The sequence below is a fragment of the Neofelis nebulosa genome, chromosome X (assembly GCF_028018385.1).
Source record: "Neofelis nebulosa isolate mNeoNeb1 chromosome X, mNeoNeb1.pri, whole genome shotgun sequence".
NCBI classification, from domain to species: domain Eukaryota; kingdom Metazoa; phylum Chordata; class Mammalia; order Carnivora; family Felidae; genus Neofelis; species Neofelis nebulosa.
In genome coordinates, this window is record NC_080800.1 from 33,338,988 (window position 1) to 33,483,166 (window position 144,179).

The 144,179-nt window shown below is 41.8% G+C and overlaps 3 protein-coding genes and 1 pseudogene across 4 annotated transcripts; 3 read left to right on the forward strand and 1 right to left on the reverse strand.

The window, feature by feature from the left end:
- Positions 1-253: 253 nt before the first annotated feature.
- XK (X-linked Kx blood group antigen, Kell and VPS13A binding protein) lies at positions 254-64,127 on the forward strand. 2 transcript variants are annotated; one of them, XM_058714375.1, is made up of 4 exons: positions 254-664; positions 8,936-9,198; positions 60,259-60,781; positions 63,854-64,127. In XM_058714375.1, exons 1-4 carry the CDS (start codon positions 420-422, stop codon positions 64,110-64,112), a joined length of 1,290 nt encoding a protein of 429 aa, XP_058570358.1. In that variant the 5' UTR covers positions 254-419; the 3' UTR covers positions 64,113-64,127. The 2 variants fall into 2 exon arrangements, with proteins under 2 accessions (XP_058570358.1, XP_058570357.1); XM_058714374.1 differs by having other exon boundaries at positions 260-664; positions 60,259-64,068.
- Positions 27,642-28,227, forward strand: LOC131503039 (histone H2A-beta, sperm-like). The gene has a single exon (XM_058714376.1). It carries the CDS (start codon positions 27,754-27,756, stop codon positions 28,105-28,107), a length of 354 nt encoding a protein of 117 aa, XP_058570359.1. The 5' UTR covers positions 27,642-27,753; the 3' UTR covers positions 28,108-28,227.
- Positions 64,128-77,780: 13,653 nt separating the features above from the next.
- Positions 77,781-77,941, reverse strand: LOC131503372 (U4 spliceosomal RNA; annotated as a pseudogene).
- A 19,310-nt stretch (positions 77,942-97,251) lies between these two features.
- On the forward strand, positions 97,252-131,048 carry LOC131503037 (cytochrome b-245 heavy chain). Its single transcript, XM_058714373.1, has 13 exons — positions 97,252-97,392; positions 99,703-99,798; positions 101,079-101,189; positions 109,549-109,633; positions 112,394-112,539; positions 114,576-114,766; positions 117,851-117,980; positions 120,449-120,541; positions 122,874-123,127; positions 123,984-124,146; positions 125,483-125,629; positions 127,655-127,779; positions 129,097-131,048. Exons 1-13 carry the CDS (start codon positions 97,348-97,350, stop codon positions 129,221-129,223), a joined length of 1,713 nt encoding a protein of 570 aa, XP_058570356.1. The 5' UTR covers positions 97,252-97,347; the 3' UTR covers positions 129,224-131,048.
- Positions 131,049-144,179: the final 13,131 nt, after the last annotated feature.

A 144,179-nucleotide genomic window follows, 5' to 3' on the forward strand; every position in this document is an offset into this window, starting at 1 on the left:
TTTTTCAAAGGGATGCGATCCGGAGCTGGGGACAAGGGCTCTAGGACCCAGAGGCTGAGCGCGGGGCCAGCTGGGCCCGCCGCAGCCGTTGGGGCTGCGGCAACAGCTGTCTTGGGACGCGAGTTCGCGGCTAGCCTGAGGTCGGTCGCCGCAGAGACGCAGCGGGCACCGCGACGCGCGGGCGGCGCACCGTGCGCGTGGGCGTGTCTCAGCGGGGCCGCGCTCCCCGCCCCACCCCGGCCCGGCCCGTCGCCCCCAGGCCCAGCTCCAGCGCTCCGGCCTCTGGGCCAGCCCCGTGCCCTCGGCGGGCTGCGCGGAGCGCGGGAGAGTTCGGGGCCGGGCATATGTCCGGAGCCCCTCGGGCAACCGCCGCCGCCGCTATTGCGTCCGCTGCCGGTGCGCGCCGCTGACGCGCGGAGATGAAATTCCCGGGCTCCGTGCTGGCGTCCGTGTTCCTGTTCGTGGCCGAGACGACGGCGGCGCTGTACCTGAGCAGCACCTATCGCTCGGGCGGGGACGGCATGTGGCAGGCGCTGACGCTGCTTTTCTCGCTGCTGCCCTGCGCACTCGTGCAGCTCACGCTCCTCTTCGTGCACCGCGACTTCAGCCGCGACCGCCCGCTCGTGCTGCTGCTGCACCTGCTGCAACTCGGGCCGCTCTTCAGGTGCGTGCGGGTCCCCGGTCCCCTCCCCCACTGCCCTGGCGGAGGGGGCGGCCTTCCGGGAGGAGCGGGTGGCTGGACCCGGCGCCGGGCCCAGGCCGGCCCGCCCTGCTCCTGGGCCCCACAGTTCCAGTCACGCGAATGCGACGGGATCCGGGGAGAGTGGGAATAAAGCTGGGGCGGACCGCGTTCCTGTTAGGTTCTCGCGTAGGGCATTGCCAATATTCAAGTGCACTTGACCAACAGAAATGGCAATTGCAGGTGGTTGGACCTCATGAAATGCAAGCCTTCTCTGGGGTCGGGTGGGCTCTGGCAAGATTGGCTTGTGTCGTGACAAACCCTTGAGAAGTGTGTGGGCCAAATCGCCTTTAGAGCAAAAAGCGTGTGCAGATTCTTTAATTTGCCAAACACGCGGAGTTTACTGTGTGCCGGACACTGTTCTGAGCACTTTGCAAATATTAATCTACTTCTCATACCGAGTTCTAGAAATCCACGCATCGTTCTCTTGGTGTAGAAACGTACAGGGTTGTAGACATGCCTTCTGGCCTTGCCTAACTTAAAACACAGTCGTTGAAGCTGGAACATAGTGTGCCATGAAGACAGAAAGTTGCAGTGCGTTAAGAAAAACTATTAGTGACATTTCTGGAAATTAATTTTTATTAACACAGAGCAAGTAGACTGCATGGTAATGAGGTAGACTCTGGCAGATCTAAGGACCATGAAGAGAGTTTCAAATGTGTTGTTTCGATGGCTTTCAACCCTGTAGGAAACGCAAAACAAAGGATTTTTATCTGGATTAGAAAGCAGTTTCTAAGACTGAATTTAGACACAGGTGATAAAGGAATTGGAAGAGCTAGAAAGGCCACAGCTCAGCTACCAGAAAATTCAGCTAGCCAGGAACCTTTCCTACCAGGCACTATCTCCCCACCCTCACCCCACCCCCAACACACACATAGACAAAAAAAAAAAAAAAGTCCAGTGGCAAGATAGATTTCAGAGAGCCCTATTATAAAACTTCACACCTCGTATTAAATACAGCTATCCCCACCTACACTCAACGATACTGACTTGGGGTTCACACACAATCAGGACAAACTTGGTTAACAAGTTTCCCAGCCTCCAGAAGCCACAGAATCCTAGAAGGGAAGAGAAACCGGTACATAAGCAGGACTAAGACGCCAAGTAGGCTACAGCATCCTGACTGTAATCCTGCTCAGTAAAATCAATGGGATCTGATTTTGGGCAAGGCACTCATCATTTATTAACCTCACCTGGGAAAAGAAAACTCATTGCTCACGTTTAAATGAAGTGACAGATAAAGGGGGACTGATGTTTCTCAGGGCTCCTTGTGCTGAGTGGTTTGGTAGGTACTTATATCCCTCAGTACATTGAATCCTCACCTTGAAGTAGATGTCACTGTTCCCATTTTATAGATGAGGAAAATGACACCCCAGGCCACATTCACAAGGCTTCTTAGAAATGGAGTTCGGTTAATTATGTTCCCTGCTCTCTGTGAAAGAAAGCAGAAGATTGTGGAGTATGTTTTACCAGTAACTTCCATCTTAAGTAAGTTTAGTCATCTTGGCAAAATTAAAAAAAAAACACACACACAACGTAAATAGCTATCCGGGTGAGTGATCTCTACCATTACTGCCATTTAAAATATTTCTGAATACAGGGGCGCCTGGGTGGCGCAGTCGGTTAAGCGTCCGACTTCAGCCAGGTCACGATCTCGCGGTCCGTGAGTTCGAGCCCCGCGTCAGGCTCTGGGCCGGTGGCTCGGCGCCTGGAGCCTGTTTCCGATTCTGTGTCTCCCTCTCTCTCTGCCCCTCCCCCGTTCATGCTCTGTCTCTCTCTGTCCCAAAAATAAATAAAAAACGTTGAAAAAAAAATAAAATAAAATATTTCTGAATACAAAGAGTGATCCAAGACAAAGCTAATGACATAATATGTATAAAAATAGGATGGCACATATAAACCTGAGCTCCAGGAAATATACCAGGTTGCAGAGAGTGGTAATTTCTGGATGATGCATTTAAGGGTGGTTTTAATTTTCTCCTGAAAAATATAGAAAAGTGCATCATTTTTTTCATTTATTTTATACTTCTCTACATTTTTCAGGTTTTATAGTAAAAATATTTCAACTTTATTTAAAAAAAGTTTGGTGCTTTGAAGAGATAACTTCTCAGCTATATAAAAAGTTGCAACACCACAAAAAGACCTCTGTTGACAGAAAATTCTAAATGAGTCATTATCCTCTTGGGGGAAAAATAAAATAAAACAGAAAATAAAGCAACAAACAACCTCCTATCAGCAAGGACTCTCTCATTCTAATGCAGCTGATTTATTTCAAGGAGATCTTGGACCCATGATCCTAGAGCTGAGATACACAAAATGTGGTTCCAACCCTCTTAGCTTCCAGATTATGTGAAAAGCAATTTGCGGTTGTATATTAGCATGACTTAATATCTTATTGGAAGTTTTTCCTGCTGACAGTTTGATTCTTTTATAACTCCAAGATGTCAGCTTTACTTAAAGATCAAAATTATTTCCCCCAGAGACAAAGGAAAGTCATGGTATGTTTCTTTACCATCTTTATTGATTTGACTTAGTCATACTTTGAAATTGCTTTTGGAAAATTAACTCTGTTTATTTTTGGTTAGGTACTAACTAGACAAACTCAGGTTCTTTTCAGGTGAGATGTTGTTTTTGAGTTCACTCAATCCCACGTTACACTGTAATGATTATGGGCTGAAGACTAAAAACTAGGCCCCGCTCCTTCTTTCCTTTAGAGAAGCACTAGGAGAGGACCATAGTTCATTTATCAGTCTTCTATTTAAAACTGTAGTTGAAGTTTGTCTGGTTGTTTCCTTATTAAGGCTGGGTTTGAATGATATGAGCAGTGAACAGCATCTTGAATTTCTTTTTTTATTTTAAGGGCAGTCTTTTGTGAATGATAAATAGATATTCTGGAAAACCAAAGGGGGGGGGAACTTCATAACAACAACAGAATTTATCATTCTTTTACAATTATGTAAATTTTATAAAATTATTGGGAGAAGGAATAAATATAAACAAGTTTCAAGTGCAAGCAGTTTTTCTCCATTTTTGTTTACTGGTAAAATGAGGGGAAAATGGTACATGAAAATCTGGGTTTATAAGAATGAAAGCTGTGAATTTCCAGTAATTTTGTATAGAATATAGTATTTATTTCTGTAATAAGCTTTCACAAGACTTTATAAAATAATAGCTAATTTTGAAGAACTTTTTTTTGTTTGCAAAGTGCTTTTACATACAGTATATAACTCCATCCACTGTAAAACCCTGTGACTTAATTGTCATTATCTTTTTTGTTACAGTTGAGACATTGAGGCTCAGGGAGATCATGCAAGTGGCTTTTCAAAGGTCACATGGCACTTTGTTTACCCAGTTTGATTCTTGTGTCACGTCATAGAGCATGTACGTGTAGGAAATAACATGGTGTGTAGGAAATCATAGTCGGTATTTCTTTTGAAAACGTGTTTTTTACTAACTGCTTTAGTGGGTCTCCAGTACCACAGGTTATTTGCGCAGACGCGAACAAGCATGGTTTCAGCTAAGGAATAAACTCCTTCCACTGTGATGCCTGAAAATGGGATAAAGTGAAAAAAATGGATACGCCTACTGATTATCTACATTATGGCCCGGCAGACTATGCCTCACAGGCCAAATCCCCCTACTGTCTTTTTGTAAATAAAGTTTTATTGGAACACAACCATGCCTATTCATTTAACGTATTGTGTATGGCCACTTTTGCACCACGGTGGCAGAGTTGAGTCGTTGCAATACAGACTGTGGCCTGCAAAGCCTAAAATATTTACTCTTTGTAAATACTTTACAGAAAATGTTTGCCAACCCTTGGTCTATATGATACTGAAAAGCAACCTTGAACAATTTCGATGAAAATACTTAATTTACAGCTGTATTTAGACCATCTCTCAAGCAAAAAAACAATTTCTTTTTGGAGTAATTAGATGAGCCTTACAGAGTTCCAAGAAGAATGGTAGTTTGTTTCTTATCAGTTTTCTTAACCAGGTAGTGGCAAGTAGTGAAGTCTCAGCATCATATACAAATTTATCAAACACTTACTATGTGTTAAAAAAAAAAAAAGTCTGTGCTAAGATAAATGTAGTGATTGGGAAATACAGTGGGTTGTGAGGGTGTCCATCTGGGCTTCAGGGCCACCTCTGTGATTAGCCATTCTGGGACTTTCTGTTGTCTACCAATGGATACACTAAGGTTTCAGTTTGTCAACAATTCTGCACATGCTTTCTGTTTTTTTTTTTTTTTTTTTAACGTTTATTTATTTTTGAGACAGAGAGAGACAGAGTATGAACAGGGGAGGGTCAGAGAGAGAGGAAGACACAGAATCCGAAACAGGCTCCAGGCTCTGAGCTATCAGCACAGAGCCCGACGCGGGGCTTGAACTCACGGACCGCGAGATCATGACCTGAGCCGAAGTCGGTCGCTTAACCAACTGAGCCACCCAGGCGCCCCAGCTTTCTGTTTAAAACAGCACCCTCAACGTCAAGAGAATTGCTTTCTCCTCTGAACCTTCATTTGCATTCATTCACTTCTTAGCATGTGCTGGTGTTGATTGGTTGTTTAGTGTTTAAAAATTCTAAGCTTGATTTTTTTCAGGTGAAACATATTCGTTGTTTAAAGGACAGAAGAGCAGAAAACAGATAAGCACAATTTACAAAAACCCTCTAATTTGCCTAAAGAGAACAATTTTTAACATTTTCCTGTATGTACTTACTAATATTTTTATAGTGGTAAGCTGGCAAACTCTCTCTTGGGGGGAAAAGCCCTGAATTGCAGTGTTTGCTGATTTCTGTGATGTAAATACTCCCATCATGGCCTATTTCAAGCTATTGGTTTTCTTTTTTAATGTTTATTTATGTTTTGAGAGAGAGAGTGTGAGCAGGGAAGGGGCAGAGAGAGAGGGAGACAAAGAATCCGAAGCAAGCTCCAGGCTCCAAGCTGTCAGCACAGAGCCTGACATGGGGCTCAAACCCACAAACCGTGAGATCATGACACCAGCCGAAGTCGGACGCTCAACCGAATGACCCACCCAGCCAGCCCTCAAGCTACCAGTTTTTTAACAACAGGCTCACATGATTCCTAACCACTTAACAGTTTGTTGAGTCAGTATGAGCCAGTTCAAGCACTCTAGTGTGTATGTGTATGTGTGATTTATATATATTTTTTATATATGTAATTTTCTTTTTGTAAAAAATGGAATTTTCTATATATATTCCATTCTAATTTACTCCTTTCACTTATAAAATATAGTAAACATTTTTATGCATTAGTACATGTGTGTCTATACCATCAATTTTAAGGACTGGGTAATACTTCATTGACTACATGTATTATGACTTATTGAATTATTTTATTTGGGGACCCTTAGAGTATTCCCAGAACTGCCATTACAAATAATGCTATGATTCAAATTCTTGCATTAGGCTTTCTGAGTTAATTTATCAGAAATATTTTATAAACTGAAAGTGCTATATAAATATTAGTTGTATACATTATTATCCTTATTAATATATGTGCCATTTTCCATTTAGATTGTGAACACGTCGGAATGAGGCAGGGGTACCCCAGCTGTCTTTGCATTCCCCACAGCACTAGCAGAGTATGTCTGCATTCATCACATATTTGAGAATTAAGATGATGGTCAGTTTATTGTCTTCTCCTTGTTGTGTGAAGTTGCTAGGCCTCAAACAGTTCTCATAGATTGGAGGTTTTGCCCAGAGAAAATTCAGTTAGATTATCTGGACTTGAACTCATAACCTGAATTTCATTATTTTCAGTTGAACAAATTGGCCCAGGCCATTTTACCTGTTTTTATGTATTATATTAAGGTGGCGGTGACCCCATTGGACAAAATGTAGCAGACAAACCAAACCTGCTTCCCCTGCTCCTTCATCCCTCTCTCCCTCCCTCCCTCCCTTCCCCCCTCCCCTCCCCCCTCCCCTCCCTCCCTCCCTCTCCCTCCCTCTCCCCCCTCTCTCTCCCCCCTCTCCCTCCCTCTCCCCCCTCCCTCTCCCCCCTCCCTCTCCCCCTCCCTCTCCCCCTCTCTCTCCCTCCCTCTCCCCCTCCCTCTCCCCCTCTCCCTCCCTCCCCCCTCCCTTTCCCCCCTCCCTCCCTCCCCCCCTCCCTTTCCCCCCTCCCTCTCCCCCCTCCCTCTCCCCCTCCCTCTCCCCCTCTCCCTCCCTCCCCCCTCCCTTTCCCCCCTCCCTCCCTCCCCCCTCTCCCTCTCCCCCCTCCCTCTCCCCCCTCTCTCTCTCCCTCTCCCCCTCCCTCTCCCCCTCTCTCCCTCTCCCCCCCTCCCTCTCCCCCCTCTCTCCCTCTCCCCCTCTCTCTCCCTCTCCCCCCCTCCCTCTCCCCCCCTCTCTCCCTCTCCCCCCTCTCCCCCTTCTCCCCCCCTCTCCCCTCTCCCCCCTCTCCCCCCTCCCTCTCCCCCCCTCTCTCCCTCTCCCCCCTCTCCCCCCTCTCCCCCCTCTCCCCTCTCCCCTCTCCCCCCTCCCCCCTCTCCCCCCCTCCCCCCTCTCCCCCCCTCCCCCCTCTCCCCCTCCCCCTCCCCCTCCCTCCTCTCCCCCTCCCCCCTCTCCCCCCTCCCCCCTCTCCCCCCTCCCTCTCCCCCTCCCCCCTCCCTCTCCCCCTCCCCCTCCCCCTCCCCCCCTCCCCCCTCCCCCCTCTCCCCCCTCCCTCTCCCCCTCTCCCCCCTCTCTCTCCCCCTCTCTCTCCCTCTCTCTCCCCCCTCTCTCTCCCCCTCTCTCTCCCCCTCTCTCCCCCTCTCCCTGCTTCTCCCCCTCTCTTTCCCTCTCCCTCTCCCCTTCTCTCTCTCTGTCTCCCTCTTCCCCCTTTCCCCCTCCAAACAAACAGCTGTGCACCTTCTTTATCCCAGGAACAAATGAACAAAGGTAATGGTCATAAAATATGTCTACTTCATACTCACCAGAGAGGCTCTTGCACTTCCTTTCTTACGTCAAGTTTTATTATTTAAAATTATAAACATATTCTTGTTGCCATAGTTGCCTCGGGTGAGAGTACAAAGTTAACAGCATTCAGTAAAATAGATGAAGCCATAAAATCTTTCGGCAGCATTATAAGGTGGTTATAGAAATGCGTGTTTGGAGAAAAAAACATCCTTTAGCAGTTTTTAAGCCTAAGGCCACAAGCATTTTTCTTATTCCTGAGAAAAACCCATTTTCCTTAGCATTTTATTATGAAGATTTTCAAATATACAGAAGACAACCTGAAAGCATTGTACCGTGAACACCCAAGTACTCACCACCTAGGTTCTACAGTTAACATTTTGCTTCACACATCCATCCATTCTTTGATCGAGTCATCAATCCATTTGCACGCGTGTGTGTGCGTGCATGTGTGTGTGCGCACTTCGAAATAAATCACACATCAGATTGGTATCCATATCATTACCTAGAGAGGAAAATCTAATCTTAGAAGCCAGGTACTCAGTCTAGAAAGGTGACTTTTTAAGGCTCCATCCCTAGGGCAGGCTTATTCCATAAGTAAGTAAGTACTTATTCCGTAAGTAAGGGGGACAGACCTCCAGGAATGATTGACTTTAGTCATGTCCCATAAAGGTTTATGAGAGCAGAGAGCTAGGTAGTATATTGCAGTCTTTTAGGGAAGTGCTAGATGGCAAGCAGCTTTGTGCTAGGGGATCTCCCAACCATAGCTACTGCCTTAACGGAGGCAATAAGGAGCATCTACTGGATGTGGAAATATACATACACACACATATACATATATGTGTACACACACACAAACATACATGCCCATATACTGTATTATTTCTGTAATAGTGTGGCAAAGTAAGTATTACCTCTGCTTTATAATTGAGAGGAAGGATTCAAGGGTTAAAGGAATTGCCCAGGGCTGCACAGCTAGTAAGGGTCATGAAGGAAAATAGAACATTCTTCTCTGGCTCTGGAGCCCATTTCCTACTTGGTTTCCTTGCCTCACTGGCCTTTGGTGTCATCTCTCAATTAGGTTCACACTCATTTCCAGTTGACCTTCTGGAGGGCCACAAGAGGACTGCCTGCTTGCTTAGAACTCCTTGGAGTGGATGATTCTAGAGAAGGGGATATCCTTCAGAGTAGCCAAGTCAAAGCCTTGAGAATCTCAGCAGGGTAGCTGAGAAAAGACAGAATCCTGTCTGTCTCTGATTATCATGACTTGATGATTTGTTTCCAGGTGTTTTGAAGTCTTCTGCATCTATTGTCAATCAAGCCACATTGAAGAGCCTTATGTCAGCATCACCAAGAAGCGACAGATGCCCAAAAATGGCTTCTCAGAAGAAATCGAGAAAGAAGTGGGCCAGGCAGAGGGCAAGCTCTTCACCCACCGATCTGCATTCAGCCGAGCATCAGTGATCCAGGCTTTCCTGGGCTCTGCTCCCCAGCTGACTCTGCAGCTGTATATAAGCACCCTGCAGCAGCACATAACCATTGGAAGATGTATGTATATATATTTTTTTATTTCTGCCTGCATTTGGTGATCAAAGTGGGAGGTAAAACACAAAGTTTATTTTGCTTCAGGTGAAATTCAGGTGAATGCACATGCATGTGCATTAAATTCTGAGTCTGTGTTCCAATTACTAAGCTCAAAACTTAGTTAAAATAATAAGTGTCTATTTTGCTTATGACTCTGCAATTTGCACAGGGCCCAGAAGGGCTCACCTGTGCTCCACTGTACATTAGTTAGGGTGGCTCAAAGATGAGGGGCTAGAATCCATCGAGGGCTCATTCACTCACATTACTTATGGTTGATGCTGACTGTTGCTGAGAGCCTCAGATCTTGTCCATTTCATCTATCCACGTGGGTTAGTTTGGGCCTCCTCACAGCATGGTGGCTGCTTTCAAGGTCAGTGTCCTGGGAGTGAGAAAGGGCAGGTGAAAGAGTATCACTTTTTGTGATTCCACCCTTGGGATTCATGTGACATTACTTCAACTATGTTTTCTTTGTTGAAGCAGACAGGCATCCCATCGAAGTCCAAAGGAAGGGGAGGGGAGGAGAGGAAACTTTGGTTCTTGATGGAGAATGGTAGAGTTCTAGAAATTCATTGCTATGACCATTTTGGAAAAATACAGCTTGCTGCTGGCTGAAAATAACACCTGCCAGAATCTGGGCCTCTTTGGATTTTGCCTCTGTCATTCAGTGATAGTTCTAAACCAGCTGAGACCCTTGGTTGTAAGAACTTTGTGATAAATGACGGATTCAAGAGCACTCTGTTATCTTCTTAAAGTTGTAATTCGTATCTCAGCATTTAAATGAACACAGTTATCTAACCTTTGGACTATTCTCACATTATCAAATTGAGGGCAGGTTTTGGTTGAGCCAGATTTAAATTTTTTTTAACATTTATTTATTATTGAGAGACAGAGAAACAGCATGAGCATGGAAGGGGCAGAGAGAGGGAGAGAGACAGAATTCGAAGCAGGCTCCAGGCTCTGAGCTGTCAGCGCAGAGCCCAACGCGGGGCTCGAACTCACGGACCGTGAGATCATGACCTGAGCTGAAGTCAGACACTCAACCGACTGAGCCACCCGGGCGCCCCAGGTTGAACCAGATTTTAAGAAAACCTCTACACGCCTAAGACACAAGTGAAAAACTTTGATATGCGGAGGGGAAATAACTCCTCCCAAATATTAATATTATAGGTAAATGAAAACCAGGTTTCTGGTAAATTTTACTATATAGATAAGCAAAAATGAGTTTTTGCTCAAAATACGTATTTACGGTAACACTGAAATTGAAATTTTAAAAAATAAATCACTTACTAATTTTACTTCCTTAAGCATTAACTTCTTTCTGCCTGTATTCTAGGCTAGATGGTAAAATGGCTTAATTTATGGCCGGGTCACAGGGTATTTGCATATCACAGCTGTCTCCCTTATTTAGGTTACCTCAGTGTGACTATGATTCTTAAGACATATCAGGCCCTTAAGTTGAGGTTTTGAACCTTGGTATATTAACATTTATGTGTAGCCCCCCATAGCTCCAGATGGACAGTAGGTACTCAATAAATTTAGCAGCATCCTTTCTCTAAAGACTTATACCTAGAACGGGCATTGACCAAGGTGAGTCCTCTACGTGCCACTATACCCTTTTCCCAGTTCATTGTTTCTCTGTGTGACAGGGACACAGCAAGAAACCAGATGTGGTGATGGCCTATTTGATTTTTACAGGTAGATCCAGTATTTTTCCTCAGGGTTTTGAAAATGAAGATGGTCTTTGTTGACCTAAAGGGGCAAGCTCAAAATCATAAATGAGTTTATTTGGGAATAGCCAAGGAACTATAATTTGGGACACACAAACTATAGCAAGCGACAGGCAAGTCTGCCCGAGTAGGCTGTATTTCTGGGCAGGGAATGTAAAGAGGGAAGAGTTCACTTGGAATCTGTTAAAATCAAAACAAGTAGAGACCAGCGTTAAAAATTACCCAGGCAGACAAAACCAGTCCAGCCATACAAACAAAGCGCACCTCAGGTCATTTTGCAAGACCAGGTGACCTGGGTCCTATCTTGTTCATGCCTCTGGAAACCATAAACAGAACTTTCCAAGGCTGATATGAAGCAACCCCTGATGACTTCTCTATCATTTAGGAAAATTCCAATATTACCAATTTTGTGTTTGTTTTGTAAACCAGGCATTTACGGGAAAGCAGTCTGTCAGTCCTTAATTTTGTTTTCCTTAGGGCACATGCGTGAGATTCTCCACTTGGTATCCTCTGACTGTTTTCAGTTGAAGTTTTTTCACATTTCCCCTGTTTGGTCAAGGTCTTTCACAGAAAATGTTACTGATCAGTTATGTCCTTCGGGTGTATTTGTTACCCTTTGTCAACAGTATAGTTCTTTATGGGTGGATTGTATGGAGCTGAGGAGAGTTGCCCTCAGGGGGCTTTTCCCATGGAGCTGAGAACTATCCCCCATTGTTTTTCCTCACAGAGCTGAGGAGGACCCCATCCTCAGGTGTCTCCTCCCACGGAGGAAGGAAATGATAGGGAATTTCAGTGGCCTCATTTGAACAATAAGAGGACTGAAAAAGGAAGGAATCTCCATTCTGTCCCTTTAAGGTGAATGGTTTAGTTTCTATGGTCATTTGAGTTTCAGGAAAAGCTTTTTGAAAGGAAAAGAATTGTATTTTGTACATACATTTGGGAAGAAGACATTTTCTTATTAATACAAAAACAGTAGAAATTTAATTAAAAAGATTAAACTGAGGACAAAAAGCCCAATGACAGCTAGCGATTGAAATGCACTTCTCAGTTTCCCCAACTACCTATGTTTAATAGATCTAAAATGTCCTGAGTTCCGGGAGGTTGGCCAGCTTCGGCTAGCAGCTTGATAATGTCCTTCATTATTTTTAGTTCTTGTGTTATTTTCCCTGACTTACTGACATAAAGACAACATTCTTCTCCAAGTAGGACACAGGTTTCCCCTGCTGAGTAATGAGGAGGCTTAGGGCCCTGCGGTTTTGTAGAATTACTTCCGCAAGGGTATCCATTTGGGTCTGTTGCTATATTCAAAAGCTTGGACAGAAGCATTAAAAGTGGTGGGCATGACTGTAGAAAGATTGCGAATTGTTTTGTTTTGTTTTTTTAAATTTTGCTACTTCAACCCAAGGAAGAAAGTCTTTGGAGAAATCATGCCAAAACCTTTTCTGTCCACTGTAGGGTCATATGTAGGCATCCAGCAATAATTATAACCTTTCCAGTTCTGACATATCCTTTAAAGTTGATAAGAGAAAGATCCTACATTAGGTATATAAGCAGTAGAGGGAAGAGTTTCTCTGATTTTGGTATCAAGGATAAGGCAGCAATCCCTTCCAATTGAGGGTAGGTATAGACTATGTTGCTTCCACATAAAAAGAAATACCCAATGTCTTCTAAGGATAAGGCATAATTGGGTCCTTTTGCCCAGATTCTTTTCCCTGGTATGAAAGAAAAGATCTCAGGATCAGAAATAATCATTTATACAGAGCACATGATAATCTGTTTTACTAGCATTATGGGGATGGTTACATGAGCACCTTAAATTTCTATAGACCTGAAGTTAACAAATGAGCTGATCTAGTATAATAAGATTTTGGTTGGGATCTGGAAGATCTCTAGGGAAATAGTAAGTTGAATTAAGTTTCCATCTTTTACCAGAGTTTTGGTCAATTCCCAATGAATTACCATTGAGTGGGAGCATATTAGCTTCCCATTTTCCCATCTTACTGCATTTTTATTGCCCTACCATAGAGGTAACTTAATAGGGAAGATGATATACTCTTCTGGATTCCAACAAGGAGTGCATTCATGTTCATCTGGGTCACATAAAATAGTATAGTTATAAATATTGACTGGGAGATATCCTAGAGCTCTGCCATTCCTGTCATTGTCTTTGAAACAGCAAAAGATTTGGGATAAGAGTCCAGACCTGAATGAGAGTATCCCCTTATGAGTAGAGGATACCCAATGGAAAACCATAATATTTTGTGCCAGTTTTCCAGAAGGGAAGACGTGTGGTTTCAAAGGTACCAAAGGAAAATCCTACACCTTTGCCAGGTAGGTTTTGCCATCCTTCTAAAGATAGTGCCCAGACCACCAGTTCAGGCTCATCATGAATATTGTTTACTCTTACACAAATCCAGAAATCAGTAACTTTAGCAGAAGCAGAGAGTTTTTGTAAGGTGGAGCTAAAAGGATTTATTAAAGCTAACATAAAGGATAATAGGGAAGCTCAGGAAAAAAAACAATGGAAGGCCAGAATGACATGATTAAACATAGAGTAAGAAGAGAAAAAAAAGAAAGTTATACAGGCCTGGTCCATGGTCTACTTCTGATGTCGTCTGCTTCAGTTCTTGACATTTTCAGTGTTCGGTCACCAGATGGTGTGCCAGTCCATTCAGATTTGGGGGCTTTTTTTTTTTTTTTTTCAGATGAGACACATGAATTCAAGAGTACTCCTTGAAATTTGGCTGCTCAGAGGTTAGTTATTAACACCTGGTAGGGGCCTTTCCAGTGACATTGAGGCAGTCTCCTTAGAGATACCTTTTCTAATAGATGAATCTCCAGACTGTAAGGTGTGATATTTGATATCTTCATCTCCCAGGAGTGTGCCATGATTATTTTCTATAGACTTTATCAGGTCTTTGTAAAACTGCAGTACATGTCTCCCTCTATTAGTTGTAGGTCCAAAGAAGTCAGGTCCAAGTGCATTGGCCACTCTGTAATTATTTCACTAGACCAAAATTTATGTATCCCAAATAGAGTAGATAAGAACTGATGATAGTGCTTTTGGCCAGGGTATTTGGAAGCTCTCAACTGATTTAGCTAATTGAGTTTTAGTTACTCAACTCAAACATTTGTATGTTTGACCAGTCCTGAAGGCTAAGGATGGTAACATGGCAAAACACAGCTGCAGAACTGGCCAGGGAGTATAGACTTATTGAAGTATTTGGCTGACACCGATAGCCTTTAGATTCCCAATTTTATTTTTCCTTTTCAAGGGCCATTTGTTGTATTGCCCTAGTTAATTCTCTTGGGTTGTCACTAGAGGAAACAGTTTTCTGGAACATGACAGAGGTTTGGTCTATGGATCCCATAAGAATGGGGTTTTTGCAGAGACATCAGCAAGGTGGTTTCCTTTGGCTTCCAGAGAGTCAGACTTAGAATGACCAGGGACTTTAATAACAGCCAGAGGCTCTGGAAGGAGTATAGCATCAAATAAATTTTGGACATAAGGACCATTTTTAATTTTGTCTCTGCTAGAAGGAAATCCTATTGTTTCCATAACATTCAACATCATAGGCTACTCCAAAGGCATATTGACTATCAGTATAGATATTTATGCTTTTACCTTTAGCTAGGATATGTGCTTGGGTAAAGGCGTGTAATTTGGTTTGTTGGATGGAAGTGGCCAAAGGCAAGGGCGCAGACTGACCTCAAAAAGAGTTGATATTGTATACTATTTACCATTTTCATTTTAGGGAAAAGCCATGAGTAAACCATGAGAAATCAACATTGGCCAAGGCGGGGGGGGGGGTTCTTCTAAGTCGTCATGATGAGTTAATAGGTGATTCATCTTAATTAAACAGTGATGAGGGGTTTTGTCTATGGGTGAAGGAAGAAGGGTAGCAGGATTGAGATTGTTGCAATGAACAAGAGCGATATGAGAGGTGGTTAGCAAGAAAATGTCATGAGAAGTGAGATGGCTTGCTGAAAGACATTGTGCATAGTGTGAGTTTAAGAGAGCTTTGACAGCATGAGGTACAGAGATGATCAAAGATGATCCATTGATAGTGTCCATCATATGATTAGGAATGCATTTGGTGCAAGGGACAAACACTTGACTATAGGGTTAAACAAGCTGGGGTCTATTTTGCTTATCTAACAAGAAATTAGAAGGAGGCAGTTGCTGGCATTATTTCAGCTGCTCACAACAGTAAAGTTGATGTCGCTGTGATTGTTTTGGCTTTCCCTTGGGCTGCTACTGTAGTGCCAACTATTATAGCTGCATTCAAGGCAAGAAGAAGGGGTGAAGCAAGAAGGGCGAGTATATTTCTCCTTTCGATAGTAGGTAAAGCTTTCCCCCAAACCTCCCTAATAGACTTTATTCAGGTCTCATTGACCAGAATTGGTCACATGGTCACCTAGGTGCCAGAAATGCTAGGAAAGTTGAGCATAGGAACGATTGCCCCCATTGGCTGAGACCAACATTCCTCAAACTTCCCTGATGATGATTACAGTCACCTGGGGCAGGAGGCGTGTGAAAAATATACAAATTACCATTTGCTGAGTCTGGGATGGGAACCCAAGATATGTCTTTTTATTTTATTTCTGTTTTGTTTTTTAAACATTCCAGGTGTTTTTTATAATCAGCAAAGTTTGGGAACATAGGCCCATTGCCACCCAGAACAAAATTGTGTTTTCTTAAAATAGAAGGGGAGGAATGGATACTGAGTAGGCAGCTGTGTCCGCCACACCATGTAAATGAGGTTTAGAACAATAGAAGTATCCATTCTTGACAGGGTAAGGACATAAAGTCCATCAGAACCAGACCCTATTCAGCATTCAGTCTATAACCATCTCTCTGATTCTGTGCCCACTGAGCAAACACCGATGAATATGGCCTCAGCAGATCTTGGCCTCGGGGAGAAAAAGTAGAGTTGGCCAAGTAGCCCACTGGAGAGTTTTTCTAAATTGCAATATAATTAGGGGCACCGGGTTGTCTCAGTCGGTTAAGACTCCGGACTTCGGCTCAGGTCATGATCTCGCAGTCTGTGAGTTCCAACCCCGTGTTGGGCTCTGGGCTGACAGCTGTGCCTCCCTTTCTCTCTCTGCCCCTCCCCTGCTTGTGCTCTGTATCTCTCTCTCAAAAATAAATAAATATTGGAGCGCCTGGGTGGCTCAGTCGGTTAAGCATCCGACTTCAGCTCAGGTCATGATCTCGCGGTCTGTGAGTTCGAGCCCCACGTCAGGCTCTGGGCTGATGTCTCAGAGCCTGGAGCCTGCTTCCAATTCTGTGTCTCCCTCTCTCTCTGCCCCACACCTGTTCATGCTCTGTCTCTCTCTGTCTCAAAAATAAAAATAAACATTAAAAAAAATTTTTTTTTAAATACTTAATTTTTTTTTCTCCTGTTCATCATGTGCTCAAGCACAGCCTCCTGCCCCCTGCAGCCCCCTGGACTGTCATAGACTGCTGGTCAGAAGTTGCCTAGGCAGCGTCGACAAAGGGATCAGAGGAGCTGGGTTGGCCATCCCAGTTCACCACTTTGTGGCCATGTGATCTGGGACACTCCTCTGTTGCCTCTGAAAAGCACTTTCCCGTGTGAAATGGGGATAATAAGGGTTCCCCCATCTTTGGATTTTTGCAAAGATTAAGTCATTGTGTGCCTGTCAACTGGCGCATAGCGCAGCGCCCGGCACGGGTTGCGCCCTGAGTGCGTGGCTGCACGTCTCTCCCTTTCTGTAGACCACGTGCTTAGGCGTGCTTCCCCAGGTGCCCCTGGCCTGGATCTCACGCGATGGCGGGGGGCCTGGGCCGCTGGCTGTGAGACCACAGCCTGCTGAACCTCGGGGAGAGACAGAGTGCCACGCAGAGGAAGCAGCCAGAGGTACACCCAGGAACCAGACAGGCCTCAGCCTGGTTTCCTCTCTGCTCCCCTCTGCCTGGGGACTCACCCTCTCTCTGCTTCCTGCCACCATCTTTTAAAGTGTGGAGTTGGCTTAGCCTTTACCTACTTCATAGGAGTGTCCTGACAATAATAGTGTCAGGGTTGTGTTTAGAGCTGATTTGAATATGTGCTCGTATAAATCCAAGAAACTTTTCTTGCTCCACAATGCCATTCAACCAAATAGTTACAGAAACCTCACTGTCAAGATGTCTGCCTTTCCAAGTTGTGATTTATTGTAGAGAGCCAGGAAGCCCTCTTTGCCTTAGCCAAGCTCAACTGTTACCCCTGTGTTCATTTGAGTAGCAAGCAGGTATCTCTCTCTCTCTCTCTCTCTCTCTCTCTCTCTCTCTGTCTCTCTCTGTCTCTGTCTCTGTCTCGCAGTTGCAGGTGGAGATTCGCCTTCACCTGGTTACAGGATAGCACCCACATTGCCACCTCATCCCTGAAGTTGGGTTTCTTTGTGACCAAGGCATGGTTTCTCATATTTCAGTGTCCTTCAGCCAACAGGGACTGCCTCCAGGGTGGGTCATGCCAGAGAATCAGTCATTATGCTAAGATCTTGATATGTTGATTAAATAGCTGTCTGATTTTTATAGGCAGTTGATTTGGCTCATGGCTTTGGCTTGTTTTAGCACAAAATAGTCTCCTGGGTATTTCACCAGAAGGCACAGCAGAGGAATTCTTTGAAGGCTGGAGATGTGAGAGTAGATGGATAATCCATGTCTGGTTAGGAGACCTGTGTGGTCAGGTGGTAACCTTACAGTCCATGCAGTAGTCCACACTAATGGTCTCTGTGACACCTGTAGGGAGCCAGACTTCCTGGGCTCCTTCAGACTATCCAGCATCCAAGGTGGAATTTGGAGGTGGAGCTTCAGTGACTTTGTGTTGGCAAGCCATCTTCAGTCACAGGGGCTTTGGACAATCGGGCAGAGCACTACTGCCATCCCTTTAAGAACTGTGCTTCAGCTGTGCTTGTGGATTTCACAGGAAACATGGGGGCCAGGGCCAGTACAGGATGGGTGTAAATGCAGCCCCTGCCAATCCCCCTCCTACACGTGCACAGGAATCCTCCACTCAGGGGAGGCAGGTGGAGAGGGGGAATCACTGCTCCTGGGAAAGAATGAGCCACCAAGTTTAGGCCCTTTGTGCATTTCAAAAAAGTAGGAGGTGGAGGATGGTGAGGAAGGATCATATCTAGCTTGGGCCCTGGAGGGAGGACACCGTTGATGACCAGTGCCCTGTTGGGAATGGGAAACTAAAACCAGTGTGAGTGGGGTCCGGGGCTGGGGGGTGTGTAGCTGCCAAACTAGGTCTGGGATCCAAAGGTGTATCAGGACAGGCTGAGGTCAGACACGGGTCAGCACAGCAGAAAACATAATCTGTGAGAAGAGATGAGCCCAAGAGTTGAGTCTGGGGGAATCTGGAAGGTTGTGTGGGCTCGGGGTTGGCATGAGCACAAGGCATGGGGATTAGGCTGGGCTCCCACTGAGAACAGCCTTTGGGAACAGAGACGTTTGAAGGCCCAGGCTCCCTTAGTTCCTCAATCTGACATCCTACAGGATGTGGCCAGACATCCTACAGGATGTGGCCAGAATGCAGGTAGCAGATGGGATCATTAGGCCTACAGTGATGTATTTACAGGAAAATTAATCAGCTGCCAGCATTTAAAATAAAGAATTTTTAACATAAAAACCTCAGTCACTGGCTTCTCGGGTGAAGTCAAAATGTCTGCACACACGTGTTTATTGTCACATGAAGATGTCTGGCTGCTGTCCCGTGACTACTGGGCCTCTCTGGTTTGCCACAGTGCTCACCCTTCGCCATTGTATCTCACGTATGACCCACGTCACTCCTTTACAGTACCGTCCCGTCTCTTAAAGTTGCTTGAGTTCGTTATCCTCACCATCCTAAAACCAGTTTTCTGAAGGCTAAAGTTCTCTCCTTCAATAGATTAGAACAGCACAGTGCTCCTCACAGTTGTCTTTGGTATGGGGCCAGTATTTTCTGTTGTTCAGATAGATTGTGAACTGATATGTGGTCCTATTTTCCTAGGACTAGAATGGAGTTTACATTTGACTCTTCACTCGAATTCAGCAACATCTGAACTAGTATATACTCTGTTCAACAAGAAGACTCCACTCACTTAAGTGTTGTGGCAAAACCCACGATTGCTGTAAAGGTCGCTAAATGCCGACCATTTCCGAACCGGTCGTAGCTGATCAGTAACATAATTTAATGATCTACATCAGTCCCTAAGTCACATTTGAATAGCACTGTAAGAGTGAATTTATTTTATTTTATTCTTTAAGGAGTGTGGTTTCAAATCTAGGAAAGGCCTCGAATAGGACCTGTATTTGATGTTTCATTTAGTGTTTCTGCTTCAGAGTCCTTCATGAAAACGGAAGACTGGTACGTCATGTATTTAGGGTTTTGAAATCGCTGCGGGGAAAATCTCTCTCCACTGCATCTTTTTAAACAAAATCAAAAGGAAACCGGTTTGCGGCAAGGAGGCAGGTCAGGTAGTGTCGTTGTGGGACGCTTGGGTTCTGCCACATAGGATGAAAGGAATTCACCAACTCGACTGTGGAGGAGAGAGCTTTCATGACATACTGGGACAGAAGAGTGCCAGAAGAGGGAGGAAAGTCAGGTTCTGGTCTCCCACGGGTGTGGTTTCCTTGGGGGCGCATCAGCTTCCACAGCTATAAAATGAGGAGGTTGGACAAAATTGTTTCAGAGGTCTGCTCAAGGTGTACAATTACCAGTCTGAGCTTTTCCCAAGAAAAGTCTGTACTGACAGTGGGTAAATGGGGCACAGAGGACAGGAATTATTTTTTAGGGTGTCCATTTTACAGCTGAGGCCACTTTGGCCCAGAGCTGACCCTCAACTCTCCAAACGTCACATGGCCAATAGGTAGAACAGTGAGTATGCCAGTCCTGTTCTCGTACCTGTTGTTGGGGTTCCTCTGCTACTATAGCCTGAGAGATGAGCCTCAAGAGAGAAAGTGTGTAATACTCTCCTCGGGGATAAAGAAGCTACTCTCTTGGATACAGAGATGTCGGGGTTTGTTGGATCTCTGGGTAAGCACGAGCAACAACTCTCAAGAACTTTTACTTGTGTTTTATTTCAGAAAGGGTTAGGATCAAGGACTGATTTTATGGTTCAGGCCTTTCAATCTGCAAATCCAGGTCTTCTTCCACTGGGCATTGTAATAGTTGTGTCATGAACCCACCCCCTCAAATAAGGTGTTTTTGAGATTCTCTGTCCACTGACATGGTCTTAAAGGTGATTATGTGATGACATCAGAAGCCTGTGCTTAAGAGTTTATTCTTGAGGTATCTAAGTTACTGTCCTTTTTTATGGTTCTGAGACCATCCTTACTTGCTGAAGGCAAAATCTCTGGGCTGTAGATGGCTTATAAGGCCTTCAGGGAAGCATCAGTGCAAATCAAAATAACAAACTAGAGGAGACAGATACTTACGGCTGAGATCAACTTGGTGATAATTCTCATAAGTAAAAGTCTTGTGGGAGGGCATAACAATAAAAGTGCAACTACAGGTGAAATTACCTTTTTCTGTCACATGTAAAAGAAAAGGCAGAGAAAGAGTTTTTGACTCAGTGTCTGTAAGCATAATGATGTAACCCTTTTTCAAAAAAGTATGGAATCGGTTCTAGACTTATGGATTTTAATAAAATCTCCTTGGTACATTAGAGTTCTCCAGAAAAAAAAACTGAACCAATAGGATATATCTATATCTATATCTATATCTATATCTATATCTATATCTGTATCTATATCTCTGCATGTGTGTACATATACATGTGATTGGTTCATGTGGTTATCTGATCTAACAAGTCCTAATTCTGTAAGGCAGTCCAGCAGGCCGGGAACTCTGGCCAGATTTCAACGTTACAGTGTGGCCAAATTCTTTGCCAAGAAATCTCAGTTTTTGTTCTTTAGACTTTCAACTGATTGTGTGATGGTAATTTCCTTTCCTTATAGTCAACTGATTGTAGATGTTAAACTCATTTAAAAAGTATCTTCACAGCAACACCTAGACTTGTATTTGGCCGGATGAGTCGACACCATAGCCTAGCAAAATTGACACGTAAAACATAACCATTATAATAGGTAGGTCTGATGTGCATCCTCAGTTGAAAAGCACTGGCCTAGAAGATGCTAGATTGAAATTTTATAAGGAAGATTGCAACCAAATATTTAAAAGTAATAAATGATGTCTGATAATACTATAGTGTTGTTGCCTAAATCACTGGAGAAAACCCCACCAGGACTCTGATAATCAGAAACATCTCATGGATAGTGAGACCATTGACAAATCTCTAGAGACTTCCCATACAATATATAAGATTTTAAACACTTACATTAATATTTTCTCTGTTAATATTTAACAAAGAGAAGTCCAAGTACTTGTTTTGATTTGAGAATTTTCTGTGCAACTCATCAGTAGTAACATGTGCGGTAAATCCAATCATTTCTAGCACTTCTCTTTTTTTTATAAAGTGAAAAATCCTTATGACTTTCTGGGGACCCTGTGAGAAATCAGTTTAAAACCAAAGATAGTTTTAAGTGCAAAAGATAATGCAAAGTATTATTTTCTTTCGGTCTTCATTTTAGATTGTATTTTGGGAATGCTAAACTCAAAAGTTGCCTAGACGTTTGCATGCCTAAGGTAGAATCATGAGAGCCTGAGAACGTGAATGGTTGTAGCTTGGCTGTCTACTAATTCAGTGTCAAGACAACATTTAAGTAAATGTAGACAAGTCCTTAAAACTTCAGAAATGCAGAGCTATTATTAAAGAGAATACTCACAAGCATGTTGAAGTCAGAACAAAGGAATATTCTGGTGAGATACGGAATCTGCTACTTGGGCAAACTATGTATAGAGTAATATGGTAGGGTGAAATAAGGCTTTCTCAAATACTCAGGTCCTAATCCCTAGAATGTGGGGATGTTACTTTCTCTCTTGCAGATGGGACTTTTAGATTCAAGTTACGGGTATTGAGGTGGGAAGATTATCCTGGATAATTGTGGTTGGCCCGAGAAAGCGGAGTGCCCTTATTTAAGGGAAGCAGAGGGAAATTTTAATACATAAGCAAAAGGCAATGTGACAACTGAAGAGAGATGCTGTATGGCTGGCTTTGAAGATGGAGGAAGAAGTCATGAATAAAGAAATGCAAAGACTCAGCTCTAGAAGCTGGAGAAGGCAAGGAAATGGATTCTACCTTGGAACTTTCAAAGGTCATGCAGCCCTGTTCACACCTTACTTTTAGCCTGGTGAAACTGATTTCAGATTTATGACCTAGAAGAGAATCAATGTGCATTGTTTGCAGCCACCATAGGAAGCTAATACAGGTGAAGGGTCATCTTTTACAACCACTTATTAAGAACTAACACTGGGGCACTTGGGTGGCTCTGTTGGTGAAGCGTCCAGCACTTGTTTTTGGCTCAGGTCGTCGTCTCACAGTTCATGAGTTATAAGCCCTGGGGTGGGGACTGTGCTGACAGCGTGGAGCCTGCTTGGGATTCTCTGTCTCTCCCCCTCTCTCTCTGCTCTTCCCCTACTCACTCTCTCTCTCTCTCTCTCTCTCTCTCTCTCTCAAAATAAATAAATAAACTTTAAAAAAGAAGATGTGACAAACGCTGTAAGGAAACTTAGCCTTTTTCACAGAGAACAAACTAAATTCTGTGATTGCTTCAATATAATATTTGTGTTTTCTTAATTTATTTTTTATTTTTTATTCTGAAGTTAGTTAACATACAGTGTAGTCTTGGCTTCAGGAGTAGAACCCAGTGATTTATCTCATACATATGACAGCTAGTGCTCCTCCCAAAAAGTACCCTTCGTAATGCCTGTCACCCATTTAACCCATCCCCCTACCCACCTCCCTTCCATCAACTCTCAGTTTTCTGTATTTAAGAGTCTCTTAAAGTTTTCCTCCCTCTCTGTTTTTATCTTATTTTTCCTTCCCTTCCCCTTTGTTCATCTGTTTTGTTTCTTAAATTCCTCATATGAGTGAAATCATATATTTGTCTTTTTCTTACTGACTTTGCTTAGCATATTACATTCTAGTTCCATCCACGTTGGAATCTTACCATTGGTAACATTTCATTCTTTTTCATCACCCAGTAGCATTCCATTGTGTGTGTGTGTGTGTGTGTGTGTATATATATATATACACATACATATACATACATATATATATATATATGTATATATATACACTACATCTTCTTAATCCATTCATCAGTTGATGGACATTTGGGCTCTTTTCATACTTTGGCTATTGTTGATAGCGCTGCTATAAACATTGGGGTGCATGTGCCCCTTCGAAACAGCATACCTTTATCCCTTGGATAAATACCTAGTAGTGCAATTGCTGGCTTGTAGGGTAGTTCTATTTTTAATTTTTTGAGGAACCTCCATGCTGTTTTCCAGAGTGGCTGCACCAGTTTGCATTCCCACCGGTAGTGTAAAAGGGTTCCCCTTTCTCCACGTCCTCGCCAACATCTGTTGTTGCCTGAGTTGTTCATGTTAGCCATTCTGACAGGTGTGAGGTGGTATCTCATTGTGGTGTTGACTTGTATTTCCCTGATGATGAGTGATGTTGAGCATCTTTTCATATGTCTGTTAGCCATCTGGATGTCTTCTTTGGAAAGGTGTCTGTTGATGTCTTCTGCCCATTTCTTCACTGGATTGTTTTTTAGGTGTTGAGTGTGATAAGTTCTTTATAAATTTTGGATACTAACCCTTTATCTGATATGTCATTTGCAAATATCTTCTCCCATTCCATCAGTTGCTTTTTAGTTTTGTTGATTGTTTCCTTTGCTGTGCAGAAGCTTTTTCTCTTGGTGAGGTACCAGTAGTTCATTTTTGCTTTTATTTCCCTTGCCTCTGGAGACATGTCAAATAAGAAATTTCTGTGGCCAAGGTCAAAGAGGTTTCAGCCTATTTTCTCCTCTAGGATTTCGATGGTTTTCTGTCTCACATTTAGGTCTTTCATCCATTTTGAATTTATTTTTGTGTCTGGTGTAAGAAAGTGGTCCGTTTTCATTCTTCTGCATGTTTCTGTCCAGTTCTCCCAGTACCATTTGCTAAAGAGACTGTCTTTTTTCCATTGGATATTCTTTCCTGCTTTGTCGAAGATTAGTTGGCCATATATTTGTAGGTCCATTTCTGGGTTCTCCATTCTATTCCATTGATCTATGTTTGTTTCTCTGCCAGTACCATAGTGTCTTGATGATTGCAGCTTTGTAATATAGTTTAAAGTCTGGGATTGTGATGCCTCCACCTTTGGTTTTCTTTTCTTTTTTTTTTTTTTTTTTTCATTTTTTTAACGTTGATTTATTATCGAGAGACAGATCGAGACAGCATGAGCAGGGGAGGGGCAGAGAGAGGAGGAGACACAGAATCCAAAACAGGCTCCAGACTCTGAGCTGTCAGCACAGAGCCCGACGCGGGGCTCAAACCCACAAACTGTGAGATCATGACCTGAGCCAAATTCAGACACTTAATTGACTGAGCCACCCAGGCACCCCAGAATGCTGGTGTTATTTTGATAATGTTGCATTGAATGTGTAGATTGCTTTCAGTAGTATCAACGTTTTAGCAATATTTGTTCTCCCAATCCTTGAGCATGGAATGTTTTTCCATTTCTTTGTGTCTTCTTCAATTTCTTTCATAAGCTTTCTATAGTTTTCATTGTACAGATCTTTTACCTCTTTGGTTAGGTTTATTCCTAAGTATATTAAGGTTTTTGGAGCAGTGTATAAATGGGATCAATTCCTCTTTTCTCTTTCTGCCACCTCATTACTGGTGTATAGAAATGCATCCGATTTCCGTACATTGATTTTATATCCTGCGACTTTGCTGAATTCCTCTAGCATCTCTAGCAGTTTTTTGGTGGAAACTTTTGGGTTTTCCGTGTAGAGTATCACATCCTCTGCGAAGAGTGAAGGTTTGACTTCTTTTGTGCCAATTTGGATGCCTTTTATTTCGTTGTCTGAAAGCTGAGGCTAGGTCTTCCAACACTAATATTTGATTCTGAAGGGTCCAGGAGCTCTTTGAAATTCTTGTGAACAAACTTATTAGAACTGAACCAGATTTGGAAAAAATTTTTTTTTTAATTTTGTTCCTTTTCAGATTCTCTTTTTGCAAACCTCCTGTAACGTTCTGTGTACATTCGGGTTTTATCCTTCAAATTTGTCAGTTACATTCTGAACCAACATGCCATTTTACTCCATAACAGAAACATTCTGTTTTAAACAAAGAAACAAAAACCCACGTCATCTTGATACTCCTAGTGGACTCTCACTCATGTATGTTATAACTTTTAAGCAAAATCACTTGTATTTTATTGTGAAAACTACAGGGTGAATAATTGTGAATTTCTTTCATGTTAGTGGATTTAGCAGATTTCATGAATACACCTATCCCAGAATTACTCAGCCACATACTTACATAACTTCTCACTGTGGCAGAAATGACCATGGTCATGGGCAGGCTCAGAAATAGAGCCTCTTTGTAGCATATGCAAATAAGAAGCAAAAATATATGAAATAGAATTATACCTAGTTATCAGTGTTTCAACATTGTGTCTTAAAAATTAGGCATCTATGGGATGCCTGGGTGGCTCATTCATTGAAGCATCCAACTCTTGGTTTCGGCTCAGGTCATGATCTCACAATTCATTAGAGTCTTTCACAGGGCTCTGTGAGCCTGCTTGGGGCTCTCTGTCCCTCTCTCTCTTCTCCTTCCCTACTTGTTCTCTCTGCCTCTCAAATAAGTAAACATTTAAAAAATTAGGTATGTATTGAATGCCCATTAACTATCAGTCCAAAGTTATGCATTATCTAGAAATCTTAAAAATTATCTTCTCGTTGGCATACTATGAAACGTGATTGCTTTGTAGAATGAAGTTTGTCCAACCAGTGATTCAATTTGGTTAATTATAAATTTATATATATATATCATAATCTTAAACATAAAATACATTAACACCAGTTTATGTGATCAGTAAAAGTTTATAAGTTTACGAAGAACATACCTGAGTAGTAGATAAATGCATATTTGTGTTATAGTTAACACTGATAAAAGAGAAAGGACTTAGTTGTTTTCATTAAATCTAAACGATTGAACTAGTCCTGTTTGCTAAAGATTTACTTAAATTGAATTTGATATCTTAAAATAGTTGTGATTTAGTTTCTGGGAGAATATATATTGTTTAAATCTACCTCATTTAAAGTATCATAGTTCAGTTTCCTTATTTTCAAGAAAATTTGGAAATACTCAATGTGTGTAAGCAATTATTTATCTAGAAATGCTATTTAAGAACAGAGCTCCCTTAATTTAAGAGATTTTACAATCTGTTAATATCATTCAGAGGTAGGAAAACATTGTACACTCACACAATCAGAGGTGAAGACCTTTATGTATTAAAGACAGAGACATATGGGCCCAGACAAGTAGAGCTTATAGCTTCAATCCTATAATTTCAGGCATATGTCAAGTATAACACAGAAACAGCAAATCTCATCAGTCCAGATATCAAAAAGCTCTTCTCCCCTCAGAGAGTATGCAGTTCTTAATGGATTTGAACAAAGACTGGAAAATGAGGTTGTGTTTTGTCTTTCACCCAAAAGAAATTGGATCTCTTTGGACTCATTTTGAGAGATTTCCACATGGTCAGATCCTAAAACCAAACTCTGAACCATTTTTTTAAAAAATGTTTATTGTGAGAGGGAGAGAATGAGTGAGCAAGCAGGGGAAGGGCAGAGAGAGAGGGAGACAGAGAATGCCAAGCAGGCTCCATATTGCCAGAGTGGAGCCCAACGTGGGGCTTGAACCCGTGAACCCTGAGCTCATGACCCGAAACAAAATCAAGAGTTGGATGCTTACCTGACTGAGACACCCAGGCACCCCCCCCCCCCAGTCATTTTGGTTAACGATAAAAATAAATTATTGGCTGTAAATGAACAAAAATGAAACAGAAACACAAAGTTAGCAGAGAAGGAAATTAAAATTATTAAAAATTTAAATTAGAAAAAATCAACAAAGTGCTCTTGGTGCTTTGGATTCACCTAGAAGAAATGAGACACCCCTGGGTATTAACTGAGAATGAGGTACACTTCTTTGTCTTTGAATTTTATCTGGCTCTGACTAGTGAATCTACTGGGCATATCACTGTGACCTCCAAAACAGTTAGAAGATATTTTCAAAGAGAGTGAACTCATGACCTTTATATCGATGTAACATGAAAATGTGTTAAGAGTCTTCACTGATGAGGAATTGGCGGATATTGTAACCAATCCAGAAGAGAATCCAAAGAACGTAGAAATATTGATAATCTTTAAATGTGTCAACGGGGGCAAAATTGGGTTTAGTTTGGACCTCTACTGGACAAAGCATTCAGTATGTGTGTCCGTGACCGGCAATTTACAAAGGGCTGTCAAAGAGCTCAAAGACCATGGAAGGCCAGGACCAGGTAACCTGGAGGGGAGTATCCTCAAGACAGAGCACTGTGTCAGTGGAAACGTTCCCGTTCTTGTTTGTACTAGACTGTTGAGGGCCAGGGGAAAGAGTTCCCTCGTAAAGAGGGTCCAGTGCAGTCAACAGGGAGACCAGGTTTCTGTCATGGATGTTTCCAGGCCAGTCCTGAGCAGGGCACAGTGACATCAGCAACACCAGTGACATCATAATGTCGGAGGTGTCATATAAGCAGCTCCCTGACCAGTGAGGGGCACGCTTGGTAGGAGTCGGCGCCGGCATCCTGCCACCCTCGGGCCAGCGGGACGGTCAGGCCAGGCCGATCGGGTTTCAACCCAGCACGAGGCATGTCTGGGAGGCGCCGCCGCCGGCACCGTCGCAGACGGAGGAGGCACGCGGTGTCCCGCTCCAGGAGAGCCGTGCTGCAATTCCTGGTCAGCCGCGTGGAGCGTCTCCTGCGAGAGGGTCGCTACGCCCCGCGCCTGAGCGCATCCACCCCGGTCTTCCTGACCGCCGTTCTCGAGTACCTGATGGCCAGCATCCTGGAGCTGGCGGGCAAGGAGGCTCTGGACGGCCACAAGATGCGCATCACCCCGGAGCACGTGCAGCGAGCCCTGGGCAGCAACCAGCACCTCAGGGGTCTCCTCGAGAACAACACCTCCCCTCGGGTGGATGGGCTGCCCCGAGTTCGGAAGTGGTGATGCCCGCGTCCCCGAGCCGGCCCCCTCGTCCGGACCCCGAAGCCGCCCACAGATGAGGGAGGCCTGGCCTTGTGTCTGCACGTGACATTAAAGGAGTTAACTCCAGGACCGTGCCTCTGACTGGTGTCTGTTTCTGTCATTGGGAGGTAGCTGGAGGTGTCTGTCAGACATCCGGGAGGAGACCTCCCATGGGAGGTGGAGGGTGGACGGGGCGGTCAGTGTGGGATGCTGGACTCGGGCATTTCGGGGAGCGGTTTCGCTGGGGACAGTGCAGGAAGCGGCCCTGAGGGAGTAACGGGTCAGGGGGAAGAGACTTCCTCACTGGCGCTGAGCCAGTCCAGGCTTGTGAGGCCAGGAGGCTGGCAGGGTGGGGGTGGCTCTCCCAAGCATGTTGAATGCCCAGAAGGAGGGTGGGGGCTGAAGACCACGACTGAGGTGCCACAGGCCTTATTCCTGACCGGAGACCATGTGGAAGTCAGGAGGTGATGGCAGTGGGGGTGGGTGGGGAGGGTGGCATAGCAGCCGACACGCACTTAACGGGCCAGGGCTTCGCATGAAGATTGAGGAGCGACGGGGAAACCATGAAGAGGTACACGTAGAAGGAACTCTGCTCAGGTTGATTTGATGGCCTTATACCCCGCCTCATTCCGAAAAAGGGCTCGAGGCAGGGATTATTAGCTAGTGCTGCGGTACTCTGTGGAGTATTTCCTTCTGCCCTCTCTCGCGGACACTGGTCAACCGTATAGTACTATGAAAGGTAGCATCTGGCCTAAGACATGCGATCCTAGACGTTCTTTTTAAAGACCATTTGTTAATGTTTCTCTATTTTGAGAGAGAGCATACAGGGAAGGGGCTGAACGAGAGGGAGAGGGAGAATCCCAAGGGAACTCCCTACCACCGGCGCAGAGCCCGATGCGGGGCTCGATCCCAGGGACTGTGAGATCATGACCTGAGCCAAAACCAACAGTCAGACCCTTGACTGAGCCTCCCAGGTGTCCCAATCCTATGAAGTTCTTAATGGTTATTGTTAATAGATTTATTTAGAAATATACTCCATTATAAACTCCTGTAGTAATCTCATTCTCCATGAAACACCTAACCCGTCTACGATCATATACTTGATGGAGCAACATAGAGTTATCAGTGGCTGAATACGTGTTTGGAGAGGTACAAGTGTGTTCCGTGTAAGTTCTGTCCCAAGTGGTGGACTCGGGAGGACATACAGTTCTTACAAAGACTCTTGTGGCGTTTTGGGTTAAAAAGAGTTGTCACGTCAAGTGTTCTGGCAGTCTTTCCCCTTCCTGTGACTGTCAACATTTAATATTTTCTCCGGTTCATCATGTGCTCAAGGCCCCCCCCACCCCCCCACAGCCCCCTGGACTGTCACAGAGGGCTGGTCAGAGGTTGCCTAGGCAGCGTCGACAAAGGGATCAGAGGAGCTGGGTTGGCCATCCCAGTTCACCACTTTGTGGCCATGTGATCTGGGACACTCCTCTGTTGCCTCTGAAAAGCACTTTCCCGTGTGAAATGGGGATAATAAGGGTTCCCCCATCTTTGGATTTTTGCAAAGATTAAGTCATTGTGTGCCTGTCAACTGGCGCATAGCGCAGCGCCCGGCACGGGTTGCGCCCTGAGTGCGTGGCTGCACGTCTCTCCCTTTCTGTAGACCACGTGCTTAGGCGTGCTTCCCCAGGTGCCCCTGGCCTGGATCTCACGCGATGGCGGGGGGCCTGGGCCGCTGGCTGTGAGACCACAGCCTGCTGAACCTCGGGGAGAGACAGAGTGCCACGCAGAGGAAGCAGCCAGAGGTACACCCAGGAACCAGACAGGCCTCAGCCTGGTTTCCTCTCTGCTCCCCTCTGCCTGGGGACTCACCCTCTCTCTGCTTCCTGCCACCATCTTTTAAAGTGTGGAGTTGGCTTAGCCTTTACCTACTTCATAGGAGTGTCCTGACAATAATAGTGTCAGGGTTGTGTTTAGAGCTGATTTGAATATGTGCTCGTACAAATCCAAGAAACTTTTCTTGCTCCACAATGCCATTCAACCAAATAGTTACAGAAACCTCACTGTCAAGATGTCTGCCTTTCCAAGTTGTGATTTATTGTAGAGAGCCAGGAAGCCCTCTTTGCCTTAGCCAAGCTCAACTGTTACCCCTGTGTTCATTTGAGTAGCAAGCAGGTATCTCTCTCTCTCTCTCTCTCTCTCTCTCTCTCTCTCTCTCTCTCTCTCTCTCAAATAAACATTAAGGCCAGAGAGGTGAGAGTAGGTGGATAAACCATGTTGGGTTAGCAGACCTGTGTGGTCAGGTGGTCACTTTACAGTCCATGCAGTAGTCCACACTAATGGTCTCTGTGACACCTATAGGGAGCCAGACTTCCTGGGCTCCGTCACACTGTCTGGTGTCCAAAGTGGAATTTGGAGGTTTAATGACCCTGTGTTGGCAAGCCCTCTGTGGTCACAGGGGCATGGGACAATCAGGCAGAGCAATACTGCCATCCCTTTAAGAATTGTACTTCAGGGGAGCCTGGGTGACTGAACCAGTTAAGCAGCTGACTCTTAGTTTTAGCTCAGGTCATAATCTCATGGTTCTTGGGATGGAGCCCCACGTTGGGCTTTGTGCTAACAGCATGGAGCCTGCTTGGGATTCATTCATATATTCATTCATTCATTCATTCATTCTCTCTCTCTCAATAAATAATAAATTTTAAAAAAAAGAACTGTGCTTCAGCTATGCTTGTGGATTTCACAGGAAACATGGGGGCCAGGGCCAGTACAGGATGGGTGTAAATGCAGCCCCTGCCAATCCCCCTCCTACACGTGCACAGGAATCCTCCACTCAGGGGAGGCAGGTGGAGAGGGGGAATCACTGCTCCTGGGAAAGAATGAGCCACCAAGTTTAGGCCCTTTGTGCATTTCAAAAAAGTAGGAGGTGGAGGATGGTGAGGAAGGATCAGCTCTAGCTTGGGCCCTGGAGGGAGGACACCGTTGATGACCAGTGCCCTGTTGGGAATGGGAAACTAAAACCAGTGTGAGTGGGGTCCGGGGCTGGGGGGTGTGTAGCTGCCAAACAAGGTCTGGGATCCAAAGGTGTATCAGGACAAGCTGAGGTCAGACACGGGTCAGCACAGCAGAAAACATAATGTGTGAGAAGAGATGAGCCCAAGAGTTGAGTCTGGGGGAATCTGGAAGGTTGTGTGGGCTCGGGGTTGGCATGAGCACAAGGCATGGGGATTAGGCTGGGCTCCCACTGAGAACAGCCTTTGGGAACAGAGACGTTTGAAGGCCCAGGCTCCCTTAGTTCCTCAATCTGACATCCTACAGGATGTGGCCAGAATGCAGGTAGCAGATGGGATCATTAGGCCTACAGTGATGTATTTACAGGAAAATTAATCAGCTGCCAGCATTTAAAATAAAGAATTTTTAACATAAAAACCTCAGTCACTGGCTTCTCGGGTGAAGTCAAAATGTCTGCACACACGTGTTTATTGTCACATGAAGATGTCTGGCTGCTGTCCCGTGACTACTGGGCCTCTCTGGTTTGCCACAGTGCTCACCCTTCGCCGTTGTATCTCACGTATGACCCACGTCACTCCTTTACAGTACCGTCCCGTCTCTTAAAGTTGCTTGAGTTCGTTATCCTCACCATCCTAAAACCAGTTTTCTGAAGGCTAAAGTTCTCTCCTTCAATAGATTAGAACAGCACAGTGCTCCTCACAGTTGTCTTTGGTATGGGGCCAGTATTTTCTGTTGTTCAGATAGATTGTGAACTGATATGTGGTCCTATTTTCCTAGGACTAGAATGGAGTTTACATTTGACTCTTCACTCGAATTCAGCAACATCTGAACTAGTATATACTCTGTTCAACAAGAAGACTCCACTCACTTAAGTGTTGTGGCAAAACCCACGATTGCTGTAAAGGTCGCTAAATGCCGACCATTTCCGAACCGGTCGTAGCTGATCAGTAACATAATTTAATGATCTACATCAGTCCCTAAGTCACATTTGAATAGCACTGTAAGAGTGAATTTATTTTATTTTATTCTTTTTTTTTATTTTTTATTTTTTTTTTTTTTTTTTATTTTTTAAATTTTTTTTTTTCAACATTTTTAATTTATTTTGGGACAGAGAGAGACAGAGCATGAACGGGAGAGGGGCAGAGAGAGAGGGAGACACAGAATCGGAAACAGGCTCCAGGCTCCGAGCCATCAGCCCAGAGCCTGACGTGGGGCTCGAACTCACGGACCGTGAGATCGTGACCTGGCTGAAGTCGGACGCTTAACCGACTGCGCCACCCAGGCGCCCCCATTTTATTTTATTCTTTAAGGAGTGTGGTTTCAAATCTAGGAAAGGCCTCGAATAGGACCTGTATTTGATGTTTCATTTAGTGTTTCTGCTTCAGAGTCCTTCATGAAAACGGAAGACTGGTACGTCATGTATTTAGGGTTTTGAAATCGCTGCGGGGAAAATCTCTCTCCACTGCATCTTTTTAAACAAAATCAAAAGGAAACCGGTTTGCGGCAAGGAGGCAGGTCAGGTAGTGTCGTTGTGGGACGCTTGGGTTCTGCCACATAGGATGAAAGGAATTCACCAACTCGACTGTGGAGGAGAGAGCTTTCATGACATACTGGGACAGAAGAGTGCCAGAAGAGGGAGGAAAGTCAGGTTCTGGTCTCCCACGGGTGTGGTTTCCTTGGGGGCGCATCAGCTTCCACAGCTATAAAATGAGGAGGTTGGACAAAATTGTTTCAGAGGTCTGCTCAAGGTGTACAATTACCAGTCTGAGCTTTTCCCAAGAAAAGTCTGTACTGACAGTGGGTAAATGGGGCACAGAGGACAGGAATTATTTTTTAGGGTGTCCATTTTACAGCTGAGGCCACTTTGGCCCAGAGCTGACCCTCAACTCTCCAAACGTCACATGGCCAATGGGTAGAACAGTGAGTATGCCAGTCCTGTTCTCATACCTGCTGTTGGGGTTCCTCTGCTACTATAGCCTGAGAGATGAGCCTCAAGAGAGAAAGTGTGTAATACTCTCCTCTGGGATAAAGAAGCTATTCTTTTGGATACAGAGATGTCGGGGTTTGTTGGACCTCTGGGTAAGCACGAGCAACATGAAGTTTTACTTGCATTTTATATCGAAAAGGCCAGATGGGTTAGGATCAAGGACTGATTTTATACAAAGCAGGTGTTGTTCCACTGGTCATTGTAATAGCTAGATCATGAACCCAGCTCGTCAAATAAGGCGTTCTCAAAATTCTGACTCTGTCCACTGACTTGGTGTTAAAGGTGATTATATAATGGCATCAGAAGTCTGTGCTTAAAAGTTTATTCTTGAAGTACCTTAATTACTGTCCTTTTCCACGGAGTTCTCCTGTCTTTAGCTGATCATAGGGCCTTGAGGGAAGCATCCATCAGAGTAAATAAAAAACTCTGAGAAGACAACAGAGACTTAAAATGTTTGTGGGTCACTTGCGACTTGTGACAGTTTTCACAAATGCAAAATCTGGTAGGAGTATATAATGAAAACAGTACAAGTGAAGGGGAAATTTTTTGTGACATGCAAAATAAGATAATAAAGCCAATCCAAAAAGACTTTTGGAGAAAGTATCTACAATGCATGATGATTAAACCTGTTTTCAAAAAAATCTGGGGTAGATTTTAAATATGTGTATTTTAACAAAGATTCACAGAAAGGTTTGATGTATGTCCTCATTTTGAAAACACTGGTGTAGAAATTTCTACTAAAATTTGAAAAGGAAGGTTGGTACCATTTTTTTAATGTACTGAAATTATGACTAATAACACTAATTTTGTTGCCTAATGTCATCAGGGAAAGCCCCAACTGGACTCTGGTAATTAGAAACATAGACAATAAGGGTGCTAATAAATCTCTAGGGACTTTGCATACAGCAGAGAACTAAAATATTGATATTAATAATATTTTCCCTATTCAGATTTAATCTATGGACAGCTGAATACTTCTTTTGATTTGATTTTTTCTTATACAACTAATCAATACTAACATAGCAAATAGAGCTAAAGTTTTCGAACACCTCTTTTTTTAAGGCAAAGGAACAAGTCTTTATTACTTTTTAAGGACCTCTGGAAAATCTCAAAGAACGTTTAAAGTACAAAAGACGTTAAGTTTTATTTCATTTTTCATTTTGGAATCTGTGTTGGAAGGTAAAATTGAAGTTTCCAGGACATTTGAGAATTAAGATGGGATCATAGGCGCCTGAGTATATGAATGATTATAGCTTGGCTATTTATTAATTAAAGTAACAGTACAATATTTAAATGAAGATACAAAAAATGCAAGTTTCTTTTACTTTAAAGAGAACAATCAATTTTCTTATGATAAAGTAATAAGAAAGTGTTACTGTGGTGAGATATGCTATCTCCCCTCTTTGGGTGTAGATTATATAGGAGGTGAGGTGAGAGCCTGAATAATGGCCTGAGGGATATTCAGGTTCTAATCTCCGAAACCTGTGAATGATAATTCACAGGTTTATATGGCAGAAAAGGATTTTGCCGATAAAGCCAGATGGGAAGGCTATTGCAGATTACGTGGTGGACTCTTAATGCAATCACAAGTGTCCTTGTAAGAGAGAGGCAGGAGGAGGTTTGATGACAGAGGAAGAAGATAACATGAGGACTGCTGGCTTTGAAGCTGGAGGAAAGGGTCTGCAAGCAAGGAATGCAAGGAATTTGGCTCTAGAAGCTGGAAAAGGCCAGGAAAGGGATTCTCTCCCCTAGGGCCTCTGGAGGAAGCATGGCCTACTGACACCCTAATTTTAGCCCAGAGAAGCTGATTTCCGACTTCTAACCTCCAGAACTGCAAGAGAGTAAATATGTATTGTTTTAAGCCACCAAGTTTGTGGTAATTGGTTAGAGCAGCCATAGGAAATTCTGGAACAAGTGATTTTGCTTTGGACAGAAACATTCCCTTTTTGGCACTTAATTAAAATCAAAATAAGCATGTGTCATTATCTTGAGACTCCTAGTAGAGTCTCAGTCATATATAGTCTCATTCATATTTATTAATTATAGCTTTTAGGCACTAGTACTTCACAGAAAAAACAAGGGGGTGGATAATTGTGAGTTTCTGTCATTTTAACAGAGCTCGAGAATACACTCAGCCTAGCTTTCATTTAGCCACACGATTCCCTTATACGTTTCACAACATGGCAGAAGTGAATATACATTCATTTTCAAACCCAAAGATATAGCCTCTTTGTAGCATATACAAATAAGAAGCAAAAGTATATAAATTAAAATTATGCCTGTAATGAATGTTTTAGTTTTCTTACTTAGAAATGATGGAGGTGTCCATTCAGTGTCTACTAATTATTTCATAATATCAGTCAGAGGTCTTCAGTTATCTAAAGATTTTGGAAACACTTCTTTTTTTTTTCTTTTTTTTTTTTTAACGGTTTAAATTTATTTTTGAGAGGCAGAGAGACAGAGTGTGTGTGAGTAGGGGAAGGGCAGAGGGAGAGGGAGACACAGAATCTGAAGCAGGTTCCAGGCTCCGAGCTGTCAGCACAGAGCCCAACGTGGGGCTCAAACTCACTGACCTGAGATCATGATCTGAGCCTAAGTCATATGCTTAACCGAGTGACTGAGGTGCCCCAGTGGAAATGCTTTTCAAGATGACATACTATAAGACCTCATTACTGTGGAAATACAAGTTCATTAGAACAATGATTCAGTTTGCTTAAACGTAAATTGATGTTTTTGTAATCTTAAATATTCAGTAGGTAATTCTAGCCTATTTGATTATAAACCTGTGTAAGTTTAGCAAAAATATATACCCAAGAGGCAGAAAAATGTATGCTTGTTTTATATTCCATGCTGATAGAGAAGACATAGTTGGTTTCATTAAATCCCAAATATTAGACTAGTTGAAATTGTCAAATATTTACTTCAATTCCATGTAAATTTGAATTCTTAAAATATATTTTAAACACTTTGCACGTTTCAGATACTTAATTTCCATATTGTAGGAAATATTTGTTATATTCAGTTTATGTAAGCAATTACTTATCTACATATGCCAATCAGAACAGAGCTCCTTTAATTTAAGAAAGAGACTTTATAATCTAATACATTAATACCATCCAAAGGTAGGAAAATGCTACACATTCAGCAGAATTAGAGGTGAAGGCATTTCTGAACTAGAGATATAGAGACATACAGCTACAGAGAAATAGCTTTAATTTTATGATTTTAGCCATGGATCAAGAGTAAACACAGAAACAGAAAATCTTCCCAGTCCAGATTTCAAAAAGCTGTTTTCCTCCCAAAGGTCATGTGATTCTGAATTGATTTACACTTAAAAAAGAGTAATAAACAAAAAGACTGACAAGCCAGATTCTTTGTTGCCTCTCGCCCAGCAGGGACTAGATGTCTATAAACCCTAAGTCCATGTAGAGAGATCTCCAGATGGTCAGACCCCAAAACCAATTCCCATCCATTTTTGCCAACCATAGGGAATAACTTAATGGCTGTAAATGAACAAAAACGAAACAAATCCATGAATATTGGAGCAGCTTTTAAAAGACAGAAAAAGGCAGAGCGAACACAGTTCTGTTGGCACTTTGGCTTCACCTAGAAGTGCCAAGAAAAGACCATGCTGGGCTTTCACTACCCGCACAATACATTCTCCATGAACAGTTTACCTGGCTCTTGCAGGTGAACCTGTGGGCCACCTCATTATGAGTTTCAAAGTGTTTAAAAGATATTTTTAAAAAAAAAAAGGTAAAATCGTGTCACTCACAGAGACATGGGTACATGTTAAGAGATGTTATGACCTATGGAATGGACAGGTGTTAAAAACCAGTTCAAAAAAGAACAAAGGAATGTTGGTTAGGAAGGCTGAAATAAAGAGGTCATTGGGACCGAAACTGGTTTTATTTCATTGTGAGAGGGGACACAACTGAACCTCCTCTGGACCACGTCCTCCTCATTTGTATCGCTGACCTGCCAGCCTGTATCCTGGAGCTGACGGGCAACCAGTCCTGTGGCCGTCACCTCGCAGGACGCGGAGAGTCGGCAGTGCCAAACCTTGAGCTTCTCTAGGGACGGGACAAACTGTCCAATTGATGACCGGTCCCAACTCAGGAAGAATTGCTGACCCCTGTGTTCTAAAGCCTGGCAAGGGCCCTCCTGGCAAGCCACTGGCGAGCCCGCTCACAGTTGAGGGAGCTCCGTGCTACTGCCATCAGCAAATGCTACTAAACAGTTTAACTCTGTGGGTGTACTTCTGCCTCCTGTCACTTTCTGCCATTTTGATTTGGAAGTGTCTGTGTGGGGGGCATCTGAGAGAAGGTGTCCCATAGGATTTGAAGATGTAGCCTGCAAGCAAAAATGGGTATATAGCCCGGAAAGGTAAATTGGGGCCCTGTAGCAGGCTCTTGGATACTGTGAGTCCCTTGTCTTTGGCCTTCTTGATTTTAGTGCAGCTGTGGGGAAGAGCTCCACATGCATTGCCAGCATCCCACATCAACCACCGACTACAGGTCCGAGGACACACTGTGGCATTTCTCTTTTTTCTGCCTCAAGGTTTTCTCCTGTGCCAGAGAATGTAGCTCAAGCATGAATGAGAAGTGTGGTGGAAGGTAACACTTAATGGAGCTACCTCCAAACGAAAGGAGACAATAGTCTGTGGATATTGTCAGTCTCTGTCCTTAAGATGGATAAATCGGGGTCTAATCTTTATGGTCCTCTGTGGATCCCCAAAGAGAATAAGCTCCATTTGCCACAGTGTTAACCAGTTTAATGCCGTCTTCATTAGCCCTGCTGCCTTTACTCCTTCACTGTTTCAAAGGCTTAGCTCCCAGCCGAACTGCCTGCATCCAAATGCTTGCCTCAGGCTCTGCTGCTTGAGAATAGTCATCTGAATAGAGGTGGTAATTTGAACCACAGCAGGCCAGGCATGTACAGCTGTGGAAAAAGCAGCCAGATTCCTTCAGGGTACAAGTTCTGTCAGAGGCTGCAAAGGAACAGAGGGGCAAGTGTGTTTGAAGTTTGTGCACAAGAATGAATGAGGTTGTCCACCGAGGATTCTTAGCTGGATGAGGGGAAATAGAGGATTCATTTGGTTTGAATGCTTGGTAAGAATATAGAAAAAGTTGTAGTGGTTCTTAGACAAGTGAGTTGAATGGGTAGAAGGTGGTGATTAGCATAGGATGTTTTCAGTTAGTGATTTCAGAGGTGTTTATTGTGTCTTGAATTCCTAGGAAAGCACTCTTAATAACTCATCCCTTTCATATCGGCTGTATTTGGGGAAAAGAGGCTAGGGTTCATCAGTCTAATTTTATAATACAGTTGTTTGAACTTGGTAACCTGACACAATTGTCATCATTTTAATCAGGTCACTTCCCAGAGATGTGCCTTGGCCAGACACAATGTCTAGCTTCAGGAAAAAAAAAAAACCATAATGTGTCACCTGTCTCTGAGACCAGCTGTGTTTTATGAACTAATCTAAAGATAATACTTTTAATTCATACATTCTTAGAGGCGTATGGGAGGGATGTTGCAGTATAGCTGTGTGTGTGTATGTGTGTATGTAGAGCTTCATATGATAAAAGTTTATAAATTTCTGCCACAACATCTCCTCAGTTTTTTGCATGTCTACACACACACACAGGCACTCACATGCACACACATACACAAAATACAAAACTTCAAAAGGAGTCTGAGGGGCGCCTGGGTGGCGCAGTCGGTTAAGCGTCCGACTTCAGCCAGGTCACGATCTCGCGGTCTGTGAGTTCGAGCCCCGCGTCAGGCTCTGGGCTGATGGCTCGGAGCCTGGAGCCTGTTTCCGATTCTGTGTCTCCCTCTCTCTCTGCCCCTCCCCCGTTCATGCTCTGTCTCTCTCTGTCCCAAAAATAAATAAAAAAAAAAAAAAACGTTGAAAAAAAGAAAAAAAAAAAAAAAAAAAAGGAGTCTGAAAGGAAACACTGAAATGTCAAATAGTTGTCTTAGGATAGTGAGGGTATGGGCCGTTTTTTCTTCTTTCCATTTCTTTGTGTTTTTCATGCTTCCTCAAGGAACATTTATTAGTTTTTGTTGGGGGTGGGGAGAGTGGTCAGGCATGATCTACTGGGCTAGCCACAGGTCTTTGTCTTACTCATTTGTGCAGGCCCAGTTTGGCACATATGGGTTCTCAATATATAGTCAGCGAATGATGAAAAGTAAAGAGTAGATCAATTATATTAATCTCATTTCCACAGATAAAAAGGCAGAGGGTATCATTTAAGACATTGCAATTACAAATGATAGCAGACCCACCTAAATGTGTCTTAAAAATAAATATAGGGGCGCCTGGGTGGCGCAGTCGGTTAAGCGTCTGACTTCAGCCAGGTCACGATCTCGCGGTCCGTGAGTTCGAGCCCCGCGTCAGGCTCTGGGCCGATGGCTCGGAGCCTGGAGCCTGTTTCCGATTCTGTGTCTCCCTCTCTCTCTGCCCCTCCCTCGTTCATGCTCTGTCTCTCTCTGTCCCAAAAATAAATAAAAAACGTTGAAAAAAAAAAAATTTAAAAATAAATATATACATGTATGTACGTGTTAAAATATGTAATTTTTATATTTTTTATATTTTTATTATATATAAATTTTTATATAAATAAATTTTATTATATATAAATAAATTTTTTATGTATATAAATAAATTTTTTATTAGACCTCACCTGATACAGAGGCAGAGTGATCCCATGGTTGGCTGATTTACTGGCACAGCAATGTCATCAAGGACCTAGGCATTTTCCGTCTTTGTGTCTGTTTCCCCTCATGATTGCAAGAGGACTATTTATGATATATTGCCACAGAGCAAACCACCACAAAAGTTAGTGACTTAAAATAACCATAGTTCTTTTGCCCATGAACTTGTAATCTGACAAATCTTGGCAGAGTCCACTTCACTCTGTTCCATGTGGTATCAGCTGGAGCAGCTTGACTGAAGGCTGGGGAATCCACTTCCAAGATGGCTTACTCACATGGCTGGCAGTTTGGTACTTTGTTTTCTTTTGGTTGCTTAGGTGGGGCTGAGGGCTGGAGGCCTTGGTTCTTTTCCAAGTGGGCCTCTCCTTGGCTCCCTCAAGGGATGGCATCTAGGTCTTAAAAATGAGTGTTCTGGGGCACCTGGGTGGCTCAAGTCGGTTGAGTGTCCAACTTTGGCTGAGGTCATGATCTCAAGGTTCCAGAGTTTGAGCCCTGCATCGGGCTCTGTGCTGATGGCTCAGAGTCTGGAGCCTGCTTCGGGTTCTGTGTTTCCCTCTCTCTCTGCCCCTCCCCCACTCACCTACTGTCTCTCTCTGTCTCTCAAAAATATGTAAATGTTAAAAAAAATTTTTTTTAAAAAGAATGAGTGTTCTAAGAGACAAAGTGGAAATTTTCTGCTTTTTAATGTGTTTACCCAGAAAGTGGCAGAGTCATTTTTGCTATATTCTATTATTTAAGCATTCACTAGATCTCAGATTTAAGAAGAGGAGACATGGACCCTACTCCTTGATGGGAAGAATATCAAAGAATTTGAAGGGCCATGTTTTAAAACTCATACAGGTTGTTATAGATCTAGACATCACATATAGGCATGACCAAGTCCGAGAGAAGAGAATGGTTTCTTCCTGTGTGCTTTTTTCTGTTGAGGGGGGAACACCTTTTCATTCAGCAGAATTCTACTCTGGTTTCATTGGCCAGACATGGGTCAGGCTAAACCAGTCCCTAACCATAGTAATAGAGAGTTACAGATGCCTCTAAGGTATAGATACCCTTGTCCCTACAAAGCAGCTGGGTGGGGCCTAGAAGAGATAGATCAACTTCATCTAATTAACCCGGTGAATATACCATGCAAATAGCATTGTTTCTATTTGTGAAACAAAAAAATTGTAGGAGACTAGTCTATACAAATCTTGATTTACTCCAGGAGCCAAATGTGTGAGCATCTTCCTTGAACATATGGGAGGGTGAGCATGTAATCAGAACTCTGCCTTCAAGGAAGAAAGGAGGAAGAATACCAATTAAGAGTAGGAGGCCCATTGTATCTGCATCACCAAGGTTCAGGAGGTTCAAGGGCCCAAAGCCAAGACTGAAACCCATGTTTTTGGATGCTTGGCCCATTGCTAGTCTTTTAGCCAACACTGCTTCTCATGGAGATGTAGAATGTTAAGAAGTAGATAGGGTTTAAGAGGTCATCATGTCCGACTTTGCACTCTATCTAGAAATCCCTTCTTTGGTTTCCCTTAAAGGTGGTCCACCAGCCTCTGCTGGATAGCTTTCAGTACTCAAAAGGCACCGTTGCATTGCTAAAACTTTCTTGTTAGAATGTTCTTTCTTATATAATAAGTTAAGTGGGACTTTTCCTTTCCCCTCCCCCAAGAAGACATCAGGCTCAGGTGCTGTATGTGCCACATTCAGAAAAAAAAACCAAAAACCAAAAAACAAAAAAACCACTAAGAATTGGCCAGATTCCTTTTTTCAGGATTTTCCAACTGTGACAAACCAGCCCTCCAACAATCAACCCCCACATCCCCACCCTCAGCTTCTATAAGGAAATAGCTGACGGCAGGGGAGAGAGAAATAGGGGTTTCTATAATATACATGCCCTCACTTCCCCTCCCAGAAGCCACCTAAAGTGAGGTTTTCAAGATGAAGAGTGTTCACAACATGGGTAGCCAACCACTGCATTTCCTGCCTTCTAAGCTGGGAACCCAGAGGCCCACCCCACTTTTGCTTTCTTGAAATTTCTCATTGGTGTATACCCTGTAGTTAAAGATTATTCATGAGCATAGAGACTGAGGCCTGATTCTCATTTGTAGATTGCTGAAGGTGGGAGACTTGAGGGAATAGCCTGGGGTGAGTAGAGACCAAGGTGCCTGCCATAAAGGGGACAAGAGGTCTCCTTGGTATCAGCTAGCTATTATAAGTTACAGACTACCTAAGACTTAGTGTTTTAAACAATAAGCATTTATTGTTGCTCATTAGTCTACAGGTCAACTGGGCAGTTCTGGTCTGGGCCAGGCTAGGCTTCATCTTGGCTGAGCTTGCTCATGAGCACACACTCAGTCTGGGTCATTTGGGAATGACTGACTGATCTGGGATGACTGCACTTGGAATGGCTCACTTACATGTGGTCTCTACCTCCGTAGCAGGCTCTCCTGGTGGTTGCAGGACTCTGGGAAAGTCAGAGCATGTAGAGCTGCAGTCTCTTGTGATCTAGGCTCAGAACTGGGGCACTGTCACTTCTTCCACATTCTGTTTCCACAAACCACAGTTGAGAGGAGATTGGGGGGGAAATAAGTCCATTGCATGATAATACCCCACCAGCTGACACTACTAAGTAGAGATTTTCACTTGTATGGAAATCAACCTCTTTTAATCTTCAGCCCCATGGTTAGACCTGATTTTTTTTTCCCACTACAGCAACACTAACACATCTACTACCCCTTACTAACATGTCAGCTCTCCAAATATTTACAACTATCCTGACTCTGTTTTCTTTTTCATTCTCCAGATCCTCCAGTTCTTTCTCTAATGGAAGGCTTTGTAGCCATCAAGGTTATGGTACTTGAGATACAATCTGGCTTGGCACTTTTTTCTTAAAACATGGCATTCATAATTGTGTATGATGTTGCAGACTTATTTCAACAAGAGCTGGTAGCAGTGGGACTATGTTTCATTTCATTTTATTTAATTTTTCGGCATTAATCTGAACTCTTATTTTATTTATGTGCCCAAATGATGTAGCTTTGGGAGGAGCTGAATGATACAATTGTTTTATATGGATAGATATAAATTCTCCCAGGTTTTTTTTTTTTGTCATACTGAGAGCAGCTAAGCCAAGATTTACGCATCTTGTACCTATACAGTGTATTTCTATATATCATATATAGAAATATAATATATAAACATATATTTATTTTTATGTTATATATTTTTTATATTTATATTTTTATATAAATATATAAAGGTAGGGCTTGATATTTTTTCTTGTTATCTTTCCTTTTCTTGGATTCACACCCAGGGTATCAGCCTGTTGAGATGATTTTGAATCGTGACTCTCTTGTCTTCCTGGTTTTGTCCCAGCTATCGTGTATGTCTTCAGTCCTTGACAGGAATGTGAGACTAGGACAGCCCCAAGGCCAAGGTCCTGCACACTCCTTGATATACGCCCTTTAGCCTGAAGGGAAGTAGTGAAGAATATGAGTACAGATTGCTTATTCAGCTGCAAATCCCATCTAACCACTCATATTAGCATAGGAGTTTTCTGTGACTTTCCCCCAAGGACGTCACGAGGGCTTTTCTGGGGGGTGCTTTTTTGGTGTTTTTCTGGAGACCTGCTAAAAACCACACACGTGTCTGTAATATCCACCCACTTATTAACCACAGATATTTTTTCTTTGTACATTAGTTCAAAATATTGATATTGTAAAATATTAAGGCATAGAGACAGGACTAGAAAATAATATAATAAACACACACATACCTCCTTGCCTACTTTATCTGATAGTCACATGAAATATTTGCTTCAGAATTATCTTTTTGTCTCTTTAAGAAATAAAATATTATTAGTATAATTAGGGCACCCTGTGACCCTTGTCATCATTTCAGAGTTTATCATTCTCATGCATGATTCATAACTTAACTATATTTGTACTGTATCCATAAATACTATGTATTGGTTTTGTAGGTCTTTAATCCTTATCACACTGCAAACATTCTAAAATTTGTATTTTTGCTCAACATGATATTTTGAGAACTATGCCGCTGATGAATGTAGTGCTGGTTTATTTCTTGTGTGTGACTTAAAACTGTTCTATCGCAGGCAACAATTTTCTGTAAAGGGACAGATGGTAAATATTTTCGATTTTGCAGTCCATCGTGGTCTGTGTCTTGTTCTTCATTTTTGTTTGTTTTTACAACCCTTTAAAAATGTACAAAACATTCTTAACTCATGAGCTATACAAAAATAAGACCTAGTTTGCCAACCCTTGTTCTACGATAGAACTCTAACACTGTTTCTCCATTCTCCTTTTGATTCATGTGTCCTCCTATGTCTCAGTTTCCTTTATAGGGCAGAAGAGACAATGGCTGCCTTGCTTACCTCCTTAGGAGGGTAGGAAGATAAGTCAGATAATGGATTTGAAAGTGCTTTGAAATGTTACAAAGGCTGTTTTATTCCTTTCCTCTCTTCTCTTCTCGCTTCCCTTTTCTTTCTTTCCCTTCCCTTCTCTTTCTCTTTTGTTGGCCTAAGTAGGTTCTGAATTAAATTTCCTTGAAGAGATATGGGAGCTCATGTGAAATTTAGATGGTCAAGACACCCATGAAGAGCATGAAGACGCTATGGGGCAGCTAAGGATTAGGGAAGTCTGAGCCCAAACAATGTAGTATTATATTCTTGCTGGAGGTTTCTCCACAGCTCTGGGGCATCACTGCTGGGAAATTCAGGGGGCACTCTCCTTCCAGGCAGCCTCGAAGCTGGAACACAGTTGGTACTTTTTTGAAATCCTCTGAGACTAAGGTCAGAAGCTTGGGCTCATAGCCTATTCTGCTATTGAATAGTGTCACCAAGCTGACCTCAGAGACCTTTTGTCTCTTAATTTATAAACCGCATCTGTCAACACAGGCTTCACGGGATTGTTGTGAAAATTAAATAAGATAAGCAGAAAACATCGGCTTGTGGTACAAGCCCTTGGTTAAGATGCTCACCAGAGGTTAATTTATCACTGTATCACTGATTGTTTCTTTATGGAGGGTCCCCTTTTAGGGAAACTACACTAGATAGCAAGTCTGCAAGGGCTGTATGCCTACCCTTTTTTTTTTTTCTTTTTTTTTTTTTTTGGTATAGCATTGGTAACTTTAATGGATTTGAATGAAATTTTTAACCTTGTAAAAGGTGATTCAAGTAGCTTGGATTCCATGTTTGGCTCCTTCTCTGGTCTTAATGCAAAGCAGTGATGAATCAGTTTTTCTTCATGGGAAGGTATTGCTAATGAATTTAATTTCTTTAATAGATAGACAGCTATTCAGATTTTTCATCTCCTCTTGTGCCACTTTTGGTAAGTTGTATTTTTCCCGGAATTTGTCCATTTCACCTAAGTTACCAACTTTATTGGCAAACCCTGTTAATAATATTTCCTTATATATTTAATGTCGGTAGTAATATCCCCTCATTTCTGATAGTGGTAATTAACATTCTGTCTTTTTTTTCCTTGGTCAGTCCAGCTAAGGGTTTATCAGTTTTGTTGATCTTTTCTAAGAACCAGCTTTTGTATGTCTACCTTTAAAACTATCCTAAATTAAGAACTTTAATTTGAGAAAAATGTGCATAAATAATAACATTCCTCATACATTACTGCAAACACGTTTTTAAAAATGCCTTAAGCACATGTTTAATAGCACTTAGCCTGGTGACAGGCCATGTGGACATACTAGAGACTTTTTTAGAAAGGGAGTTGAATTCACATTTTTATTTCTCAGGTGTGATAGCCTCAACCCTTCCTCATCCTCTGCAGTCAAAGATCACCCTGACTACTGAATGGGGGAATAAAAGGTTGGCTCAGTGAGGGCTGGAGATTTGCAGATGGGCAAGGGGAACATGTAGAAAGAGTCAAACTGGCTTCCATGGCTATGTTGTAAAGTGGATAATAGTCACTGGTAGGGCTGGCCCTTCTATTATTATTATTAAGGCTGATTCTTCGGTTTTTCAGCATGTAGGAGACCGAGAAAGATTTAGAGAGCCAAGCTTTATATTTCCAGAGATAAGTAGTTTTTAATGCTTGCTTCAGATTGGAAGCTATTTCTGGTATTTCTAATTGTGCCTCAAGAGACCTAAAAGTAATTTGGACTCAGTAGCTAGAATGAAATTGAATTTTCTCTAGGGAAAATAATATTAAACATAAATTCAAAGCATCTTATAATAAGGTTATTATAGTGGCACATGTTCATTGTGTTTTAGGAAAAAGATAATAAACTTATGATTTTGGAACTTCTGAGAATTGGCTACTTTGAGTTGAACTTAAGGACATGCAGTTGTTACTGTCTGCTTCTGTGAACATTTTTTGACTTCTTTTGCTGTTTGTGAACCAGGATCCAAATGTTAGGGTTCATTAAAGGAAGCACAGATGTGCGTGTGAGTAGAGCAATGAATATCTAGAAAGAATCTAGAAAACTTGCTAATTCTTTGATTTCAAAGTTGTCTTATTCATTTTTAAACCTCTTAGAAGTACGTTTGAATTATTTTAGTTAATGTTTAGTAAAAAGGATGGTAATACATTGAGCGAAGAGTTGGTTAATTGATCTCTTTCAAAACAAGAGTGGCTGGCAGAACAAATATGCCATGGAACTCAGTGAAACAGCCCAAAGGGAATGGAGGGGCGCCTGGGTGGCTCAGTCAGTTGAGCATCCGACTTTGGCTTAGCTCATGATCTCCTGGTTCGTGGGTTTGAGCCCCGCGTTGGGCTCTGTGCTGACAGCTCAGAGCCTGGAGCCTGCTTCGGATTCCCTGTCTCCCTCTCTCTCTGTCCCTCTCCTGTGTGTGTGCACGCGCGCGCTCTCTCCCTCTCTCCCGGTCAAAAATAAACATTAAAAAAAAAAGGAATGGAGATTTCTGAGCATTTGATGTTCCAGTAAACGTGGGCCGTGCAGAAACCTATTTTGCTTGTGTATTTTTCAGCCTTATGTTTGTTACCTTTCTGCCTTTCTTTGGAGAAGACCCCATATATATGAGAAACATTGTTGAAGGATTGAGATGGTACACTGTTTAGAACACGTTTGTAGCATATGATTTGGTAAATGAAGAAGATATGTACCGCTGGCTTGAATACATTATTTTTTATTTAATAATAAATTCTACTTACCACCTAATTTCTTCAGGAAATCTCTATTGAACACCCACTGTGTGCCAGACACTGGACTTGGTGCCAGGCATCAATGAACAAAACAGGATCTGTGTTTTGGTTCAGCGTGTATTCTGTCAGAGATGTGAATTTGACCTATTTCTCTTTTACCTAAAAGTAGAGCATTGCTTAATTGGCAAATTGGTTAAATATGGGCTAATTTAGGTTAGTGGTTATTTTAAATTTCAGTTACGAAAAATTTTACTTGCATATGTTCAAACTCCTCAAATTGTACACATTAAATATGTGCACTTCTTAGTATATAAATACACCTCAATAAAGCTGGAAAAAATTATTGTAGTCTGTTTTCTTCTTACCCTAAAGTTGATTTAGGTGGACTGTGTTGACTTTGCTCCAGTATGGAAGTTGCTTAAACCTCTGCCCTATGCTAGATGTCTGATTTGTACCACATAATGCTCTCATCAGCCTGTAACCAGATGAATTTATTTGGCTATTGAAAATCCAACAAAGAAGTGATATAAATATATATAGTATTTTTCTACACCAAGGAGCATTCTCAGCTATATTCACTAGAGTATACATAGCTACTATAGCAATCTAAACAATGGTCTGCATGATTATGTAATGGTGTATGTCAGTGTATAAGACAATACGAAGTTTCATAAGACTTGGGGGTGGGTTCAGATCCATTCCTCCTAAATTGAACTCACCTCCAAATACAGTGGGGTAAAAATGCTCTTGTATATCACCAAGACTTTTCATCCAGGCTTGGCTTTTGCCTAAGTGTAGGCCTTGATTTTCCTTTCTGGGTTCTGTGACCACAAACCAGTGAAAGTTACTTAGTGCTACTCAGTGGGAAACACCTCCCCCCTAACCCCACCCCTGCCCCCACCATACAAGAGGTTCACTGAAGGATGGCAATGCTGTTTATATATCTTCTCAGGTTTCCTTCTAGAGCCTGTGTTTGAAGAATCTGGCTCAGGACCTTCAGATTCCACATCCATATCTCTGCAAAGTAGGTTTTGGTAGTACAGCTTAGAATTGGGGGCACTGAGCAGGTACAGTCACACACAGAGAACTGAGGTCTTCTTTGCAAGGTCCAAGCCATTTATTTATCCATTTTTTATTATTTATATTCTACCTATTTCTAAAGGTTTTTGTGTTATTTACAACCATAAGCACATATAAAATGAGTCCGTTAAATAAGAAGAACCGAGGGGCACCTGGGTGGCTCGGTCAGTTAAAGCGGCCAACTTGCCCTCAGGTCATGATCTCGCAGCCTGTGAGTTCAACCCCACATTGGGCTCTGTGCTGACAGCTCAGAGCCTAGAGCCTGCTTCAGAGTCTGTGTCTCCCTCTCTCTTGCCCTCCCCCACTCACGCTCTGTCTCTGTCTCTCAAAAATGAATAAATGTTTAAAAAAAATTTAAGAAAAACAGAAAAGCATTTGAAAACAGGGAAGGGAAGATAGATGGGGGGGAATTATACTGAAAATTATTGTGGGAGTTGAAAAAACTAGTGGAGGTAAGGATGTACGTGCAAACATTTGTGTGTTCAAGTGTTGGCAAAGCAGAAAATGGAAGAGAGGGTCAAGTGGGCATGCCCATTTATTTACAAAGTTCACTGTACATGAGTAACTGTGTTTTAACACGGTTTGGTGTGTCTTGAGCCATAGTTGGGAAGGTACAGCAGAACGTAGAACTTTCGTCTTGACGTTCTGAATGATCTTGCTACCATTTTGCTGTTAGATAACCTGATATAGGGGCCAGTGCAGGAATCAGGTACTAAATTCCTTTGTCTGGCTATAGAGGGCAAGGGTTTTCTTTGATGTAGCTAAACTCACTGATGTCTCTTCTGTCTGCCTGAGGTAGGATGGTGAGAAAGCTGGCAGGGCAGATAGAGGAGCCTGCCTCACTTCTTTCCGATCATTTGTTGGGCCTTGGGAGGCAATTTCCAGAAACCAGCTTAGTGCAGTGAGGCCTACCCACTCCCGGGTGCCTGGACAGCATGATTTCAGGAAGTCTTTATATAGAGAATACTCATGTAATAGAAACTAGATAGTAAATTTGGGCTCAGTGGAAGCAAGGAAGAATTGGACAGCTCCCCTAAATACTCTGGAGGCATTCTCCGCACTCCTTGAGGTCCTGGGCAGATTCTCGACGCTTGCCTCCCACTGGTAAAAGAGATGAAAAGTGAAGCTAAGGCCACTGCTAGGGAAATGGAACTACCATATTTATTTAGGCAGAATTGCCTAGTGGTTAAGACCAAGACTCTCTAGAGCAAGACTGCCTAGGTTTGAATCTTAGCTCTGCTAGTTGAGTGATTTCTGGGAAGTTATTTAGCGTCTTTGTCTGTTTTCTCATCTGTATAATGAGGATTATAAGAGTATTTACTTTACAGAATTGTAAGGATGAAGTGATTAGTACCTGTAATGTGCTTACACTAGTCCCTGGCATGAAGTAAATGTACAATAACTTTTTTTTTTTAACATAAAAGAGATGAGCTGGAGGAGATTTTAGCATCCGGTTTCCTTAGGCAAGGAATCAAAATATTTTGGGAAGAAAAATAGCAAAATCATTCAGGATCTCTGAGGATTGTAGACAGTAATGATCACATCACGTGTGCTATGAATGATGGGCCATAATATTTGTCCTGACAATTTTGAGTACTTAACAAGATATAAATATGTATTGAAAGTCCTCAATTTCTGACTAAACATCTGGAAAACTGGCAGATGTTCAAGTGAGATTTTGGTAACTGCAAAGTCTCAGTCACTAGAACTTTGAAATGTATTTTCCAGTATTAGGATGTCATTCTGGTTACATCTGTAGAACCAGTTTTGCTATAGTGAGCAAAGTAGGGGTTTGAACCATGTTTTCCACTTGGCATTTTGCCAGGATAGGGAAGAAAACTTTCTGAAACAACTTCATTGCAATAATGAATGAATAGCTTTTTGCCCTTTAAAAATGCAGTCTAGGGGTACCTGAGTGGCTCAGTTCGTTAAGCATCCTACTCTTGATTTCAGCTCAGGTCATAATCTCACAGTGGTGAGATCGAGCCCCATGTCAGGCTCCACACTGAGCACAGAGCCTGGGTAAGATTCTCTCTCTCAGAGAAAGACAAATATCATAGGACTTCACTCATATGAGGACTTTAAGAGACAAAACAGATGAACAGAAGGGAAGGGAAACAAAAATAATATAAAAACAGGGAGGGGGACAAAACAGAAGAGACTCATAAATATGGAGAACAAACAGAGGGTTGCTGGAGGGGGTGTGGGAGGGGGGATGGGCTAAATGGGGAAGGGGCACTAAGGAATCTACTCCTGAAATCATTGCTTCACCATATACTAATTAATTTGGATGTATATTTTTAAAAAAGAAAGAAAGAAAAAGGGAAAAAAAAGATTCTCTCTGTCTCTTTCCCTGCCTCTGCCCCCTCCCCCACTTGCACGCTCTCTTTCTCTCTAAAACTAAAAAAACTAAAAATTAAAATGCAGTATAATAAACATTAAGTGGCTAGTAAGTATAGTAAAATATATATACATATGAGTGAAGCTTGATGAAGTATCACAAAGGAATGCACCCGTGTAACCCTCTATCCAGGTCACGGAACAGAAGAGTACCCTTGTACCCCTTCTCAATCACTTTCCCAAGCCTCCTTCCCAAAGGGTAACCAATAAGCAGAAAGCAGGCTTCTAACATCACAGATTAATTTTTCCTGCTTTTAAACATTTTGTATAAATAGAATCAGGCCTAGCTTCTTTCGTTCAACACTGTCTTTGTGAGGGTTGTTTATGTTGTGGCTTGTGGCACAAGTGTATTCTGTAGTGTAGCTGTGTAGCATTCCATTGTATGAATATATCACAACGAGTTGATACATTCTTCTGTTGATTAATATTTAGATTATCTCCAGATTGGGATTATTAAGAATAATGCTGCCGTGGGGCGCCTGAGTGGCTCAGTGGGTTAAGCATCTGACTTTGGCTCAGGTCATAGTCTCATAGTTCGTGAGTTTGAGCCCCGTGACGTGTCTGCACTGACCACCATGCAGAGCCTGCTTGGAATTCTCTCCCTCAGTCTGCCCCATCCTTGCTTGTATTCTCTCTCTCTCAAAATAAATAAACAAATAAACTTAAAGAGTAATGTTGCTGAAAATATCCTTGTACTTGCCGTTTAGTATATGTATATATGCAATTCTGTTATGTCTGTACTCAGGAGTATAATTTGCTGGACTGTAGGGAATGCCGATATGTAGTTTTAGTAGAAACTGTAAACCTGGTTGTACCATTTTACATTCCTACAAGCAGTGTATAAGAGTTTCACTGGCCAACACTTGCTTTTACTTTTAGTAATACAGTGGGTATATAGTAGTGTCTCATTTTACTCTGAATTTGCATTTCCTGATGACTAATGAGCTTGAGTTCCTTTTCAGGTCTTTAGTGGACATTTTGAGGGGTATGTGTGTGTGATGTTATTGTTCAAGTATTTTTGCTCATTATAAAAATTGAGTTGTATTTATCCTTTTGGTACCTCTTCAGACCTTCCTGTATCTCCATGTTTCCATGTGGGGTCATTTTCACTGGGCCTGAAATACCAATGCCATTATTTCCTTTAGAGCGGGTCTGCTAGTGACACATTCCTTCATTTTTGTTTTGTCATAAAATGTCTTTGTTTTACCTTCATTTTTGGGTATGGAGGTCTATTAAAGGTTATTTTCTTCCTACCTTGAGATTCTCATTATTTCTTTTCAAATGCCAGTTTGACAACACAGTGTCTGTGTTGCCTCTTTGAAGTTAATTAATCTGTTTGCTTGCTTGCTTGCTTGCTTGCTTGCTTGCTTTTTAAGGTTTTCACTTTGACTTTAGTGTTTAACAGTTTTTGTTTTTTTTTTTAATTTTTTTTTTTTTCCAACGTTTTTTATTTATTTTTGGGACAGAGAGAGACAGAGCATGAACGGGGGAGGGGCAGAGAGAGAGGGAGACACAGAATCGGAAACAGGCTCCAGGCTCCGAGCCATCGGCCCAGAGCCCGACGCGGGGCTCGAACTCACAGACCGCGAGATCGTGACCTGGCTGAAGTCGGACGCTTAACCGACTGCGCCACCCAGGCGCCCCAGTGTTTAACAGTTTTAACATAACTTGCTTAGTTGTAGTTTTCTTTGTATTTATCCTATTGGGGCTTAGTTTTAGATTTCAGCATTTTGGGAAAATTCTTAGCCTTCTTCACTTTAAATATTGCTTCTGACCCCATTATTCTCTTCTCTCTCTCTCTCTCCCTCTGACATTTTCACTGGCCCAAACGTCTCTCATGCTTTTTGTTTCTCCATTTTCTTCTGACTTGCCTTCTGCTTAGTATTAATTATCGTTATAGCCATTTCTAATCTATTAAACCCACTTGTTGATTTTTAAATTGTACTTAATTGTGTTTTTCAGTTCTATAGTTTTCATTTCAGTTTTTAAAATAGTTTCCAGTCTCTGATAAATTCTCTATCTTCTTATATAATTTCATAAACATTAATTACAGATATTTTTAAGTCAGTGTCAGATAATTCCAATATCTGTATTTACTGTGGGTCTTTTCATCATCTATTTTCATTCTTGGATTTTGATCAATTTTTTGTTTTCTTGTTGGCATGCCAAGTTATTCTTAATTAAATGTTAGTTATTTGTATTAAAAAATAGAGATAATTTGAGGCTCTGAATGAATTCTCTTTCTCCAGGAAGGTTTTACTTTTGTTTATAGCAGGTAATTGGTGTAGATACAGATCAATGTGAGTCAGTTACAACTTGATTTGGCTGAATTCTGTACTCCAGTCTTTGTGAGGGCTGATCTATTTCTGGTCACCTTTACTCCTCTCATCTAGTATTTTGGGTTCCCACCAGAAGGCTTTGGGTGTAAACCAGGACTGTTATAGGGACAGAATGTCAATGTTTGCTCCCAAACCTACCAGCTTTGAGAGACTGCTGAAAGCTGTGTTCAGATTCTTAGTCTCTTGGTACCCGCTAGCATATGAGCAAATGTCTTGAGAAAAGCAGCTTCAGATTTTTTTCTGGAGACTTTTCTATTCTTTGAGATCTTGACCCCAGAAATATTCACTGCTTTGGTAGATCTTTGATGCCTTTGAATGGATGTTTTTCCAGTTGTTCTTGGAAGAAATATTGGGGCAAAACAATCTAGTCTACCATTCCAGCATGAAAATCCTCATTTTGCTTTTTGATGCCCCCCCCCTTTTTTTTAGGGAATTAAAAAAGCATGAGATGATAGAATTGTGCTTTTTTAAAAAAATGCTCATTGATGGCTCTGGGTCAGCCTAATATATTGTTCTTAAATTAGTCTGTGAGGATCTGGACTTTGAGTTTTGTTAAACTTTTTGGGATGCATATGGGCCTGTGTGAAATGTGTTATGAGTTTATTCTACAGTTAGGAACCAAAGGCAACTAAGGAAGATAGACAAATGACCAATAAGCACATAAAAAGATGCTTGGCGTCATTAGTCATCGGGAAAATGTAAATCAGAATCACAATGAGATACTACTTCACACATCCTTTGATTCTAGGATGCCTAGAATTAAAAAGTTAATAAAGATTCAAGTCAATAATAATAACAAATACTGGCAAGGATGTGGAGAAATGGGAACCTTCATACACTGCTGGTGGGAATGTAAAATGGTGTCATTGCTTTGGAAAACAGTGTGACAGTTCCTCAAACAATTAAATATAAAGTTATATGACCCAGCAGTTCTACCTCTATGGACTGAAAAGAACACATTCGTATATGAATGTTCATAATAGCACTATTCACAATAACCAGAAACAATGCAAATTTACATCAGTTGATAAGTGGATAAAAAAGTAGTAAATCCATTGAGGAGGTCACCTGTTGGGATGAGCACTGGGTGTTGTATGGAAACCAATTTGACAATAAATATCATATTAAAAAAAAGTAGTATATCCATACAATGGAATATTTTTCAGCCATAAAAAGGAATGAAGGACTGATACATGCTACAACATGGATGAACTTTGAAAACATTATGCTAAGGGAAAGAAATCAGTCAGAAAAGACATGTATTATACGATTTCATCCACATGAACGTCCAGAATAGGGAAATCTATAGAGACAGAAAGTAGATTAGTGGTTGCTTGGGCTGAGTAGGGGAGAGGTTTTAGAGAAATGATAGGTAAAGGGTACAGGGTTTCTTTTTGAAGTCATAAAAATGTACTAAAATTGACTCTGGTGATGGTGGCACATATCTACGGATCGACTTTTTAAAAAACTCACTGAATTGTACACTTCAGATTGTGAGTTGTATGGAATGTGAATTGTATCTCAATAAAGCCATCGAAACAAAGAAGCAAAGCAATATTTATTGTAGCAACTGGGGAGGGGCGGTGGCAGATGTGGGTACAAGCTCATGGTGATGATGATCTCTCATCGTTAACCGCTTCATTAACGTTTTGTTAATCATTTGTCAGCGCCTGGGTTGGAATTAAAGCAGACCACTGGGGAAAAAAAAAAGCAGAACACTGGGTTCTAGAATAAGTGGTCACAGATCACTGCAGGGAATAAGCTATTAAATCCTTCAAGAACAGTGATCTAGGTAACTGGCCAGGAAAACCCAGCACTGCCAAGATAATCCAGAATGGTCCTGGTTTTGGTTGGGCCCCATATGCTGAAGCAGTACTTGACTTTCTTAGTTAGGCCTGTGGTCAGAGAATATTGTACTGTTCCTATATCTCCCTGTTTTGCAGGCCTGTCATGTACCTCAAAGAGAACTTTTTTAGAATGTAGACCTGAAAGACATTTTGTAATTTGGATCTTATGTCCCAGGAAATGTTGGAAACAGGTGCAACTTCTTGATTGTAAAAGGCACATGGAAGCAGACGTATTTGCATAGGAAGCCCATAACCACAGAAATCACCCTCTGGTAAGGGGCTTTGAGAGTTTTCATTGCTCACTTTAGTTATATCTGTGAGAGATTTGGAGCTTAAATTCCTGATTCAGTGGTGAAAAAGGCTGTTCACACATGGTGCGATTTTGAATTCACTTATTCTTTATTCAGCATACATGTATCAGTTACCTGCTTCGTGCCAGTCACTGTGCTAGGTGCTGGTGATAAAAATCTGTAGGAAACAGTAGCTACACCTAGGAGATTGCACTAAACCAAAGATATCACGTATTGCAATAAAGACATGAATAGGTGTGGGGCGCCTGGGTGGCGCAGTCGGTTAAGCGTCCGACTTCAGCCAGGTCACGATCTCGCGGTCCGTGAGTTCGAGCCCCGCGTCAGGCTCTGGGCCGATGGCTCGGAGCCTGGAGCCTGTTTCCGATTCTGTGTCTCCCTCTCTCTCTGCCCCTCCCCCGTTCATGCTCTGTCTCTCTCTGTCCCAAAAATAAATAAAAAACGTTGAAAAAAGATTTAAAAAAAAAAAAAGACATGAATAGGTGGCTGTGAGATCCCAATAAAGGGGTTCATTGAGCTTGGAAGAGTCTTGGAAGCATTTAGCACAACTGAGTGAATGTAATTGAATAAAGGCTGAGGAAAAGCATCACTGATGAGTTCACACTTTAACTGCACCTTGAAGAACAAGTAGGGTTTATCCAAGCAAAGACAAGAGGAAGACAGGGGACAGAGAAGCAAATGAGTTAGGACTCTGTGGCAAGAACCGTATGAGACTTAACAAATGACAGAACCAGAAAAGAAAGAGGAAAACATGTAGAGCAGCACTTCTCAAACTGTAATGGTCACACAAATCACCTTAAAAATCTTGTTAAAATACAGATTCTGCTTTACTGGGTCTGAGGTTGAGCACTCCTTTTTTTTGTTAAAGCTTATTTATTTTGAGGGTGGGGGGAGAGAATCCCAAGCAGGCCCCACATTGTCAGTGCTGAGCCCGATGTGGGGCTCAGAGTCACAAACCGTGAGATCATGACCCTAGCCGAAACCAAGAGTTGGACACTTAACTGAGCCACCCAGGTGCCCCTGAGCTGGAGCACTTCTAATAAATTCCCAGTCGGGGTCTGGGCTGCTGGTCCATGAGCCATGCAGAGCAGCCAGAGTTTAGAGATCTACTTGGCTGTGATGGGAGAGGAAGGTAAAGAGTCCTACTTAATATGCACATTTCTGGGTAGCATGTTCTGGGTTGTTGGTCTCATGGGCTGTTAGAGGAAACATCAGAGGAGTTTTCAGGGAAATGGTTTGTTCTGTTTGTGGTTTTGTTGTTGTCCGTGGTGTCTGTTTTGAGGCACCTATAAGATATCTCGGAGGAGAAATCTAGTAGGCCCTTGGCTAGAAGGGGAACATAAAACCACAGTTCCTGAGGGGAAGAGAAAGATGTGGCAGTGAATGAAATTGAAAGGAGGCTGCAAGGAAAGCGAGAGGATGAGTAGGAGCAAACAGTGTGGTTACTTCTACAGGAGAAGTTTCCAGGAGGTGCGAGGAAACAACGTACAGTGTTACAGGGAGATCAGGAAGGAACAAGGCCAGAATCCAGACTGCAAGGAGTTGAGGATTAAAGAGTGTTTTGATTAGAGATGACTCAAGAGGATTGACTGAAAAGTTCAAAGAGAGTGTAGTAGTAGAAAGAAGTGCAGGGGGAAGGAGGGGGTCCTTTCTCTCTCTCTCTCTCCCGCACCCAACTCTTTCTTCCCTGCCCTCCCTCCCTTGCTTTCTCTGTTTCCATGATTACAGAAATTTTGCAACATACAAAAAGATTGAGAAGATACTATAATGAACCTCCCTGTATCCATCACATAGCTTCAGCGATCATGCCAGTTTTTGCAAAGGAAGGATGGTTTTTTAGATGCAGCTGACTCAGGCATATTCATACACTCAAGGAAAAGAGCCAAGATAGAGGGAGCAGCTGGAAACTTGAAAAGAGAAAGATGATAACTGGAGCAAATTTTGGAGGAGGAGGCGAGTGGCGGAGTGCAGCACAGGTGGAGATCCTGGCTCCAGATAGTAGGAAAAGCACTTTGTCTACTGAGCTGAAAGCAAAAGAGCTAAAATCGACCACCCTCCAGAAATCTGGGTAAAATTCCAATTTCCAGAAGCTTACTGTGCTAACTCCCTCAGTTGCCCTCTGCCACTGTACCCCACATTCCTTCAGGTTGCCTCAGGTCCTTCCTCGAAGTCATTCACTAATGCTGGGGGAAATCTCTGTTCGGCCTAAACTGTCTTGCAAGTTGAGTCATTTTATTGAAGATCCAGTGTCTATGGAGAGTAGTTGCATCACAGAGAGCAGCCATTTAGTGGCTTCCATCTTGGGAGCAGCCTCCGTTAACTCTCCAGAGCAACAGAGAAACCATTCCCCTTGTCTCCCAAATAGAATTCAGTTCCCCTCCTAAGGGGAATCCTGGGGAATAAAATGTTCTAAAGCACTTAACATAGAAATTCAGTTTTTTTGTGTCAAGTCAGGAAATGAGCAAATTTGTGCCTAATAACAATTTCTTTCTCTGTGAAATAGGAAAAGAGTCCATTTGGAAGGAGATTACTTGGCGGGAATTGAGTGGGAAGAAGCTTTAGAAGTGTGCCAAGAGTTTGGCATATTGCCACAGCCTTCTATTCAGCTTTGCCTAAAATGATGTCTTGCCCTCTGACAAAAGATGAGAACAGCAAAATGTGCCCCCTACACACACTCATAGGAAATGAGAATAGGATTATTAGGGGATGTTAGACTTCTATGAAATGCCACTTAAATGGGCGTGACTGCCAACTGATCCCTTTTTGTTGACTGTGGGAAGATAAGGTTGGGAAATGGCACCAGGGAACTTTTCTTCATTTAAGTCTGAGTAAGTAAGTATTTGCATGCGCATCACCCTAGCCATTCATTAGATAACAGCTTAATTCTACAGGTAGAAATGTGCATTCCAAGCATTCTGTACTACTAGCTTCTGTCTTCCAAGTGCATCTCTCTCTCTTCCTGGACCCCTTTCCTATCTGTGAAATTCTGCAGTGGGCAGCCAGCAGTGGGAGTGATGATTGAGGTCAGTGATTTCAAGACAGTTTCTTTGCATTCTCAGAAAGCTTCAGTGGGTGATTGCTACTGAGCGCCGATTGAGTAATGATTGGCCAATTCTCTTCATAGAGAAATAAGTATAATTTGGAAATAATTGACTTAATGAGAAAAATGGGTAAATGCTTAAAAAATTATTTGAGTCATTGCATTAATAAGTAATTTACAGGACCAAAAATATAACAATATAAATACTGTATGTGTATGAATATGCAATTTGCATTTTAATTATTTACGCTTAGCTCATCTTCTGCATATGAAGTATTTTTCTTATAGTGGAAAAAACATAAGCACTGAAAGAAAAGGATTCACTACCAGATCCTTAGGGTGTAAAAATTTGTAAAAATATAAAATACATAAAACATAAAAATACATCGCCAGTATCTACTGCTTTACAGTGGTCCAGTGAATTAGCCTCTCAGGAAAAATAATTCAGTCCAATTTCTTTCTGGTCTACCCCTGGGATAGTGTTTCCATCTTTTAAGTTTGATTAGTAGATCACAGCCTTTCCAGTGAATGATTTTGATGATTTAAATCACTGCCAAAAGACTATGAAAAAAGTTGAGCCTCTGAGTAAAATTCAGCTTCTGCCGGGCATGTAAGTACCGAGGCATCACAGCTTTTGCGTCCACCAAATATAGATGTTTTTTCCATCAATTCAGAACTTAAGTAAGGAAAAAAACCTTTATTCCTGTGCATTGTAAATTATGCATTTAGGTAGAGGCAATTATGTTTTATGGACATTGCACCTTAAGGAGCAGGCACAGAAGGTATTATCTCAGTTTTATGGGTGGGAAAACAGAGCCCAAAGAGATTGTATTTCCCTAGTGTGGCCTGGCGGGATAAGACTAAAACCAGAGCCAGACTCTTGGTTCCTGACTCCAAGCCCTGCCTCCAGTCTCTTCTTGCTGCAATATTCGGAGGTGGTGCCAGCCTGTTAGTAAGTGATTATATTTCAGTTTCGACCATACAGTTTGTGTTCACGGATTGGCGGCCCATTTCTGAGACCATAGCTCACAGCCATAGTGTCACACTCTCGAACACGGTACCATGTCCCATTTAAATGAGCCACATCTTGTCTCCCCAAACTTCTGCTTTAGATAAACTGGATAAACCCATTAGCCATAGGTCATTTTAAGAAGTAGGCAACTAGAGGGACGCCTGGGTGGCTCAATCGGTTAAGCGTCTGACTTCGGCTCAGGTCATGATCTCATGGCTTGTGAATTCAGGCCCCGCATCGGGCTCTGTGCTGCCAGCTCAGAGCCTGGAGCCTGCTTTGGACTCTGTGTCTCCCTCTCTCTCTGCCCTTCCCCTGCTCACGCTCTCTCAAGAGTAAACATTAAAAAAAAGAAAAATAAATAGGCAGCTAGAGCTGAGAATTCTTGAGATACTAAGGCCTTTCAGCCCAAGACAAGATCCTCAGTAATGGGGAGGTTCTCATTTCTTCGGCAATCTTGCAGTCATATTCTTAAATGTAACTGAAGAGTAAAGAAAAATGAGCAATCTGTAGTCAGTGTATAAATTTAAAAGGTCCTGCAGATAGAGAGGAACTCACTGAGCAGTTTATTATTGAGTCTTTTCTGTTTGTGTACCTACTACTGGTATATGTTGAGAGGCATGAAGATGACATGTCAGACATGGTCATTCTCGACGCCTCGGGAGCTTATAAACTGATTGAGGAAACGAAGAACACCATGTAAAGGATTCTACATATCCAGGCAGAGCAAGATGGGGTTAGGAAGGTGTTTCAACTTGAGTTGAACCTGAAGCGGACCCTGAGACAAGGGTTTGAGTGCGTGTGTTTTTGGAGGAGGGTGTAAGGAGCATGGGAGAAGGGAATGAGGCAAGGCAGGGCAGCCAGTAAAGGGAGCATTATCAGACAGCTGTCATCATGGGTGACTGGAAAGTAGCCCTGTGAGGAAACACTGGTGAATAGTATAGAACACATACCTCGGAGTTACTCTACGCAAGGGGTGGGGGAGCTAGGGTAGTTCTATTCCGGCTCTTACCGGATAGGCTAGAATTGGGTATTGAGGGCTCTCCAGGGAGCATTGATCCCCTGGCACTTAAGCGCCCCCAGCACCGGGGCAGAGCAGCCTCCACAGCCCTGGGCAAAGCCCTTAGGCACAGTGAACAGATAGAGCTGGAAGTCAGCCTGTGAACATAAAAGAGAAGGATCCAAGGAATATGGGTTAAGGAACTGACAAAAGTGTCTGTGACAGCAGGATTCTTGGTGCAGGTGAGACTCGTCAGTGCTCTTTCTCTCCTCTCCTCAGGTTTCTTCATGGTCCTATCCCTGTTGTCCATTGTGTATGGAGCCTTGCGCTGCAACATCCTGGCCATCAAGATCAAGTATGATGAATACGATGTCAAAGTGAAGCCTCTGGCCTATGTCTGTATCTTCCTCTGGAGGAGCTTTGAGATTGCCACTCGAGTCATTGTCCTGGTCCTCTTTACCTCCGTCCTGAAGGCCTGGGTGGTGATGGTTGTACTCATCAACTTCTTCAGCTTCTTCTTGTACCCCTGGATCCTCTTCTGGTGCAGTGGCTCCCCATTCCCCGAGAACATCGAGAAGGCCCTCAGTCGGGTGGGCACCACCATCGTACTGTGCTTTCTCACCTTACTGTATGCCGGTATCAATATGTTCTGCTGGTCAGCTGTGCAGCTGAAAATCAACAACCCGGACCTCATCAGCAAGTCCCAGAACTGGTACCGGCTACTGGTGTACTACATGCTGAGATTCATTGAGAATGCCTTCCTCCTCCTCATGTGGTATCTTTACAAGACCGACATCTACATGTACGTGTGCGCACCTCTGTTGATTCTGCAGTTGCTCATTGGGTACTGCACAGCCATCCTCTTCATGCTTGTGTTCTATCAGTTCTTCCATCCTTGCAAAAAGCTCTTTTCCTCCAGTGTCTCTGAAAGCTTTCAGGAGTGGGTAAAGTGTGTTTGCTGTGACTGTAGGCAGAAGAAAGCCCATGAGTCCGTAGGAAAAACAGATCTGAGGCCAACCGAAGACAGAGATGAGACACCTTCTAGCAGTAAAATAAGTTCTGTGCCCAGCCAGATCTTGAATGCTGACGAGCTCTGCTCTGCCTAACAGGACCTGAGTCTCTTGGGGTTCACACATACTGTTTTCTGGGTTGATCCCTGTCCTTCATACAAGTCATGAGCCCTGCACAGTTAACAAAGAGGGGGGTTAGCTCTCAACTCCTTGCAGGCTGCTCCCCTTTAGAGAGCTCTTGGACATGTGGGAACTATGGAGAGAATCCAGGGAAACCCCTGAGTGCTGGAGAGGCAGCCTAAGGTAGCACCATTGGTAGTTGACCTTGTTCCCCCAGGCATTACTGGCCTCTTCGCTATCTGAGTTGGGATGGCTAGCTCTGTCAGGTAGAATGAGGATAGGAGCTTTCTTGTTTTCTAGGTTTTGTTTTGAGCTGCTGGTGTAGGTGGCCTGTTCCATTTCTCCGAGCATAGCTTTCATCCATGAGCTGTCCTCATGACCAGAAGCTTTTGTCATCAGCAATATCATACTTGTCCGAGTTTTCAGAGAGGGCTCTTCAGGTTTGCTTTTTGAATGGACAGAGGTTCCATTTTTATCTCATTAGGGCTCTTTGTACATAACCAGCTGTAGCCACCTTGGCGTGCTATCTCTAATTGATTCAAAAGTCTAGATTTGGAGACTATTCCCATGGATCCATGGATGCAAAGAATTTGCGTGGAAACCCTAGAATTTTAGGAAAGTTTCATTCTTTCGAAGTGCTGAAGAAATTCTGGATTAAGAGGGTTGCTAAAACATCAAAATGATTGAGGCTTTTATAAGCAGAAATCTTACTTTCTCAGGATGGTTGAAGATAAATAATCCTGCTGGAAGATAGGTTTAAACCTCTTCAAGGTTCAGTCCTGTCCTAACAATTCTGGGAAATTTCTAGTAGAATTTGCTAGGATTTGCCTTCTTAATGAAGAAGAAAATAAAACTCACACTCTTCTCTTTCCCCTCTTCCTTGCCTGTCAGAAGTATTTTAGACAAGAGTTACAGTGGCTGACTTAAATTTTTCTAGAGAACTCCACAGGAATCTTTCACCAAGTGCAGCTGTGTAGGGCACTTTAGTTTTCATTATTTGAAGGAAAAGGGTCTCCTCTCCCAAAGTTAGATATTGGCTTCACAAATTTTTATATTATAGGAAGAGATGAAATGACCAGAAGATCTTTGTCTTTACCTTAATGTATCTTCATTTGGCATGATTCTGAGTTATTTGAATGAGATCTCCAATTGTACGCTCCTATACTCTCCTGTCTCAGGTATAATTTCTCCTTTAATCTGGAACCGTATTTGTTCCATAAAAGGATAGTGTAGCATATCCTCAGTTGTCTTGGGGAAATGCCTGGACCTAGTGCCATTATCTTTACCGTAAAAACCTTGATGATGAAGTATCTGGAAACAGGTGACCTGTCACTGACTAGGCTGGACATAGCAGGTCAGTCAGGGTTGATGGGTCTAAGGACCCCTGATGGCTGAACTTGCTGACCCATCCAGTTTCTAATAGGCAGTCTGTCAGGGGACAGGTTACAAATGGTGAGTTTGAGCAGGAATTATGATCAGAATGAGACAGGGATAGGAAGGTAGATTCTTCCAACCTTGGTCTGGAAGCCTGTCTCAAGAACTGTTACAAATCTGAGCCTTCGAATGCATTTTCAATCATTTTAATGTAGAAGATAGCTAAGCATCGTGAATGACCCCAAACCAAACTAATAGTGATGGTCTGTCAGACTCCTATAACCCAATTACAAGCCACATTTATAAGGACAAAGAGGTTTGGTAATGAAATCAGACATTTTGTCATCTTTAACCCTTGATATACAGATATTCCTGCTTTGGGGCATGTATGTCCATTCACTTTGGGGGAGAGAAAGCATTGTTGTTTTTTTTTCTGTACGGTGAAAAATTTAAGTCCTGGTGAGTTGAGAATTTTTGTTTTAAAATTATTTTTATCATACCTCCAAAACGGTAAAATCATAGTTCAGACTACAGAACTAGGTTGCCCTAAAGACAGACAAATTCCCTCCCGTGCAGAGAGTTAAAATGTGTTTTTCATTATAATTCCATTTTTAAAACTCTCAGTGCTTTGTCTACTTAATTGCATGCCATAACTTGTCATGATAGCTGCTCCAACTGAACCACTATCATTTGGCTGAATGGAGGTGAAGTATTTCATTGAAATAAGATCATCCAAACACTTTTAGACTTTGTCTCTTCATTACTGGGGACAGCACAGTGTAGAGGTTGGAACCTCCCCGTCTAGCCCTGCAAGTTACTAAATTGCCATACGCCTCAGTTTCTTCACCCACCAAATTTGGAAGATACATTTGCCCAGCCTACCTCACAAGGTTGTTGGAAAGATCAAATTAAATAATAGATGTGAAAATGCTGTGAAAATATTTTAAAGTGCCATGCATATTTAAGGAGTTGTTATTATAGTCATTCAAGTCTATAAACAGGTTATTATTATGTTTTTACTGTTAGAAAAGAAACAAGCAGTATCATCCACATGAGCGGCTTGAGTGACTACATTGGCCTTTGACCTTATGGAAGGGCGAGTGTAAATGGTCTTTATTCTTAGAACTCAGCAGCTGCCCTCTCTCTTGGCGTCAGTTGCTCACAAAAATTAGCAGCCAAACACATGGTACTCAGAGGAGGAAGACCCATTGAAATCTGAGAAGTGCTTTTGCTGATCACGAGCTGATCATTTTTGTATCTTTCATCTTTCATGAAGGACCTAGTAGCTAGCGTCTTTTGACAATTGTCCTTTACAACTTGAATGCCTGATCCTGTTAGATTTTGGCTGAATGTGGGTTTCATCTTTTCAGCCTTGTAAATGGGAAAATAAACATCGAAATCGTCATATATAGCATTTCCTTGGAAACCACCTTCGAACATCAGTGCTGTGGTTCTGAGTGTCATGTGTCGCTACTTCAGTCGATAAACTGTGGATGTGAGCTTCTGCAGGCTGCTTCTCTGCAGCCATTGATGCTAATAAATATTGTTTATGTTTCTTCACATAATAAATTAATTTTTCAATTTCCCCTTGGGTTTCATTCCTTATATGGTCCTTTCATGGCTTTTTGATGTCAGGGATGATTTCAAAAACAGAAATTTGAAAATGGTGTTGTTGTGATGAATTATGGTTTCACAACCTCACCTGGAAATTCCTTCTGTAGCATGGGGAATTTGAGAGTGCTAGGATTCTGACTTACAAGACACCAACGGCTCACGGAATTTTCTCTGTTTTATAAGCACTTACTCCTGTTGAAGCTGCACTGCTGGATACGAAGATTCTGCTCAGCTGTCTGTTGATCGCTGTGTGTGATACAAAAAAAAAGAGGCAATACAAATCTCTTCACGACAAACATAAATGGTATATGGATTCAGAAATCTAAAGGGGTGACTTGATATTAACATAAACAAGTAATCAAATGTAAATGACATTCCATGGTTGGAAGAAAAACTTGTCAGTTATTGAAGGGGTCATTTCAGAGCATGAGATAGACATGGATTCATGTGTATCTCGGTAATTCCTTTTCTTCTGAAGATAGTCTTGCAGTTTGGAAAGACGTAGCTATAGGATAAGTCTTTTGGAAGAGAGCTCTTGGCATTAAATCAACCCCTTGAGAAAACTGAATGTCAGCAAGCATAGTGTTTAAGTAGGTCAATCTAAAATTGCTTCATTTGGTGTTTGTAAATGTTTCATTTTGAAATGACTTCAAGCTAATAGAAAAGCCTCAAGAATACTGCAAGGAAGTACTTTACATCTTTCACCCAGGTTCACCTATTAGCATCTTGATGTGCTTGCTTCGTCGTTCTCGCTTTCTCTCTTTTGCCATTTATTCTGAAATGCTTCAGTGTGTATTTCCTAACAGCCAAGGCATTTTCTCACATAGCCATAGTACAGTGACTGGATTTGGGAAATTTAACACGGATACAACGCTGGTATCTGATCGAGCATCCATATTCCATTTAACAACTGTGCCAGTCACTTCGTTTGTTTTCACAAAGCTTCCTCCACAATGTGTCTACTCAGTCCTCTTCTCTGAGGGTCTCTTGATTTAAAGTTATGAGTAAGTTTTACCTTCCCTCTGAACACTGGGAAAACTGCAGACTATGAAAAGCTATTTGAAGAAAACACCCGCATTTATATCAGTACCGGGTAATAGCTTAAAACCATACATTTGGGTTGTTTACTGGTAAACTGGGTAATTTTTTTCAGGGGTGTCCATTTTAGGCAGCAAGTGTTGCTGCTTAATATGTGAGCCTGTAGTTCACTCCCTTCCCCCACCCCACTGTGAGAGTTCTGTTCTGCAGTTTTTAGGTGCAAGTTTGTAAAGATTAGGAAGGAGATAAGGGAAATATATGTTATTCTTCTGTGGCCATATTTCTCTGTGTGCTCTCCTTCCGGGAGACTATATTTATTCTCTATGAATATCTTTCCAAATGGGAAAGAGCTCAGAAATGTCATACTGTAATTAAATGAGTAACATTCTGGGATGCCTGGGTGGCTCGGTTGAGCGTCCGATTTCGGCTCGGGTCATGGTCTTGCAGTCCATGGGTTTGGGTCCCATGTTGGGCTCTGTGCTGACAGCTCAGAGCCTGGAGCCTGCTTCAGATTCTGTGTCTCCCTCTTTCTCTCCCCCTCTCCCCCACTTATGCTCTGTTTCTCTCTCAAATAAATACTTAAAAAAATATCTTTAAATGAGTAACATTTGGGGCCTTTTTTTCCCCCAGAAAAAGGCACTTCCCAATAACAGATGTTTGTACAGAGCTGGGAATTCAGAAACATCCCCCAATCCTTTCGTTCCTAGCACACAATAAACCCTATCAGACTAGGCCCTTAACCTGTGTAAGAAGGTGTGTCTGTTGCAAAAGCCTGCCCGAGGGCATGCCCCACTCCTCGTCACCCCCTTTTCACAGTTGTTTGTCTGGAAATGATTAGGCCAAGGACATTGAAAAACAGTGTTGGTTTAAGCAGCTTTTGGAAGCCAGAACACCTATGAGGAATAGATAGCAGTATGCAGCAGCATCGTTTTGCAGCAGGCCAGCAGAAAACATCCCACCTAGACTCCCCTGCAGCACACACCCCCATTCGATGTGATTTGCCTCCTCCCGAGGAGAGATTCATCCAGATTGATCTTGAGATTCTGCCTGTACTTCTGTTCCCTCCCTGCCTCCCATCCTGAATTAATTCTTTCTCTCTGAATGATGGGTTCCTGATTGAAACCTGATTAGCCTGCTTCCCAGAGCCCTGGGAATATCATCCTCCTTAGACATCTGCATTATGCATACTGGTTTAATTTCTTATCAGTCAGCTTCCTATTTTAATTAGCTAAACTTTACAGTTAATGAGTCAGGTTTTCAGGAGCGATAGCACTCAGGAAACAAAACAGGATTTAGAAAGTCTGTGTTGGAGTAGTGCTGTAAGACCATCCCTGCCAGCACCCAGTGCGGAGGAGAATGGTTCTCTGGGGTCACCTTCTTGTTAACAAGGTGACTCGAAGTTGGGAATTTTTTAGAACAATGGTGCCCAGCACTAGGGCTGCAGACCTCCAAGAATTGGACAGCCTCCTTTACACTAATGAGAGATGTTTGCGCATTAACTAGAGATGTCTGACACACACTTGTACGATTAATTTTCAAACCAGTGGGGATGCTGTTGTGAGTGATACAACAGGACCAATTAAATGTGTTGCTGTATTTCAAGTAACTTTCTCATTATCCTCTCCCCACCCCAGCCACTACTGTGAACAGGTATTAAAAATCCAAGGGCTATCAGGTGGGGGGTGACCTTAACAGACCTCCTTTGAATTGGCAATGTTGGGAATTACTACCCTAGAAGGTTTGTTGTTTTTTTTTTTCCTTTTTGCTCTGCTGGAATATTTTCTCAAGGGCGCTTATCCTCTTTTGAAAATGAGGGTAGTTCACATGCAAATTACTTGGCTTCTCTCATTTGCAGTTTGATTCAAGAGATGAGAAAATATTTTTATTTTTAAAATGTAATGTGAATGTAGGTCATCAAGCTGAAATGCTTTTACACTTTCAAAGCGCTAATAAATGTGTATATTAACATAATAACCATCACAATAATGAAGTGATTTCTCTGCATTCTTCAATTCACCTCCCAATTCACCTCCTTGGCCTTATTAGGAATTATATCAAGGTGGTTTCAGCTACAGTTTGTGGAACACCTGATTAAAAGTGGCTTAAACAACTGGAGTTTGCTATCTGACCTGACAAGAAGTTTGGAGAGAGGTGGTTCTGGATTCCAATGGGCCCGACAGCCTCAGGCCCCAGAGGCTTTCCAGCTGCCTTTCTGCCACCTTCAACCTGTTGCTTCATCTATATGCTTGTCTCCTTACAATTGCAAGATGGCAACCTGAGCTCCAGGCATCACATGTACACAACTGAATCCAAAATTAGGGGATTTCCCTTTGGTTACTTCTGTTGTTTCAGGAGAAAAATCTTTCCTAGAAGCCACGCACCATACACAATAGAACTTCCCAAATTTCTTATTGGCTGGGGTTGAGTCACATCCCCACCTCTAAAACTGCCTCTGGCAAGGAGAATGGAATTACCCTGGTTTCCTATGACTGCACAGCATTCACCCCTAGGGGCTAGCAAAGGGACCACCACCCATTAGCTCATGGGAGGAAGAATACCCCAGAAAATAGGGTTCTGCTAGCAATAACAAGTGGAGGAAATAGCCATTGGCTAGGCAACCTGTGGTGTCTTTTTAAAATTGAAGTGTAATTAACATACAGCGTTACATTAGTTTCAGGTGTACAACATATTGATTCAACAATTCCATACATTACTCAATACTTATCCCGGTAAGGGGAGTCACAGTCTGTCATCCTGCAATATTATTGGCTCTATTCCCTATGCTATACTTTTCATTTATGTGAGTTTATTTTATAACTGGAAGTTTGTACCTCTGAATACCCTTGATTTCACCCATCCCCCCATCCACCTCCCTTCTGGCAATCACCAGTTTGTCCTCTGTATTTGAGAGCCCATTTTTGTTTGTTCAGTTGTTAGGTTTTTTGTTTTCCAAGTATAAGTGAAATCATACGGTATTTGTCTTTCTCTAATGTATTTCACTTAGCATAATACTTTCTAGCTCCATCCTTGTCACAAATGGCAAGATCTCATTCTTCTTTATTGCCAGGTAGTATTTCATTGTATATATGTACCACATCCTCTTTATCCATTCATCTATCAGTGGACACTGGGGTTGCTTCCATGTCTTGGCTGTTGTAAATAATGCTACAATATACATAGGGGTGCAAATATCTTAAAATTTTTTTTAATGTTTATTTTTCTTTGAGAGAGAGGGAGAGACAGAGCATGAGCAGGGGAGGAGCAGAGAGAGGGAGACACAGAATCCAAAGCAGCCTCCAGGCACTGAGCTGTCAGCACAGAGCCTGGCATGGGGCTCCAACTCAAGAACCACGAGATCATGACCTGAGCCGAAGTTTGACACAACTGACTGAGCCACCCAGACGCCCCTCTATTTTTAACTTTTGAGGAACCTTCATACTGTTTTTCACAGTGTTTATACCAATTTGCAATTCCACTAACAGTGCACAAGTGTTCTTTTTTCTTCGCATCTCACCAATACTTGTTATTTCTTGTCTTTTTGATTCTAGCCATTCTGACAGGTATAAGGTAATATATTATTGTGGATTTGATTTGCATTTCCTGGATAATTAGTGACGTTCAGCATCTTTTCATATGTGTTGGCCACGTGTATGTCTTCTTTGGAAAAATGTCTATTCTGGTCCTTGCCCATTTTTTGATTGGATTTGTTTTGGTGTTGAGTTGTGTAAGTTCTCGTTGACATTTTTGAGAATAAAGACTGCTAAGCTGATGAACTGGGGAAGAATGCAAAAGCCCCCTATGCCCCCTTTCCAAAGAAAAATTCTGTACTTACCTCATCTCCTTTTGCATTATATGTCCCTGGTAAAGAGGCTCTCTGGAAGAAGTCATATATTGAATAAATAGTAGCAATTCCAGTAACCCAGTTATTCTGTGAGAATGCGTACTAGTGGAGTTGTCTTAATGGCACAAGATTGAAATTGTGGAGCTGTGTGTGTCTAGAAGGAGCAGGAAGGAAAACTCTTCTCAGCTGTGGAGAATCAGGAATCCCAGAGGTTAGGGAAAATCAGATATTCATTAGTTGCACGGATATTTAGAGTGCCCCTGTGTGCCAGATGCTGCACTAGGCACTAAGGGTAGACTGGTGAGCAAGAAACTACTCTGGTTTTCAGGACTCATAGTCTATTTGAAGAGACAGATATCCAGCCTGGTGATTTCAATGCACAGAGGTAAGAGCTATGAGGGAGGTATACCTAGGAGGTCCTAGGGACAGAGATAAGGAGCCCGGACCTGGTCTTGGAAGTTCAGAGACAGTTCAAGGAGAAAGTGACATAAAACCTGAGACCAGAGGTGAATTTAGCCTGAAGTCTATAAAGCTTAAGCCTCAGGATCCCCAGTGAATTCTGGGAGTTGTAGAATGTTCCAGGCGGGAAGGAGAAGTCAGGATGCAATTGGGAAGCACATCTACTAAGCATTTCTGCCACATTGTCTGAAGAGATCACAGAAGGAAGGGACCTGAATAAGTAATTTGCTGTGATTTCTTTTTCATTCTGAGTACTCTTTCATCTTGTACTGAATTTAGAATTCATATTTTTTAATCTTCTTTTTTTCAAAGCCTCTCCCCAGACTAAATTATCTGTTTCAAGTACCAAACACTTGGATCTACCCCTGCTTGAGATCTGAATCCTGAGAAGGTGTTTGCCTGATGAAGGCACTGGAAAGAATGTTCCTGGTAAAGGGGACAGCATGTAGAAAAGCCTGGAATTAGTACAAGGGACATTTATAACAGCAAACAGCCTGTAAGGTCAGTGTTGCTGAAGCACGGGAGAGAGGTGAGACTGGAGAGGTGATCAGGAGCCATACTGTGAGAGGGAGAAGAAATGATAGTGTCAGCGTGAGCCAGGCCTACACACGATCGCTTCTGTTCCTCACAACAATCCTATGCGACAGTTACTACAATTATTTCTCTTGCAGAAGAGAAAGCTGACACTAGCAAGATAAAGGAACTTCCCTGTGAGATAGCACAGTAAACAGCAGGGTTGGGTGCCAAAGCCCACGTGTTTAATCAGTAGACTCTCCTGACTTCCTAAACGTTGCCCAATTTGCAGACGTGGTTAGGTCTGGCAGATGTCAGAGACCGAGGAAAGAAGCGAGCCTGGTGGCATTTCCCGGGGTGCCCTGGTATGGAGGCCCTAGAACCCTTACTCAGTAGGGAGGAGCTGTTTCTGCCCAGGCATCAGGCTGGGGGCCGAGACAAGGCGCCCTCTATAGCTCCCAGCGCTGTAGCCATGCTCTGAAGAGCCGTGAGGAAGTCACTGGGCTCAAACCATGAGGGTCCCAGAGGAAAGAACTCTGGGGTGGAAATCCTATCTTCTACAACACTATTCGTGCCCAGGGACACTCTCCTCTTTCCCTGGAAAAACTGAATAGGACTCACCTAGGGACAACTAATGAGGCAGAACACACATGAGCCTACAACCTGGTCGATCAAGTCATATTTTTTTGTTCTTTGGAACCAGAAAAGTTACCACCGTTTAAATAGATAAATTAGAAAATTTTTTTTTCTTCAAGCTGACATTTTAGGAGGGAGACTAGTAAGTGCTCACATTGTGGAGGAAGACGGTTGGGTTCAGGGGTCATAGTTACATGGCATTTGATGGGTGTCAGGCCAGGGAACAAGAAACATTTCAATCCCTACACATACGATTCACCTCTTTCTTCAGAGTCCTCGAGGACGGTGTTCCCTGAGAGAGAAAAAAAGGAATATGTTTTCTTATCTCCTCCAACCCTGATGCGGAACTCTAGTTAGCTGGTCTGACACATCTGGAGGGATCCTTTTCCCCACATTAGAAAGGTTTAAGTAGCTTCAGTGTTTAACAGCAAGCTATACGACTTACCCTATGTATTTCCTCTCACTGCCAATACTCAACTCTTGGAATTATGAAGACCAACAGGACGGAAAGCTCAATCACGTGGTCCAGAGGCCACATCTTTACCTGGAAAGGAGTTCATGTGCATTAACCCTGGTCCTGAAATCTGACCAAGCAGCTGTGGACATCTTGAATCAGGAGTTGCAGAAGGAGGCAGGGTGGACTTCAGCTGCCAGGTTCACATATCTCTAACACCGTGGATTACAGGGGAAGGGAAAAAAGATCCCAATTCTCAGCCTGAATGGTGACCTCACTTGTTAGGTCTTGGAACTCCTTGGGATTGCTTTACATCCACACCTCTTACCTGAATTCATTCTCTACCTCCTCTGGGGAGCTGATCCTGAAGGACAGGAATGAGCAAGGTTTCTATTAGTTCCCAAAGAACTACTGAGGCAAGGCGGGACTCTGTACCTGACAGGGCTACCCGAGACTATAGGAGGAAACAAACATTCCATCCCCAGGGCTCTGATATCATCGACATGCTTCCAAAGGAAACTAAATTTTATGCTAAAATGTCATCTCCTTAGATAGTGTGCTTATTCAGCATCTAATACTAGTGACTGCCATGATTTAAACCAGCACTGACCGGTACTGAGCACTTAAAATGTTCCTAGTCCAAATTGAGATGTGTTGTAAGTGTAAAATACATCAGATTTCCAAGAGTCAGTACAAAAAAAAAAAAGAATGGAAAATATCTTATTAATAATTTTTATATTTTATTCCATGCCAAAATGATGGTTTTTTGGGACATATTGGGCTAAATAAAATGTATTAATTAAATTGATCTCACCTCCTTCTAGTTACTTTTTAAATGTGTCTGTTATGAAGTTCAAAGTGTCATACGTGGCTGGCTGGCACTTGAGGTTTGTGTTCCATTAGCTATTTGTATAGATACATTGAAGACCTGCTTTTCTCTGAAGAACGCTAAGTACACCAGAAAAATGCCAGATCAGCCAGGCCTACACCTTGGATAACATGTTCCTCCCTTTGTGTGAGTAAAATTGTATTTACAGTAAAAACGGGTACTCCTCACTATTATTTCTGTATTCAAAGAGAGTGCCCTAAGCATTGGGGAAAATGTTATTCTTTATAGTGGTTCTCAAACTTGGCTGCCCGTTAGAATCACCATGTGTTGGGGGTGGGTGTGGGGGGTGGCTTTTAAAATTTCTGAAGTCAGGCTACACCCAGACTAATTAAATGGTGATGTCTGGGAGTGGGACCCGGATACCAGGGCTGGGTGTTTTGTTTTGTTTTGTTTCTGTTCCCCGGGTGATTACAATGCACCTGGGCTCTCCAGCCTTCCAGAAATCTTGCTTTATAACCAGAGGTAGGTATCTGGGGCTTAACAACAGGTGAATCTTTAATCAGATATATGTGTCTAAAGGTATCAACATCACTGGTTTCCCCATACTGTGCTCAGATGTCCAAATAAAATGTATCTTTTCAATAGAACGAATCTGAACTTCCTCGTGATTCCCGGTACCCATTTGGCACACACACAGACAAAATACCCACAAAACCTTGCTAAGCTTGGCATCTCTGCTAAATTAAAATCGCTTTGGACTAACTGGACATCTTAGACTTAAAATGTTCTGTCCTTCAGAATGCCTGCCCTGCCCTCCTCCTTTACTAAGATGGCAGTGCCCAAGTGTGTGGGAGAGAGACTGCGTGACCTTGTGGCAGAGAACCTAATGGACGGAGGCTAGTCCTGAGGCCAGGTCAGGCCAGTGTCAGTTCACACCTGTGTCCTACACATTCTGCTGGAGTCTGCTGCTGAGGTCTGTAGCTGGCAGGGGGGAGAGGGGGAGGGGCTATCCTCTGCTCGCTTCTTGGGCCTTCCTTGGCTCACTGTGAGCTGCAGACCTCAGAGCCCATACTATTCTCCCTCCTTTGGCCTTGGGGACTGGGCCGTTCCCTACATGGAAGAGGGCACATAGAAGGTCTTTGGCCTCAGCCTCACATCTTACCTCCTCTGGATGAGGCTGGGCTTCTGAATCCCTACAGCCACAAGGCAGGGCTAGTCCCTGCCCTCTGTCTCACTGCACCTCTCCTCCTCCTTGGTAACACATGATCAGGTGGGGGCCCAGACAAACGTGCCTGCAAGAGTCACCAATGGGAAGAGAAGCAAAAAGTCCTCAACCTAAACCTTTGTTGTTCTCTCAATTGATTCACTATGCCCCTTCCCAGGCTTAGGTCCGGGGACTGCTGTCAGGATGCAGCAGGGCCCCTCTGCCCATAATCACCCAAGGGCCCACTGCCCACTTCCTCTCCCGCATAGCCTGGCCTTCTCTGGGGCAGCAAGTCTCCTGCTCTACATGCCCGGGGCCGAAAGAGTGTCCTCTCAGGTCTACAAGAGCCATGTGGCCTCAGCCCTCTAGGACTTGCTCTGGATGTGCTCAGTGAGAGCCAAAGGAACTTAGAAAACCATTCTCTCTCATGACAAAGCCTGACTTTCATGATCATGTCTTCAACTCAAAAAATCTTTTTGCCGACTTCAAATGGAAATACTCTGCTTTCCTCTCTCCAATTGTAGCCCATAGTATACCCCTTAATCCCCACATCCCAGGCAGATGCTGCTGCCTCAGGCTGACTAGGGACAGGGTCTGCTGCACGGAATGCAAAAGGAAAAAGTCTGTTAATATGCATTTTAAGATATGACTATCACTCTTATCACAATCACGTAGGAACAGTTTACTGAGTGCCAGGTCCTGTTCTGTGGACTTTACACGAATCAAATCATCTTAATCCTGATGGCAGCTTAATGAGGAAACAGGCACAGAGAGGTTAAGTAACGTGCCCAAAGTCACACAGCTGGCCAAGTCAACCAGGGATTGGAATCTAGACTGGCTCCAGAGTCTGTGCTCTTAACCATCGGGCCCTTCCTTCCCTCCATGTAGCCCTTCCCCCTCTGCAGCTCTTCACTTCTTCCCTTGGGAGACACAAAAGTGACAAGCTGCCAGGAAGCATTCTTTTCATATAAGGAAACCCAAGCGGTGGCACTACTGACATGCCTTTTGGGAAGAGTTGGAGTTAAAAAGTAAATAAACGCAAGAGGGAAGACGACTTCAATTGTGTTTACTATCAACCACTAAAGCTCCCCCCCCCCCACAACAGTATTTAATCTGTCTCTGTGGAGTCCGAGTCCTCTGCTTCAGGCTCTTTTGAATTCCAGACACTTCAGGTAACCCAGAGTTGTTTATTATGCAACGCTCCCATCCCTCCTTCCTCGCTCACTCATTCCTGCTCCTTAAGTTTTGCTGCTCATCATGGATACTCTCCCCTGCACAATTTACAACACGTTCTGATGCGATTATATATTGCTTTCTGGTTGCGCCCTCCACGCGTGTTTTATTTCCCTACCTTGACTGGAACTCCTTGAGGGTGGATGGGCATCCTATATCAGACTTGTAGCCCTCGCGATACCTAGAGCAGTAGGAAGTGCGGAGGCGGGGCTCAGTAACTATTTGCGGAGTGATTCGCTCGAGAAAAGATCAGTTATCTCTGTGCCTTCATTATTATTTCAGCTCCTTTCCCTACTTGCTTACTCTTCAGATCTTCGAAAGTTGCCTGCAATCGCTGGGTTCCTGTATGTTTCAAATATATGTGTTGGGCTGTGTGCTGAACTGCCTGGTTGGAATGTTAGCACTGACACTTCTTTCCTGAGCGACTTTGGGTTAGGTGTATTCACCCCTCTGAGTCTCGGTTTCCACAAATGTAAAATCAGGATACAATTGTATCCTGTGACATCCGGAGTAAATGAGCTAACACACATTCAACACTTAGACTAGCGCCTGGCATGGGGTAAATATTCAATAAATGTCAGCTATACAAAAATAGATGCGTTTTCTTCATTTACCTTTTTTAAAAGTTTACTTACTGTGAGAAAGAGAGAGAGAGAGCAGTGGAGGGGGCAGAGAGAGAGGGAGAGAATCTTAAGCAGGCTTCACTCCCAGCGCAGAGCCCTGCTCCATCTCACAACCTTGAGGTCATGACCTAAGCCATAACCAAAAGTCAGCCACTTACCTACTGAGCCACCCGGGTGCCCTCTTCATTTAAATTTTAATGTCACTTCTGCTACCCTCTGGTTTCTAGGCCCCAAGCACACATTTACACTCACATGGTGAAGCATGATATTGTAAATATTTTAAAGTTTTTATTCATTCACCCCTTTCCTTACATTTTTCAAATACGGGATTTCCACATGGGCTCCTCGACACTCACATTCGCCTTGGCCACCAGGTGGCGGCGTTTGTTCAGCCAGATACGGAGCAATGGAAGTCCCCTTACACAGGAGCCCAGCCTGAGCTTAGCCTGCTGTTTCAGAAGTCGCACACGTTCTGGTTTGTCTCCCTCCACATCCTGTCATGGGCTGTTTCTTTCCTTCTGTTTCATTTCCTTTATACTGCTTGACCCACCTGTGTTATACATCTAACCACCTCCTCAAATATGCACCTTGTAGACTGTGGCCTGGCAGAGACATGGTTGAGGCTTGTATGCCACCTAGCAAGGTGCCTACCAGAGATAATACTTTTAAAAAGAGCCGTTTTGAAAATTCTGGAAAATTCTATATGAAATCACCAAACATGAAATCACTAAAGGGGCAGGACGACAAGTACTCAACTGGTCTCTCCACTCCAAACTTGTCACTCCATTCCCAGCCCCCAACAGGCTAAGATGACCAATTCTTATGTCTTATTGCCACCCTGACACTTACCATGACCTCAGGGTCCTTCTCAACACTGCTCTTCAGGAGGTTTCCAGTGAATAACAGGCCCGCAAGACAAACCCATATTTGCCATCCCACGTAGGCCCAGTTTCTGAATTTGAGAGTGTAAATGTTCAGTTCCCAGGCATTACATCCTGCACTTAGCTGCTTCCCAGAGCCTCTGCCTAGACCTTTGCATCATTTCTGTTCCCCAGCGACAAAACATTAATAACAGCAGTTATCATCAATGGGCCCGTTCTTAACTGCAAGGCGTTAAGTGATTCACATGCATCACCTCATTTCATCTTCAAAACAGGGCTGCGAAGTAACAGTTACACGTGTGGAAACCATGGTTGAGGTTAAACAATTCGTCCAAGTCACACAGCCAGGATTTGGAAGAGCCAGAGTCGAGTCCAGGCCATCTGAAATTAAAACCCTTGCTCTTAACCTCCTACTCCCTTGAGGTCTTGCAGGACATAACATGTCCCTGCTTTAGCAGCCAAGAGTACAAGAGTGCCTGCCGTCACCCTTGTGCCCACCCCACACCCACACTCCCCAGATGTCACTCTCCCTCACCACCTGTGGCTGACAACTGCAGAAAAATCAGAGTTGGCAACTTGACCTGCCACTCCAGAAAGGCTGTGGTCCTTTAATCTAGGGTCTCATCTCCAGCAGGCTGGGAAAGAGCCCCCAGAATACCCAGAGGCAAGTTAATACAATGGCAACAGGTAGCTGGACATAGGGTGAGGGAGGCGACAGGATCTGCAGTGAAGGAAGCCGAGTGAACATGGAAACGGAGGGGAAACAAAGGGTGGCTTGGCAAAGAGGCATGCTGATTCAGGGCTGAGGTTTGGCTTCTCTGAGTAATTCAGTAATTCGTCCACACCTTGGGGAAGGGCTAGCTCCTGAAAGGGCCCATAAAGAAATAAAGAGATTATCCTCTGAGGGGCTGTTGACGTGAGGGACAGGGTCAGCTCTTTTGTAGCCTGGGTGAGATAGGTTGACAGACCATTTCTGGGACATGATGCTTTCTACAAAGACTGGTGACAGATTCCACATTCCTGCTGCTTTCGGTTGTATGCTGCATTTACGTACCCATTCTGGCGAAGAAGAGAGGAAGAAACAGATTGCCATGAGAGTTTGGGTTCTTTACATGGTTGATTTTATCAGCCTGAAAAATGGGGAGTCATGGAAACCGTGGAAGGCTTGTTCTGAAGAGCCCACTAGCCTAGGATTGCCATCCATATCTCTTATATAACTTACATTCCAGAATTCTTCTACCTGTGGCTTCCACATTCATGGCCACAACGTTGGCCACCAAGGGAACTGAAAGTCCATTTAATGTTATTTTTAACTAACTTAGACTTTGAAACCCAAAGCCACATTTTTTTTTAAAGGAGACACTAGAATTGAATACAAAGGAAAATATAAAAGGGCACTGCACATATCAAGGCAATTGTTCTTTGGGGAAAGTTTCATTTCCATTCTATACATTTATGAGTATACCGAGTCACAATATAAAATGTATTCTTATTGTGGCTGTGGTGAGAAGTGTTTGGAAATCTCTATTAACCCAAGTGTCACCTGGGCAGAATGGAAAATCCTCCTTTTTTTCAGAGAAGGATAATATTTGTAATAGTCAAACACTGGATACAACTCAAACAGCCACCAACAGAAGAGAAAAATAAAGTGTGGCATAATACACATATACATATACAAAGGGAATTTTATATATACAATAAAGAAAATGAATGAACTATAGCTATATGTAACAAAATGGATGAGTCTTACTAATGTTATTTTGAACACAAAAACAAGAAGAAAAAATAATGCCTACTTTATGATTCAATTTTTTTAATGTTTATTTTGAGAGAGAGAGAGGGAGAGCACAAGTGAGGGAGGGACAGAGAGAGAGAGACAGAGAGACAGAGAGACAGAGAGAAAATCTCAAGCCGGCTATGTGCCGTCAGTGCAGAGTCCGAGTGGAACTTGTACCCACAAGCCAAGAGATCATGACCTAAGTCGGTATCAAGAGTCTGACACTTAGCCGACTAAGCTACCCAGGAACCCCTATGATTCAAGTTATATGAAAAATTTTTAATATTTTATTCTTTTAGCAATAATCGCGCCTCGGATAAACCTCATTGGCTACGATACTGCCACTGCGCAAAGCTTTTTAATATTTTTATTCTTGAGAGAGAGAGAGAGAGAGAGAGAGAGAGAGAGAGAGAGAAACAGAGTGTGAGTGGGGGGAGGGGAGGAGAGAGAGGGAGACACAGAATCCAAAGCAGGCTCCAGGCTCTGATGCGTTAGCAAAGAGCCTGACGTGGGGCTCAAACCCATGAACTGTGAGACCGTGACCTGAGCCAGTCAGACGCCCAACTGACTGAGCTTCCCAGGCACCCCTGTTCACTTTAAAATTATTAGTTAAATTGTCCATTTATGGTATATGCACTTGAAGACATGCATCTTTCATGATTGTTAGAGATTTTCCAAAAGTGATCAAATTGGTACCTTTAAAATGTACATTTTTATTAGTTGCTGTAAAACATCTGGTCAATGAAAGGTTCACAGAAGTGATTATACACTTAAATCATGCCAGGGGCTGTTAGTGTTGTCCAATGGAAGTTTCAATGATAATGGAAGTGGTTCTACATCTGGGCTCTCCGATGCAGAAACCACTAGCTACATATAGCTACCGAGCACCTGAAATATGGTTAGTGCAGCTGAGAGATTCAATTTTAAATTTTATTTAAACTTAATTATTTTAAATCTAAAGACCCACGTATGGCTAGTGGCTACTATATTGGACAGCAGTGGTCTAGACCCATTTGCTTGGTATAATCAAAAGTACTAATGCTTTGTCTTTAGACCAACCTAAGTTTGAATCCTACCTCTGTTACTACCACTGTGACACTTTAGGTGAGGTACCTGGCTTTTCTAATCTTCAGCATAGTCATTTGTAGAATGGGGATGAGAAGTACTTCTTTCGAGAGAGAAAGAAAGAGCAATCAGGGGAGCAGGGGAAGGGCAGAGGGAGATAGAGCGAGAATTCTAAGCAGGCTCCAGGCTCTGAGCTGTCAGCACAGAGCCCACTGCGGGGCTTGAACTCATGAACCATGAGATCATGACCTAAGCCAAAATCCAGAGTCAGACGCTTAACCAACTGAGCCAGGCGTCCCGAGAAGAACTACTTCTTAATCTTTATATGAGCACCGTATTAAATTAGTGAATGCAGACCACCTATCACAGACCCTGCCAGTAATCGATGTTCAAGAAATGTTGTTTTCCTTCCCATCCCTGTGTGGCCATCTTGAAATTGGGTGACCTTCATATAAGGACTGGGTGAGAAAATTCAGATAATGCAATGTCCTCGACTTCTCATCTCTGACAGCAATCCCAAGCACCCACCGGCAGGGCAGTAGCATCATCATTGTAGCTTTTTCACAGAGCTGCTTCTATAGTTCAAACTCCAAAGAAACGTTTCTACCTACGTTGCCAAGAAGAAACATGTGTTCAAATGCCAGCCCAGCTCTTAAATATAGAGAGAGACCACCTGCTCCCGTGAATTGTTTTGTTTTGCTTTGTTTCATAGACTCAACAGTTTACCCATTTTATCTTTACAGAACAGGATGCATTATTTATTTCTTCCCTCAGTGAATAATTTTTCAGGGGTTTTCCCTTTTAGTATGAATATTATATATTATGCTACTATTATTACATATTATTGAAACTAAATTTAGAGACTTTTTTTTTCAACGTTTATTCATTTTTGAGAGACAGAGACAGAGCACAAGTGTGGGAGGAGCAGAGAGAGAAGGAGACACAGAATCTGATACAGGGTCCAAGCTCTGAGCTGTCAGCACAGAGCCCGACGCGGGGCTTGAACCCATGAACCGTGAGATCATGACCTGAGCCCAAATCGGATGCTTAACCGACTCAGCCACCCAGGCGCCCCTGAAACTAAATTGATATTGTCTCAACATTTTTCACTTTTATGTGTTTCTAATGTGTCTTAACATATGACCAGAAGCCTTGACAAATTTGCAGTGTTTTATTTTATTTTATTTTTGAGAGAGAGCCTGAACTGGGGAGAGACAGAGGGAGAGGGAGAGAGAGAGAATCTCAAGCAGGCTCCATACACAGAATGGAGCCCAACGCGGGGCTCGATCTCATGACTATGAGATCATGACCTCAGCCAAAATCAAGACTCGGACACATAACTGACTGAGTCCCCAAGGCACCCCAATCTGCAGTGTGTTAAAATGGAATTCTCATTTACAAATGAAATGGGATGAATTGTATTCCTCCCCAAATTCATTATGTTGAAGTCCTAGCCCCCAGGACCTCAGAATGTGACTGTATCAAAACTTTATCAAGTCTTTAATGAAGCAGTTAAGTTAAAATGAAGCCACTAGGGTGGGCCCCAATCCAATCTGACTGGTGTCCTTATAAGAAGAGATTAGAACACAGACACACACAGAGGGAAGAGCATGTGAACACAAATAAAATGGTGGCCATCTAGAAACCAAGGAGAGAGGCTTTAGAATGAAACTAACTCTGCTGAGACTTTGATCTTGGTCTTCCAGTCTCCAGAACTGTGAGATGATAAATTTCTGTTGTTTAAGCTCCCCAGTCTGTGGTGTTTCGTTATGGAGGCCTGATACATGATCCCTTCCTCCCATGAGGCTTCACAATTTATAGATACTCAGCCTGATATTTTTTATCAGATACCTCAATTCAACTGCTGCTGTTTATATTAAAATGTTCTGGTGGTTGAAATTGGTTGCACATTTCTATGTGAGCCAATAATATGAGGCAAGTCTTTAAAAAGGTAGCACAGTTGGTCTGAGATTGCACCATAGACATGCTGTCTTTAAAACATAAGCAGACAAGAGGGTGCCTTGGTGACTTAGTCAGTTGAGAGTCCCACTCTTGATTTCAGCTCAGGTCATGATCCCCAGGATTGTGGGATTGAGTTCTGCATCAGTCTCCACACAGAGCATGGAGTCTGCTTGGGATTCTCTCTCTCTCTCTCTCTCTCTCTCTCTCTCTCTCTCTCTCTCTCTCTCTCTCTCCCCCCCTCTGCCTCTATCCCCTGCTCACTCTCTGTCTAAAGTAAAATAAAATGAATATCTTAAAAAAAACATAGACAGTCAAGATCACCCTTCATTCTTGACCAGTCACACAACACCTAGAACATTTTTCTCAATTTTGTGCACGACACTTATAAGGGAGGTAAAACTCATGCATTGTTGAGCATTGCACCGTGTGCATTTGTACCCTTCATTATCCCACCAACCCAGTGAGGTAGATATTAATATCCTTCCATTTTTTAGATGAGGAAGCTGAGACTAAGAGAGGTTAAATAGATTGACTAAAGTCATATAGCTTTAAGTAGGGAGTCTGGATTCAAACAAATTCTATGTAATTTCGTAAAACCCCTTTTCAACTAGAGGAGGGCCTTCATTCTGGGCGACTTCAGTGGACCCAGACCCTGCCTCACTCTTCCTTCACCTGCTCATTCAGAGATCTTCACCCCGACTCTGCTTCAGCCACCCTGTCCCATAGCCATGCTCTGAAACTGGTCATCTCTCGGAAGTATACCTGCTCTAAAGTTCCCATCTCAGACATGACCCCTTAGATCACTACTTCTGCTTCCCTCTCTTCCTCATTCCCTCCCACCCAAGGTGACTGTCTCAACTTCATCAAAACCTTTGGTTTCTCTTTGATTCTTTGACTTTGCCTTCCTCCTGCATGTTCACTTCCTGGTGCTCTACCCATCTTCAATTCTACCATACATCACTTCAGCTATCTCTTGCATGTGTCCTCAACTCCCTCACACACTGTCCTTCTGTACTACCCATCAGGCAAAACCCAACCCTGATCACCTCAGCCACCTTCTTCCTCTACACTTGAACATAAGTTGGTAAGGAGAGCTATGAAAATTACCCACAGATGCATACCATTGCTGATTTATGATCTCAGACCCAACTGGGTTCTTAACTCTGCCTTGAAATCATTTTGTTCTCTTTTTTTTTTAATTTTTTAATGTTTATTTATTTTTGACACAGAGAGAGAGAGAGGGAGAGAGAGAGCATGAGTGGGGGTGGGGCAGAGAGAGAGGGAGACCCAGAATTCGAAGCAGGCTCCAGGCTCTGGGCTTTCAGCACAGAGCCCGACGTGGGGCCCAAACTCACAGAGGGTGAGATCATGACCTGAGCCGAAGTCGGACGCTCAACGAACTGAGCCACCCAGGCGCCCCTAAGTCATTTTTTTTTCTACATCCAAGCCCTATGTTTGAACAGCAGCCACAAAACTTGAAAGCTTTCTTCATTTTCCTGAAATGTCCATTAACCACTTCATTTTCAACAGAAAACCTTTCCTGTTCTTTCACAAAGAAAATGGAAACCACAAAGAGGAAGTCCTTCAAACTCCTGCCACCAACCCTATAGACCTTTTTGCATCTGCACTCTGTTTCCCTCCTTTTACAAGAGAAGAGTCCCTCCCCCACCTACCTAAGGCTCCTTCCATTTCTGTCCTTCCCTATACTCAGGAACCTTGCTCTATCAAAGATCCTCCAAGTGTAGCCTCTCCCTTTGTCCTAGCTCCTTCTCAACAATACTTAACAAGCTCTTAATTAAAGACGAAACGAAACCAAATCCCTCTGGTGTCCACATGTCTTCTCGATGACAGCCATGCTATCTCTTCCCTATCAGAGCCAGCCATTTTGACTGATTGTTGACTCCAATCTTTCATCTCAACCCACTAACATCTGGCTCCCCTTGTTGCTGTCTACTGAAACCTCTTACTGAGGTTACTAATAACTTACTTATATTGCTAAATCTGGGCTCACTTATTATTCTGTATCATACTTAATCTCTTGGCATCAAATGACTGGTACCTGAGACTCTAGTGGCTGCCAAGCTTCATAGTTGTACGTTTGCCCTGATCTTCTCTGACTGCCTTTCCTCTTCTCCATTTCAGACTCCTTCTCTTCTACTGTCCTTCAAACCAAAGTCTCCAAGAAGTATCTTCCCTGAGACTCCTTCTTTCTTACTGTTACACTCTCCTATGACCTTGTTTACCTTCTGCTTACTTATGATACCCACACCTATGCTTCCACCCAGACCTCATTATTGAGTCCCACATTTATACATCCAACTAACCAGCCAGTGCTTCCCCTTGGAAATCTCTCTTTCCCAATCCACTAAACTCAGTCCTGTATAAAACTGAATTTCATTACCATTCTCTACATAATGGTTGTTTTTCCTGGCCATTTTCTCCATATGGCATTACCGTCAACCCAGCTGCCCAAGCCAGAAACCAGAGGTCAGCCTTGACTCCTTCCTGTGCCTCAGTCTCATCCAACTAATTCCTCAGTCAACAAATCCTGGCAATATTACTTCTGAAGTTTCCATTTCTCTCCCTTGCCATTCTCTCTAGTCTATTCTAGTCTAATTCACATCACTACTATCTCTCACAGTGGTAGTATAGTGCATATTTGCTGTATTGTTTGAGAATATTCAATTCTGCTGTAGAAGACAAGAAAATGAATGGGATGGGTGAAATTCATACAATGTGTTAGGCAGAGATCAGTATCTCAGTTGGCCCAGACTGTCATAATAAAATACCATAGACTGGGTAGCTTAAATAAGAGAAGTTTATTTTCTCACAGTTTTGAGGCCTGGAAGTGTGAGATCAGAGTGCTGGCATGATTAAACTCTGGTAAGGCCTCTCTTCCTGGCTTGTAGATGGCTGCCTTATTGTTGTATCTTCACACACAAGGTGTCCTTGGTGTGTGTGTGTGTGTGTGTGTGTGTGTGTGTGTGTGTGTGTGTATAGAAAAAGAGAGATCTTTTTCTCCTCCTCTTTTCATAAGGACACAAGTCCTATCAGATTAGGGTCCCACTTGTATGATCTCATTTAACCTTAATTATCTCCTAAAAGTCCTTTCTCCAAGTACATTCACACTGGGGTTAGAGCTGCAACATATGAATTTTGGAGTGACAAAATTCAGTCCAAAACAAAGAGTAAGTTATTAACCTGGAAGACATGTGATGTGAGATAAGTACAGTAAGTGCAGCATACGTGTATGAACATAGAGAGAAAAGGATGGAAGGAACAAGGAAATACTAATCCTCATGATATGTATGAAAAATATACCCAAGGTACTTGAGGCATACTATTTTACATGAGGATTATGAGGGATTCCGTGTTTGTGAAGTCTTATGTTGGCCACCCACTGGTGACATCATCCTGGTCCCGTGTGTCCTCTTCCTACAAAATACAAATGAAACCCTCAGCTGTTCAGCAGACTTAGTGACAACTCTAGCTGTGGCTTGGTATACTTGTCTCTGCATCTTTCAGAGGAAGTGTGTGCCGCTGGTCCTAGGAACTTTCTGTCTGCCGACCGCTGGCTCAAACTTCAGTTCTAATGCTCATAACCACACCATCAGCAGGGAAGGCTGATGCAGCAAGAGACAGATAGACAGAAGGTATGCCCACTGCATATTCCAGGATTCGGGAAGTGTGGTTCTGCTTGCTTGCACCCTGTGCTCAGTATGGCAGCCTACCTCATCTCTTTCCCCTTGCCATTTGCTGTGTGTTTTAAACTTTGTCTGATAAACTCTGTGATTCAAGCTCTTTCATATGGTCTGTGGGTCTGTCTTTTCTGCGACCTCTGGGATAGTTTGCCTGGTGGTGTACTTGGAGGCCACCATCATATTAAGGTAGTTTCCCACATGACAGGTGGATTGTGTTAATGGCCTCAATTCCTCACCCCTCCCTATGTGCACACCCTTTATAATGTGACTTTACAGCTCCTCCCAAGAAGGGATGACATGTATTTTTTTCTGCCCTTTGGACTTGAGCTCAACCATGTGGGGCACTTTGCCCAATGGGATGTTGGCAGACATGATGCTAGCAGGGGCTTGAAAAAGTGCTTGTCTGCCTGGGCTTGCTCTCCTGCACTTCTTCCATGACTATGATAAGGATGTACCCATATTGTCCCTAGGAGGAGGAGAAAAACCACAGGGTGTGGAGTCACAGTCAGCTAAGCCCAGTCTAGATCAGCTGACCCCCAACTTGCCCAGCCTAGATTAGTCATCTATCAACTGATCCACAAGAAATAATATTGGATGGAGTTTTAAGCTACTAAGTTCGGGGTATTTTCTTACACTGTATTAGCCAATTTACATACTCACTGAGGCAAATTCTGGAGCCTCCTAACTTTTATTCCTGTCTATAGTGCTCCTTCCAGATCCATTTCTTGTTGAAGTCATAGTACTCTTCTAAGACACAAATCGAATCATCTTATTCCCCTTCTTCAACCTTTCAGTGTATCTTGACTTTACCTTTAGGATAAATTACAAACTCCTGCATAATATGACCCCTGCTCATTCATCTCGTCAGCCTCATTTTTGGCATTACCCTCCTCTCTCTCTTAGTTTCAAATACACTGAGCTATTTGCAGATCCTTAGCTGAGCCATATTCTCTGTTGCATCCAGGCCTTTGAGCATGTCGTCTTCTCTACAGGAGGCATGTATTAGTTTCTTAGGCTATAACAAATGCCACAGATTGAGTGGTTTAAACAAAAATTTATTGTCTCATAGTTCTGGAGGCTAGAATTCCTAAACCAGGTGGTCAACAGGTCCATGGTCCCTCTGAAGCCTGTAGAGGAGAATCCTTCCTTGCCTCTTCCTTGCTTTTAATAGTTGCTGGCAATTCCCAGCATTCCTTGACTTGCAGCTGCAGCACTCCGATCTCTGCCTCTATTGTCACATGATCTTCTCCCCTCATGTCTTCACATCTTTTTTATTTATTTATTTATTTATTTATTCATTTATTCATTTATTTATTTATTTATATTTTACAGAGAGAGAGAGAGAGAGAGAGAGAGAGAGAACATGAATGGGGGAAAGGGGCAGAGGGAGAGAAGGAGGATCTTAAGCAGGCTCCACAGCCAGCACAGAGCCCAACACAGGGCTCAATCCCATGACCCGGGGATCATGACCTGAACCAAAATCAAGAGTCGGACACTCCACCAACTGAACCACCCAGGACCCCTTTCACATCCTTTTTTTTTTTCCTTTTAATATAAGGACACCACTCACTGCCTTCAGGGTCCATCCTACCCATGTATGACCTTATCTTTTCTTTTCCCTAGCTTTATTATGATTGACAAATAACATTATGTAAGTTTAAGGCATACAGCATGATTATTTGACACATGTATATATTGAAAAAATCATTACTATAAGATTAGTTAACATCTCTATCACTTTGCATTGTTAACATTTCTTTTTTGTGGTGAAAGCATTTAAGATCTAGTTTCTGAACAATTTTCAAGCATATGACACAGCATTGTTAACCATTGTCACTATGCTTCATATTAGATCCCCAGAATTTATTCATCTCAGAGCTGGAAGTTTGTACCCTTTGACCAACATCTTCTCATTTCTCCCAACCCCCAATATCTGGCAACTGCCATTTTATTCAGCTCCTATGAGTTAGACTTTTTGAGATTCTACATATAAGCGAGGCTATACAGTATTTGTCTTTCTGTATCTGGTTTGTTTCACTTAGCATAATTCCCTCCAGGTTTATCCAGTTTGTTGTTGCAAGTGGTAAGATTTCTTTCTTTTTTATGGCTGAATACGTTTTCTTTATACATTCATCTGGGCCATACTTTATTCATACTTTCTTGTTTCTATGCATGCCTTGTAATTTTTTTGCTGAAAACTGGATATTTTGAAAATTATGGTATGGTGACTTAGATTCTCCCCCATTCCAGGATTTGTTGTTGCTTCCTATGGGTCGCAGTTGTTTAGTGACTTTCCTAAACTGCTTTTGTAAAGAATGTATTCTTTGCCATGAGTGGAATTATGAGAGGTCTCTTTCCTTTAACTCAGAAGTCAGCTACTTATTTGACAGAGATTTCCTTAAACACATGGAGCCAAATTTAAAGAGAGAGAGAGAGAGAGAGAGAGAGAGAGAGAGATAAACAGACACACACACACACACACACAAACACAGAGAAAAAATATACTCCGTAGGTCTTTGAGGATTGGCTCTGTGTTGGGGCGGTCCTTCAACCCTTAGCCAAACCATTTACAGTTCTGCCTTAACATTCACTTCCTACTTGATCAGAGCCTAATGATCAGCCAGAAGTGGAAGCTTATGGTTTTTTTAGGTCTTTTCTGAGCATGCTTCCTGCCCTGGATGTGTGTGTGTGTGCATGGCCTTCTAGTTTCCCCAGTCTACACAGCAGCTTGTCAAAACCCTTATTCCCCAAATATCTCACACTCCAGCGTTTCCTGCCAGGCTGTCAGTGTATCTATTGTTTACCCTGTCTTATGTTTTGCCCCAGGTGGAAATGGATTTCCTTTCAATGTCTTTGAGGAAGGACCTTTTCTTAGCCACTTCACTTTGAAAGAGCTTTGATTTAGGGGAAACAAAATTAAGCACCTTGCGTCAGTCCCTCAGGGAGCCCCCAGATAGGTCAAAACGGACAAATGTCGATCCTCAGGAACAAGGTCTGCTCTGATCCCTCTACAACCCAGTACCTGCAAAGGGAATGCAGTCTGCTCTCTTCAAGACCACTGCCACATAGGGGCAAGGGGATTGGACAAGGACAAGGGAAAATGCCACAAAGCTCTCCTACCATGTTTTAGTGACCATTCTCTTAAACATTTGCTCAATTGCTATAACCCTTTCATTATCTTCCAGAGTTCTGATAAGGTTTATCCTGACAGTTTTTCCCAGGTTTTCTAATGATTCTGGGGCTGGACAGACCTCTGGATTTCCTTACTTGCCTATATTAATCTTCTCAGGCTGCCATAACAAAATATTCCAGACTGGGTGGCTTAAATAACTTAAAAGTATTTTGTCACTGTTCTCGAGGCCAGAAGTCTAAGATCAAGGTGCCATTATGGTTGATTTCTAGTGAAGTCTCTCTTCCTGGCTTGTAGATTGCTGCTTTCTAGCTACACCCTCAGAAATGGCCTCTTTGTGCACATGCAGAGAAAGAAAGAAGTCTCTGGTGTCTCTTCCTCTTTTTACCAGGACACTGTCCTATCAGACTAGGGCCACACCCTTACAACCTCGCTTAACCTTAATGACCTTCCTAATGGCTCTATCTCCAAATATGGTCACATTGGAGGTTAAGATTTAGACATATGAACTTTAGAGGGACACAATTCAGTCCATAATACCACCATTTTTGCTGACGTCATCCCTGACTTTATTATTATTATTATTATTATTATTATTATTATTTATTAAAACAAAAAGCTTTTCTAGTAGTGATTTGTCCCCTGCGCCCTGGAAAATTCTATTTTAAGGCTACTTGCAAGGAGTTTGGGGAAGTTTGGGAGACCTAGTATTTGTTTTTTCATTCTCTATATTAGGAGGCAGCAGGGGAGAAGGAAGTTGAGAAAATCTTTGGAGTAGTCAAAAACAACACCTGTTATGCTGGTATTTAACATACTAAATTATCCTGGAGAAATGTGAAGTGAATACAGCCAGGGAGTACCTCATTTTGTTCTGGGCTTGCATTACTCATGGTGTCCCTTTGATTTCAGCTCTTTCATTAATGATAACAATTTTATACAGTCATCTGAGACCCAAGCATTGCTCATCATTGGGCCATATTGCTAGATGATTTATGAGAGTTTTTAGCATCTATATTCCACATGTGTGCCATATTTACATGGAAACTGACATTTTTTTAAAGTTTTTTAAATTTATTTTGAGAGAGAGAATGAGCAGGGGAGGGGCAGAGAGAGAGAGAGAGAGAGAGAGAGAGGGAGAAAGAGAATCTCAAGCAGGCTCCGTGCTGTCAGCACAGAGCCTGATGTGGGGCTTGAACTCATGTACAGCGAGATCACGATCTGAGCCAAGATCAAGAGTCTGACACTCAATCAAAATGAGTCACCCAGGTGCCCTGGACACTGCCATTTTTGATGAGCAAGTTTCATTTTTAAGCCAAATTAATAGTTTTAAATTTGAATCACACTCACAGGACTGATAGTTACTCAATTGTACGTGTATAAATGTAGATATTTAAATTTCAAAGGCAATTGAAGAAATTTTAAATGTCATTCATAGTCTTTGAATCTGTTTTTAAAATTGTGGTTTCATTTCCACCGAAATGTTTGCCTTTGTTCAAAATTGTTAATCCAGTGAACCCAGGGAACTTTTTTAGAACAGGAAACGTGTGTGGTCTCTGAATTATATAAAAGTCTGGCTTCAGTCTGCATATCTTCACTTCCTTGAAGTGACAGCAATATTTACATTTTTAGCCTGTAGTTTCAAGTTCAGTGTGTGCAGATGTCTTCCCATATCGGTGAGAAAAGAAAACCCTATGATTCATTTGAACTCTTGGTTGAGTTTCGTAGACTTCTTTAATTACTGAGATCTCAGACTCAAGAAAGCAGTTTAGTAAATCTCACAAATGACCATAACTTAATACTCTCACTGCATTTAAATAAAATAAATATTTATTATCTGCTTAATCTTTTTTACACATGGTCCCGGAATTAGCAAAGCTTGAAAGTACACACGTGGGAAATTCCCATTCTTGATCTAGCTTATCTACAATGGATGAATTTACTTTGCTAAATCAGAAGTTATTCTCCTAATGATTGTTGCAGTAAGTATATATACATACTATTGATTGTATGTGATTTCATAAGTGGCAAATGAATGCTGCTGTCCTGTATATAATCATGTTCTGCCGTCTTTTTCCCCTTAGGACGCAAATCACTACAGTTCAAACCCCAGACCATGCCTGCAAGTCCTGTGTATTTTCCCAAATACTTCTGGGGATTTTCAGACGTTGGTATCCTCCTGGTTGTCTCCTGCTGCTCCTGGGGGTCATCTCTGATCATCTCATCAGGACATCTCTCTACTCCCTCAGCCCCTCTAGCCTCCTTCACCCATGGCCAGCATCTGCCTTATCCTCCAAGATGACCATTAAATCAAGCTGATTCTGTGTTGTGCTGATTAATCAGCTCTAGTGAAGACACACAAACAAAGGAAATTACAGTATAGGAAAAGGAAAACAAGCAGTTATTATTGTGTGTCCCTGTTCTCTACGATCGTCACCCTCATTGGCCATGTCCTCTCTGTGGCCAAACATTCTGTCCTGTTCTGGGACCTAGTTGTCATGGCCAAACATTCTGTCCTGTTCTGGGACCTAGTTGTCATCTCTGTAAGAACCACTCGTATCCACCGTGACATTCTCTTTCACAATCTCCAGTGTAAGTTTGAAATCAGATAACACTATAAGTTTCTCCACACAAGAATGTCACCCTTTCATTTTACTGTGTTATGCAGTTTAGATCTTTCCTGACTCCACCGCTAACACCTAAACCAGGCAGTGTCTTTGAATTACCAGAAAGCCCACCAAAATGTCTTCCCTAACAAAAGAACAGCATCTCCCCAAAACATACTCTGCCCTCAACTGCCAGAGAAATCTGTACATGCTGAAGAGAGCTTCAAATGTCCAATTTTAAAAACTTTTTTATTTGAAAATAATTTCAAGCATGCAGAAAAATGACCAGGATAGTACAAAGAAATCCGGTATGCTCTTGACCCGGATTTATCAGCTATTAATATTTTATCACATTTACATTATTCTCTCCATATTATTTTTTCTGAACTACTTGAGAATAAATTGCCTATGTTTAGTCTTAAACACTTTTGTGTGCATTTCCTAAGAGCAGGCCCATCACCAGTAATACAACAGACCAACATCACGTGCCTCCTGATGTGATACACTGGGAAGGACACACATCACTTCTAGGATATTCCTGCCCCAAATGCATAACCTAAATCTAGTCATGAACAAATCTCAGACACACTTCAAATGAGCAGTGCCCCTACAAAATAACCAGGCTGCATGCTTCCAACATGTCAATGTCATGAAAGAAAATAAAGGCTGAGGAACTGGTCCAGATTAAGAGAGTCTGAAGATCCATGACAAGTGGATTCCATGCATGATCTTAGATTGGATCCTGTACTAGAACAGAAAGAAAATGTTGGTAATTGTACTGTGGTTATGTATCCTAACAGACGTTTGCGTGTGACTATACGTGTTTATGTGAAACATCGTCAGTTTCTCACTAGCAAGCAGTAAGACCCTCTTAGTTTTGTTAGGCCAAACATTATTTGCTCAAAGTATTCAGGGAGCTAGACTTCGGGGTCATGTGAAATGCATACACCTTTTCTCTTGGAGGGAATCCTATTAGCTTGCCAGTATTCTGGGATAGCTGACACTTGAATCTCTCAACTGACTAACACTTAAGTTACTGGTTAACATCTTCACGAGGATGAACCTTTGCTAACTGCCCAGGGTGGGACCGTGAGAGCTCACATACATTCTGGGGCAGGGGAAAGTGATGGAGAAGACAGAGAAGAGCTCTCCCCCTTCAGGTCCAGGTGAAATAGGCAGAAACTGATAGTAGGGACCTAAGGCTTGTTGGTCAACAAACCTCAGGCTTCTTGGGCTGAACTGGTTCTGTATACGTGCGGTTACTCCATGAGCCTGTCAGTGACATCCAGGCTGTCAGAAGGGGACTAGAAACCAATGACTATTCTATCAGTCTTGTGACAAAGAGTCATGTTACGTGTTGCAAACAAAAGCAGGAGAGCAGAGTTCAGGTTGGGGCTTTGGGTTAGCAACTGATACTCATGAAATGATTTTATTATTTATGATGAAGCCCCGGCTTTACAAAATGCTTTTGGTGGCTGAAATAAGAAGCAGTGCAATAGCCTTCTCAGATTTACATCTCAGCTCTGGCACCAAGTAGCCACATGACTCTGGGCAAGCCACTCATCTCCCCGGTGCTCTCCTCTCTCATCTGTAAAATGATGTGAGAGTTTCCTGCTGCTGCTACAACAAATTACCAAAAGCCACCTGGCTCACAAGAGCACGGATTTGTTTTCTTACAGTTCTGGAGGTCAGAAGTCTAAAATCAGTTTCACTGGGCTCAAAGCACGGTTTCGGCAGCTCTGTATTCCTTCTAGAAACTCTAGAGGAGAATCCATTTTCCTGCCTTTTACAGATTCTGGAGCTGCATTCCTTGGCTGATGGCAAACATAGCATCTTCTCTCTGGTCTCTGATTCATTCCTCACACCCTCTATCTATGCCTCTGAGCCTCCTGCCTCCCTCCAATAGGGACCCCTATGATTACATTGGGCCCACCCAGAATAGTATATGCTAATTTCCCCATCTCAGTCTTTAATCAAATCTACAAAGTCCTTTTTACCACATATGGTAATATATTCACAGGTTCCAAGGATTTGTACTGTTGGAGAACGTGATCAAAAAAGACATGACTGCTAATTGACCGATGAGCTGAACCTGGGCACTCAGAGGCTCCTCACCTCCTGCTCTGTCCTTGGACTGTGGGTTCCACCTGCTTTTCCTGCTCCCAGAGTCTGCTCCAAAGACAAAGCCTCGAGATGGTGATGTAATGTTGAAAACACCTGCACAGTATACGTGACTGAACCCAGTTAGGGTCTCTTTATATAAACTTTTAAGATTTGGAGGACAAGTATGGGAATCTATTCATCATGCTGCCACCCAAGACAAGCCTCATATGGAAGTTCCCTTTGATTATTATTAAAATTCCCACCTACTGACATGGTGAGGACTGCCTCTTTCTTCGGTCTTGCCCTGCCCTCTGCATACAGGGGCTACTTTCAGATTATATCAGAAAAGCTCCGAGAGGGTTGTGAACCTACGAGTACCTAAACATCTTTGATGGGAGGACCACTATTCATCCTACTACAAATGGATATGAACATTTTTAAAATAAATGAGGTAAATCACATAAGTCACTTGACACATATAAAATGCTTTTGAAGCTATTGTTAAAATAAGTCTGTAAAAATTGATTTTGTTCAAGAAAGACAATCATCAATTTACTACAGAAGGCATACTGAAAAGTTTTCAATCCAAATCAATGCTTAGTGAGAGAACATATGTGATTTTTCCTCATTTTCTTCCTTATTCTGAAGAATTAATGTATGCAAATCACATTTTAACATAAAGAGTTAAAAATATAAATCTTCAGGGCACCTGGGTGACTCAGTCAGTTGGGTGTCCGACTCTGATTTCAGCTCAGGTCATGATCTCATGGTTCATGAGATCGAGCCCCGCATCAGGCTCTGCACTGACAGCACAGAGCCTGCTTGGGATTTTCTTTCTCCCTCTCTGTCTGCCCCTCCCTGCTTGCACATGCACTCTCTCTCTCTCTCAAAAATAAATAAATAAACATTTTTAAAAAATTTAATCTTCATCACTAGACACTTTAGCTTTCTATTAAATGAAATGCCAGTCAATAGCATGTCTGCAATGCCTTTAATGACCTATATCACTCCCTGAATGTCTCTTCTGTTACCTTATTTTCTCCCTCAAATGATATAGAACATCTGGATCCCATTCTAGCAGCTGTATTCAACTTTCACTTACCTTTGAGATTATGGTTATGGAGTAAAAGAGGGTTTCATTACACCATGCTTTAGTAGAAAGCCTTGTAGGTGTACATGGTAGAAAGTCAACACAAACTGTTTTTCGAAAGCAGGAAGTGGTAGTGGTGGGAATTAATGGCTTATGTAACTGGGTTGAATACTATAACATGGCCACCAGGTTGAACTTCAGGAACAAAAGTTTAGCTCTCTTGCCGTCAGCACCTACAGCACTGACTGTTTCAGTGAAGAGAGCCATCTTGTCCAAAAGCATTCTGAGTCATCCCAGTTTCAGATGTCTCCACAGGGTTACTGAGGCCTTATTGTGACCACACACTGGTAATTCAACTTCCCCATCTGCCCCCTCCAGCATTCTTATTTTTCCTTCCTTTCCATGGGTGTTTACCTCCAAAGAAACTCTATAATTAAACTCCTGAACACTAAGCTCCATGCCAGGAAACCTAATCTATAAGAATAACTAAGATGTCCAGGTGTCTCAGGCGGGTCTGACCTGGGAGTTCAAACATTGTCATCATATCTGTCTCCAAACTTCTCCATCCTTCCTTAGCTTCTGATTTGATTTTGTTTGTGTTGGCATAATTCTTAGTCAACTTCTTAGCCCAAAATAGTAGAGATAGTCTATGGCAGCAGCCAGCATACATCATTCACAAGGATAGAAAAGCCTCACTTTCTCTGCTCCCGAGTTCCTAACAATTCCCTCCTGACCCTTCTTTGGGTCAAGTGCCCACCCGTGGGACATACACTGTGTCCAGGAAGATGAAGTCCCCCCTTTGGTCATCCTTATTAGGCAAGGAAAGTGGGGCCACATAACTCATAGAAGCATATAGAGTAGGAGCATGGCAGTCCTCAAAAGAATAGCATACACAGCAGAGAGAAAAGGAACAGAAATCCATTTCTCATCATCACCAGGAACGAAACGCACTGGGAATCTTGGCGTGGTACCACACCTCCCTTTCTTCAGCAATTTCACATATCCTTCCTGGAATAAATTAGGAGCCTAATTTATTAGCCTAATTTAATTTGAAAAGTCAAGAAGGATTTATACTCAGGATGCACAGCTAGGGAATTTCCTAGCGACTGGGTCTGCTTATCTCCTTTTTTGTCTCAGCAAGAGGTGTCTAGGATTTCAATCGCATCTGAGGGTGTTACTCATGACTGCCTACTGGGAGGGTGAGTACTTCCTTGTATTCACCACACTCTGGCTTGACACTAAGAGCTTAGGAGACGGTGGAAGCCAAAGTGGCTGGGAGAAGATACAGAGGCTCAATTTTCTTTATTCTCAGTATCCAGTCGTCAATCCCAGGCAACCATTACCTGTTGCTTCTTTATCAAACCTCCATCTTTCCAAGATGTGGAGCACATTACAATTTACTTGAACAATGTTGTTAAAAGAGAAGGTACTTTCCATAAAGGAAAGCTTTTACTCTCTCTTTCTCTGTCTCTCTCTCTGTCTCTCTGTCTCTCTTTTTTTTGCAACTGATCTCTCTTCTTCCAGCTGTGAAACTGATTAAGGGGGAAAAAAGCAATAGGAGGGAATGGTTGATTACCCATGGAAAATATTCTTTCTCTTTTGAATTTTCTCTCAAATTGTGGAGGGAGAGGAAGGGAGTTGGAAAACGTTCAAGAAACAGGTTTATGTGAAACAAAGAACATCATTTCCTGGTATATGAATATTCATGGTCCCCTTCGCATTGCTTCCCCAGCAGAGCACAGGCATCAGGAGGTAGATGAGAAAATGTGGGAGAAACTTGAAGATTCAGATGGGATAAAGGAAGGCGAACCAGCAGGCTGGGAAAGAGAAAAGGGGAAAGAGTAGAGAGGAGAAGATTTTGATAAGTTTCAAAGAGCATGATGGAGCCACAGACACCCGGTGGAGGAGTCTGAGAGAGGCAGAGAGGGGGAGAGCAGGTGTTTAAACAGCTTATTCCTCATTGCCTCACCTCTTTAATTACACGAGTAAAAGAGTACACGCCTGAATTACATTTTTTTTTGTCTCAGGCAAAGTCCAGTCAGAAAAACAAACCACCACATTTTAACGCAGGGAATTTCATACCAGGAATTTGTTACATGGATGATGGGAAAGTGCAGAATCCCAACATGGGTGTGGAGGCAACATAAAGATTAACATCTACAGGAAGTGGTTACCACCCTCAGTGTTGGAGGGACACCGGAAGGAGGTGGTATAACTCAAGCCCAGAAGCCAGGGCCATCTGGCAGGCTAAAACTACGGTGGTGATGGCCAGCCGGAGCTCATGCCATAGAGGGAAAGGCTGACTGGTAGCAGCCGGAGCCTTCATGGAAATGCAGCCACTTCAGAGATGCCACTTGAAGCCGAAAGCTGGCGGGAAAAACACTTTGGCTTCTCTCCTGCTCCTCATCCTCCCGTTTGGCCGACCACACCGGAAGCCAGAGGGCCAAGGAGCCCAGCAGATTGAATTCTGAATTGCTCCCTGAAATGGAGCAGAGCAAGGAAAGGGTAGGGAATAGATCTCAGAGCAAAGAAGCAAAGAAGTGGCCCGTGTTGGGGTTGTCTAACCGTGTCTCTTTGAATCCACCTCTGTGGGCAATGGAATCATGCAGCCGTCTGTCCTTTACGTGGCTTACTCATGATCCAAGAGCAATGGAAAAGGTCACAGTTTAATACCTTTCCTTCAGTATTAAGTGAAAAATAATGTTACTTCACTAATGGTCACAATTCTGTAGGCTGTCTCAAGTGGTTCATAAATAAACAACCACAGCGGGTCGTGCTTCTCTTTTGGTTCCTCTCATTCCCGTATGCCTCCTGCTATTTCTGCTTTTACCTCTTCATTAACTCTAGCTGTGGTACAACCACCTTTGTGCCGTTGGTCGGCTTTGATCTCGTACTGGGGTTACCACCCTACCCTCCTGTCTCTTTCGTGTCCTGAAGACAGAGTAGTAGTCAGGAAAAATGCTAAATCTGGCTTTTGGCATCTGCCCCATCTGATACACCTTTGTTTTGACCCTATTGACATAGCTAGCCTGCAGGATGCCGTGTCTGCCTAGGAATACTATAGTCACCCAAACGTTTTGCCATATTTGTTATATTTTTACTTCCTGTATTTGTATTTGGTATGATTTGGGATGAGGTTGACAGAGTTAGGCTTTTTTTTTTTTTTTTTTCTGGTATCTGGTTAGAAGTGTTGCCAAATTGCTTGGATTGCAAATCCCAACTTTACTGTTTCCTAATTGCATGACCTTGGCCAAGTAAGTTAACTGCTCTGGGTCTCAGTTTCCTCAGCTGTAAGTGTACTTATACTAATAGAAACGACTTTAGGGGCTCCTGGCTGGCTCAGTCGGTAGAGGGTGTGATGCTGGATCTCCGGGTTGAGTTTGAACCCCACGTTGGGTGTAGAGATTACTCAAAAATAAAATCTTAAAAAAAAGAAACTACTTTTTTTATAGGGATTGAAATGTTATAATCAAGTGAATTTATTTGTATATTGAATTATATGTGTGTGTGTGGGGTCTGTGTTTACACACATGTATGCATCAATTCATATGTACATATGTTTGTCTATATACGTATGTGTGTATATATGTGTATGCACACATACACATATGTGTCTTAGAAAATTGGCACGATGTAAGTATGCTATAAACATCAACCATCATTATTGTTATTATTCTTCTCAATGAGACTGTAAAATGGTGCTCAGCCTGTCAAAAGATATTTAATGATTTTTACCCAGCACAGAGTCAGGGCTTGTTAAAAATTGGTACTTGATAACTAGTTGTCAAAAAGTTAATTCCGTGTGTAAAATCTGTACCATCATTGGACTGATATTTGTCTCTCAGTTGTGGAAATTGGTTTCGTTTCCTACTATATTTAGTTATGACTGGATTATTACAGACCCCTTTTCTGCAGTGTTTTTTTCTTGTGGTTTAAAGATTTAAAGTTCTTATGGAAACAAGATTTTCAGTTGACCAATGATTAGCTAATTTCTGATAATAGAAAAGGAAACTGATTGCCCCAAGGCTGCTGTTTTCATTTCCTCATGGGAAGAAGAAGCAGAGCAGAGAAGAAGGGCAGACACACAAAGCATTGATCCTCTGTCACCATGGGGAACTGGGTTGAAAATGAGGGACTCTCCATCTTTGTCATTGTAAGTACCCATGAGAGACAAATGAGAAGTTCTCGAACTTGTCTGGGTTCTCTCGGAAAATGAAATCGGGCAAAACTTTTTGTTTCTTTGTCTTGTTTCTCTGAGAAATTGTGTTGAAACTAATTTACTGTGTGAACATACTTCTAATCTGTAAGCCATAAGCCAGACTGAGTGCATTCTTCCAAACTTATTAATGGAAAGAATGTATCTGGGGGCTCACTTCACCTACTTTATTTCTTGAGTATTTGGGAGTACTAAATTGGCCAGCATCTCACTGAGGGAGTAGAAGACATTTTATGCTAATGATCTCCGAGTCTAAGTTGTTTATTGGTATTTACTCAGAGGCAAATTTCTCTACTTTTTATGTGTTTATACCACTTAAAAATGGGTAATCGTAATTTTACACCATTTTCCAAATAACAGGTACAAGACTGGCTCATGTATGGAAGATTGGCCTTTATTCAGTAATTACACCAAAAATTATTGAAGGTCTCAACTTTCTTTTTTTAAAAAGTACTTTTTCTCTCTGATGTAAACTTGAGCTATTTACGAGGTTTATAAAAATTCAGGGGAAAGTAATTGAAATAAACTAGACTCATATACACAGTGGATATATGATATATATTATATATATAAATCAATATAATCCATCTCGAGAAACAATTTTTGTAGGTGAGGATATGGCTAATTTTCAAATAGGCATGTTAATCTCTTTAGTTTTTTAACATAACAAAGATGAACTATTATTTTAAGATGGCAGTCTCGGCAAAACAATCACGGGCAATTGGGAAGACAGAAATGTGATTTATAAATAGCCTTTCCACTTGATCTTAGCCAAAAGGCCGAGAAGCGATATATAAATAGCCTTTCCAAATAGCCAATGGAAGTATTATATAGATGTTAAAAAGAACACCTACAACTGGAATTTTTGAAAGAATTTTTCATGAAGTAAATACTGAGTCTTTGAGTTGTACACACAGAGAGGAATTAGTGGCATAAATAAAGTAAAAACAAGAAATATCACGTCAAACAATTAGGCCAAACCAACGTTCTAATGCAATATAGAATTCTTCTGAGGACTCAGACCTGTTAACTTGATTTCTTACCACCATTTTAAGAACAGATTACTCCTACAGAAACCAAGTTCATGTTTATACTTTTAGTTCCTACCAGAGTTTTCCCCAGGAGATGGCCTCCTTCTAAATTACGCACTCATACACCTGAAAATAAAGACACAGCTTGGAAAGCAAGAGTAAGAATGACAAGGTTAGGTAATGGAGAAATTGTTTTAGTACGTTCTTCTTAAAGAGAGATTGTTCTCAAGCACCTATGGACATTTAATAGCGTCAAAGCACAGGTAAGAAAAGATCACTATAGAGCTGAAGGTAGAGGACCGGGCAGTGTTACCATGTAGTCAGTTCTTGGGATGAAATGAGCAGTCAAAATGTAGAAGGGTCTCTTTTTTTTTCCTTTTTCATCCCCCCAAATGCCCTCCTTAATGCCTGTCACCCATTTAACCCATCCCCCCACCTACTGCCCCCTCCAGCAGCCCTTAGTTTATTCTCTGTATTTAAGAGTCTCTTATGGTTTGCCTCCCTCTCTGTTTTTATCTTATTTTTCTTCTCCTTCCCCTATGGTCATCTGTTGTGTTTCTCAGATTCCACATATGAGTGAAGTCATATGATATCTGTCTTTCTCTGACTGACTTATTTCATTTAGCATAATACCCTCTAGTTCCATCCTCTTAAAAAAAAATCCCATGCCCCTCACCCCCTCATTGATGCTTAATATCCCCTCTTTCAAAAGTTTGGCAAAACTTACCAAACAGAATTAAAGACTCCACATTTTACCTGATGCGACCCTCACTAGCTGGGGGTTGGGATACCGTGTGGGGGAGGGAGGCACCCGTGAGAGTAGAACACGACGTCTTACCGATGCGGGGGACAGCACAGTAACATCTTCCTTTCCCTTCTTTTTTTGAGAAGACTCACCTGCCATTATCTATCTGTCTAAAGCTAAGAAGAAAAGAGGAGGCAGAAGAACAGAGGGGAGATAGAAAGATAACAACCTGGTGTACTGGCCAGTAGTAAAACAATCATGGGTAACAAGACAAAGTGGAAAGGTCAATTACAAGGTGTAGAGGCACTGTTGTGGGCAAGAGCTGGCTTTCAGCTGGCTACACCCAGCTTTCTAACCACCTTTGTTGAAGGCTAGACTTGGGGAAGCCCTGACCCTGGTCTGACACTGATCTTATGTGAAATCTGCCCAGTGAAATGTGGAATCTTTATGCAACTATTTCTCTTTGTGCAGCTAATATGGCTGGGGATGAACGTCTTCCTCTTTGTCTGGTACTACAGATTCTATGCGTTGAGAAGGACATTCTTTTACACTCAAAAACTTCTGGGGGTAAGTATAAGTCCCATCTCATGCAATATTGACTGGCTCACGTTTCTAATCAAAGATTATGGTTCCTATTCCTTTCAACACTTTAAATAAATGTTCTGACCAACTCGAACAGCACCATCAGCATTGCCCCCTCCATTGCAACCACCTGGGCAAGAAGCTTTAGGCCTTCCAGCGTGGGAGAAACAAAAAGTGTGTCAGAGAGTCCCAGTGGCGTCCCTTCCCTCCCAAGGACTACTGTGCCACTGTTTAGTTTAAAGAAGAAATCTAATACCAACTCTGGCGTGGCAGGCAAGGTTGGAGAGATCAATCCAAGGGTGACATGGGTGGGACAAGTGAGTCTTCCCGTGTTCTTTAAATCATCTGATTCCTGACACTTTTGTGCATGGTGAGCCCTGGGCCTGGTAGCATGTTGTGAAATTGTCTTCAGGAAATAAGCCTCTCCCTACAGATGCAGCCTTTGAGGAACTTGCCCAAGGGTCGCTTTCACTGACTAGGCCAGCAGAGGAAGGCCCCCATCTTTCCTTGGATCCATTGGCATTCTTGATTTCCTTGATCTGCCAGGGTTCTGCTTCATGACACATGAAGATAATTACGATCACAGCTGCCCGCACAGGAAATCATTTCTTATATCATGCTGAAACCATGAATTCATTACTTAATACTAATGATAATATGTATTATATATCACTTGTATAAATAATTATAATACATAAACATACTACGCTATTATAGCTATTGTTAACTTATTCACATTGATACTGAGGAGGAGGATTTCCCTTTTCTTCCCTCTCCAAAATAGGCAACTTATTTAGGCATCACAAAGAACAATTATAATGCCAAAGCATTACAACATACCAACCGAGGTTACTTCTGAAGTGAGTCTAAGTGCCAAGAAAATCTTTAGAAAGCCCCAGTTTCTATACTGAACCCTAATTAATGATACACGTGCTTAAGTACTTAGGGGAAAGTGATGTCTGCTACTTACTTTGAAATGCATCAAAACTAAGCTGTGTTGATGGATAGACAGAGGGATGGGTAGATGGATGGATAGATACGTGATAGTGGAATCTGGGAGTTGGGTAAACAGGCATTCATTGTGAAATTACTTCAAATTCTCTTTATGTTTGAAAATGTTCACAGTAAAATGTTGGGGTGGGAGAGAAGGGCCAGATTAAAACAAAGGATCCCAGCAGGCCCTAAAGGTAAACTCTTAGCTCTGAAGGACCTTCCTCCTCAGATAACCTGATACCTTTCCCCACTCCCTATCCTGCATCTTCCAGATCGCACTGCCATTGGCCAGGGCCCCTGCAGCCTGCCTGAATTTCAACTGCATGCTGATTCTGCTGCCAGTCTGTCGAAATCTGCTCTCCTTCCTCAGGGGTTCCAGTGCGGTAAGAGCAAACATTTACAAAGTTGAATTTTGAAGTTTGAAGAAAAGCAAACTAATGGTTTGTGAGGATTCCAACCTCTGTACAATATGCATGAGCCAAGCCATGCCTGATTCTCCATTTTATTTGTATATTCATTGTTGATGGAGCTCCCTAGGACAGCCATTTAACTTGGAATAGACATAAAAACAACAACCCACCAACCTACACCTCAAGAAGAGCAATAAAACACTTGCGCACGTGTGCACGCACATACACACACACACCAGACATCTGTAACATATTACGGGCTTTGTGACGCTGACATGGGATTTGGGAATTGATCTTACAGTGCCATATTTTTCAAAATTTTTAAGTCAGAGAAAATCTCTTTGTGGATAGTGTCCCAGGCAGATGGAATCAATGAGTGATGAGTATAATGAGGGTGACTAAGAGGTGTCAAGTCCATGGAATTGAGGAGTTCAGAGCTTTCTAAATGCTCAGGGATTTTTTTAACCCTCACTTCGACAAGTTTGCGAGCCCCTAAATGTACTATGCTAGAAGAAATAAAATATTATGTAAGAATAAACTGTGTAACCTATAAAATGTTATGTGTATTTATTATTATTATTATTATTATACAAAGATTAGAAACAAGGCACTTATAATCTACTTAGATCTGTGTACCCAAATAAATATGATACAAAGCAAAATATGATGGGTTCCACAAAACATTAGACATAAGGGGCTATATTTATTTGGTAAAGATGGCAACAAATACGGACATATAGGGATAAAATAAGCACTAGGAGATGTAAATGAGAGAGAAAGACATCCTGCATGGAGAAAATGGAATGGGCCAAAGCACAGAAAATAGTGAGGAAATTTTATTCTTGAAAGCCCCATATAAGCATGACATGTGGCTTCTCTTTGGATTTGTTGGCTATTCCTGGCCACACCGAACAGTGTAGCTAGGAAAAGTTAGGGATTGACGTCTTGGTGGGACCCATTCTACTGGATGATTAGTAACTAATAGTCTCTGTTTTTCTTCTTAATAAAATGTCTATGTTTTATATTAACTAGCTTTAAAATATCTCTTAGGTAGAGATAATTTATAGAAAAGACCAGGGAGCAATCCACTTTGATGGGGATGTAGGGATTGTAAAGGGCAGGTGTCTGAGGTAAGGCAGCAGAGGAGAGCTGGAGCTTTGCTGGTAAACTAGGACGTTAAATGTATAGCTGAGAAGTTAATACTTAATTTGGCAATCACGGAATATTTGGGGGAAGGAAAGTGATCTAAACTGTCAATAACAAGTAGAATTTGCCTTGAATTCCGCCTTGTTTTTCCTAGTCTTACTAAATTTGCTGGTTGATTTATAAATATAAGATGAGCAGGACACAGCTAACAGTAGACATTGATTACAAGGGTTTCTTTTTTTTTTATTTTTTTTAATGTTTATTTATTTTGAGAGAGAGGGAGAGAGAGAGACAGAGCACAAGCGGGAGAGGGGCACAGAGAGAGGGAGACACAGAATCAGAAGCGGGCTCCAGGCTCCAAGCTGTCAGCACAGAGCCCAACATGGGGCTCAAACTCACAAACCGTGTGAGTCAGACACTCAACCAGCTGAGCCACCCAGGCGCCCCTGATTACAAGGATTTCTAAATAATATTCTCAATCACAAAGGTCAAATTCCATTTGATTTCAAGTTCTATCAATGAGCCACCTAAAAACTACAGTGCTTGGTGTATTGTAGGTACCCAGTGAACATTTGCTAAATGAAACTCATGCACTGTAACTTTTTGTTTTTAGGAAGGCACGATTCATTTTTGTAGCCTTCCTCTTAGCCCCATTTGAATACTCTCTATTTACAGGAAGTAAATCCTGAGAAACAGGCAAAGTTTTCACCAGGAAGGCCCATTAAGAAATCCTTGTTACCTCACAGGCCCAAATTGCACTGCCATTGAACGGCCATGACCCATGAAAAGCACATGTCATAATGGCTGCGTTTAGGCTTCTTGTGGTCCAGGAGGGAAGATCTTCATGAGGGTCTTCTAAAAGTATATATAAAAGTATATAGCAGCCCTCTCAACAATAGCCAAATTGTGGAAAGAGCCTAAATGTCCATCAACTGACGAATGGATAAAGAAATTGTGGTTTATATACACAATGGAATACTACGTGGCAATGAGAAAGAATGAAATATGGCCTTTTGTAGCAACGTGGATGGAACTGGAGAGTGTGATGCTAAGTGAAATAAGCCATACAGAGAAAGACAGATACCATATGGTTTCACTCTTATGTGGATCCTGAGAAACTTAACAGAAACCCATGGGGGAGGGGAAGGAAAAAAAAAAAAGAGGTTAGAGTGGGAGACAGCCAAAGCATAAGAGACCCTTAAAAACTGAGAACAAACTGAGGGTTGATGGGGGGTGGGAGGGAGGGGAGGGTGGGTGATGGGTATTGAGGAGAGCACCTTTTGGGATGAGCACTGGGTGTTGTATGGAAACCAATTTGACAATAAATTTCATATATTGAAAAAAAAAGAAAAGAACTAGAGTAATATTTAATATACTAATAATATTTAATATATTTGTTAATTATTTAATAAATAAATTTATTTATAAAAATAAATAAAATTTCATGGTTATAATAATTGTTTATTAATATATTAATATGTTAATAATATTTAATATATATTAAATAATAGAGTAATATATACTCTAAAAGTATATATTAATTGACCAAACCTGTCAACTGCTGAGTTGTCAGTCAACAAATGTTTGTTAAGTGCCAGCTATATTCTAAGCACTGGGGACACATGGTGAGTAAAGAGTAGGATATGAATGGGCCATGAGCTCAAGGAGCTTAGAGTTTTATGAAAGAGAATGAACACGTGATTTCAAAGTTAGAAACAGTGATGTTCTTATTTATTACATATGCTACTGCCACCATCCTACTGGACATTAGTGTCAGCTCCTTTGCCTGAGTTCTGTAGATTCAAGGCTGGCTTTTGTACTTTCTCCCAAATTTCACATAAACGTCTAATTTAGGTGAGTTGAGTTCATGGCATGTGTGGTAGGACCAGGTGTACACAAAATAGAACTTTTATGTTTCTGTATCGGTCACGTTAGAGAAAGTCATGTTATACCCCATTAAACATGCACTTCTTTGTAGTTCCATTTCTCACTTAAATTTTTTTTCTCTCTTAAAGTTTGAATGGAGCATAGAAATCTGCTGAGATGACTCAGTGATCTCCCTTACACTTGAATGTTAGCTTAGTGAGATCGGGCAAGGCTCTAGGTGACAGTAACAGAAGAGAAACTTCCCTTTAGAAGTCAATGGCAAAAGGCCAAGAGGTAGTTCAGTGAGGAAGCCACGGGACATGACGGCAGCTTGGGTAATTAGGAGGCGGCTGGTGATAATTCAGAAGTGACTCAAAAGAATAAGAATGGTATCTTTGTAACGAGGAGGGACAAAAAAGCCCTGGGCAGTCACAGGCAGCAAAGCCCTTCCTTCTCACCCCACCAACCAGCTGCCTTGCTCCCTTTTCACAAACGGCAAGAAATTGTATCTGGAAGCCCCATATAAGCATGTCTTGTGGTTTTTCCTTGGGATTTTTTTTTTTTTTTTTTTTTTTTTGCCATCCTGAGATACCATAGAGGGTAACTTGGGAAAATTAGGGATTGGTGCCTTGGTGAGACCCATTCCTGTCCTGGCCCATTAGTGACTAATGGCCTCTGTTTTTCCTTTCATGAGATGTACATGTTTCATATTAACTAGCTTTTTAAATTAAAAAAAGAATTTATAAGTTTATTTATTTTGAGAGAGTCAGAGACAGCATGAATGGGGGAAGGGCAGAGAGAGAGGGAGAGAGACAGAGAATCCCAAGCAGGCTCTGCAATGTCAGCGCAGAGCCCGATGCAGGGCTCAGTCCCATGAACCGTGAGATCCTGACCTGAGCCAAAATCAAGAGTCTTTCACGTAACCTGTCGAGCCACCCAGGCACCCCTTTATTAACTAGCTTTAAAAAAAAAAAACACTACCTATTAAGATCAGACTATTACCGAATGGACCTTTTTATCTCCCAAGCACATTTCTCCATTGTTCTGGCATTCGATTTCATTTTCTGTAACAGTCAGATGCTCAAGCTGATAGGGGGCATGAGAATCTATGGTTGCAGATTTCCCATGATCTATATTGATGATGATAAAGGTAGAACTCTGTAGAGACACTGTAGAGGCCACTTCAAAACTACTTTCCTTTTCTTCCACTTCAGCATGCAGGAGCCAGTGTATTTTCCCCCAAAAGTTTCAAAATAATTTGTCAGGAAGAAGAAAAGCAAGCAGCATGGCAAGTATAGACATGTGGGTAAACACCTCTCTATAGGTTTATAATAATCATCTTAGGTTCTAGACTAGTGAAAATGTAATTCATTTAACCAAATAATTACCAAGGGATTTTTTTTACAGTATATGATATATTACTCTGTATATAGGAAGATTACTCCACAGCTGGGGAGCCAAGCCCTACTCACTGAAAAGTTAAATCATGATACAAGAAAACCCTCAAACATTTATAAAGCACTTCTCAGTGAATCTATGAAACAGATCTATGGGGAAAGAACTACGATAAATATATGGGCAAGGAAGTTAGAAACTGAGCGTATTATTCAATGTCACATAGCTAGGTGTTAGAGCAGAGATCCAACATGGGTATATTGGATGGCAAAACTTGCTCTCTGAAATGTAATTCAGTACTGGTTTCTGATCCCGCTAATTGCCATTCTCTCTGTCTTAGGACTCCAGTTTGTCTGTCATCACCCCAGTAAGGGCTATAGTAATTATCTCTTACTATGTGACAAATGTCCACAAATTCAGTGGCTTAACACAACCCCCATTTATTAGCTCACAGTTTTGTAGATGAGAAGTTCAGCACCCTGCAGGTCTGCAGGTGGTTGGGTTCTCCACTCAGCATATCACAAGGCAGAAGCCAAGGTGCCTACTGGGTTGACTTCTCAAATGGAAACTCTGGGTTGAAATCTTCCCAGCTCATTCTTGTTGGCAAAATGCAGTTCCTTGCAGTTGTGGGACTGAGGTTCCTGTTTCCTTGCTGACAGTCATTCAGGGGCTGGTCACAGATCCTAAATGTCCCTGTATCCCTTGCCATGTGGCCCCCCCTCCATGTTCAAACTGGCAACATTGCACCAAATACTTCTTGTGCCTTGAATCTCTGAATTCTTCAGTCTCTGTGTTCTAGACCCAGATTTAAAGGGTCATGAGACTGGTTCAGGCCCATCCAGATAATCTTTCTGATAAGGTCAACTTGGGACTTTAATTACCTCTGCAAAGTTCCTTTTGCCATATAATGTAACAAACTCATAGGAGTGACGTCCTATCATATTCACAGGTCAGGTCCCACTCGCACTCAAATGGAGGAGATTATATAATATCATTGGGGATCATCTTTGAATTCTGCCTACCTCGAGGACTTTAAGATACTATGGAGGAACCTAGTGATTGGGAAACAGTAAAAATATATTTCCTTAAAATTGTAAAGAGGGGCGCCTGAGTGACTCAGTCAGTTGGGCGTCTGGCTTTGGCTCAGGCTATGATCTTGTGGTTTGTGACTTTGGGCCCCACGTCGGGCTCTGTGCTGTCAGCCCAAAGCCCACTTCAGATCCTCTGTCTCCCTCTCTCTGCCCCTCCCCTCTTCTCTCTCTCAAAAACATAAACATTAAAAAAAAGAGAGAGGACACCTTCCTTACCTCGCCTTGACCCAGTAGGGTCACTGTAAATAGGCATCAAAAAATTCTTTAAAAAATTTTAAGGGCACCTGGGTAGGTCAGTCTGTTGAGCATCCAACTTCGGCTCAGGTCATGATCTCACAGCTCATGAGTTCGAGCCCCGTGTCGGGCTCTGTGCTGACTGCTCGGAGCCTGGAGCCTGCTTCTGATTCTGTGTCTCCCTCTCTCTCTGCCCCTCCCCCACTTGCGCTCTGTCTCAAAAATAAATCAACATTAAAAAAAGATTTTAAAAAATTACATTAAAATTTTTTAACAATTTTTCACTAACAGAAATGTAAACTAAGTGATCTCCAACAGGAAACCCTTATTATGAGAGCCCGAGTTACTGCCCAGCTCCACCAATGGACTGTTAGTCGTAGCTGATGCTGTTGTGTCAAGCAACAGTTAGTGTTCCACTAATATTCCCTCCCCACTTCTGGTTCTGCAGCTCATGGGGCAGCTGCCTTCTGGAAGCCCCAGTCATTCTCTGCCTCGGAATTTTCTTTTAGCCTCTCCTGGGGCAAGCCTGAAATGCCAGGGAGTTGATGCCTTGGGACTAGCCCTCAGCCAGTGACAGATAGGAGTTGTTGGATGAATACCTAAACTTTGTAATCCCTCGGGTAAAAATGAAAAAAAATCCTCTGGGGCATTTTCTACACAGTCTCTCAGAGTCCTCGGATCAGCAAGACTATGATGACATGATATATGTTTTGATATGATATGATATGATATGATATGATATGATATGATATATGATAGTGGTAGCTGACCTGATTAATATACCTTTCACTGGTTTCCTTTTCTTCCTAGTCTCACTTCCCCTGACATTGTTTTCTGCGATCACCTTGCAGCTGAGTACTTACACTTAAAATTCTCGTCTTGGGTTTTTAGACACATAGAAAAATAGTGGCGATATCTTTGCAATTGGTTTAGTGGAAAAGGGTATGAATGTTGAAGAAAATAGACTTGGATCCCAGACAGTGTGAGACTTAGCTTTAGGTTTTTTACCTGTAAAATGAGGATAATGATCCTTATCTTGTTGCCACTGAATGAGGTAATGATTTTGTGTAAACTGTCTGGCTCACAGAAAACATTCGATAAAACCGAATTCTTTGTTCCTTTCTGGAATCCTCAGTATCTTCCTCACTGCAATCCCAAGAACCTGTTGTCATGTTCCCATGCTCTCTGTAGATGTAGCTAACTGAAAGATAGTGGAATAAGCACAATTTTCCACACAACCACATTCTTTTCCTATAAAATCAGAAAATTTTATTGAAAAATAAGCAAACCAAAAATTAAACATCTTTAGAATAAATTGAATGTGTTTAGAACCAGATGCTTATAACACCTAAGATTGTCTTTGGCCCTCGGCTCTTCTCAAAAGGTTCTTTGTATCTCTGTGGCAGTACGTTTAGACTTGAGAACAAAACAGCCAGAGCGAGCATTTGACCGGTTTCTAGGAGGACAAAGCTTTGACTCAACCATAAAGCAGGGTGTTTCTTTTTCTACTTTGGGCATTGACCTGAATCAAGATTCACACCCACATCTTCTAACATGCATCAGTAGGACAGTTACGCCAGAGTACTGACCAAAATACTATTTTTAATGTCAGACTAATCATGCAACGTATGAAATATCAGAATACTGATACTTCTGGCATCCGATACTCTGGATTTAAATCCCAGCTCTGCCACTTATTAACTATGTGACCTAAGGCAAGGTGACCTCTCTATGCCTTTTTTCCTAATCTGGTATATAGTGATAAAAATGGTACCTCCCTGATAGGATTGATGTAAGAATGAAAAGTGTCAAAATGCATATAAAACACTTAAACCAGCTCCTTGCACAAGCTCTTTACAAATATTAGCTATTGTTATTTTTGCTATTATTATTTGTTTAATGATGTCTCCTTGTGATGTTTATCAACAGAGGCAGGTGGAAAATTTTTTCTCCTCCCATAGTGTATGTCTTAGAAGGATGTTGTTCTCAAACTATTCACTTGTTCTAGAACTGTTCACTTGTCTGTGTCCCCATTAGACTTTCAGGGTCATGTGAAATGCATACACCTTTTCTCTTGGAGGGAATCCTATTAGCTTGCCAGTATTCTGGGATAGCTGACACTTGAATCTCTCAACTGACTAACACTTAAGTTACTGGTTAACATCTTCACGAGGATGAACCTTTGCTAACTGCCCAGGGTGGGACCGTGAGAGCTCACATACATTCTGGGGCAGGGGAAAGTGATGGAGAAGACAGAGAAGAGCTCTCCCACTTCAGGTCCAGGTGAAATAGGCAGAAACGGATTGTAGGGACCTAAGGCTTGCTGGTCAACAAACCTTAGGCTTCTTGGGCTGAGCTGGTTGTGCCTGTGTGTGGTTACTGCAGGGACCTATCAGGTCTGCCACTTACCAGCTGTTTGACCTTGGGAAGATGACTACACATATCTGAGCCTCAGTTTTTTCATCTGTCAAATGCGTCGAATGACATCGTTTTTAGGGTGGTTGTGAGAATGAAATGAGATGATATGTATCTACTGCCTGGCGCTTGGAAAGCCTTCTTGTTACCAATTACTATTTTGTTCTTTTCCCCTTAATCCAAAGTGCTGCTCAACAAGAATTCGACGACAACTGGACAGGAATCTCACCTTTCATAAAATGGTGGCATGGATGATTGCACTTCACACTGGTAAGCTTATTAAGATATTTGAGACTGCAAAGAAAACTTGGAACCAGAGAGTTCCCTCTATTCCTAGATACCTTTTTTAAATTTGGTTTTTATTTATTTCTAATTTTTTTAATGTTTATTTTTGAGAGAGAGAGAGAGAGAGAGAGAGAGTCAGAGTGTGAGCAGGGGAGGGGCAGAAAGAGAGGGAGACACAGAATCCCAAGCAGGCTCCACGCTGTGTGCTGACAGCACAGAGCCTGACACGAGGCTCAAACTCATGAGCCTTGAGATCATGGCCAGAGCAGAAGTTGGATGTTTAACCAACTGAGCTACTCAGGCGCCCCTAGATACCTTTTTTAAAATAAGAGATCAGCCTTTTTAGGTAGATCAAGTGGTGATTGGATATGTTGTATTTTTTAATTTTTAAAATTGAAGTATACATACAATATTATAATACATACAACATATACATATACAATACATATAATACATACAATATTATACTGGTTTCATGTGTATGACATAGTGATTCGACAATCACATACACTATAAAATGCTCACCATGATCAGTGTAGTTACCAATAACACAACGTTATTACAGTATTATTGACTATATTCCCTATGCTGTACCTTATATCCCTGTGAGTTATTTGTTTTATAACTAGAAGTTTATATCTCTTAATCTCCTTTACCTATTTTGCCCATCCTTTCACCCCCAACCCCTCTGGCAACCACCAGTTTGTTCTCTGTATTTATGAGTCTGCTTCTGTTTTATTTGTTTGTTTGTTTGTTTTGGTTTTTAGATTCTATGTATAAATGAAATCATATGGTATTTATCTTTCTCTGTCTGATTTATTTCACTTAGTATAATATCCTCTCTAGGTCCATCCATATTGTTGCAAATGTCAAGATCTCATTCTTTTTTTATCGCTGAGTAATATTCCATATATATATATACATGTATGTATATATATGTGTATATGTATGCACATACATGTACGTGTGTGTGTATATATATATATATATATATATATATATATATGTCTTCTTTTATCCATACCAGATGGTTGAATTTGATTTTTAACTCTGCTATCGGACACTTAGGTTGCTTCCATAGCTCAGCATTGTAAATAATGCTGCTCTAAACATAAGAGTGCATATATCTTTTCAAATTAGTGTTTTCATTTTCTTTGGGTAGAATCCCTGGGTCAGATGGTACTTCCTTTTTGTTTTGTTTTTTTGTTTGTTTGTTTTTTTGAGGAGCCTCCATGGGGTTTTCCATAGTGGCTGCACCAATTTACATTCCTGCCAAGATATGCTGTACTTTTTGACTGAATTCTGTTAAAAAATATTCATCACTCTTTCTTTCATCCCACTATTAGGATTCATTCAATTCCTAAAACTTTTTTTATCTTAGGCTCTTCTGACAAAATCCCAGTGTCTTCACCCTTTTCCACTCTTTTTAATATAAAAAAAATTTGTTAGTTCACAAACGAGAGCTTTTATTTATCCATCACAAAAATACTAGGTTAAACATTTAGATTTATGGATTTCTTGCAGTAATGCTGCAGGGGCCACAACCCGTAAGTTGAGAAGGTATCTTATCTTAAGGGTAAGGTAGCCCTTATCAGCTAAGCATCTTCTTTATTATTATTGTTATTATTATATATAATAGGTATACATATGTATATATGTATGCTATATTATGTGTTGTTATTATTATCATTATTAAAGTGGTGGTGTTGGCACAAGGGATGCATCTGGAACCCTTACCAAATCTCCACTAATTCACTTAATAAATAGGGCTGTGCCAGGCGATAATCATGCACACAGGCACGGTGATAAACAAAGGAGACTTTTATTCTGCCCTTAAAGAGTCTGTCCCTAATTTGAGTAAAATAGGCTTAGATTGCAGGTGTTTAACTGGGCGTCTCTTCTCCTATTAGTAGATCATGAAGGCTTTCTGTGGCAAACAAAATGGCTCAAAAGCAAAATGCATGATAAAATCTTATTAGAATGTAACATAGTGTAATGGTTAAGGGCATAGATTTGAGTGCCAGATTGCTTGGATTTGATTCTTAACTCTGCTACTTCCTAGCTTGGTGATCTTGGGCAAGATATTTAAGTATTCTATGCCCCAGTTTCCTCATCTGTAAGATGAGGTGATGATAATCGTCCCTACATCATTGGATCAATATAAGGATAAAGTAATTAAAGGCATGTATAACAGTTCTTGGTACCTAGTAAGTTGTATGTAAGTGCTTGTTAAGTAAGGAATGCAATTTTATGGCCATTGGTTTATATCAGATCAATAAAATTTTGTTATCTTTCTGGAGTAATGTCAGAGTCAGGTGAATGGGTCCACTAAAGGCATATATTACATGAGAGTCTTCCTGTTTGAACATAAATATATCAGGGGGAGAGAGGCAAAGAGAGCACATCCAAATATCCTCAGAGACCAAGGTTATTTTGTACAATCTCAGAACTTGATTGGATCTTTAGGATGGTGTCGTTTAGCACCTTCATTTCACAAATGAGGAAACCAAGACCAGAGATGTCAAGTGATTTGTGTATGATGACACAACTAGAGAGTAGCTTACTGACTAGAATTGTCTTGCCCCTGTGGCCTGGAGACCCAGTTCTTATTTGTGAGTGTCTTGGGCCATCCCTGTGTCTCCTTATAACTTATCATAGAGTCAGGGGCTATAGGCAGAAACCCAGCTCATAATAAAATTGTACATACCCTTCACCCTGTTTGTTTCTCTTCTCTGTCCTCTTCAGCGATTCATACTATTGCACATCTGTTTAATGTGGAGTGGTGTGTGGATGCCCGATCCAACAATTCTGATCCTTATTCAATAGCACTCTCTGACCTTGGAGATAATCCTAATGAAACTTACCTCAATTTTGCTCGAAAGAGATTCAAGGTAAGTCTATTTCCTGATTCAGATGTTCCCTAGACCATTAAAACTGAGGACTAGATTTCAGTGAGTGAAGAACCGCACTTGGCCAGAACAACAACAGTGACAAAAGTTGACTATCAGGGGGACAGTTCTGTAGTTTCCCACACTCCCGACCCCACGTGTGGAGGATCTCTAGAAGTTTTCCAGCTCCTTAAGCTCACCTGTGGAACCCGGAGTAACTCAGGCTCACCCATGACAATGCCCACCATCAAAGAAAGACAGGAACACACATCCAGTCAAACAAAGTTGGGCTTATTACTTACTGCGGCAAAAGAGGCCTTGCACCATGAGAAAGTCTGGGACATTCCGGGAAGGTGTTAATAGAGGCTTGTTAATAGAGGACATGGACTTGTGTAAGGTGGTTCTGGAGGGGTTTAAGAAAGCAAAGATCTGCTCTGGATCAGGTATGTTCAAGAATTGGGGGTCTTTCTAGGATTGGGTATCTTAGGAATGTTTCTCCAGGAGGCAGAAGGAATAGAATGGGGCTAAATCTGTAATTGGTAAAGAAGCAGCAGTCACTTGTGTTGTTGTCCTGGCTGAGACATAATTCTGGAGTGGTTTTATTTTTGTCTCACTCCACCACAGTCACAGAATGACCTCGTCTGATGCGGGTGTTCTATGCACTTGGTTATGTGAAACAGGGAACACTCTGGCCTCGGTGTTAGTACGAGGCTGGCCACTGACTGACAGCTGTCAGAGATGCTTTTCTTCTCTCTTGCCTACAACATCTGAGGGGTGGCCTATGTCTGCTAACCACCATTCCGTGAGAAGTCAGGTGCACTGGGAGTACTCAGCAGTCTTCCAGGGGCAGCCCTTTGGGGCATCCACGGCAAGCCCTGCTTCCCTTCCAACAGTGGCTAAAGCTCCAAGTAAATCATCCTCATGTGCTCAATGGCTTGGGAGGATGGCCGAGTCAAATTACTATACACCCAATTGCAAACGTGTTTCCTTGTGTTTAGCAGGGTATAAGAAAAGCCCCTTAATTTTGCAGAAATAATTCTCCTCGGGCTATCATGAAGAAAATACTTGCATCAAAGAAAACAGAAATTCTTTTTCTGTAATGTCTGGGATAATTTTCCTTTTGTGTTGTCCGTTGTTTGCACAGTGATGTGTAAGGAAGGCAATGTGACCATACTAGGTGGGCTGACACTGTCATGCTCTGCCTGGATGTCTCTGGACCACTTTTACTCTGTGCTCCCACACCTTTCTGTGTGTTTTCACTTTTGATTTCTGAGACCTGCGTTTCTTCCTCAGAGGACCACTCTGGGGCTATTGGAGTCCCTTTGTCCACAAACTCAGAGAACTGAAAGGGCCTGATGGCTACCTCTCTGAGGGCAGCCCTAGCCAAAAACTGATGGGGGCAGACCATGAAAGCCCATCCTCCTTGTCTTGAGTCAGGATGAACTCTGACATGTGACTGAGTGTCCACAGTTCCTCGGCAGCATCAGGTGGGAGCTACCCTCTCTATAAAAAAAAAAAAAAAAAACAACAGCTTGCGATCACCCTCCTTCTTTGACTTGTTCCTCTTTTGTGATCTATTACCCATCTTCTGACCAGTCTCTTCCTGGAGCACACGCACCCTCATCTCAAGGTCTACCTGCTTCAGGGGACCCCAGCCTAAGACGTCAGGCATGTCCAGAATACATTTGCAAAACAAAGTACTGTGGTCCTTTCCAAACCAAAGGGAGAAAGCGCTTCAGACCCTTTTAGGGCATCTTCTACTTGGCTGATTTCCTTTATTCGATCCTCCCTTACAACTATTTCAGTGTATCAGTTAGTACTTCCCATGATACCTCAGCCACGTAAATGTTTTCAAATTGAGAAATATCTATTCCAAGTCTGTATCTCTCTCTAGAGAGGGAATACCTATGGCCCCATACACTGGAAAGTTTATAAATAGGTAGTCCTGCATTTGAGAGCCTACCAGTAATGTGTGTGTGTGTGTGTGTGTGTGTGTGTGCATGTGTGCGTGTGTGTGTGTGTGTGTGTGTATTTTACAGAATCCTGAAGGAGGCCTATATGTGGCTGTGACTCGGTTGGCAGGCGTCACTGGTATTGTCATCACACTGTGCCTCATATTAATTATCACCTCCTCCACCAAAACCATCCGGAGATCTTACTTTGAACTGTTTTGGTACACACACCATCTCTTTGTGATCTTCTTCATCGGGCTCGCCATCCACGGAGCTGAGTGAGTGTTTAATTTCCACCGTCGAGTACTTTAAGTCCTTCAGTTTCCAGGTGTGATGCTGTTAGAGGCACAGTGGCCTCCTTGTCTACGTGTGGGCAGCCTGTCTGCTGATAGAATATGAGGGGACAACAGGGGTCAGTTTGAGAGAGACCACTCCGCAACATTTTAGTTTCTTCCGCCTGATTCATACCTATTATTTCTTTAGTTATTTAATAATAGCTATTATTAATGCAGTTATTTCTAGCAAGCTTGAAAAATGCACCAAAGTTTGAGCGTCTTTGCAAGTGTATAAGACATGTTAAGGGTGCTGGAGGGGTCTTGGATGTCTGCAGTGATGTTTCTTATGGTTTAATCGCTAGGAAATTAGTCCAACTCCCAAACTTGAGGGGCTAATGATTAAGCGGGTGAAAGCGTTTGCTGTAGTTCAATGAGTTTTGATTCAAGCTGGACATTTATTGATTGCCTACCATGTTTGAGGGCTGATCTCAGGTACTGTGCGGGAATACTAGAAGGAAAAATACATGGTTATTGCCTTCCAGCCTTCTAATATGATAAACGTAAGAGCTCTCTTCTATTGAGCACTTGTTATAGACATGAAATGTTTCTTTTAGGTAGAGATGCTCTCACATCCCCATTTCCTGGGGGAGATTGTAGACAAGGAAACAGACTAACAGAGGTAAAATATGTAGCCCAAGTCACCCTGTTTGTAGAGCACCCTGTCAGCTGCTCTAAGGCAGGCTGTGACAAATACTCTCATAGAGACTCAGTGCCTGCATGTGTGGTTGGGACAGTTCCCTTATTGGGAATCCTATTTAATATCAGGTTTCCTTTTTATGCTATTTCACACCAGCTGGTTCTCACACCTGCACACAAAAGTAGGCGTGGGGAAGTTCCCTGGTGGGTCTGAGGCTCTATAGCTAAGCATGAAGGGAGTAGATACTCAAGGCTCAATGACTCTGCTGAGAGCCAAGTTGGCCTAGAGGTGATTAAGACCTGAGTGTGAAAAGGGGAAGAGCAGGAAGGAGCAGCACTGAGCAACTACTTGTGTGCATTCTTAATCCACTTGCTGACTCCGACCCCTGATCAGCTCTTAAGCACCAGGAAATCTGTGTAGACAATCTCTTGACTTTCCTAAAGCAACTGAAAATCTTTAAATGGGATATGGTCATAATCCAGCTATTTCAGAGAATCCTAGAGAAAACAAAATGAATCTCTCCCCATCTCTAGTTTAGTAATTCCGGCACTTTATGCTTGTACAGTTTCTCAACTATACATTTTTCCTTTGGAGCAGGCAGAGGAGACGGATTTACCCCACTCTCCATCTGAACAGAATCTGCTACGTACATTGGTTGGCTGATCGCTCACAGTCTCCTGGCCAGGCAGAAGCTGAGCTAGGATTAATATCCAGGTTTTCTGACTTCTGGTCCTGGCAGGGAGAAGACGAGAGAATCCCCTCCCCCCTTTTTTTTCCTCTCACTTACTCCACATGTGAACTTGGGCATTAGAAACTTTGATAGTTATCATTTGTTAGACTCTTACTTTGTGCCCGGCATTTTTTATGCATCATGCCAATTGATTACTAAAATAAACCTTTAATTAGGTATTATTATTACCTATTTTACAGCTAAAGAAACTGAGGCTTGGAGGAAGTTCAATAACTTCCCAAGGCCACCAAACTAGCAAGCGGTAGACGTGGGATTTGAAACCAACGCTGTCTGACCTAGGCCCAGAAGTGTTTTCTCCAAATCATTCTGCTTCTAGTTGCTAGTTTCTCTAAGCTTCGGTGTTCTCATATGTAAAATGGGGGTGCTAATACTTACCATTCAATCTTGTTATGAGGGTCAACTGAGATAATTTGTGTACAGTGCCTTTCCCCAGGTCTGGCACAGAAATTCTCTGCCCCCAAACGTAAGGACAGAAAGGGATGGTTAACAGCCTTGAATTAGAACAGTCACAGGAGCCTCTGCTTGGCTCAGTCGGCTAAGTGTCTCACCCTTGGTTTTCGCTGAGGTCATGATCCCAGGGTCGTGGGATCGAGCCCCGTGTCAGGCTCTGTACTGGGTGTGGAGCCTGCTTAGAATTCTCTCTCTCTCTCTCTCTCTCTCTCTCTCTCTCTCTCTCTCCTTCTGCCCCTCTCCTCCTCTCTCTCTGTCTCTCTCTCTCTAAAAATAAGTGTTTTAAAAACCATTTGCAGAATGTACCAAGTGGCACAATAAAGTTTAGCTCCCCCATAGAAACTATTACAAAGGGCCTTTTGTGCCTCTATTCTCACATATTCTGAAGACCCTGCAATTTATGTTCCTCGAGGTCAGGAACCTGACTTACCTGACCTTGTGCCTCCCTTCCTCTGTTCCCACTAAACCCACATTGTCTTGTGTGTTAGCACTTGGTCAATTACAGTTTATGGAATTGAAATGAATGGGCTGTGAGCACTTCAAAGGGCACACCATTAGTGCCGATGTCTGTGAGAATGTCATAATCTCCACAGAGTCTTCTTAAATTGATAAAACTTTTTGGTTCAATTTAGGCAATTTGAGTTTAACCAATGAAGCACCTGGACTAAGCCTCAAAGCTACTGTGTATGAGTGTATGGACTGTCAACTACACAAGGGTGCCTGTCCGCAGGGCATAAAATTAGCCCACGCTTTGCTGGCCATGCTCTGCCTCTAATACTGCCCTCTCAGAGGGGGCGTCTTTTTCTAATTTGCACCAAGGCACTGTATGGGCTACTCATTGCTCTGTTAGATTTACGGTTTTCCTGTTTCCGTTTGTTTATAAATGAAAGTAACACTCGAAACGGAAGCACACATGCTCCCTTTAAGAAAACACATATTAATGATCCAAAACTTACCCTGTACGATGTTACCTATACTTTGTGCCATTGTACATATCTTTTTTCTATTGCTGAAGAAGACATATTTTCTTTCCCTTCCTCAAATCTATTCAGAGGGGTCAATAAGATATTACTGGTAAATGGAAAGTACAGGATTCATATTAGAATACTTGAAATATGCCCAGAGTCTCAAAATACTAAGAGCTTGATTTCTCGCTACTAAACCATCCGGACTTACATTTCCTCCCCAGGCGCATTGTACGTGGGCAGACCCCACAGAGTTTAGACCAACACCATCACGAAATTTGTGAGAAAAAGATCTCAGAATGGGGAAAAATAGAGGAATGCCCAATCCCACAGTTTTCTGGGAATCCTCCTATGGTATGTACAATTCATTGTTACTTTTACGATTTCTTTACCAACCATCTTCAAACTGTGTCTAAGAAATACGTACAAATGTCATAGAGCTGTCCATTACGAAGGCCATGGAAGTGCTAGAATGTTATGTGTCTAGTTTTTTCTGCTACACTTATTGTCTAGAATTATTTCTTGAAAAATAAGGATTGCATTGGTCTGTTCTGAACATCCTGATCTAAAACTTGAAAAAGGATTGTTTTTGAAAGTGCTGTTGGGGTTCAAGAAATTCCATCTCTTCTCTTCTGGATATGAGGCCATGATAGCAGTTAATGATTTCCAGAGGGATTCCATTCTGAGCTGAGTTGGATGACTCAGATAGTCACTTAGAAGGAGCTATGAGCCTCTTTGGATATAAGGTTCCTACCAACACCCAAAGGCTTTGCGTATAGAGCAGGAGTGTGGCAAGGGTGCCCATGGGAAAACATGCGGGAATATTAACCCTCTGTTCAGACCTCCTGTTGGGTGCTCTGCACAATTCCATTTTGTGTATTCTCAATATCTCTGCTCCACTGAGTGAGAAGTGGGCCCTATGTTCTTCATATCTTTTCTTCCATTGGCAGGCAGTATACTCTATTGGTTATCATGCTAACCGTTGGTATAAAACTAGGCAAAAATCAACATCTGTATAGGGCTTCTGGACAGGATTATAATTTTTTTAAACACAGTGTAACAGAAAGGCAGACGTCCCATCTCATTTTCTCCTTAATTTTTTCTATTTTCCTACTATAACAGTTTTCTTCCTCTAAGACACAGTATGCTGTCCAGGGACTTAACATCTTGAAGCAACCTTGCTCATTAATGAAAGCACCAGATGTCTCAATGCACTGCCCCTCTACATACAGACATCAATAGAAAGGAAAAAAAAGGAACTGTATTGCAGGCCCTCATATGGTTTAGGGGAAGGCACATTTCCTTGAAGACAGCTGGAATCAGAGTACTACCTTAATAGGCATCTACCTCAAAGAAGCTTCTGGGTTTCTGGGATTAGAGGCAATGTCCGAGACCTGGCTCCATTCAGTGGGGCCCCATTGTGGCACCCAGGAAATAGATGGATGATGCTAGGATTTTTTTTTAATTTTTAATGTTTATTTATTTTTGAGAGAGAGAGAGAGTGAGAGAGCAGGGGAGGGGTGGAACTGGACAGAACTGGAAGCGGGCTCCAGGCTCTGAGCTTTCAGCACACAGCACGACACAGGGCTCGAACCCACGAACCGTCAGATCATGACCTGAGCCGAAGTCGGACACTTAACTGACTGAGACACCCAGGCGCCCCAGATGTCAGGATGTTTTAAAAACCTGTCCCATGACGGGGCACCTGGGTGGCTTAGTTGGTTAAGCATCCAACTCCTGATTTGGACTCAGGCCATGATCTCACAGTTCTGTGGGTTCAAGCCCCGTGTGGGCTCTGTGCTGAGAACCTGCTTGGGATTCTCTCTCTCTCCTCCTCCTCTCAGCCCCTATCCCGCTCTCTCTCTCTCTGTTAATAAACATTTAAAAAGTTTAAAAAATTAAACAAAAAAACCTGTCCCTTGAAGACAAAGGCCAGCAGCAGAATATTTCTAACTTTCGGGGCAGATATTCAGGTGCTCTCAACTTCCAATAACAAGTTTCTTCAAAAAATTTAATAGAAAGACCATATGTGAGACTTTGGAATTTTTTTTTCTTTCTTGGAATCCATTCTGGAATGCCATCTTTTTAAGTAATGTTGCCTTCTAAAGCTCTTGGCTATTTCAGATATTAAACTAGGAACCTAACTGACTGTGCCCCAGGATGGATCTGTGTGTCCTAAAGGTTTTTATTATAGCCAATAATAGTACAGGGTAACTCCAGTGTTGTGAAACACTGGAGTTTCTGACCAGAAGGGGATCTAAAGAAATCTAAAAGTCTTTGGGCTTATCCCTTTCAGCAGGTACATTGCATAGCTCTGAGAACTTACCAGGATATTGGAGAAACAGCTGCATTCTTGCATAAAATTTCTTACCTTGCAAAAGATTAAGCTTTGACTGCATGGCTGAGAGAAAGCAACTTCAATGTTGCATTGAAAAATATGGTGTTGTTGAAATGGTATCCTTAAGAGAAACATTAATTCTGAAACCAACCTTGCTCTGCTGTAAGGTTATTGCAACTGCTGTTGCAACACGAGGAGGAAATCCCATTCTTTTGGACAGTTCCTCTTGGGAGAGTTTCATACTGTAGATGAAGTTCCCCAATGTGGCCAAGGAGAATGCTCATTTTTATCGACTCAAAAATTTGCTTTGATTTTAGATATTTATGATGTGTTCTGTTGTATAACAAATTTACTAATCTAATATCAAATATTTAAACGAGCCTACAAAGATTAACTTGACTTCTACAATGTTTTGTCCTCATGAATCTTGTATTACCTGCTACCCCTTAACACATCCTGTTTTCATTTTTTGCTCCAATTACAGACTTGGAAATGGATTGTTGGTCCCATGTTTCTGTATCTCTGTGAGAGGTTGGTACGGTTTTGGCGATCTCAACAGAAAGTGGTCATCACCAAGGTATTGTCTGGTTTACAAATTACTAATAGCATCTAACTATATCATGAACAAGTTTACCCAAGTTCTCTATATCATTGGTCAGAGCTGTCTTTCACCCGGTTTCTTTCGATTAAACATAGGGTAGAGAGAAGACCTATAGTTAATTTCAGTCAGTGTACTTAGCTTGATAATCAAGTGGTTGGACCTTTTAACTCGGGGAGCTACAAGTTAACATTTTCTGTTGAAAAATAAAGCCGACTGTTTTGTGTGTATGAATCTCTCTCTCTCGCTCTCTTTCTCTCTCTCTCTTTCATTGTGTGTGTGTGTGTGTGTGTGTGTGTGTGTGTAGAGGGGAGAAGCATACAGTGATGATGTGAGCAGATTAAGAGTGAAGAGGCAAAACACATGAGTTCAAGAGGGCACACACTGGGCCTTAAAATACTCAGATGTTAAAAGAACCAGGGAGCCAAGGGCAGGTCTGACTGAAGTTGAGATAGCATTCCAAGTCTCCCTTTATCTCCTTTTCTGTGCTGTGTATGTAATCATAGAATATCAGAGTTGAAGAATCCAAAGTCTCAAGGAGGTTAGTAACTAAACTGCATCTAGAATTGAGTTCATCAACACCAGGTACAAGGTGGCCTTTTCTCCCCATGCTTCTATGCTGCTTCTCATTACTAACTATGTAAATATACAACTAATTAAATAGAAATAGAAATTCCTGCTTATAGCTTCAGGAAACAACAGACAAAGCTAGTTTTATCAAATAAAATTTAATTCAACTCAATACAGTTCAACAAATGTTCCATCCTCCACCCAAGCTTTTCTTTCTTGGCATCTATGGAAGGCCAGAGTAAAGTTAGTCCAGCTGGCCTTAGAAATCGGGAAATATAGGAAGTGACAGCACTTCTCCTTTTATGATACTTATATTGGATTATAAGAAAAAACCCAAAGATGAGCAAAAAGAGCTGCCACAAAATTTTCCTTATTAGGCCAGACCTGACTAAGCAGACAAGGATTTCCCTTAAACATATTTCAAAGACAAACTTGTTTTCCTGTGGAGAAAATAGATATTCACTTTCTTCTAATAAACATAGATATTCATTTTCTTCTCAAAAAAGAAAAGAAAAGAAAAGAAAAGAAAAGAAAAGAAAAGAAAAGAAAAGAAACAAGATGTCATCCAAAAGTATTCCAGTGTCAATTCTTTCTGCTGGTACAGTTTATTTAGTTCCATCCCAATTTCGCCTGTGGTATCGAAATTGCAACAGGGTAAAAAATGTTTTCACCATACAAAATTGCAACATGGTGAACATCATTTTCAAAATAATTTTCATAAATTTTTATTTTCTGTTTTCAAAATGAAGCATTGTGGCTCTTTGTTTCGGTGAAGAAAGGAAGTCAGTTACAGCTTATCATTTAACATCTATTTAAATCGCAAGTTTTGGAAATGTTTCGCAATGTGTATCAAAAGGATTTCCCACTTTACTCCTCCTCGCTCATGGAAAGGAAAGTTTCACATTATCAGTCAGCATTCGGGAAGCTGCTGTTTTTGTTTCTATTGATTTTTCTTTTCCTTGATGTCCCTTGTTTTTTAGTTGTACACAGAAAGTCCTAGGTATCTCAAGAATTGTCCCAGAAATATATTACTTTCTGTATTGTGATGACAGCTTTTGATTGTGTCTTTTCAAATTATTTACCAACTCACCAGTTGATGGATGTCTGGACTGTTTCCAGTGTTTTGCTCTTATAAACAAAGCTGTCATGAACACTTGTGTACATAGAGAATGAGGATGGCAACGGGTGGCTGGGGCCTGGCTTTGGGAGAGCTGGATGGTATACTTCCCAGGTAGGTAGAAATGTAGAAACAATGCATGGAATCAGGCAGATTCAATGTGTGGCTCAGGACAAAGATAGACTAGTACCTTAGGCCTGGTTTGGGGGATGTTACTATACTACTAACCAATGGGGTCTCCTTCTTCTATCCAGCTGCCAAGGCTCTCAATCATGCCCTGGGGAGGCAGGAAGACTGAGCAGGAAGACATCTCTTCTTCCTGTTTGTAGTTACCTGCCTTGACCTCTTGGAGAAAAAAAATATCACAATAGGCTGGTGTCTTAAGTTAGATTCCCTGGCAAAGAGTCTGAAACAGCGAACTGCATGCAGAAGGTTTGTTGAGGCATAGTCTCAGGAAAGGAACCTGCAAAAGAAAAGAAAGTCAGGATGGGGGAAGAAATAGCTGACCCTCAATGAGGTCGCAACTGCAGCCTCAGCTGATGCTACAGGGAGTGCCAGGGTTGGGATGACTCTTGGGACTCGTCCCAAGTTGAGGAGAGGGGCTCAACTTGTTTTGTTCCGTAGGTGGTCACTCACCCTTTCAAAACCATCGAGCTACAGATGAAGAAGAAGGGATTCAAGATGGAGGTGGGACAATACATTTTCGTCAAGTGCCCCAAGGTGTCCAGGCTGGAGTGGCACCCTTTCACGCTGACCTCCGCCCCTGAGGAAGACTTCTTTAGCATCCATATTCGTATCGTTGGGGACTGGACAGAAGGACTTTTCAATGCTTGTGGCTGTGATAAACAAGAGTTTCAAGATGCTTGGAAACTACCTAAGTAAGTACAAAGTGTGTATGTACGAAAGTGTATGAGTTCAGGGAAAATGTCACTAAATAGCTCCCCTTTTCCCGTCTCTCACTCTACTATCTGCCGGGTCCAACAAAACACGCAAGTTCTACAAATATAGGCAGCTATCCCTGTGTTCCCCATTGTATGTGTGTGGTGTGTTTATGCGCATATCTATAAGTCTTGTGTGAAACAGAAAAAATACGTTTGAATCAGACATTAATAACAAATATTCCCAAATTCCTTTAAATGGGTAAGGGTCAAGGCCAAGTTATATTAACTTTTCTAACAAAGTTATAGTGTATCAAAGATGTTCTTAAAATTTAATTGATATATGTTATTTGAGGGTAAATGCCACATATTATTCGCTTTGTCCCCTCCTTCCCACATGCCTGAGACGGTGCTGGGCACTTAGTAGATGCTAGAGAAAAGCTTGTTGATTCACTCGATGAATACACAAGTGCAAATTGAAGATATTAAATTTATAAGATGTTATGACAGAAAATTCTCAGTTTACCTCAGGGTGTGATGTAAACAGGAATCTCGTGCGTGCGTGAGTGCGTGCGTGTGTGTGTGTGGTAGGTGAAGGGTGTGGAGAGATGAAAAAACACCCTTGAGAGTTATCAAATGTTTTCAGTTAGCTAAAACTTCCTTTTATTACTTCCAACCACGCTGTTGACATCAGGTTCATTACTTGAAAGCTATTTCAGAAAAGAAAGTGCCCCGTAGATACGTCGTCCCGGTTCGATGTGACATATTGCACACACCCCCAGTGAAAACCTGTGCCCCATCCTTCTCTGAAGTGCAAGATAGCCCCGTAACCATCTCCTCACACGCCTCCTTCCAGGATAGCTGTTGATGGGCCCTTTGGCACCGCCAGTGAAGACGTGTTCAGTTATGAGGTGGTGATGTTGGTGGGAGCAGGGATCGGGGTCACACCCTTCGCATCCATTCTCAAGTCCGTCTGGTACAAATATTGCAATAATGCCACCAATCTGAGGCTCAAAAAGGTAAGTTCTTTCATTTTTCACAGGGCTCGGATAAGGTCGTTAGGTTCTGCCTAGTGAAGCCTGAGAGAGACTTCAGGGCAGAGGCTGGCAGAGACCAAAGGAAGTGAAGACAAGTTCTGCGTGGTTGCAGCGAGACTGACTTCTCATAAAAGGGCGATTTGAGAAGTTAAATGTGCTTTCATAGAAGCAGGTCTATTATTGAAAGCAATGTACTATGCTCGTACAGCGTTAGCAGAAATTCACAAGAAACGAAGATGCGGCAGAAAGTATTCACAACCCCAGTCCAGTAGCTATTGTTTTTGTGTATTCTCTTCCAATATTTCCCCACAAGTTTACATACTCCTGGAAACTTGTACATATACCTTCATGTCCTGCTTTAGCAGAAACATATTATGGTGTTTTTCAGTGTTGTCACAGGCTTTATAATGATCCTTTTTAATGATTCCTCCGTGTTCCATTGAGAGGATGATAGAAAAGTTTTTCTATATCAATAGAAATATTGATATAGATATATATAGTTTTATATATATAGATATCTATATATCTATATATCTATATCTATATCTATATATATATATAGATATCTATATATCTATATATCTATATCTATATCTATATATATATATAGATATCTATATATCTATATATCTATATCTATATATATATATAGATATATATAGTTTTTCTATATCAATAGAAATAGATGTCAATGTGTTAGACATTGAGGTTGATTGCATTTCCAGTCCCCCAGTACTTTTTAGTTTGCAAGGGGAGGGCAGGAGACATGTCCTTTCATGAAACGTTTACTTTCTTCTGGGAAGCTCCTCAGAATAAATTCCCAGGGCATTTTTTTTGTCACATGTAAATTTGGTTTCCTTGCCTGGTAAAGGACACCTCGAATGAAACGTGAGTCATTCTAATAACTATAGAGATAACCTCTAATAGGGACATGGAGTGTACCTTGACTTTTCATTCTCCCCTTTCTTTACTGTATGGAGGAGGAACTCAGGAATGCCTGATCCTATTGTGCACAAAGGAAGCCAGGGATCTGGGGTGGGTAAGGGCAGACCTAGAGGGAAAGTGGGGAGCTAATGTTTTTTCCTAAGTCATGTACTTCCGAGACCAAGCTATTGATGTACTGCCCTGCCAGTGTGAAGGCCAGCACAGGTTCATGTGAGCTAGCTTATGAAACGCCCAGCGCTTTCTGAAAACCTATGTTTCCAGGCATTCTGAGCAGCAGGAAAAAGTCGAGTGGGGGGAAGAGCAGAAATCCATATATCAGTTGCGATAAGGCCTATTTAAATCTAGACTGCTTCATGATCTGTGGCTCTTGCAGATATACTTCTACTGGCTCTGCCGGGACACGCACGCCTTTGAGTGGTTTGCCGACTTGCTGCAGCTGCTGGAGACCCAGATGCTGGAGAGGAATAACGCCGGCTTCCTCAGCTATAACATCTACCTCACCGGCTGGGATGAGTCTCAGGTGAGGGCGACGTCCCAGATCTCAGGTCCTTCCCCCAGTGTCCAGGGCTGACTGACTTCCCTTTGGTTATGGGAGTATTTTGTGTACCGTTTTTACCAAGAACTGTTGATGGATTTTAGTGATCCAGCCTGTCCACCCTCACTCAATATCCCCACGTGTTCAGACTAACGGGCCTAGATTCAAAGTTAGTATCTGAGGAACAGATCAAAGCTAAGGAACCTACAAGGGAATAGGTGCCATGACTTTGACTGTATTAAAGCCACATTCCTACCAGGGGACTCAACCCAGGTGGACAAGATGATCCACCTCTCTTTATATCTCTCTCTCTATATATCTCTACCTTTATATCAGTATACACACACATATTCCTCTAATTTTATGTTTATGTGTGTTTTTCAATATACACAATACATTTAATAAGTAGTAATAATAACTGCTCATAGTTATTAAGCCAATACTATGTGCTAGGTACTTTTATTAGTGTTTAAATAGATTGTCTAATTCAATCCTAACAACAGCCCTATGAAACAGCTACTGTTATTATTCATACTTTATAGGTGAGAAAACCAAAGCCCAGAACAGGTTAGGTCGTTTGTCCAAAGGTACTGAACTAGTAAGAGGCAGAGGCAGAATGTTCCAGAGCCTGCACTCTTAACAACTCCCAAGAGTTCATGATTATCATTTATATTTGATAATATATTGAAATATAGTTAATGAAGATGATATATATTGTGTATATATGTATATATGTATGTATGTAGCATATATGTATGTGTGTACATATATATATATATATGGGTATAGTATACTATGTAATGCATGAGACATAACACATTACACACACACACACACACACACACACACAAACACATACCCCTCCCTCCAGGCACATTGCAAAATTTCATGTTTGCAATGAAAGCATTCTACAATTTATAAGACAGCCCCTGCAACAAAGAACTATCTGGCTTCAAATGTCAAAAGTGTTGACACTGAGAAACTCTGAAACAAGTTAATGATTCCTAGGGGGTAACATCTTTCTAAATAAGCAAACATTAATTACTTGGCCTGGAAGCAACAGAAGCTATCCCCCCTGTGTAAGGAGCTAAGGCAAGAGTGTCTGCCTATCACTGGCCAGTGTCTCTACTGGCCATAGCCACACATTGGCGCCTGGTGTTTGTGAAAACTGGTTTCTCATTTGGGTTTTGGTGTATTGTTTATCATAGACTCTCTGGGTCTTAGATGAGTCTGGTTGCAAGTGTGGATCCAGGGACACATGACCATGAAAAGTGCTGCTCTAGAAAAATGGGATTTTGCAATGCCACTTCTGTAATTTTAAAAGCAAAACAACAACAAATATTTGATCAAAATGAGACCGGGGGAAAATATATAATACATAAATCACTTGGCAGTTTTATTATTTAAAAACTCACGCACCATTTTTTAAATGGGAAATGTATTTGCATTGAAAAACAATTATTTTGCTTTACAAAACTGGTCTCTACAGGGTTATGAAACCAGACTGGCCACACTTCTTAGCCCATCATCCATCCCCTGTACAGTGAATTTAAAATCTGATTTAAGTTTTAAATACATTTAATTAACCACTTTTATGAAAAATATTTGTTGTTCAAACTGAGGCTCCCTAGAAGGGTAGCAGAAAACAACATGTAACTGTGTGTGTACACACACACACACACACACACACACAGACTAACTTTAGACTTGATTTGTTGTCTCATTGTGTTACCAAAATATCAGTGCATTTTAATCTGTTTTAGTTCTTAGCAATTCTCCTAAAGGTCTGCCCTTCTAGATTGTAAGTTACCTGAGGAGACCCAGTTTTTTCATATTTGTTTACCTTCTAGCCTTCAACGATATATATATGTATATATTCAACTATATATATATATATATATATATTCAACTATATATATATGTATATATATATATATACATATATATATAGTTAATATGGGTTTTTTTATAGCATGTCTCTGCTTTGTGAATTCATGTCCTTTCCTACAGGCCAATCACTTTGCTGTGCATCACGATGAAGAGAAAGACGTGATCACAGGCCTGAAACAAAAGACCTTGTATGGACGGCCCAACTGGGATAATGAATTCAAGACAATTGCAAGTCAACACCCAAAGTAAGGAGCCCCCCACCACAGTGTTCTTGAGGCCCATGGCCTGCCTAAAGCAGCAACTCTCAAACACGGCTCGATTTGTGTGCTCTGAAAACCAAAACACCTAGGTTACTATCTTCACACCCACTAAAATTTTCTAGATATGTATGACTTTACAAGAGAGTCTTTAAATCACACGAAAATTACCTGGAGAATTATTATAAACAAAGATGCTTGGGCCCCCCACCTCCACGTTTCTGAACCTTTTCCTCCTAAGAAGGGTTGTAACTTGGTTCTTTTCTTTCAGCTCCTAAATTTCACCAGTGTATCTACTTCTTCTAATTTAATACGATTCATACTTTTATTATTAAGGAGACACCATCCCCACTTTCAGTTTTAGTTTTGGGGTCTAAAATCATAAGTTGACAGACATCCTAAGGTCCTTTCTGCCTTCATTAAAGCTTTAGCCGTTCTGAAACTTTGAGGGGATCCTCTATCTTACTAGAACTCACGATAAACTCAAGAATCACCAAGAACACACCCTTCAGGCCATTGCTTTGTACGCTTTAATGAGCATATAAATCACTTGGGGATCTTTTCACAATGCGCATGCTGATTTAGTAAGTCTGGGGTGGGAGTCGAGAACCTACATTCTTAAAAAGCAGACTAGGAGGCTACTGGTCTGGAACCACACCTTGAGGAACGAGACTTTTTTTTTTTAATTTTTTTAACGTTTATTTATTTTTGAGACAGAGAGAGACAGAGCATGAATGGGGGAGGGTCAGAGAGAGGGAGACACAGAATCTGAAACAGGCTCCAGGCTCTGAGCTGTCAGCACAGAGCCCGACGCGGGGCTCGAACTCACAGACCGCGAGATCATGACCTGAGCCGAAGTCGGCCGCTTAACCGACTGAGCCACCCAGGCGCCCCGAGGAACGTGACTTTAGAATCTAAAACACAGAGAGATGAATCCCCACCAAGCTGTTGGCCGAGTTGGTGAACCTAAACCAGATTTGTTCCTGATTTCAAGATGTTGGAGACGGTTTGGGGACATAGAGCCCTGAAGTGAAGTAGCCCACAGACTCACGAATTCACCACCATTTTCTCTGTGGTAGAGGTCTCTGTAAACTCTACTTGAATGTCATTTCCCAGGGCGGTCAACTGCCTTTTGAAGCTGTCGCCACAACCAGGGCTGAACCACTCTCCTGCAGGGTAATCTGAACTCTGCCATTAGTGGAAAAGACACAGGGGCAGAGGGAAATAAGAGATTCCCCCACGTGCTTTGTAGTCTATCTCATCCAAAAGCCTAAAACGGTTTATTTTTCCTTTCTTTCCCCAAAGTACCAGAATAGGAGTTTTCCTCTGCGGACCTGAAGCCTTGGCGGAAACCCTCAGTAAACAGTGCATCTCCAACTCTGAGTCTGGCCCTCGGGGAGTGCATTTCATTTTCAACAAGGAAAACTTCTAACTGGTCTCTTCCACGAGAAAATCAGTGAGGATTATGCTGCCAAGTACCCAACCCAATAATGCTAGTTGATAATGTAAGTTCCCCCCTTAAAAAGAGAGAGAAAATGAAGTTACAATGTGCAGGTTTTCCCTGAAAGGGATGTCAAAGGTGTCAAAGATCATTTGATAGTGGTAATTTGCATTTGTATGGGGCTTTATGGTTTTCAGAGCACTTTTACAAACTGTATTTCATTTTTCACTCACAGTAATGCCAGAGAAAGGTAGGACAAGGATTCCTGGGCTCAGTATTTAGGATAAAAAAAATAGGGACTCGAAATGGTGAAGTAACTTCCTTAACAGTATGAAGCTTGGACCTAGTGCACGTCGCTCCGGGTTTTGTGGTCTTTCCATGATACCAGGCTGCCTTAAACTAAGAACTGGGACAAATAGGTATGTGATGTGCCCATCTGCTTTTAAAAAGCATCTATCCCTTGTTTTATTTAAATACACACACAAAATGTCTCTTATTTGTGTGGCTAATGTTTTATTGTCATATCGTCATCATCATCATCATCACCATCAACAAATTCATGCCCTAGAAATGAAAGTCCCCAGCTTTACTGTGTAGCTATTGAATTCACACCCCATAGAATGTTCTAGATATCCATGAGTTCAAGAGAGAGCCTCTAAATCACTGTTAGTGTGGCCAGAAACAGTTGGTTTTTTTCTTAGAACTGCTTCTATTTCTGGAAACTAAAACAGCTTTATTTGCCCCACCCTCTGAAGCCACAGATATTTAGAACTACTTTGGTAATGAGGAAGGAAGAAAAGAAAGCTGGGGGAAGGGCACAAGACTGGTTTAGGAGGAAAGGGTGAGGGAAGGGGGAAGAGAACAGGAGAATGAAAGAAAGCAAAAAAGGTCTCACACTGGTCACTTTCCACCCTAGATTTCTTAGTCTTGTTATGTATTGAATGTAATTGAAGGAGGCTTACACATAATTCATTTTGTTTTGATTACACGTGGTATTGAATCTGAGATTCTGGTTGCAAATTTTGACGCTGGATGGGCATATGCCATCCATTGGACTGGGATGAAGTAGTAATAACTCAGTTGTTCCTTTGGGCTCCCGGGACATGCAGGTCACTGAGGGCGGGTCCCAACAAGTCAGGCTTGCTGTGAGAATGTTGCCTCCCCAGAATGTCCCAGGAAGGTTTTTACTTAGAGAAACTTAGGTCCAGCCTGTTCATACTGAAACCCAGGTATCACTTGATTCATTCACCAAATTTTTATTGTGCTATTTACTATGACTCAGGCTCTGTGCTCATAGTTTCGGTTTTTTATACCAATGTGTGAAGAAGCAATCACGGTTCTGAAAATTCTGAGAATCCTGGCCGTCTCTAACCCTGTGGCATGAGTAAAACCAACTCCATTTGTGGCTCTGAAAATATTTCTCCAGGGTTTTTTACCTTGATACCAGAATAGTTACCAAACCAGAGAGCCCTGTCCTGTGTTATCCTGGTTATGAGATGAAAAATGAAGTGTGAAAGTGCTCGCCATTACCATATTCTTCTCCCAAGCAGCTAGCTGCCAGCTGCCAATACAGCTTTTTCAGCTTTTAGTATTTAGCGCTTAGCAACAGGTACCAAGAGGATGATTAAGCATTGTTTTTAATCTCAACGCTATGAAGGCTTCTCTGAGTTCTCCTGCTTTTGCAATATTGCATTTATGAAATTTGAATACTTGTAGGTGCTGTATTTGAGTACTTTGGTGGGGAGGGGGGGCTCTGGGATATAATCCTAGGAAGAACTGTTAAAACCGTGCTCAACTATTAAAACTGATGAGCTTCTGTTGGTGTCTGTGTTATTGATCTTCTTCTTATTAAAGGGTGGATTCAAACAGCAAAGATTTGCTCTGCCCCAGTGGGGTTGAGAGTCTGTGTTTTTGCACGTGACATGCCAAACATGTCATGATTTATGGGTTGGGAAGGGAAAACTGGGTACTGAGTTCTATTGCTCATGTCCTAGGGACCCTCACAGCAGTGGTAGGAGACAATACAGTGTCACCTCACCTTGTGGAAAGAATCTCTCAAAGACAAAGAACCCCTAGTCTGAGCCTCACATCAGGCTTGTGCTGACAGCTCAGAGTCTGGAATCTGCTTCGGATTCTGTGCCTCCCTCTCAGCCCCTACCCGCCCCCCCCCAAAAAAATAAACATTTAAAAACTTTTAAGAAACGCTGGTTAACCCAATTCACGTTAATTTTTATTACTTTTATTTATTTATATTTATTTATAATGTTTCTTTAGCTTTATTGAGGTATAATTGACCAATAAAATTGTAAGATATTTAAAGCATACCACATGATGATTCACCAAAGAAAGTTTTTCCAAAGAACAACTTTTACCTATATAACCACAAGGCAGTGAACAAATCCAAGAAATTTAACACTGTCACAGAACCAACGTTTACTCTCTAGGCTATGTACAAGTGACGTTGTATCCTCAGTGCACTGCGTTAGAGGGTAGCCATTGTCAGTTGGTCCTGTTATTGATGGTATTAAGTTTGATCACCAGGTTTCTCTGTATAAATGGAAAGGTTTCATTTTACTTCTGTAACTAGTAAGTCACATTTGGGGAATACTTTGGGACCTTACAAATCTCATTTTCTCCAATAGCCTTTTACCCAGTCGTTTTAGCATACATTAATGAAATTTCACTGAATCAATTTTTACAATGATGGTTACAAAATATCTGTATTCTGAAACCTCAGTAATCTGCCAATTTCTTTTCTTTTTTTCCTAGATTTTTTTGAGATATAATTGACATATAACATTATGTAAGTTTAAGATGTACAAAGAGTTGATTCGATATATTTATATATTGCAAAATGATTACCACCGTAGTGTTAGCTAACACCTCCATCTCATCACGTACTTACCAATGATTTTTTTTTTTGGTGAACACATTTAAGATTTAGTCTCTTAGCAACATCCAAGTATACAATACAGTATTATTAGCCATAGTCACCATGCTGTACCTTAGATCCCCAGAACATTTTCATCTTGTAACTGTAAATTTGTACACTTTAACCAATATCTCTCCATTTCCCCCACACCCCAGCACCTAGTAACCACTGTTTCTCTGAGTTCGGCTTCTTTAGATTCCATATATATGTGAGATCATACCGCATTTGTCTTTCTTTGTCTGACTTATTTCACTTAACATAATGCCCTCAAGGTTCATCCAGGTTGTTGCAAATTGCAGTATTTCCTTCCTTCTCATGACTGAGAAAGAAAAATGTTATTCCATACACAATGGAGTATTATTATATTATTATATATACAAATATTTTATATATTTTATAATATTATAAATATTATATATAAATATAAATATATATAAATATTATATATATGTAACGTTTTCTTTATCAATTCATCTGTCGATGGGCACTTAGGTTGTTCCACATCTTGGCTGTTGTGAAATCATGCTGCAGTAAACACGGGAATGCAGATATCTCTATGAGATAATAATTTCAATTCTTTTGGATATATGCCCAGAAGTGGGATTGCTGGATCATAGGGTAGTTCTATTTTTAATTTTTTGAAGAACCTGCATATTGTTTTCCATAGTGGCTGCACCAATTTACATTCCCAACAACAGTGCACAAGGGGTCCCTTTTCTCCCCACTCTTGCCAACACTCGTCATCTCTTGCCTTTTTGATGATAGCCATTCTAACAGGTGCAAGGTGATATCTCATGATGGTTTTGATTTGCATTTCTCTGATGATGAGTAATGTTGAGAACCTTTTCATGTACCTGTTGCCCATTTATATGTCTTCTTTGGAAAACTGTCTATTTAATTCCTCTGACAATTTTTTAAAATGTTTATTTATTGGGGGGGGGGGTTGGGCAGAGATAGAGGAGGACAGATGATCTGAAACAGGCTCCGTGCTGACAGCAGAGAGCCCGATGCAGGACTTGAACTGACGAACTGCGAGACCATGACCTGAGTCGAAGTCAGACACTTAACCGGCTGAGCTACCCAGGTGCCCCCTCTGCCCTGGATTTCTTGATTTTGCTATTGAGTTTTAGGAGGCTCTTTATATATTTTGGATATTAACCCCTTATCCAATGTATGATTTGCAAACATTTTACCCCATTCAGTAGGTTGCTTTTTCATTTTGTTTGTCATTTCCTTCATTGTGTAGAAGCTTTTTGTCTATTTGATGTAGTCCCACTTATAAATTATTGCTTTTATTGTTTGTGGTTTTGGTGTCATATCCAGGAAATCACTGCCAAGACTAACATCAAGGAGTTTTTTTCCTTATGTTTTCTTCTAGGAGTTTTATGGTTTCAGGTCTTACAGTCATGTCTTTAATCCATTTCAAGTTCATGTTTGCGAGTAGTGTCAGATAGAATAATTTCATTCTTCTGCATGTAGTTATCCAGTTTTCCAAGCACCACTTACTGAAGAGACTATCTTTTCCCCTCCACTGAGTATTCTTGGCTCTCTTGTCAAATATTAGTTGACCATATATGGGGGTTTATCTCTAGGCTCTCAATTCTGTTTCATTGGTCCATGTGTCTGCTTTTACGCCAGCACCATACTGTTTTGATTACTATAGCTTTGTAGCATAGTTTGCCTCTAACTTTGTTCTTTCTCAGGATTGCTTTGGCTACTCGGGGTCTTTTGTGGCTCTATACAGATTTTAGAATTGTTTATTCTATTTCTGTGAAAAGTGTCATTGGTATTTTGATAGGCATTGCATTGAATCTATAGATGGCTTTGGATAATATGGACATTCTTACTATTAATTCTCCTGATGCATAACACAGGATATCTTACCATTTGTCTCTATCTTTTTCAGTTTCTTTCATTCAATTCTTGTAGTTGTCAGTATACAGATATTTCACCACCTTGGTTAAATTTATTCCTAAGGATTTTGTTATTTTTGATGCTATTGTGAATGGGAGCATTTTGTTTCTTTTTTAGATCTTTTGTTGTTAGTGTATAGAAACACAACTGTTTTTGATTTTTGTATCCTGCAACTTTACTGAATTCATTGATTAGTTCTAGCTTTTTTTGGGTGGAGTCTTGACAATTCTCTCTATGCAAGATCATATCATCTACAAACAAAGACAATTTTAATTTTCCTTTACTATTTGGATGTCTTTTATTTAATTTTCTTGCCTGATTGCTCTGGCTAGGACTTCCAGTACTCTGTTGAATAGAAGTGATGAGAGGGGGCACCGTTGTCCTGTTCCTGATGTTAGAGAAAAAGCTTTCAACCTTTCACCATTGAGTATGATATTAGCTGTGGGTTTGTCAATGTATGGCCTTTATTGTGTTGAAGCATTTTCATTCTATACCCAATTTATGAGAATTTTTATCCTGAAAGGATATTGAATTTTGTCAAATGCTTTTTCAACATCTATTGAGATGACCATATGATTTTTATCTTTCTATTAATGTGATATATTACATTTGTTGATTTGTGTATATTGAATAATCTTTGAATCCCAGGGACAAATACCCCTTGACCATGGCATGCAATCCTTTTAGTGTGCTGTTGAATTTGGTTTATTAGTATTTTGTTGAGAATCTTGGCATCTGTGTTCATTAGCCTATAATTTTTTTTATCTTGTGATGTCCTTATCTGGCCCTGGTATCAGGATAATACTGGCTTCATAATATGAATTTGGGAATGTTCCCTTCTCCTCAATTTTTTGGAAAAGTTTGGGAAAGGTTGGGGTTAATTCTTCTTTAAATGTTTGGTTGGATTCACCAGTGAAACTATCTGGTCCTAGAGTTTTCTATGTTGGGAGGTTTTTGATTATTGATTCAATCTCCTTACTCTTTTTTTGGTTTGTTCAGATTTTGTATTTCTTCATGATTCAGCCTTGGTAGATTGTATGTTTCTAAGAATTTATCCATTTCTTCTGGGTTATCCAGTTTGTATTCTCTCATGATCCTTTGTATTTCTGTGACATCAGTTATAATGTCTCTTTCATTTCTGGTTTTATTAATTTGAGGCGTATCTCTTTTATTATGAGTTAGTATAGCTAAACTTTTGTCAATTTTGCTTATCTTTACAAAAATACCAGGTCTTAGTTTCATTGATCTTTTCTGTTATTTCTCTGGTGTTTGTTTTATTTATTTTTGCTCTGATCTTTATTTCCTTCCTTCTGCTAACTTTGGGCTAGCAGTTTGTTGTTCTATTTCTAATTCTTTGAGGATTAAAGTGAGGTTGCTTATTTGAGTTGTTTCTTAATGTAGGCATGTATTGCTATGAACTTCCCTCATAGAACTGCTTTTGCAGCATCCCATCACTTTTGACATATTGGGTTTCCATTTTTGTCTGTTTAGGGATATTTCTTGATTTACCTTTGATTTCTTTTTTGATCCATTGGTTATTCAGGAATGTGTTATTTAATCTCCATGTATTTGTAAAATTTCCAGTTTCCTCCTGCTATTGATTTCTAGTTTTGTACCATTGTGGTCAGAAAAGACACTTCGGATTTCAGCCTTCTTAAATTTGCTAAGACTTGTTTTATGACCTATCATTTGATCTATCCATGGCATCAATAACTATGTGGTCCTTAGTGAGCACTGTGGGGAGTCTTCAATGTCTGTAAGGGCTGTTGGGGTTCGAAATAGCACCTCCAGTTCCAGTAGTTGAAGATCAGGGTAGGCAGTGGTGGTGTCCAGAACTGGTGGTATAATACACACACTTGACTACAGGGGCCAGCTGCAGGTGCCTATGTAGTGGCTGGGGTCAGCTGTAGACACACTCGTAATGATGGGCACCAGAACAGGTAACAAGGACCGGGGCTAACTATGGGCTCACTAGCAGCTGCAGAGGACCTGGATGTTGGTGTGCTCTCCTATGGTTGCATACGCTCCTCACAGGAATGCACACTGCAGTGGAGGCTGGTGACAGGTTCAGGCTGGGAGTGTACACATATAAAGCCAGAGGGGTTAGTTATAGGTAGGCATGGTGGTGCCAGCCAGTGATGGAAGATGGGGCTTGATCTGGGTCCACAAGCAGCTGCAAAGGCCCTAGTTGTTGATGCAGCACCCATGGCTATATACTCTTCCCCTGTGCTTGATGGCCGCAGTGGAAGCCAACGACTGGTGTCAGGCCAGTGGTGGGCAGGTACACAGCTGAAGGGGCTAGCCTTCAGATCAAGTATAGTAGTGGGGTCAGCTAGGGGGTCCTAGACTGATGTCTTGAATTTGTGCAGCTGCAGAAGCTAGAGCTGGCTGTGAGCATGGCTCCTGGGCTCTGGTGGGGATGGGCAGGGATTTCGGTGGGTGCGTCTCAACACTTGTCCAGCCACAGAGACTTCAATGGCTGCAGGTGCTGGTCCCAGGCTCTGGTAAGGATGGGAGGGGGAAGGGAGCAGGAGAACTCAAGCAGCCAGCATCAGCAAATGAATATCCTCGGGGCAAAAGTTAGAGAGATGTGCACGGGGTCCATGGCAGCTGTGCTGGCCTTTGGCCTCATCAGTGGCAAAATCTACTGAGTTCTTCTGCAGAGCAGGTCTCTATGAACAATGGCTGCTGCTCTGTGTTTGCTAATAACAGCCTCTGTTTTTCTTCCATATTCTTAGCTGGCTCAATACATCTCAACTTTGCAGGTCTGGGTGGGGTAAAGGTGAAACGGAACCTTTATGCAGTGTCCCAGAAGGCTGGGGAAGCTGGTCACTTCGCCCATTCTTCGGATGAGAGAAACTCTTTCTAACTGGGAAGTTCCTTCTTGGTGTTAACAATGGTGGCCTGGGAGATGGGATGATGCGGCAAAATGAATTTGTTTTCCTTCTCTTGTTGTGTTATCAATCTCAGTTTTTTTGTTCAACTGTGTTTCTAAAGTGTCCTAAGTGGACTCAAGAGCTCTCCCAGAGCTGTTTTTGTTCATGGATAGTGTCTAATTATTATCTCTGTGGGGAGGAAGGCTGGAGAGCTGGCTTCTCCTATGTTACCATTTATTCCATGTAACCTAATTTTTACTTTCAAATTAAAATAAGATGGGACCTATCAAGAAATGAAAGTATCTTTCTTGGAGTAAAGAAGGCTCTAGGATGACTCAATAATATATATAAAATTGGAGCACCTGGGTGGTTCAGTCAGTTAAGCCTCTGACTTCAGCTCAGGTCATGATCTCATGGTTCATGGGTTCGAGTCTCAAGTCCGGCTCTGTGCTGACCGCTCAGAGCCTGGAGCCTGCTTCAGATTCTGTGTCTCCCTCCCTCTCTGCCCCTCCCCCACTTGTGCTCTGTCTCTCTCTCTCAAATATAAATATACATTAAAAGATTTTAACAATATGTATGAAATCTACTTTTTGGTATTTATTTTATTTATAATGTATCTCTATCTGGCAGAGACGGGCCAACTATTGTACATTGCATGAATGTGTGCATGTATGTGTATGTGTGTGTGTGTGTGTGTGTGTATTATGAAATAAAATTGTATGAGGATGAAGGTAAGTTATAAAGGGACATAATTTCACAACTGTAAGTGTTGTTGGGTGAAAAATAAATTGCTGATGTAGGCTAGGTTGTCTGACCCCTAGAGATTTCCAACAATTTAACAAAAGATCCACCAGGTGGCCTGAGGTTCTTTTAAAACTGTAGTTTTTGTCATCTTGATGAGGAATCTCAACAATTGGATATTCCAATTAATACTCATTATTGCTAATAGATTAGAAGTTTTTAAGGAAGTAGTTTAGGGGCGCCTGGGTGGGTCAGTCAGTTGACTTCGGCTCAGGTCATGATCTCACAGTTTGTGGATTCGAGCCCCGCGTCGGGCTCTGGGCTGACGGCTCAGAGCCTGGAGCCTGCTTCAGATTCTGTGTCTCCCTCTCTCTCTGACCCTCCCCCATTCATGCTCTGTCTCTCTCTGTCTCAAAAGTAAATAAACGTTAAAAAAAAATTTTAAAAAAAGGAAGCAGTTTAAAGTATAAGAAGAAACTAAATTTTGATGCATACTGGGTTGTGGAAAGATTGTACGTGAACAGCAGCCACTGTGAATTTATTTTCACAATATTGCTCTGAGAGCCAATGACCTGGGCACTGTGCCTGTCTGACTTTTGAAAACAGCCCAAAGTATTGTATTCTGAAATTTATCCATCAGAGAAGACTGCTTCAAATATAGTAAGCTTGATTTCTATGAAAATCAGGCTCAAAAGTTCTTCATAAATTTTAGAATTACATTAAAATATTAAGTAATCCCTAAGGGTACCATTATGTTAGATCACTTGATTGCTAAACAGTGCTTCCTGTTTTTAGTCATGCAATTCCCAATTAAGTGACAATAAAATCTCTAACCCTCCCACTCCCATGGAAACAGCTAAACATCACTCCTTCAGGTCAGATGGGGGGAAATTCAGGGCATAATGAAGGAGTCATCTTTGTCCTTCCTAAGAGATTTGAGAGCAAGTTTCAGAGCTCCTTGCACAGGTTGATTTAAAAAAATCACGCTACCTAAACATCTCCTGAGGTTAATTAATGTGTCTGTGTTGGCTAAAGATCACCAGGGCACACCATTCACGTGGTGTTATTCCAGACCTAGCTACCGACGGTTCACAGAGCTATCTGATCATCCTGTTTTCCAGTTGGAGGCTCTGTATCACCCACAGCTAAAATATTAAACTCAGACATCTGTGTTGACAACTTTCTGCTGCATTTATCACCTGGCGTTTCATTCTGCTAGGGCAACCGTGCCTGTGACTTGACTGAGATCAAAGGCAACAGTCAGCTGACCACTTCCAACTCACAATGGAAGTAGGCTGTAAAACACCCTTTAAGATCGTGAGTTGTTGCACTTTTTTCTTTTGTAGCAAATGTTCAGCAAACTTTACTTTCCCTTTGGTATATATAAAAATGCGTTTTGAGGCATCTTCTTCTTTAAGGTATTGCATATCAAAGGCAAAGAGATGGGAATAGGGAAAAATGAAACATAAATAGGTGGTATCAGCATTAACTAGAAGGAGTGAAACGAAATGGGGAATGTTAAAATAAAATGGAGTGGCTTTTTCCTTGCTTTCAAAAACATAAATAATGTTAACATTGATTGCAATTTGACCCCAATTTTCTACTTCTCTCTGTATCCATGTCTGTTGCAATGTGACTTTGCAGTTCCTTCCATCGAGAGAGGGAGTCTATTTTGCTCACTCCTTGAATCTGGGCTATTCTTGTGACTTGCACGGACTGACCAATAGAATGCAGCAAAATTGATGTGTGAATTCCAGAGTCTAGACCTCAAGAAAACTGGCATGCTTCTGGTGTCTTTTACTCTTTTCCCTTTTCCACCATAGTATGTCCAAGCTAGCTTGCGTGAGGGGAAACATGTAGGGCAGAGCAAATTCAGCCTAGCAGTGCCCACCAAGACCCCAGACAGACATGTGAGAGAGAGCCCAAGATTAACAGAACTGTTCAGGCAACCTATAGCTGATTGCAGGTGCATAAGTGAGCCCAGCTCACACCAACAGAATCACTCAGAGGACTTGTAGATGCTCAGAAACATAAATTGTTGTTGTTTATTTTTTTATTATTTAAAATGTTTTTAATGTGTGTGTGTGTGTGTGTGTGAGAGAGAGAGAGAGAGAGAGAGAGAGACAGAGAGCAGGGGAGAGGCAGAGAGAGAGGGGGACACAGAATCTGAAGAGGCTCCAGGCTCTGAGCTCTCAGCACAGAGTCCAACACAGGGCTCTAACCCACAAGCTGTGAGATCATGACCTGAGCTGAAGCCAGACGGTCAACTGACTGAGCCACCCAGGCACCCCAATAGTTGTTGTTAAAAGCCTCTAACTTTAGGGTAATTTGTTATGCGACGAAGCTACTGATATAAATAGTATCAAAACTTGATGAAAGAGATGGAGGTTCCAGTACAAGAGTTTTAGGTGATTATATTCATGCTTACATTGCATGGCAAACTTTTCTGGAATTATCATAAAAAATATATTGGTTTTACTTTGAGGAAAACACTACATCTTCTGAATTGTCACGACTTATGTGGAGTTATGCTTGCTTTGAAAGTCCCAGGGCTCATAGAACCTAAAGGTATTGCCATCTAGAAAATATAGGTAATTCGTATTAGACAATTCTACCCCAATAATTAGCGCATTGTTCACCATGTAGAAATAAGCTATCTGGCAATCTTATTCTCTGAAATAGAAGTAAAAAGTGGGGATGAGGGCAGGAGGAAGTGTCTGAGCAACCAAAATTGAACTTAAATCCACAAACAGTACATTAAACTCCAATAAAACCAATCAGAAACTCAGAGCTGTTTTTAAATTTGCCATAAGAAGCTTAGTGATCTTGGTCCCAAATCCATACTTAATAAGTGGTTGGAAGAGAATGACTACCTTGTGGGTGCTGGCTTTTACAATGCAAGAAGGCAATACTAATATACAGCCATCTGGGGCACCCGTGTGGCTCAGTCAGTTAAGCATCCAACTCTTGGTTTCAGCTCAGGTCATGATCTCATGGTTTTGTGAGTTCGAGCCCTGCAGCGGGCTCTCTGCTGGCAGAGCGGAGCCTGCTTGAGATTCTCTCTCCCTCTCTCGTTGCCCCTTTCCCACTCATGCTGTCCCTGTCTCTCTCAAATAAATAAAATAATTAAACAGTTTAAATAAAAAAATGAGAAGTGGTGAGTTAAAGAAGAGAGAAGGATTTTTAGAGGTAGGTATACACACAATCGTAACAAGAGACATTTGAGACAAGAGAATCTAAAGAAAGAGCAAAAAGGAACACTACAAACAGACCCAAAAACTCAGAAGCACAGCAGTCTGGGGTCATTCGGTATAACGGAAAAGAGTCCATATACCCCAGCAGAACCTAAGAGCGTCATTGTACTGCCTTTCTTTCTTTCTGTATTCATTCATTCATTCATACATACATTCAACAAATGCTATATATCCTGAGTTTTTCTCTGGTAAGTGTATTATCCAGGACCTCAAGAGCTGAGAATATTAATTAGAGCTTACAATTTGGTACAATAATGTGTGTAATGGCAATCATGTTTTTAACAGTCCATTCACAAAAGGGCTAAAACATGTGGAGTCAGCTAAAATATTCTTGAGTAATGGTTAAGATTGCTGCCCATGTTTAAAGGTAAATCCTTAGTCATCTGGAAAGTTCAAGAATTGAGAATGGCTTGTGCCAGGGTGTTCCCAGATGGCTTAAATTTTGTATTAGTGTGTCTGATTTTTTGGTAAATTTTGCATAATTAGTATGTCCATTTCCAGTACAGTAATGTCCAGATTTCTGGGGGAAAGGAAAGGAGAACTTGTGTAGATTCTACCTAAATAAGGAAAATTTGCTTATAAATTAATTTAAAGATAAAAATAAAGAATCAGTGGGGCGCCTGGGTGGCTCAGTTGGTTAAACCTCCGAATTTGGCTCAGGTCGTGATCTCATGGCTAATGAGTTCAAGCCCCGTGTTGGGCTCTGTGCTGACAGCTCAGAGCCGGGAGCCTGCTTTGGATTCTGTGTCTCCCTCTCTCTCGGCCCCTCCTCCACTCATACTCTGTCTCTTAAAAATCAATAAACATTAAAAAAAAATTTAAATAAATAATTAGCTTGCTTTAAAATGGGGGAAGGGGAGATAGAAATTCTGTGACATTTAAGGCATTAAAGGAAGAAGAATAGAATTTTATTTTTCGAAAAATAACTCCTTAAATCTTATGCTGGAAGTGAAAAATACAGGATATACAAACAACTGTTTCACTTTCCTCTTTCTCAGTGATATTTAAAAAGCACAATTAGTTATTTTCAGAAATGAAGAAGTTTTGACCTGCTGGGTATAGGTCTGCTGCAGGTGGTATTGATTGCTTTGAGAGAGCAGAGAACTCTAAATTTGTCTCTAAAAGTTTGCACTGGCTAAATGAATCAAAAACATGCCTCACACTTAGAAAAAGATAGTCCTGTTACACAGTCATGAAATGCACAAGTCACATGGCAAAGGCAGCTTCAACTATGTAATAAACATTTAGACACTGCCAGTTCAAGATGGCAAACTGACCCTAAGCAATTTTCCTTCTCTGTATCCCAAGGCTCTTAAAGTGCACTTAAAAAAATAATAGATAACCCATGCAAAGGGCTGGATGAGGACCTCAAGGGATAAAAAGTTTCAACATATTCCTAGAAATTGGATAATTGGTGGAGAAATGATAATTCATGACTTGGGAGGAAGGAAACCAAACCAGAAGTATCTGAGGAGGTGCCCTACTTATCCTAAAAAAGGCCAGAGAGTTTAGGGACGTGGGAATACCAGACATAAAGGAGGAGAATAGTGACATGAAACTGAAAAAAGTACAGTCCATTATCTAATCTATGCAAGTTCCAGAAAGACAGTACAGAAGTAGCAGGTGGGAGAAAAGTATTAAAGAAATTAGAAGATAATTTATCTGAGCTAATAACACAAAGCATCATATTGATGGGGGTCCATTGAATAACCAGTGGATTATACATTATATATATATATATATATAGTTGTATATATAGTTATATATATACATATACTTATATATATATATAGTTATATATATATATAGTTATATATATGTAACTATTTTTAACTTTGAGCTGAGTTGTGTGCTAGGATTATTTTTCCTTCTCTATGGATCTAATGTCATGACAATAACACTGGAAAGGGAATATTCCTAGAATAATGCCTAAATGAATTACCCCCATTTTTTTGAATCTTCCCAGTATATTCCTATCTGTTTTCCATTGGTCAAGTTCACTTCAAGGGAACATAACCTTCTGTGATATCTTGATATAATAAGAAATATCTATACTTTGGTCTTCATTCCAGGTTTCTGGCCAGAACTCCTAAAATCTTTGTAATTACCTAAGCAATAAAGGTGCTAGAAGTATCTTTTGATCTAGCATTTGGTCTTTGACCCAGTTCCTGACACACAGCTGCTAAATTTCTTGGAATTTCCTGAGTGATAGGAGCACCTTTGTTTATAATGAAGTGACTCTTGATGGGTTCCTGGATAGTTTCAGGATGGAGGCTGGTCCCCTGAAAGACCAAGCCATGATTAGAAGCTTGGAACTTTCAGCCCCATCCCCCATTCTCCAGGGAAGGGAGAGGGGCTGGAAACTAAGTTAATAATTGATCCTGCCTATGTGATGAAGCCTCCACAAAAATCTCTGAACTACAGAGTTTAGAAAGCTTCCAGGTCACTGAACACATCAAGGTGCTGAGAGGGTGGCGCACCCTGAGAGGGCGTGAAAGGTCCTCAACCCCTCCCATGTACCTTGCCTTATGTGCTTCTTCCACCAGGCTGTTCCTGAGTTGTGTCCTTTTATAATGAACTTGTCATATGATAAGTAAATGGCTTTCCTGAGTTCCCTGAGCTGCTCTAACACATTATCAAATCTGAAGAGGGGGTCATGGGAACTCTGACTTAGAGCTGATCAGTCTGAAGTACAGATGACAACCTGGGACTTGTGACTGTCATCTGAAATGGGAGCAGCCTAGTGGGACTGAGCTCTGAACTTGTGAGATCTGAGTTAACTCCAGGTAGTGTCAGAACTGAATTGAATTGTAGGACACCCAGGTGATGCTGGAAATTTGGTCAGTATGGGACAATGTCCACACATTTCATGACCAGAAGTGAAGCAGTGTTGAGAGGAAAAACAGTTTTTCCTTTTCATCACCCCCAAGACACACACGCACACACACACACACACACACACACACTCTTGGGTCGCATTATCCAGCCATTATCCAGTACATGTCAGGAACTAGATCTCCTGTGATGTGTTGGGACAATTCATCGAAGTCTGGAAGAAAAGGAGCAATCCCACACAGTTGGGGCTCTGTCCAAGAGTGCAAGTAAGGAGGCATTTGAGGGGATCTAAGAAGAAGCACACAGTTTGTGTCCTTTAACCCAGCTAAACACTCAACTATGAGGCAGAACAAAAATATTTTCAGACTTCCATTTCTTATTTTTTATTTTTTTGT

Excerpts from the sequence above, each read along its gene's own strand:
- XK (XM_058714374.1), top strand. The coding sequence starts at position 420 with ATGAAATTCCCGGGCTCCGTGCTGGCGTCCGTGTTCCTGTTCGTGGCC. Across the intron at positions 665-8,935 it reads CAACTCGGGCCGCTCTTCAG|GTGTTTTGAAGTCTTCTGCA; the intron begins GTGCGTGCGGGT and ends ATTTGTTTCCAG. Across the intron at positions 9,199-60,258 it reads GCACATAACCATTGGAAGAT|GTTTCTTCATGGTCCTATCC; the intron begins GTATGTATATAT and ends TCCTCTCCTCAG.
- LOC131503039 (XM_058714376.1), top strand. The coding sequence starts at position 27,754 with ATGTCTGGGAGGCGCCGCCGCCGGCACCGTCGCAGACGGAGGAGGCAC.
- LOC131503037 (XM_058714373.1), top strand. The coding sequence starts at position 97,348 with ATGGGGAACTGGGTTGAAAATGAGGGACTCTCCATCTTTGTCATT. Across the intron at positions 99,799-101,078 it reads ACACTCAAAAACTTCTGGGG|ATCGCACTGCCATTGGCCAG; the intron begins GTAAGTATAAGT and ends TGCATCTTCCAG. Across the intron at positions 123,128-123,983 it reads GATGCTTGGAAACTACCTAA|GATAGCTGTTGATGGGCCCT; the intron begins GTAAGTACAAAG and ends GCCTCCTTCCAG.